At 41.9% G+C, this 133,775-nt stretch overlaps 5 protein-coding genes across 6 annotated transcripts in view; 2 read left to right on the top strand and 3 right to left on the bottom strand.

Annotated features, from left to right (window-relative positions):
- Positions 1 to 3,189, bottom strand: part of LOC119404668 (uncharacterized) — a 21,888-nt gene extending 18,699 nt beyond the window's left edge. The window contains exons 1-2 of the mRNA XM_037671268.2: positions 3,019 to 3,189; positions 1,309 to 1,493 (exon numbers count right to left, since the gene is read on the bottom strand). Coding sequence (XP_037527196.2) covers positions 1,309 to 1,493; positions 3,019 to 3,147 — 314 coding nt within the window. The 5' untranslated portion in view covers positions 3,148 to 3,189. The remainder of the gene's footprint in view (positions 1 to 1,308; positions 1,494 to 3,018) is intronic.
- Positions 3,190 to 12,411: 9,222 nt separating this feature from the next.
- Positions 12,412 to 21,468, bottom strand: LOC119404655 (uncharacterized). Of its 2 annotated transcripts, XM_037671249.2 has the most exons (4): positions 21,244 to 21,468; positions 20,867 to 21,114; positions 17,726 to 17,849; positions 12,412 to 12,902 (listed from the first exon to the last, which is right to left on the bottom strand). In XM_037671249.2, exons 1-4 carry the CDS (start codon positions 21,348 to 21,350, stop codon positions 12,677 to 12,679), a joined length of 705 nt encoding a protein of 234 aa, XP_037527177.1. In that variant the 5' UTR covers positions 21,351 to 21,468; the 3' UTR covers positions 12,412 to 12,676. The 2 variants fall into 2 exon arrangements, with proteins under 2 accessions (XP_037527177.1, XP_037527185.1); XM_037671257.2 differs by lacking the exons at positions 20,867 to 21,114; positions 21,244 to 21,468 and adding an exon at positions 20,533 to 20,685.
- A 165-nt stretch (positions 21,469 to 21,633) lies between these two features.
- On the top strand, positions 21,634 to 41,642 carry LOC119404649 (gamma-soluble NSF attachment protein). Its single transcript, XM_037671235.2, has 10 exons — positions 21,634 to 21,883; positions 21,992 to 22,059; positions 22,151 to 22,235; positions 22,325 to 22,342; positions 23,161 to 23,301; positions 24,069 to 24,135; positions 36,376 to 36,446; positions 36,566 to 36,724; positions 36,781 to 36,901; positions 36,980 to 41,642. Exons 1-10 carry the CDS (start codon positions 21,807 to 21,809, stop codon positions 37,187 to 37,189), a joined length of 1,017 nt encoding a protein of 338 aa, XP_037527163.1. The 5' UTR covers positions 21,634 to 21,806; the 3' UTR covers positions 37,190 to 41,642.
- An 11,446-nt stretch (positions 41,643 to 53,088) lies between these two features.
- On the bottom strand, positions 53,089 to 109,088 carry LOC119404624 (anillin). The gene is made up of 18 exons (XM_049418469.1): positions 108,886 to 109,088; positions 108,654 to 108,762; positions 102,083 to 102,208; positions 97,719 to 97,961; positions 93,954 to 94,108; positions 93,306 to 93,567; positions 89,266 to 89,480; positions 83,389 to 84,197; positions 81,308 to 81,506; positions 76,207 to 76,342; positions 75,421 to 75,582; positions 72,834 to 73,006; positions 71,677 to 71,730; positions 68,126 to 68,201; positions 63,241 to 63,347; positions 61,720 to 61,806; positions 56,275 to 56,382; positions 53,089 to 53,872 (listed from the first exon to the last, which is right to left on the bottom strand). The coding sequence occupies exons 1-18, from the start codon at positions 108,910 to 108,912 to the stop codon at positions 53,654 to 53,656; spliced, it is 3,267 nt and encodes a 1,088-aa protein (XP_049274426.1). The 5' UTR covers positions 108,913 to 109,088; the 3' UTR covers positions 53,089 to 53,653.
- A 263-nt stretch (positions 109,089 to 109,351) lies between these two features.
- Positions 109,352 to 132,119, top strand: LOC119404643 (mitochondrial ribosome-associated GTPase 2). Its single transcript, XM_037671223.2, has 7 exons — positions 109,352 to 109,674; positions 110,106 to 110,253; positions 110,377 to 110,492; positions 115,044 to 115,265; positions 118,494 to 118,632; positions 124,425 to 124,597; positions 131,880 to 132,119. The coding sequence occupies exons 1-7, from the start codon at positions 109,561 to 109,563 to the stop codon at positions 132,078 to 132,080; spliced, it is 1,113 nt and encodes a 370-aa protein (XP_037527151.1). The 5' UTR covers positions 109,352 to 109,560; the 3' UTR covers positions 132,081 to 132,119.
- Positions 132,120 to 133,775: the final 1,656 nt, after the last annotated feature.

Below are 133,775 nucleotides of genomic sequence, written 5' to 3'. Positions count from 1 at the left end.
ATCAAAGCTATTCTACAAGCAGTTCCAGCTTCTTTTCTAAAGTTGCATTGTATCGTGATGCCATGACGCAGAATGTGATCACATGAGAGCAGCACACTGGCATTTTGATGCTTGCTCCGGCTCACCTGGTCATCTTTTATGTTGCAACATTGGTTTTCTCTATGAGGAAACATGATAAGATATGATCAAGCAGGGTGGTGCAAGCACCAAAACGGCACAATATGCTGCTACCACGTCGTCTACTTCTGGGTCATGATGTCACAATACAGTACAACTTTGTCAGTAGGGTCTTGGAAGAGGAGCACCACTCTGCTGAACAAACTCTGTTTTTTACCCCCCTACCTGCTCTGGGGAACTGGGACAGGAGCCCACCCGTTTTCTGCATATAATAAAGTTTTTCTACTACTACTACTTTGGAAAAGAAACTGAAACTGATGGTGCAAAATCTGTTATATTACATTATTCAGTGTGCTCCGAGGCTTGACAGTAATTTTTCTACAGTTCTCAGGTCCTAGATAATCATTTAAAGAAAGAAGAAAAAAAGTCCGAAATATCGTGTAGTACTCCTTTAAATCTGGCAGCTTTTATGGAATAGTTTGTATTGCTCTAATGAAGCAACACAAACAACATTAACACAATAGCATGGTTGTATTATTTGGCCAAATAAGCGTGGTTTGCAGTTACAAAGGTCATGCAGGTACAATTAACAAAATAAAATGTTATTTTTATCCTTTACATGTTACACTAAGATATTATTAGGTTGAAGGTGAGCATTAACCAATGCAGGGCTGCTTTGCAGAGCTCTTCAAAAAGATGATTAGTCTGAACTTGCTGGTATCCACATATTTGGATAGTGGCAAAGACTGTGCCAAAAATCCCTCCTTTTTTGCTTAAATGGCATGCTGCTGAACCACTATTGATCCATTAAAGCCACTGGCCAGCTATGTGCATCATCCTCTTACCCAGGCTAAGGGCATGTCTGTTTTGAAAACTGAACAGACCTTCTTATGTCAAACCTCTGAACATTTGACATTAGATTTATGTGAAACCTCCAAAGGCTAAACAAAGCAATTTCTGGCCAAACATAGCAATTTTGTGCTCTAAAACCATAAAGCAACATTCAGACTACATAACTTCTGAACTTCAAAGCATTCATATCCTAAATAAACCTTTCACTAAACACAACAAGGAAGCTTACTTGCTATTAATTAACGTGCACAACACTATTATTGGATTATTGGGCCCCCTGTGCTCCACACTTTCACATGAAAATGTTTCCAAACTACAGGAAAGCTTCAAATTATTAACCTGATGTGTAGATCAGGAACATGGCGGTATATGATGTCCCTGTGGTGAGAATGCTGCTGAGCATACAGAATGGCCTCTGAAGCTCTGTCAACTGCGAGAAGGCGGGCAAAATGGGCCTCGCACAAGGGCTGTAACACTTGCCGGCTTGTCAGGCCAGGACCACAACCAAGTTCCAGCACTTGCTCCTGAATGACAAAAAATCTTGACCCTTTCAAATGGTGGTGACAATTATGGACCAAAGCAGGCCTACCTTTGGATATAATAGCAAACAATAAATTGAGCACCCAAAAGAAACATTTTTAGGTAATGGTAGAATTATATTTCTTCTCATTTCATCTTTTCAGTATGTTGAGTTGGTATTCCAGGTATTACAAGTGTACAATGTATCAATTTTGTCTCCTTTAGATGTCTCGACAGATGCAGTTCACATAATTGGGATATTGTTCATCATTGCTCAGCTTCAGTTGTAAACTTGATGGTTTTTTTGCTTCTTTCATGTTTTAATTTTCAACAATTCTTAGTAAACAACTAGCGACCTCTAAAGTCTGCTTCCAACAGTTGATAAATTTTAACTGTTTCTTTAAGAAACCTCACTAAAGTTGAACTTTCAAATGCCATACAAAAATTTTCGATTCCCACTTATTCCAACAGTAGCACACTACGTTAAGATTCCTCCTATCAGATGGCAAGGGCAAGAAAACTTGACCTAGGTGTACCTCAAACCCAAATACAACTGCTCAGACATAGATGAGTGGATCCTACACTGACAAGTTCATATGAGCAAGGGATCTGCAAGGACTCCGCAACATTGCTGTTTGTTGTCACTGGTTAATTACCTGTTCTATAACGATGATTCAACCTGGCCAAATGGCATCCTACCAGCCTCTCGCTTAAACTGTGCAAGGTTATGTAAGCAGGCTTTACAACAGATACAACCTGCCCCAACCAAGGCAGCCACAATCTCAGTTGTAGCAATGCTAAAGTTGAGACAAATGCATTCTGAAACTTCTGACAGTGCAGGGAACTGAGGGAGGCATGAATATCATCAGCTTGCATGTATGACACCTTCAATATGATTCTAGCATAAGGATCGTTGTCTTAGTTCAGTCAAATGAGAAGTGTGAGAACATAAACCTTTCATGAGATTAGTTGTCTGCTTCAATGTAAACAGACGATTATTTACATGCTTCAGTATCAAGATACACCATGTGAGCAGGTTTCTTAAAGGGCTCCTCACCAGCATCTGAAAACGCAAAAAACGAGCGCGTAATTCTCTTCTGGCATTTCTTGTCTTTCTTACGCACTTCGTGACGCAATAACAGTGACTGACATGACGTCATTACAGTAGATACTCTCGATTGGTCCATATACACAAAATATCAGTTGTGAATTGTCTCCTACCCTGCTTTGACATGCAGTGGCCCACTTGCTATTCCTTGTCTCGCATGACTATCGAGTGCGATCAACTGATTTCACTTCATGTTGTGTGTTTTCGACTGCGCAAGCGGAGATAACAGCGTGTAGCCAAGGCGCTGATAGGCTCCACGCTTAGTGCTGGCATTGTGCACGTGCTTTTAAGAAATAAGTGTCGAGGAGGAGATATCACCTGTAGGTAGGGTAGCGAAGGTGAGAAAGAAACCACTCCCTTGTCTTCGAATGTGGGGGGGTTAAGGGCCCTTTAAGACTAACCTGAAAAACCTCAATACTAACCTGAGAAATCCATGCCATCCTAGAAGCATAATTGCTGTACTCTTCTTGGATGTACTTTAAAGGCAGTGGAAATGACGCTGCCTTATCCATTCTTGTACACATTGTAGCTTCTGAAACCAGTACAAACATATTCACTTTAAGCAATCAGTATAAGTTCCTATGACCCAAATACCCTGGGTCTTCAGCTTAATTAAAGAATTATAAATAATTTACTGCGGCCTTGGCTGCCTAGAAACTGCATGCTTATAAAGGCCAACACCAAAACAAATGCTACATGTTTTAACCTAGAAACTACTTCTAAACTACAGCACCTCCTGAAAGAAAGATCAAAGTAAATTTCTTCAGTTTAATACTAACCATATAGCTCTTTTAAATGTACATTGAAAATCTCAGGGTATGCACTTTCGCATTCCACCTGTATTGCCACCATTACCTTATCTTAAGGTATATCAAAACATGACATTTCACCACACTGCTGAAGGCTGTGAGGTTTCTTTTTCACTCACATCAAAAACATAAGGTGAACTACTAGACACGTTTACTCCAAAAAAATCAAATCATTACTTGTGACTTTCTCTTTAAACTGAATGAATTTATGAGTAACAGTAGAAGCATGACTATGCATACATTGTATAAACTAATGTGAATTACATGTACAAATTTGCAACCCTCTGCAAAAATTTAGCTTCAATGAAATAGGAATATTAGAAATGCAAGGTTTAACTAATCAGCAATAGCAATCATCATAACGATATAGCACATGCTACATAATGCACACATAGTTTTGAGGGACATTGATCTCATTTATGATGTCACTGTCTGCCATTTCCAGAATTTTGATAACAGTAAAAGTACCCAGTGGTATATTGCTGGAGATATGCAGATATGGAGTAAAAACATGCACACATTCACGAGGACAACAAATGTTTCAGTTTCTGGCATGAAAGTTCGACAGTGAAATAGCTGATGACCTTTATAAGCATTGACCATCTGCCTACATGCAAAGTGACTGCAAATCACACTGAGCCAGAACTGTTTAATATTTTAGCTGTAGACACTAGACTCCTTATATCACCTTGATGTTGCAACTCACAGCAGCACCTGAAAGAAGTAACATTTGTAGACAATGCCACGTCTTAGCTTTTACTACAATGTCTGTACAAATGGCATGGAGCACTCGCTTCATTTGACTTAACATGGATGACACAGACAGTGTACATTAACAACCATACTAGTAATTTTTCTGCAAAGCAATAGGTAGCAGGAGTTTAAGTGATGGCTATCTCTAATTGGCAATAGTAGGAAGTTTGAGACCAGAGGATTATTCTTCTTAGCCAAAAAATTTATAGCAGTAAAAGCAATAATTACCTTCAAGTTACTAAACAAAACTTTACCACTTAACCTTTAATGATGTTTATGTTCCAACTGTTTCGGTGAACCCCACCAACGTTATATTCACATTTTGCGGATCCTGAAACTAAACCAATTTTCCAGTGATCTCTTTCAAGAAATGCACTGGTGTTCCGTGTATCATGTCTCCACTAGGTGCCTTCCTTGCTCACTGTGGGACAAAACTCCAGTTTTCTAAAGTTTTTCTTATGTAACCTTTTTTTTTATATTCTGCATGCTTCACACCATTCTCTTTCCTAGACCTTACTGTAGCGAGTGCTTTATACAGATTCTTTTCATTTAGCATGCTTATTTATATCCCAGTTATTATTTGTAAATGTACCACTGCCATCACTTACCTTTTTATGGCTGTTAAGGGCAGTAAATAGTTTAAAATAAGAGTATACCAACCTTATAATCAGCAAGACAGTGTCCTAGTACAAAATCAAGTGCTACTGTGCACATATCCTTGCATGTGTTCTTGAAAACATGTGGCATATGCAACAAACAACCAGGCTAGCAGTCTCTTGTTTAGCAACACCGGAATGTATTAAACGCAGAACCATCATGATGGACGATCTGCACAATAAAACCCTGACACAATACTTACGCATCTCCAGATATTCTGTATACAAGCACTGGTTCTCGTGCTTTTTTTTGGCAAAGAAACACAAGCCAGCCACGATGAATTAAGTATACGTACCAATGGTCAGCTCAGTGGCATTAATAGAGACTGAATCACCAAGTTGTTATCAAAGGCCTTAATGGTATGCTGCACAGACGTGCTTTGATGCATGCTAGAGCTTCTGGTGAATATTGATTTCAGCTGTGAGTAGCTAAAGCTTCCAGCCTGCCAACTTCCTTGACACCTAAATGCGTCCATGTGTATTAGTTACATATATTTACGTCTGTCAGCATGTTGATATATCTATATTTATCCTGGCTACCAAGATCTGTGACAATTAATTTCCCAATTCCACCTAGCTCTGTGCTGTCCTGAACAGTGTGAAACAAACAAGGATGGTGAGAAGAACACAGGATGACGCTGTCTTGTATCCTCTTCAGCACTATTTTCAGTGGTGGAAGCGACATTTTGCTTTTTGGAGCAGATTCTGGAGCAGAAAAAATGGTGCTTTGGAGTGGCTTTAAGTGTCTTCGGAGCAGAAAAAATGCTAGTTTGTAGCCGCTATTGGTGTAGATGGCAAAATATTATTAACGACTCCTGTAGTCTAAAGCATCATTTAAGCATCTCATAAATATTGATATTAATAATTTAACATATTGCACATATAATAATCACTGCAAATTGAAAGAAACAAATAATTAAGCAGATGGATGGTCACTGAACACTAATTAAGATGAGCTACATATATTTAAAATACCAGTACTTGTAGCAGAAATGATATAAAAGAGACAAAGCTGAGCACCAAATTATAAAAGCAGCCACGATCACATGTAACTATCGCCAAAGCAGCAGTTTATAATCGGTACAAGATCAAAGCAATATGTTATTTTCATATTTCACCAAAATAGCCAGCATCAAAAATTTCAAGAACAAAAAAAAAACAGAAAAAAAGACCAGCTAAACGAGCTATGCACTTAAAATGCCAGTTTTTGTGGCATAAATGAGGTCTAAACTGATAAAATGGTAAATGTAATCAGTCACACATCAAAGTTGTCACAGCACAAGTTAGTAATCAGTATGATATCAAACTAATATCTCACACATTTCTCCAAAGTAGTCTGCTTGTCAGGTAAAAATATAGAGCTAAATCAGACATATATAGTGCCAGTACTTGTGGCATTGTCAGTATGCTAGTATGCAGCAGTAGGCAAGCTGCATACTAGCATACTAGGATGATAGTATATATAGCTTGTTTTTGGTTTCTTTAGGCTCGCAAGATGGTCACATGGTTTAAGTTCATTGTTTTTAGTTTCCCAATGCCATTTCAGAGCAGGTTTGGAGCAGTTACTACCAAATATTACACTTTGGAACAGCATGGAGTAGCATTTCTCTTTTGGAGCAGTTTGGAGCAATTGGAGCAGCACTTCCATCACTGTATTTTCTTTTTCTTTTTTAACCATTTGTAGGGATGTAAACTTACCAGGTTGTGCCTAACCTTGGGTAAACATGGTACACTATGAGCTCTAATGCATAAAAATAGTTGCTATAGCAGCTTGCACAGCTTATATACAAAAAAAAAAAGTCTATTGAGAGAAGTTACAGCATCCTAATAAAACAGCTGTAGGAAAATTACTTCAGAGGTTAATGCCATTTCTTCTTGCAGGAGGTAGCATTGCCAGTAACCACATCAAACATACTGCTATGCAATAGACCAGAATATATGTTCTAAGCAATTCAAGGCTTGACTGGTGTAAAAAAATTTTTGCAACTATTTAAGTTACTGGAAGCACCATAAAAAATATTTAAAAATTGCACGGTACTAAGCTGCTGAAGACCATGTTGTAATGTTAAACAGCATGGAAGAAAACACAAGCAAACATGTGCACACAGGACCAGTCCTGATCCTGCGTATGCATGCTTTCTTATGTCTTTTGTGCTGTTTAACTTTGCAAGATATCGTACCAACTTGCCCAAATCAAAGGACTCCTAAACAGGAGAACATGTTCTTGTCTCCGTTTGCCCGGGAGAAAAAATCAATAGCTGCCACATTATGCAGAGATGAGAAGTGTAGGACACATATCACGTACTACCTACTCTAGATTAGAAGAACCCTTCAATAACTTTTACAATGGCTTTTAAGCTTGTAAAAATGCTCTTGTATGTCAGTCCATAGCCCGCTTCTTGGTAGGGTGCCTTATTTTAAGGAATCTATTTTCCAAGTCTGAAAGAACTTTTACTACAACATTTGTGCTTAACTCGTGAAATGAAAGAAAATGGCATATTTTGTAGTTCACACAAAAACACGAGTCTTTTTCTAATTAAGCTTTTATTACATGCACAGCAGAGATTCAAGGCACACATTCTTAATATCTTTACAGAAACAATGAGACATATGCATATTTATAATGTTTAGAATGGCAAATGATTAGAGTTAATTTATACTACTTGTACTGCATGCCCTTTACATATATAAGGAACACTTGCATTCAAGCAGTGTTCCTTGTGTTTGTTAGGCACTACAGTGCAAGCAGCAGCTATGAAGTGAAATGTTGCCCTTGTTGTCAAAATTGAAGCTTACTGATTACAATATTTTTGTCGTAGCGTAGCCGTGCCCATGTTCAAGGTCGCATGCAGAAACGCTTCCACACGATTATTTGTATATGTTTTGTAACCGCATATTTACAGTGCTGTCAGCGGAATAAAAAAAAAAAGAGAAAGAAAAATGCACGAAGGAAGTTACTGGGCCCAGCGTTTGTGGAACCAGCTCGTTACTCATAGGCCGAGCATAAAAGACCAGGCTGTGTGTGCACGTCGCACATTGCATGCCGCCCCCACGTGCGTCTTAGGGAGCGAGCGCCTTAAGTGTATACGGTTAACCACCTCATTTTGCGACAAAGGGCCAATGCACGCCAAACAGCCAATTAAAGCTACGCTGCGAGCTCTAAAAGCGTGTAATGCCGACTTCAAAAATATCTGACAACACTTAGTGGCAGCCACGCACTGTTAGTTGTGAGAGTTGCAAGTTTGAAGGTCAAAGAACTGTTAGAACCGACCGACAGGCAGCTCTATTTCAAGCTTATTCAGAGAAGATCTTGCAAAGAATACAACGTACCTTCCGAGCTAAATCAAACCACCTGGCTTTTTTTTTTTTGTCCACTCTGAAAAACGTAGAAACAGCTGCGTCTCAGACAGCCACTTGTGCGTCTCAGTTTTGTGATTACTTCCTTAAGTCGATAGCACACACACGAGTATACGCGGTGATTACCTGACGCAAGCACCAGCAATCGCGCGTTCCGCGACTGTCGCGACACGCGCTTTACTTGCAGCGTCTTGATGACATCTTCTAGGTCGCGTATTGCGAAAGTATCTTCATGAAATCCATTATCGCAGACTACAATGCGAGCAGACGCGCTGTATGCAAACCTACTGCTAGCGCGTAGCAGTGGCATACTAACGTCTCGTTTCCAATCGCTCACCGGTAAAATGTTAAAAAAATATATTGGCTAAGTTCGCCCACTTGAGCCTATAGTGCTGTGAAAAGCGAGTGAAGGGGAATGGACGATAGCAAATTATCTGGTGATTGCGCAGCACACAACGTTCGTTCAAGGTTGATTCAGTGGGCGCGTCTATGTGCACGAGGACGTTGTCTGAAGTGCCATGGCAACCAAAATAATCTTAGATTTGGAAAAACACGCATACGTTAAAATATCAATGTCATGTCCGTTGTACCAATAAATAAAGCGTAAAATATATATTTTTAATACGACTTAAAAGTGGAGTGACAGTTACTCGCTGCGGGACTAGGTGTTTGGACATGGCATGGGCATAAACTCCGAGATCGGACGCGCATGAGTCGTCTCGGAGGCCATGTTCAGAGAACTCCTTTAGTGCGTTCCAGAAGGGTCCGTCCGTCACGCTCTTTTCCTTTTTTTTGTTTTTTTTTCTTGTGGGAAGGAATATACGCTTGCTGCACGATTTCATTTTATCATCTAACATGCGAAAATTACCGCTTATTCTTTGCGTTTTGTGTGTGGTGCTGAAGAAGTCGTTCGCTTGTCTGCGAGAAGTAGCGCCGCAATGGCTGCCGCCTAGTTTAAAGCAACGTTTATGCTAGTTTATGCTGTACAGTGAAAGAAAAAGGTGGAAATTGCGGTTTTCTTGGGTACAGCGCGAAAGAAACATGAGGGAACGACCTGCCGTTTTTCCTGGCCATATTCTGCTGCGACGCGCCTTTTTTTTTTTTTTTTTTCAAAAACTGTCACGTGATTTTTCGGTCTGACGTAACAGCGATGACGGATTTCCTGCGCGGCCGGTGCGCTTAGTTTCGGTTTCCCCTAGATCGAGGCCTTGAATGTCAGTTATTATTATCTCAAATTACGTGCGTTTTTCGCGATTTAAAAAAAAAAGGGCATGTCATGAATTGTCACGTACTACAACTCTCCCATATAAACAACGGCCCTAAAATTAATAGTTAGTTAATTAACGAATTTTTGTTAATTACTCATTTGAATGTAACTGCAGGTACAGTGGCTGTACTTTAGGTGCGGCAATGTTCTTCCGCCTCGGCGTAGAGTTTGTTTGTGAAGACGACGGGGACCCGACTGTCATAGCATCCTAATAAAAAAATCTGTATTGTCTAAAAAAAAACACCCTGTATAATTACAGAAACAACAGGCGTTTGTTTAGGGATTTTTTTTTATGTCCCTGAATCTGGAAAATGTTTTTCGCTGTTGCAAACCACGAGATAGTCGGAGCCATAAGTGGCAATAGCAGTGAGTGGTATTCTGCAACGCTTTGTGCCACTACAATAGGCCTGAGACAATTCTCGACGGCACTAGTTCTCTCGGAGAAGAAATTTCGAAAGATTGCACGTTAGTGAATATGTTGCTAACGAATACTTTACGCCCGCAGATAAGCAGAATATCAAAATTATTGCAGTTTTAAGCCCTCAATGTAAACTATGCGTCACGAAAAAATATCACTACCAGCGTTGTTGCTGCATTTCGGATGATCCGGTATTGCGAAAACGGTAATACTGCCACGTGCGTTTCTTATTATCACTTTTGCTGTATTCGGCTTTCGCCCACAAAGACTGTCAGCAACGCTCAGCGCACACCGCGCCTCATTGTTCGAGATGCTTCGCGATTATTGTAGATCGTTCGGTTACGATTGCGCACAAGACGCGAACACTCGAGTTTATTCTAGAACTTGCACGACAACCAGCGATAACGCTGGAATATTCGACGGCACATGTATAAATGCCGACGCGCTTCACCGCTAGTCAGTTGATCGACGGTCGATGCTCTGTTCGCCACTATCAGTGTATTGCTGTAGTTTGACTTTCAGTTTCCCGGCCACAAGTTCGGCCAAATAAAGAGTTTTATCTCTGATGTGCTGACTGCTGCCTTTGTCGACGTCACGACCACGTGACAATACGTTCATGGACAAGGTATAAGTGCACAACGGTATTTGCGCCATCGTGCGGAGGCTTCTTATTGACGTTCTTGTATTCAGATGGCAACCCGCTAGCTGGTCGGCAAGTAGAGAAGTGGCACCCATTAATTACAAAAGTGTCAAACAAGAACCATTGACAGCGCAGCGTATAAAGAGCTCTCACGTTAAGCTGAGTTGTTTCGGAATGAAACTAATATATCTTGAGCAAGTAAGACAGAAATCTGGGAACACAAAGAGATATTTCCTCAAAATTAAACGAAGTTGGTCACAGTTCAGAAAATTCCGATGAAAGATTTTTGTTCATAAGCGTTTCCTGCTTCATTATATCGATATATAAGAGCAATTTTGCAAATGTATCAAAGTAACTTAAGATACAATTGGGAAGTATCGTATCGGATACAAATATTCCGGAAGTATCTTGTATCTGTACCTCAAATGCTTCTTGCCTGAGTATCTTGTATCATATCGCGATACAATTTCAAAGTATCTTTGCCCAGCCCTGGTTCTTGTGTACAACCAATTATAATAAATACCACACGTGCCATATGAAACAGCATCTAGTAGCCCTTAACATGGCCATATCGAGGAATCGTTTTCAGGAGGGGATTTAACAGGACAACTGTGGCCATATTGAAGTAGTTATACATAGTCACTTATTTTCGTGGCTCCTGTCTTCTGGTATATAATAGCACAAACATATACATACATGTAATGACACATGTAAGTTGCGTTGAGGAGTATAATGCCATGGCAGTAATATTGGGGAATGCCACAACCTGCTAACATCCCCCTGGGTATGAGGCATAGTTACGTAGGTTGGGTGCCCTATGCCCTTACCTCTGCTTGACACAGCAAATATCTGAATTTTTTGAGGATATCATTAATGTGAGAGCTTTTTAATGCAGCAATAAATTTTCATTCGTTGAGTCAGTAACGGAGTCACCTAATGTGCCCTAAACATTGTGTAATACACTTAAGCCACTGTGTGTAATGGCTCCCCCCCGCCCTTTCATTTCTCTTCAGCAACACAAATGTCTTGAATAAGCATCAGTCACAATGCAGTGTGTACACACTGGTATGGCAACCATTTGCCAAATAACTTGATGGTAATATGCATTTTAACCTACCAGCAATAGCTACCAATCAGATGGGGGAAGAGAAATTGAAAAAAAAAAGTATCAAGGTTCACAAGAACAAATATCTAGTTTGCTGCTTTACATGTGTTGGGAGAACTAGAAAAATAAGGAAAGAGAGATAATTATATGTATAAATATTACTAGTTATGTAGCTGCAACTTATTAAGACTTAGGTAGAAGCAAGGATAAAAAATGAAATAGTCACACAAATGAATGATTCATTCATTCACTCATCCATTCACTTTTGGAAATTCCCGTCAACACCTCTGAGCCTTATTAAAGGTAAAACAACGAAAACAAAGCATAAAGCCCAAAGAAACAATGATACAAATGTGCAGAAAAAAAAAGGGAAAGTAATCAAGGACAGAAATCAGGCAAAGAGCAAATACAAGGGCTGAAAATGTTAAGATCGTAATGCAAGGTATTTTGTAGTGTTACAATGCATGTAGTAGCAGTAGTGATATGAATTGAATTCACATAGAAAATGCTGAAATTACACAAATAGGGAAATGCATGCGGCAAGCTATAGCCAACATGATGCAAGAAAGACTTATATAATGGTAAGGACCATGAAGATTTTGATGCTTTGGTTATTTTTCTTTGAGTCTAAAGGCACTGTAATTTTGTATATGATTGGCAGCATGTGAAATAAAATATTGGTTATAGCTCATAAAATAATATTGCTCAGTTTATCGACATAATTTCTAAAAAATAATATTTCAATCGTCTTAGAGTGACTACATATTGAACTTATGCTAGTATTACAACTAAAGAAAAATAGCCACGACATTATCGACCAAGCTTTATTGCAATTTCACAGATAACAGCAGAAGCCTAAATGATTAGGTTAGAGTAGGACAGGACAGAGATCACATAAACTGTACAAACTCGACCAGTGGACTTTTGGATCAAGTAGCTGTCTGAGGACAGTATGCATTATAAAAGCAGCACTAGAAAGCAGGGCATACAATCTAAACATTACAAGTATAAAATCTGCCTTCAAATCTTGCTACATACAAGTTCAATAAAAATAAACTATCAGATACTGCACATCTCATGTGTTTACAGCTGCAGGACAATGGTCATCATCAACGTCTCCAACAATTATGTCAACCACACGATCAAGTAGCTGGCCATCAAGGTTGCGCTGAAGCAAGTCAAGCAAATAAGTCTCATCCAGGACAAGATTCGAGGCCAGCCCTCGCTCTAAGTTGCGCACATTCACTCGGAGGCGCTTTATCTCATGCCACTGCTTCTTGGCAATGGCCAGGAGCCTTTCTCTGCAATGAAACAAATCAGCATGCCAGTGCTCTGTACAACACAGCCAAATAACATCAAAAAGTGCACTGCAAGCACCCCTTGGTTCAGCATTTCTCACGGGACAATATTCGGTTATTGTTTCCACTGATGCTTTTTACCTAAACCAGCCAAAGCAGACATTTCAAAGGAAAAGCTGCAGGCAGGAACACTTCACATGCAACAGTGTATATACATTACTATCCCCCAAAATAACAGTAGCATACCGGCTTGTCCAGAGGCATAGGTTTTCCTACGCCTTTAGGCAAATAGAAAACCTATGCCTCCGGGCTGTGAAAAAGGCGACTATTTAAAATTTTGGAAGAAATTAGCAGGATAATTTGGCTAGTGACACCGATATACAGAATATGCAGATCTCTGGTAAACTGCAAAACAATGCATAGTGATGCCAACTTTTTCTCTTTGTGCTAATGGACATTTCTGCCAGCGGTGATCCTTGTGATTTGAAAGAAAACATCAGGCTTTCGTTAATTTAGAGGTGTAAAGTCCAGGATAAAACAGAGAAAATCATAAACTACAAATATGTTTTCATGTTTTCTTTTGGCACCATAAAAGTGAGAAAAAACCTTAAAGGGGTCATGAACCATCCCTTGGGCTTGGTGAAAAAACACACCCTGCGGAAAGCAGACACTGCTATAACAGTTCAGCCGAATCTTGCAGTTGTGCGCGGCAAGGAGAGTTTAGAAGTGGAACGCAAAGTTGCCATTTCCTTAGGGGCCCTCTTTATTCAGAGGCCTGTGTTCACTTTGTTCGAAGCTGCCGGCGCCTACTGTTTGGCGTCGCACAACCGAGAGCAAGCTATTGGCCAATAGCTGACATAAATCAAGAGCAGCATTCGGATCAGATCCACTTCTAGCTACGGGGTGCTGCCACGTGCCAGCGCCGTGTTCCATAGTCTGTTAACATTACACAGTAGCCACACTAGCACACAAAGAAACAAGGGGAGAGAGTGATCGCCTTTTATGATTCGCACTCAAGGTCATGATGCACGCTGATTTAACCTCTTTCCCTCATGCCACCTCTGTGCAGCTTCCAGCACACTTGTCAGGATGAGAGAAGAAAGCAATTAAAGCGTGCAACAAATCCCTGTAACTCCGCTCGTTCTTGACATATTCAAGAAATTTTTTCGACAATTGATTCGTGAGACAATAAACCCCAATACTGAGGTCATTCTATGATTACTTAGAAAAGTGATTCAGGACCCCTAAAGAACTTGCATACATAGTACTATACATCGTTGTCACTGTCTTCTGTGGAGCAAACGGCAATGCGAGGGAGCATAGGCATAGTTAAGTTAGGGTATCTTTAGTGGACTAATGTGGCATACATAACTAGGAACTCTGTTCTGCTAATACGAATATGCTGCATGCCATGTCGGTGAGCTCGAGATGGTGTACACCAAGGCAGTATATATAAAAGGCCGTGTAACCCATATCTGCACTGTATTTCTTGCTGGCTTATAAATGGCAATGATGTAGGGTTGCCACCTTTTTCTGAAAAAAAAAAAAAAAAAAAAAAAAAAAAAAAAAAAAAAAAACCCGGCCCGGCCCTTCAAGGGGGGGGGGAAGGGTCCTAACACGAGATGAAGTTAATGTTGAACAATAGACGCTATGCCAAGTCTTCGGCATGCGGTGCCATTTAATGCAACATTGCTTTCCTTCAGCCAAATAAACCTCATGTACAAACAAAAACAGCACACTGAGATAACCAGTTAGTCTAATTGCTGGCATAAAAATACCCATGATTGGAATGGCACTTCGCTTATTGCTCTGAATGTGCTGCACTGAAAACGAACTGCAATACTTCGTCCACAAAACACTCTTCTTTGCGTCTGAATCCAACAGAACCGTGGCATTATAGACACAAACGAACATTACACTGTATACATTCATATACCACAAAAATGTTGGATATTCATGTATACATACACGCGCAATAATACACTATATTCCAATGATCTCAACACTTGAAGGGATCTTAAAATGTGGTTGACTAATAGTGTAACAGTTTTGGTGATTGATGATAAATATTTACTGTCTTAGTTGTTGAACTGACGTTTATAAAACGCCCCAGAATTGCAATATTAAGACGAAAAAAAAAAGGCCAATGGGGGCCAGTGCGGACCGGCAACCGGCCCGCTATCTAAAAAACCGGCCGGGCCGGTCTAAAATCGGACAAGTGGCAACCCTACAATACTGGTCTGCTTGCCTTAAAGGGACTGACAACTCCCCGGAACATGAAATGAGATGACTCCACTGATGGAAAGATTGTCCGTTGCATTGACTTAAACCAGCCCTGTTTTTTTCGTGAGAGGTGGCTTTATATTTTTGTTTAATTGAAAGTCGCGAAAAATTACTTGTGCGCCTCTGGCGGCAAAAACATGAACGATCCGAGGAACGCGGCCACGTGACCGTTGAATGCTGTACGCGGTCGACGATTTTTTTGTTAGTACTGAAATATTGTTCGTTTCTTTATATTAAAACATATTACTCTATAAAAATGTACACATAGGCCTGCATTAGTAGTATGCATTAAAGTGGCGCTGCCTTTGCATGACACTGCCTTCGCAATTCTCAGCGTTGCTGGAGGAAAGGTACGTCCGTGTTTAGACCCTTTCAGATAGAAAAATACTGCTTGTAAAATAACTACGTGCTTTTGGGATTAACTACTGCAGCTACAAACACTGCGAAGGGTGCGCTTTCTGTCACGCCGTAAAAAAAATGGGTTGAGAAAAATAAGTTGTCGGTCCCTTTAACAAGTTTACTCACAACCCTTGGCATAAGCTATGGTAGCCTTTCACAAGGCAAGTGGCTATGCCAAATGCTTCTTTATGTGAAGATACACTTGTCCTAAATGAGGGTAAGAAAGCAGCAGTGTGTGTGATATACTTTACTGAAGTTTCCAGACACATGTACAGCTCAGACATGCAAATATGCAGGTAAACTTATAAACTTTTTGTTTCATTTTGAAAGAAGGCTACAGTGCGCCTTGACGAAACTGCAGGCAAAAATTGTTTTTGTTTGTTATTTCAAATAGCATTTGTTGCTCATTTGTGCATGTGCACTGCTCATCGCAACAACTTGCAGGAAGTCACAAGATGATATGCCCGCTCTCCAATGCCTAGCACCACTTTTCTTCATGAGAAGTCAGGTGCACGTAAGAAGCGAGCATTGTGCAAGGAGTGCAATACAGTGTAGGCTTGAATAAAGGCTTTTTACCCCTGACCTGTTTTCATAGCTTCCCCCTCCTTCTAACCATTTTCAGTGTACTGGAAGTAGTAGTGGTAAAGAGGTGCCTGTAACGCTCTTCTCACATGGTATAGATCAGTGTGCTGAGATTTGGTACTAGTACAATGACCAGTATTCAACAACAGATGGTGCTAAAACAGCAGCTACAAAAGTTTTTTCATCGCCCGACTTTGATGCAGTTGTTGGCTTCCTTCGGCTGGTTTTGAATAAAGCATATAGTTACAGGCTGTTATACTGTGGTGGTACAGGCTGGAGCTAAAATAATTTTCCTTGTTAAATGTGGTAGTCAACGTGCCATGCTCCAAATTATTGAGCCAATGTAATGCTCAAACAATGAAGCAAAGAAAAAAATCTTGATAAAAGAACATGACTCCACAATACTTGCAGCAAAGAATGAAAGAAGCAGGATTGTTCAAGGAGCTTGTTGCTTTGTTAGACACAACCAGATAAATTCAACAGACAAGCCAAGGAAAGCATAGGGGAGGTTATTCGTTGTTTTAAACTGTAGTGTCGTAACCATGACATAAACTGAAATGAATCAATATGGACGATAAAACACCCTTTCCATTGGTGGGGCCCAAACCAACAACCTCCGAATTATATGCCCGATGCTCTAACAATTGAGCCTCAATGGAAGGTGTTCCCTTGCCAACTTTGTTGGGCATTTCTGTGTGTATAATCCCTGGGAGTGAAACATGCACAAAAGCCACCATCCAGACCATATAGTCAGTGAGGATAATTGAAACACACAAATTTATTAAACACAGGCTAGTTAAAACAAATGACCACTCCCCTAATAACTAATATAATAACTGTTAAGGTTTAATGTTCCAAAACCACAATATGACCCCTTGTAACTAAGAAATCAAACTGAAATAATTTTACTATGCATTTTTAGGTGAGTAATACTTATAATTTTCATTTAGTAAAGATGCAATGAGCAAACAATTACTCACGACCTAAGGAGAAACCTGGTCAATAGTAAAGGAGTTTTGTGCACCACCATACTTCAGGCAAACCTTAAGGGTACTTGCTGACTGTACAGATATATTATTTAGCAGTTTTTTTTTAATCAAATAAATAAAAAAGTGTTGGAATGCATATTTTGTAATCACTAAAGAACACCTAATTGAGTTGGCAATCCAGGCAAAGCATACTTAGAATGACAAGCTTTTTTTGGTCTTTCTCTGGTAAGTGGTTTATTGCACTTGGGCACGAACAGGAAGATGATGACATTGTAGTTTTCACGTTTCTGACGTGAACACTCAGCAAGAGTTATCAATGTACTACAGAACTGCAGACTACTTTGCTTATGTGGCAATATCAACAAGCAACACAAAATGTTTATTACCAGCATTTGAAATATCATAAATTTCTATCTTGTTGAGGTGTCACTACTGGCCTAGTAGTAAAAATCCTTTGGGGAGAATAGCAGCTTACTGTTTCGCATTGTCAATTTATTTATCACACAGCTTGTAAAGAGCATGCTGTTGCATTATGACTTAGCAAACTTTTGCATATAGGAGCCCAATGCTCACCTCCCAAATGTAGGCAGAGCAGCCATTTCGTAGTCTTCCACATTTACTCTTCCTCCAGGATTTACATTTAAGTTTTCCTCAACACCACTTCCAGCTTCTTGGGATGGCGGCTTGCTTTGTTTCTCTGAAAATAAAGTATTTCACCTGAGTAAAACAGGTAATGCAGATAACCATCATAATGCACCAGCCATAACACCACTGTACAGCTTTTGACTGCACAAGCGTTTATTCTACAACCATTCAATTACGTTATGCCACCTTGCTCTAGACTAACCACCTCAGCTCAAGTTTTATGCTTGTGACAAAGTCAAAAAGCAGTTGTGACACTTACCAACTACTATTTATTTTCAAGAACACTGAAATCCAGCAGTAATGTTCCTTAAGTCCTGAGGAATTTCCTTTCTTTCACGTAATACTTCCCAAGTTTTGGCACTTTCTTCATGCAAGCCACACACAATTGTCTGCATATAACTTGTTGATATCTTATTTGTTTTGCCACATGATGCTAGTATGCACTTATGCTCGCTTAGCAGTGCGACACCTTACCTGCTAAGCCACCTTGACAAGTTAAAAATAAGAAGGAAGCTTTTTTTAAATCAAATGATGTATGTAATATGAATTAGTCAGCCTTGCTTTGATATAAGTATGAGTAAATAAAACTAACACTGCACCCCCAATAATCAGGGTGGCATATTTAAGGAAAGAAAAAGGTAAATTTATTTTTTGTTATATACCGTATTTATTCGAATCTAAGCCGATGTTTTTTTTTTAGAAAAAACGATGTGTGAAAGTGGGGGGTCGGCTTAGATTAGAGTACAATGACTAAGGTTTTTTTTTTTCTGGCCTTGCGAATTTCGGGGGTCAGCTTAGAATCGGGGCCGGCCTAGATTCAAGAAAATATGGTGTGTATGTATGTGTGTGTGCGTGTGCATATATATATATATATATATATATGGTAATGGGTATAACACAACGGAGGTGTTGTCAACAGTGATATAAATATTTACTTCCCAACAGTTTCGGGAGAGGTCCTCCCTTCGTCAGGGGATGAGTTAAACTGACGTCGAAGTTCGAACTTGCTTCTTGCCGCGTCCCTCTCGCCTTCAAGGACATTTCAGAGAGAGTGGGAAAAAAAAAGAAAAAGAGAAGAAGACCGACGAAGCCAGAAAAAAGAAGAAAAAGAAAAAGAAAGCGAAGAAGACAACTGTGTATGGCTTAAAGTCGTTGAAAGTCCACATCTGGTTATGATCTCGTGTTTGCCGGTTTGCGTCGTGCGCCGGGCCACCCAAAATTGTCACCGCGGAGGGCGGGATGAGCCTGTGCCGCAGCACGTGAGGGAAGAGTGTCCCCTTAATGGGTCAGCTTTCCACCTTTCACGTCCGCCCGCTCCTTGTGAATAGCCTCCAAGTGATAGGGGAGCATAAGCACTTTACATTGTACATGTAGAGAAAAGAAAATAATAAAAAAAAGAAAGGAAAGCAAGAAAGAAAACGACACTGCACACGTACGAGCCAATCAAGAAACAAGCATAGTCCCAATAATGATTCTGTGTTGCCAAATTCATTTTCGCTTATCCCTCGGAGGCAGAAGAGTCTTCCAGGGTCCTCGTTAGTGCCGGCTGTTAATGTTCTAAGCCTGAAAATAAAATATGCCTCACGTTGTTCGTGCTCGCGCGTGTTTTGGAAACCGGACTGTAAAAGAGTTACGCTGATATTTTCAAAGCTGTGGTTTGGCAAGCGTAAGTGTCTGGATAAGGATAGCTTCGGCAGTGAAGTGGCGTGGTACCGGTGATTATTGAACCACTGCTGAAATGGCGTGTCCGTTTGCCCAATGTGTTCTTGCCCGCAGACGTTGCAATATAACATGTATATCACATTACAGGAGTCACAATTAAGGTTTTGGGTGATGTTGAATTTGAAATCTGAGAAGCTTGCATTTGATTCACGCGTTGTGACCATGTGTGGGCATACCTTGCAACAAACTTTTCCACAGGCACAGTACCCTGGCTCAATTATGGTGGGGTTTGTTTTAGCTCTGACAAGAATGTCCTTCAGGTTTTTATCCCTGCGGTACACCGTACGAGGTGGCTCCGCGAAGATGGAAGTCAGTTGTTTGCTTTGCCTGATTATGTTGAAATGGCGGGAAAGTATGTTGTTAACTCGTGGCACTGATGAGGAGCAAGTTAGTACCAGATTTGTTTGGGAAGTTGTTTGAGACACTCTTCTTGGCTCCTTAATTATGTAATTCCGGTTCACATTGAGAGCACGTAGTATGGCATCGTCAATAATGTCTTCGGGATAATTTTGTTGTGATAGGGAATTCCTTACGCGTTCTGCGTGTTTGTAAAATTCCTGTATACCGGTGCATATTCTTTGATACCGGTAGGCCTGACAATATGGAATATCTATCTTGCAATGTCTTGGATGGCTGCTGTTGAAATGTAGGTACATTTGCTGGTCTGTAGGCTTTTTGTAGAGGTTTGTTGACAGGCAATTGTTTCACGAATCGACAGCCACAAAAATTGTTAGAATCCGTCAAGTACGAGCTACAGTGCTTTGTCAGCTGTCAATCAGGTCAAGCTGTGAGTCTGAGTGAGGCAGGTTGAGTAGTATCTTGGCGAGTTTTGAGTCCAATTGAGAAAAATGTTACTGAGACTGAGTCCGAGTGAGTTCAGCTGCGCAAAATTTTGGGTCCAAGCGAGCCCTAAGCACAAAATATATTTCTTGAGTGAGTCCGAGTGAGTTCCGCTTTTTTGCCAACCTATGCTTACACCACCGTGGCTTACAACCACTCTGCACGCAACTCACGAGGAGCAGTTAGCGAAGAACATCTGCTCCTCGAGGACACTTCATCTTCTTCAATCACTTTGAGTGGGTCGGTGCCAATTTTCCTTGGAACATCATCTTGCCAAGTAGTATACATGGCTGACGATTACCATTCATGCAACTGACACGTGCTTGAACAAAAGTAAAATGTAAAAACTGAAACCTAAACACGAGCGCCCTAGCTGTTCAGATGGGTGTGTTAACATGGTACAACGGTACAAGCAGGAAGTGTTTTAGCCATCGCTGTAGCGTTGCACGTAAAGAAAGAAAATAAAAAATTGGGCAGTCGCTGAAGGCACTTCAGATTTCTACTTACGGAGAGCCGTACGCGACTCGGCGATCTCTGAAACGTTGTCCTCGGGCTTCAGGGGCAACGGGAAGAGTGTTGGAATGGCGTTCCAAAGAAGCTGCTTGGGCGTGTTCACCCCATTCCCATCTCTAGGAGCCATGAACTGGGATTGCCGAAAGTGTTTTTCGCATAGGACAGCTCCACGCCGAAGCAGAGCTCGACGATCACACCCAGACAGGTGACCGCGACCACTGTTTACGCACCACTGATTTGACCTGTGACAAGAGTAAGTGGAGCACGGATTCAATGGTTAACAGAAAGCAACACTAATTGGGAGTTTTGTGCAAACGTTTGCAGCCAGTAATTAAAATTGTGCGCGTTCTTCAAATGTCATAGACACTCACAGCGTTCGATCTGTTGGGAAGTTGAAAAACTGTAAACTTGGATTTTTATCCACAGAATTTTTACAGTTCACAGCCCAACAATGACGTGGTGACATGCTTATTTTCATGTAAGTAGAAGTCAAGTTGGTTAAACCGCTCACGTCGCTCACTTAAAATTTTGAGTTTCAAGGGACCCCAGTTTCAACAACGCATTTTTCTTACACCGTGTTTCAAACGCAAGTGCGCGCATGACAACGATACGATAGTAGTTGGCTGGTAGTTGGCTCCAAGTGGCTTTGACCACCTAGAATTTACCAACGCGTAAAAACTTTTTTTATAACGTTGATATACTTTAACATCATAAAAAGTAATGATAATACTAATAATTTAACTGGTACGACAATCAAAGTATAATTCTGGCTTAGTATTATAGTATGGCGCAACGGCGGCTTGTGTAAACGTAGTTACTTTGTGTCATGCGGCTGGCTCCTGTTGCTGCAGCCGACGGGTGGTTTCAATCTGTATTGATGTAGTCGCTGGCCGTGTTAATTGTGTCCGGCCCCTATTTCCAATTATTGATTGTAATGGGTACACCGGTAAATTCTTCGGCAAGCCGCAAGGTTGCTGAGGGTACGGAGGCACTGCGACAAGCTGAGAAATGGTAATACTCTATGTGATCGCTCTAAACGTGACTACAAAATTACTTTCGCTGTCCGCGGAAGTAACCAGTGTACGATGCCCACTTTAAACGTGCTATTCTTCTTCCCAGTTTAAAAACGGGCTTGCTGAAATGGAAGCCAGATTTTGATAACGCTGCAAACGAGTACAGCAAAGCAGGTATAGAATTAAGACCTGCCTAGCGCAGACACCTGACGTGTGCTTTACTCGCTGATGTGGAATTTGTCTTTCTTTGTCGCATTGCGACTAGCGACGTGCTTTAAAGCGGCGAAGGCCTTGGATCAGTGCAAAGACGCCCATCTCCGCTCAGCTGACTGCTACCTCAAGAATGGATCGTATCCTTTGAATTTTGTTGTTAGTTTCTGTATTGAATTTGAGCGCATGCTGCGTAAGCCCTGTAGCATCCTTAATTTGGTTCTTTCAGATTCTTCGCCAGCGGCAAGTGAGTGGCTTGTTTTGTGCATTCTGCCCTGTTGTGCAAAATTTAGATATCACGTGGTTTATACACGTACTGACTGCCGGTTATATAGAATTAAGCGTAATGAGTACTCGTACGATACCAAATGCTGTATATCACCGTGCCTGTCACTATCGCGCATTGCTTGAAGGCTCGCTGACGTATTGACGTATCTGCACATGTAGCGAAATATTTAAAACGATTGTGTTATCGGACCTTCACAAGCATGGGTGAAAGTACGCTGCCACTAACGGTGCCGTCGTCAGTACCGAACTGGTGAGCTTTTGTATTTGTGCAGAATGTAGTCAGGAGTGCAGTGGAACAACCGCAGTCAACGAAAGTGCGGATAGTCGGACTTGTTGGCTGTATGTACATACGTCAAGGAACAGTGCAAAAAACGACAGGACATACGACAGGCAGCACTGTGTGCGTCTTCTTCTCTGTATCCTGTCGTTTTTTGCGCTGTTCCTTGAAGTATGCAGTTAACGAGATGGCTAATGTACAAGCTTCATACATTTGTGCTATCTGAAACCAAGCGATTTTAATCTCCACGATGCATTAGTTGGGATGTGTATGTAGATATATAAGCTGAATAATTAACAAAAATAAGATGAAAGCACTGTATTCTAAATTTGTGGATAACTAGATAGCTTGCACATGACGTCATGGATGCATGAAAGAACCTGTATGGGATGTTTTGATGACATTAATGTGACATCGTAAATGTCGTGTCCCCCCCATGCTGGTGCTCCAACACAGCGGTTTCAGTAGCATCAATGCCAGCCATCTATTTTCTATTGCAGGCAGTTGGAACAAGCAGCATTGGTCAGCAGGGATATGGGTAACCTGCAGGCTGCAGCTGAGCTCATTGACAGGGCATCTCGTTTGTATATCGACTCAAGAAGTCCCGACACAGCTGCATTAGTTTTGGAGCGAGGGGCAAAGTGAGTTATGCGACTGCATTCATTAAGAGAAGGTGTTGAACAAGGAATACTACTAGAGCCAATATTTTCGGCAATAGCGCTTTTTTTTTTCAACTACATGTTACATAGTTGGCTATTCTTTCAGATGTCTCGATTTATGATGTTGGCATTGCTTTTAAAGTTTTATGCTCATTTATTTAGAGGGGTGTTGAGAGGTTTGGTGATTCTCTTTGAATAGTTTGCAGCTTATGGAAGTTGCTTTACAGTTGCTGTCATGTATCTTGGTCAACACTTTTTTTGTTGTGGTGTGGCCAGATGGCTTGAAGCTTCTTTAAGATGTGCACATTCAGTCTGTATTCACTCAGAGCACACACATAATCATATATTGGTGTCACGTGGGCACTTTCCAAGCTTGAAAATATTTTTCTATCAGGATTGGGAAAAGGAAGCCAATAATTATCCGAAAAATGCTATCCTAGTTGTGTTTGAATCTGGTTGAAGCCATGTAACTGAGATAGTGTTGGCACAACAGAGTCTGTCAAAGGTATATTGCAATTGCAGTACATCGCATATTTCACATGTAATATGCTTGCTCTAACCTGCACTACTTATAACAAGACTTCTATATTGCAAAAGTTGGAAAAAAAGTTACTACTGAACGGGTGCTAAATTCGTATATCATGCTTGCACTACATTGCAGTTGGCTTTAGGTTGAAAGTGGTGACTTTTTTTTTTTTTTTTTTTTGAGTTGTGCAGGCATTTTTAATGTGTGTTCATCTTTATTTCAGAATTGTTGAAGGGAAGTTTCCTGAAATTGCTGTGGAGTTCTTCAACAGAGCAGCCGAAATAGTTTCAGTAAGGCAACACTTTACCATTTATTACTTGTTTGGTTTGTTATAACTTGAAACACGATAAAGCAGAACCTTTTAACTGATAGGTTAATATTAACCAGATTGTCAATTCATGTGTGTGGGATATAAATAAAAACCATCAACACATGTACATCAACTTTTAAAAACACACTATACTATTAGGATTGACAGTTGCCCTTACTATTATGTGGAAATTTAAGCACGTCAGATTTGTTCAGATACTCTTATGTCTATCTGTGAAGGTAAAGAATCCTGCAACATTCTCTGCTAGTAAACAGCTCCTGTGCTTTTTTTATTCACTTAACCCTTTGTAGGTTTGCCTATATTTTTGACACGGTGATATAAAAACCGGCTTTGGTATATTGATATAAACTACAAAGAAATTGTATGAAATAAATTTCATCAAAATCAAGCCAATAGTTTACTGAAAAAAAGTGGGACATATATGTCCCACTGACCAGGGGTGGAAGTGCTGCGCCAATTGCGCCAATCTGGCCTGCTGCGCACAAACAGCAATTTCTGCGGAAATTGACCATTGGAAGTGCAAAGCGCCAAATCTAGTCGTCTTATCGCGTCGACCGAGCAACGCTGAGTGTTGGCTACACAAAGGGCGCAGCCACATCCATATCCAGTGTCATTCGGTCACGTTGTATTTGGGATCAACGAGAAGTCGAGCCTCCAAACCCGACTGTTGTCCGTCAAAGCTCTACTTACAAATGCACAAGAGCTGATAAGCAAAGGTTTGGCCACTAGGGACATGGACACAGTAGAGAGTGGCAATGCTTTGCTGGGGGATGCGAACTCTAAACTGCCCTCTGTGCTTGAACGAATCAAAGCAGTTGACTCGGCTCTTAAGTTTATGAAGGCCATCTGAATTACATTAGAACGTTTAACTGGGCAAGTTGGTGAGATTCCAGCGCTGTGGTCTGTTGTTTCTTCTGTTCGTCCTCGTTCTTTTGCGCGGTTTATTCATTCGAGATGCCATCTGAATCCTTGTTATGGCGGTGTTTGTGTGCAAACCTCATTTCGTGACTTTTTTTCATGTTTAGCGGCAAGCTAGTTGCTTCAAGTATTACATCGCTATATTCGGCAACAACTTATTTTCACATTGGAGCGAAGGCTATGGAGGCACGCCATTCGCTCATTCGTGTTGCTCCGCAAGTAGTACGGCAGCTTGCGACTGATTTCAGTTTTGCTCGCTCGCATCGTTAACGATTTTAGAAAATTATATATACGAAAATGTGGATGGGAGAAACATTTCGATGGTTCAGTGTACATTTTAGTGCCATATTACGAGTATATTTTTCTTGGAGAACTAAACGGCGTGTTTGCGGCCGCACACTGACCCACTTTGTCATGCATGCCATGTTTGGAAGACGGGTGTGCTTAAGCGTGGTGCTGTCAAGAAATGGAAAGAAAAAGAAGGCATTCTTGCAAAGTGAACGATAACTGTATTTTACCTACAACTTCCCGCAACTCGTAATACATAAAGCAGCATTTATTTCAGCAAGGCAAAGGACAAAATTATCAGTAAACTTAAGTACTTTTTTTGGGTGCGGTAGAAGGCCTGCGCTTCGGTTCTGAAAGCTTCCACACTGCTGTCAAGAAAAGTTGTCACCGAGTATACAAGCCTATTACCGCCTGCGATTCTTCTTGGAGTGGTGTTCTGTCTTATACACTGCCATAGCATTCTATGTCAACATTAAAAAAATTCTCTGATATGTAGTCAGGTTTAGCTACACAGTGCAGTGCTTATCTCTATTTTCCTCTCAGTTCTCGTGTTCTCTCAGTTCTCAGCAATGGGAGTATAAGCTTTTTAAATTCATTTTATAGAGTGTCAGTAGGTTTAGAATGAAGGTAACATATATTATCTTATCTCTATTCTTTAGTTGTTCATCTCAGCTACGTTGTTTTATGGACATAAACATTCTTCATTTGTCTGAGGTCTAGTCAACTGTAGTGATCCAAAGCATCGCTTATATCTTCTTTTTCTTCAAGTTATTGCTCTGTCAGCTGTGATGTTTTAGTGATGGGATCATATGTACATGTATATTCTTAATTTGTGGTAAGTCTGGTCAGCTCATCAGTATTGGATGTTTAGTAAAGACCACTGGAATTTTTTGTGTTAACCAGAAATAAAAGATTTCAATTAATGATCATGTTTGACTCTAGAAGTCTGCTCCAAAACTAACTTGCATCACTCCGAAACACACTTTCTGACGCTCTGAAGCTGCTCCGAAGCTGCTCCAAAACTCCCATTTTACCGCTCCAAAGCTGCTCCAAAACAGCATTATTCCTGCTCCCTGAGCTGCTCCGAAAGGCTGAAGCCCACTTCCACCCCTGCACTGACTCGTGAGTGTTTTTAAAAAGTGGGAAAACGTGCTACTGTCTCGTGAAGGCACCATCTCGCTATTGCATCAACGGGTATTTGGGACGAAACGGCCGAAGCAAGTGCAGTGATGGAAGTGCTGCTCCAATTGCTTCAAACTGCTCCCAAAGAGAAATGCTGCTCCATGCTGCTCCGAACTGTAATTTTTGTTAGTAACAGCTCCTGGACCTGCTCCGAAATGGCACTACTAAACTGAAAACAATGAACTTTAAGCACATGATCATCCAGCGAGCCTAAACGTAACAAAAAAAAAATTACACTATCTCCCGCTAAAGGGAACCATGCGTGGACGCGAAGCAGCAGGGAGATGGTTCGCTTGAGCGGTAGATCGTGTACTTTATTGAGAGCTTGTGGTGGCGCTAACGCTAACACTGGCGGCGGCGTTGACGCTGGCGCTCATCACGGCATTTCGCAGGAGCGCGCGTCCTCCATTATTTTCATACCGCGAAATTACCGTGGTGCCCCCAGCGGAGTATGCAGCTGTCACACCACCTGTCGTGCGCACCGCTTCGTAGAGTAGAGGATTCCTAGAGGAGAGGAAGGGGGGAGCGTAGGAGAGGAGAGAGAGGGGAAGGGGATGCGCATGCGCTGTGGGGGTGTCGACGCCATGTGTGGGGAGAGAGGGTGGAGCGTAGGAGAGGGGGGAGAGCGGGAGGGGACGCGCATGCGTAGTGGGGGTGGACGCCGGACGTGGGAGGGATGGACATAGCCCCCGCCATAAGCTGCTTTGCATCTGAAAACAAGCTGTCTACTATCATTCTGTATTTTGCGGACATTTTTCTTGGCAATGAAGAGAAGGCTGCAGAGCTAAACTATTTGTGTGCTACCGCTGAAGAAAAATGGCCCACAATTGCGTCCTTGTTGTCTGCGTGAGAATTAAGCAAAACAACATTGCTCTATTTTCTATGGAACACTGTTTGAAAGAGGCACAGCATGCACGAAGGAGATATAAAATTTATATTTGTTTTACTATATGCAGTGTCATTTCATGTTTTTGCACGTGTGAAAACATCGCAACTTTTACATGCTCCTCACAGTCAAAATGGTGCCTTCTGTTTTCAGGTGAGCGCTCGTTGCCCTCCAGCTTTTCTGATGAGTCGCCGAAGGAACTTGTGACGAATTTCACTAACAAATGGCTGTCTAAGCAGACGAAGCAAATAGTATGCAATGTTATTATTCGACCATGGCCACTCGAATAATCCAACGGCTGTCAGAAGAGATACGGAAGGTTCACAAACTGAAACTAAATTCGAAACGCGCACCAAACCGGACTACTTCGCGGAGCAGTTATGTGCAGTAGCTCCGCCCCCGTAGCCTTTTCTTCATTGCCAAGAGAAGTTGTCTGCGAGTATTGTATGTACTATAGTATGCTAGTATGGAGTTTCTATACTAGCTCCATAGTAGCATATCGACGATGCCACAAGTAGTGGCATCGTTGATATGTCTCTGATTGAGCTGTATGTAGCTGTACATGACAGGCAGACTATTTTGGTAAAATGTGTGTGATATTAGTTCGATATCTTACTGATTACTAACTGCTGGTGGGAGGACTGTGATGTGTGACTGATCACATTTATCACTTTGTCATTTCCGACCTCATTTTTGCCACAAGAAATGGCAAGGCTGTTTTTTCAACCTATCCGAACTTGGTTTCTTGTCTTGAAATTTCAAATGCAGGCTATTTTGGTGAAATATGAAAATAACAGATTTCTTTGCTCTGTTACCGATTATAAACTGCTCTATGTGATTCTAGTTTCTTTTATAATTTGGGGCTCAGTTTCATCAGTTTTATATCATTTTTGTCACAACTACCCAATATTTTAAATATATAGTTCATCTTAGTGTTCAGTGACCACCCATCTGCTTAATTATTTGTTTGTTGCAATCTGCAGTGATAATTGTATGTGCAATATCTTTAATAATAAGTAATAATACTTATGAGATGCTTAAATAATGCTTTAAACTCCAGGAGTCGTTTGGAATATTTTGCCATCTGCTCCGAAAATGTCAATAGCTGCTCCAAACTAGCATTTTTTCTGCTCCAGAGTGTGCTTCAAAAAGCAAAATGTCGCTTCTGTCACTGCAAGTGGCACATAGTATCACTTCTCAAGTTGTGCTTAAGAAAGTTGTGCAGACCTCATTTCCAGCAATAGAACACCACCTGCACCTCTTGTGAGACTTCATAGCGCTGTGGTCTGTTCCTGTAAAGCTTACTTCACTGCATGCACAAACCATTTTTTTCTCCATTTTCCTGTCCTGGCTTTGGCTGTCAAAATTCTCAAGTATGGCTGTTGTCCCTGCATATGTGCTTACTTTTCAGGGGTTATGTGATATCAAGAAAAATATTTCCACGCAATGATATCTACAATTACGCTGAGGGATGAACGTGGTAATTTTGCAGGGGATTGCGTTTTTGATACATTTATCGGCCAAGTTATTTCGCAAATTTACAAAAACACGTGATGACTGGAAGCTAAAATGGCCTCTTTGAAAAACCAGAAAAAGAGGAAATTATCTGGCATTTTGATTGGTAGGTTCTTTCTATCTGAAGAAGAGGAAAATTCAGAAGCTATCTAAAAAAATTGGTCGCCATTGTAACACTCATTCCGCTCTTTGAAAGCGTGGTAAAAGAATTTCCCACGAGATTACGAAGACTTGGGTAAGATACGAGTGACTTAGCATTGCGCTAATTGCAATGGGTGACATGGGAGAAAAAATTTTCTGCAGATGGAAAAGTGGGACGTATGTATCCTGCTTTCACACAAAGGGTTAAGCTACGCTGAATGAGGGGCTTACATGTTGATATCACTGGAATGATCATCTCTATCTTCGCAACTTGCATTATGTGATGTAGATAGCAGACCCGTGCTCATCCCACTGCTAAGGATCCAATTCATCAGTGTCTTTTATCATTGAATGGTAAAACAGCTGACTTCATGTTGTGCCATCATTGTTTTCGACTGATTATTAGTGCTTCCATTGTTCCTTCAATGCATATTGGATCTACTTGGACAGTGATTTATTGGATAGCCTTCAAAACTGTTCCTACAGATTCTTCCAGTTGTCTTTGTTGAAGTATGCTCGACTCTTTTTTTTTTTTTTACCTTGGATCAAGAAAAGCAGCCAACTTTCAGTCTTAGCGCTAGCTGTTGGGCCAGTTGGTGCATTATGAACTTGAAAACGGGGTACCAGCGAAAACACAGAAACATGTACATGAGATGAAGGCATTACACGCGGATACATGCTGGACTTTCAACTGTGCTTTATTGGAAATTGCATTGCCGCACAAGACTTCTCACGCATGCGCATTGCCGTCACTTCCGTGTGTTCGTCCGTTTGTAATGCCTTCTGCGTTTTCGCTGGTACCCCGTTTTCAACTTTCAGTCATTGTAATATTATCACAGGCACTATTACAAGAAGTTTCATAGAAGAAGTTTCATGTCTCAGGAATCAACCAGCATCATGTTGAAGTAGCAGATTGATGCCAGACTACAGTTGTTCCTTGTCACAGACTTGTTGAGCTCCTTAAACTTCCTTGTCCTTGACATTTGTAGCACTGGATTCAGGATAGACTGAGTCATACACTTTTCTTCCCAACGAGCTCTGACACATTGAGCAGAGACTTAAGCTGTCCCACAGCTTGAAGTCCCACTCAACACCATTGAAGCCTGGGGGCTTGCTGCCATTCTGGTCTTCCATGGTGCAGCACAGACTTCTTAGGTGCAAGCATACTGTCTATCATTATATACATGCTGTTCCATCATGTGGCTTCTTTCTAGGTGCATTTGCTGTATGCTTTGAAAGGACTGACTGGTGATTCAAAGTGCGCATGAAATGACATGTACTGCACCGACATATAGCTAGCAGTCCGTCCATGCAGGTTATGTTAAGTGCATTGTGAATGCAGAGCTGCAGCACATGCACTCACTGCACCCTTTGGGCTCTAGCAGTTGTCATATTCAACCCCAAGGCATGTTGTATATGTTCCTTGTGTAGATGGCCACCACCTTTTCATCACTGTACCATTGTACAGCAGTCAGGAAAAATGTCATGTGCTTAGTGATAAGCTGAGAGACATTCAATCACATTTCTGACCTCTAGTGTCACTCAGAGCACCTAGTTCTTGATTGGATGCACAGACATTTAGGTAAGGATAAATGGCAGTTTAAGACTAAAAGTCAGCTGTTACGCTGTTGGAATTGGGAATGGAAAGTTTCTCTTTAGGCAGTGCTATTTTACATCATGCTCTAGCATTCACTGCTCACATGATAATGGATGGTATGAAGTGTGTCCAAGGATATCTGGAGAGCTTTTGCTAGTCAGGTGGCTTTTAACAATAGCCATAGGCTAGCAGTAGATAAGCTTGTGGTAGCCTTTCTGCTTACTGCCCCTAAAGTGTGCCCCTGGTTTTGTTCACAGCTGCCTTCTTTTTATTGTGCAACTTGCTGCATTAGTAACCTATGTGCTTCATTTATTTGTGAGAGCTCAGTGTGCCAATTCCTCCACTATATGAAAATATCTTTTTGCCCTTGGTACCATATTGCCTAGGATTTCATACTTACTGCCAGGAGTTTGCCCTAGCTACGAGTTTTCCTGCAAAATTGCCCTTCATGCACCTGCACTCCACCATACTTGCACCTTTGCCAGACACTGGGTGCAGTGTCTGGCAAAGTGGTGCAGGAAGACATGTATCGAAGTTGAAAGGCAAGTTTAGGCAGTGCTATAGTATGGTGTCGTATCTTGTGTTGTATCGGGTTCGAACAGAGAACGAGACGGAGACACAGAGTAACAGGACTCCCGGTGCGTTGTGTCACGCCCATGCGAGCGCCCCACAACGTCTCTTTATTGAGGCTCTCAAACCGTTTAATCCCACATCTCTTTTTCCCCCAAGCGGAAGAATTGGTCAGTTCCGGTACCTGACGGGTTTCACAATGCGTCGACCATATCTTGAGAACACGCCCTTTTCTTCACTCAAGTCGGGGTCAACGCTGTCCTCTTCATCCCTTGATGTAGCCACCGTTCCTGGTGTTTCTTGGTTTGCTTCCACTTGGTCATCTTCGATGTCTGCGTGATCTTCCCTAGTTGCCGGGGCTGGAATCAAATGGTGTGTGTTCCGAACGAGTTGTCTTCGTGGAGTATCGACGACCCATGATCTTGGAGTGTCGTTCTTCTTCACGAGCCGGCCTGTAGTGCCAGGTATTGTCACCCATACTAGACTTCCTGCGGTCATTTTGCTTCGATCGCTGGCTTTGTGCCTAATGTTGTAGCTTTGGGTTTGCATCCGCTCCTCTTCTTTATCTTTCCGGCGGAATTCCTCATGGTTGGGCAACTTAGGGGTCAGCTGGGATGGCAGTGTAGGTAAAGTCGTCCTGAGCTGTCTTCCCATTAGGAGCTGAGCTGGAGTATATCCACTGCGTCCAGGAGTCGTCCTGTACATGAGGAGTCCTATATTTGGGTCTTCAGCTTTTTTGAGGATATCTTTAGCAACTTTCACCATCCTTTCTGCTTCACCGTTGCTCTTGGGATAGTGCGGACTGCTCGTGACATGCTTTATTTGGTATTCCTTTGTGAAGTTCGCAAACTTCCCTGAGGTGAACTGGGGTCCATTGTCTGACCTAAACGTCTCTGGTATTCCGTGACTGGCAAACAACGACTTCAACAGAGCTATCACCGTATCCGTAGTCGTGTTCCGCAGATAACATACTTCTATATAACGGGAATAGTAGTCCACGACGACCAAATAGTGCCTGCCTTTCAGTTCAAACAGGTCAGCAGCAACTTTCTGCCATGGATAATCTGGTAGCTCTGACTCAATCATGGGCTCCACTCTTGGAGTCCGTTCTTGGATGCAGGTCGTGCAGTTTGCGACAATCTCTTGAATTTGAGTACTTTGTCCTGGCCACCACACTGACTGTTTCGCCCTTTCTCTACACTTGGACACACCTTGATGTCCCGCGTGCAGTTGGCCAAGCACTTTCCTCCATAGAGACTTTGGAATGACCAACCTGTTGTCTTTCACAAGTAAATTCTGTTGCACCGTGAGGCTGTCTCGGTATTGGAAGTAGGAGACAATCTCAGGCGGAATTTTGCCCTTGCCTGGCCAGCCTCTAGTGCAATACTCTTTCACTTGTCGGCACACTGGGTCATCAGTCTGTGCAAACTCTATTTCTTTTAGGTAGTCACTCGATGCTGGCAGCAAACTTGTCACTATCTGAACATATGCTTCGACCTCTTCTTCCATGCTCTCTGCAGTTTCTACTGGGGCTCTCGAGAGTGCATCTGCAATCCACATCTCTTTACCCGGAACATGCTTGATGGAGTAGTCAAAACGCATGAGTCTCAGCTTGAATCTCTGAATCCTTGCTGGAATTCTGTCTAGTTCTCGATCTCCTAGCAATGAGATCAAAGGTCTGTGGTCAGTCTGGACATGAAACTTCGTCCCTACAAGGAACTTTTCAAAGCGTTCGCATGCCCATGTAATAGCGTATGCCTCTTTCTCAATCTGAGCGCATCTTCTCTCCGTTTCACTCAGTCCTTTAGACGCAAATGCAACTGGCCTTTACGACTGTCCTTGTCTCTCTGCAACAACACAGCACCAAGACCGAAAGAAGATGCATCTGCAGAGACTATCAGCTGTTGTTTGGGGTCATACACAGTGAGTGTCGCTGCTTCTTGGATGTCTTTCTTCACCTGGTCAAATGCCTGCTGCTGTTGAGCATCCCACCTCCACTCCCCGTCCTTTCGGAGGAGTTCCCTGAGGTGTCTCATCTTGTCGGACAGGTTCGGTATGAACCTTCCCACTTAGTTTGCCATGCCAATGAACTGACGTACTTCTGTTACTGTGTGTGGTACCGGAAAATCTACCATTGTTCTCACTCTTTCTGGATCAGGTTGAATGCCCTTCTCACTGAGGATGTGACCCAAGAATTTCACCGATGTTTTTGCAAACTCGCATTTTTCATTCAAAGTCACCCCTGCAGCTCTCAGCTTTGACAGAACTTCCTCCAGCCGCCTGTCATGTTCCGGAAGCGTTGCTCCGAAGACCAAAATGTCATCCATATGACACAGAACTCCTGTCATGCCTTCAAGGACCTGGGTCATCCTCCTCTGGAAATGTTCAGGCGCTGAGGTTATTCCAAAGGGCAACCTTTGAAAGTAAAATCTTCCAAATGGCGTTATGAAAGTTGTGAGCAATTGCGAATGTTTGGAGAGCTTCACCTGCCAAAATCCGGCCTTTGCGTCCAGTTTCGTAAAGAACTTGGCTCCTGACAGTCTTCCTAGCGTTTCTTCCACTGAAGGAAGTACCAGCTTCTCCCTTTCAATGGCTTTGTTGAGGTTAGTCAGATCTACACAAATTCTGACTTCACCATTCGACTTGGGTACAACTACCATTGCTGAACACCATGGAGTTGGCTCTTCCACTTTTCTGATGATGCCATTTCTCTCCATCTCCTTTAATTGGGCCTCCACCTTTTCAAGCAGCGGCAAGGGAACTCTGCGGGAAGTACTGACGGATACTGGTCTGGCCTCTGGCTTAAGCTTGATATGGTACTCTCCTTGCATTTCTCCTATCCCGGCGAACAATTCAAGGAACTTCGCCTGGTACTTTTCTCGGGAATCTTCTGTGACTTGCTGCAGAAGTTGCACAAGTTTCAAGCCTAAACTTGCTCGACGTCCAAGGAGAGCCTCTTCTAAGTCCTCTACCACGTAGAGCTCTTCACGGAAAGTGTTTCCACCACACTTAAGTACCGCGTGAAGCTTGCCTACTACTTTGAGTGGCTGTCCCCCGGTGCCATATAGTTTTGTCGTGGTCGGAGTAACAGTTTTAACAGCAGTCACACTTCCTGCCGGCACTGCACTTACATCTGCTCCAGTGTCTATCTTGAAGCTGATCTGTTCTCCACCGACATCAATGATTTTTCTCCACGCCTCTGCTGTTTTGTTAATACGCAGGGCTCCCAAAGTCCACACCTGCTCTGGCGCAGCACCTTCTTTTACTTCTCTGAGCGTTTTTGATCGGCACATCTTTTCCCAGTGCCCCTTTTTCCCACAAGAATGGCATTTTGTCTTAGAAGCCGGACAGTTGATGCGGTCATGTTTCTCATGTCCACCACATCTGCTACAACCATGGTGCCCTTTTCTTTGTGTTGAAGGACGTTTTTGCTTGAGCAGCTCTGGAGGAGCTCCTTTACCGGCCTTTTGCAAGGCATCAACAGACGCTTCTCCGGATAAGAGTTCCTGTCTTACCACGGCTTGCTGCTTTCGAACCGCTTCTGTCTGGCGAGCTTTTTGTACAGCAGTCTCCAACGTGAGATCTGGATAGCTCTGTAGCGTTTCCGACAGCTTTGCATCCTGTAAGCCCACAATTAGCCTGTTGCGCACCATTTCATCTTTCAGTGCTCCGTATCCGCAGTGAGCTACCAATCTGTGCAAAGCAGTCACAAAAGCTTCCACTGTCTCTCCAGGCTCCTGCCGCCTCTGATTGAACCTTGCCCTTTCGTATATTATGTTTCTTTTACCGATGAAATGATTTTCCAGCATGTCAATCACTTTCTCAAAGTTCTCCTGCTCTTCTTTGGTTAGCGTCGACGCCACTAGAATATCTTCCGCATCTCCCCCGAGACAATAAATCAAAGCGTCTACTTGAGCTGCTCCGTCTTGCTCTGCCAAACGCGACACTCGCCTGTAACGCATGAAGCGTTGCCGCCACGCTGTCCACTCTTCTGGCCTCTGGAAGTCCAACAGCGCCGGTGGTGCGAACCCGACACCCAGCGGCATCTGCTGGGGCCCACCTGTTGCCATCGTGATCTGTCCTTGACCGTTGTCGTTGTGGTCACTTGCGGTGCGCTCGTTGCTCATGCTCACAGGCAAATTCTTGTCCGTTTGTTGCGGGTGCACTCTAGACGCGTGGTTTTGTCCTGTCGATTCCGGCTACACTGATGGCGCGAGACCGACGCACTTTTGGCTCGGCTGCTGCTTGGCCGCCATGTTGCTTCTTCTTTCGCGTCCACCGGTGCCTTTTGCTTTCGCCGTGAATCCACTCAATGAAACCTACTGCAGCGTGGTCTCTACTTCGACTGCTGTCGTTCCCGATCTCACCACTTGCATCCCACTTCTGACACCATGTCGTATCTTGTGTTGTATCGGGTTCGAACAGAGAACGAGACGGAGACACAGAGTAACAGGACTCTCGGTGCGTTGTGTCACGCCCATGCGAGCGCCCCACAACGTCTCTTTATTGAGGCTCTCAAACCGTTTAATCCCACAGGTGGGTCATTCTAGTTTTCAAAATATTTTACCAGACGAGCTTACTGCACAGTATGCTCAGCATACTGTGCAGTAAGCTTACTGTAGCATACTGTAGCTGAAACTGCAGTATTCACTTGTTCATTTTGCAGTAGACACTTGGCCACCTGCAGTCCAGAAAAGCATTTTGAAAAGTGCAGTGCATTCAATTATTGTTGCATCATAGGGCATGCAAGCCTCCTGAGGATGTTGCTGTCCCTTTGTTCAGTGGCTGTGCACTAGCAGCAGAGTGGATTTTATCTCTGGTGGCTCAGAAGTGCAGCATACATAAGTGGCTGTTGTCTTCCAAGATCCACAAGTGCTGTTAGTCGTCCACAGTGTAGCTCAAGCTGTCATTCTCTTCCTTGCTGTTGAGCAAATGAAGTGGGATGTCGGTGTCAGTGTTGCCCGATTTGCTTAATCACATTCACACTAATCAGAATAAAAGAAAATGAAGAGCAGTTAAAGCATTACTCAATCGCTAGGGAGACTAATATATTAATTGACTGCCCCCAATTCTTTTAACTTATGCTAGCACTTTTTTTTTAGGTTGAAGATCGCCCAAGGCAATCAGCAGAATTCTGTGGCCATGCAGTTCGTCTCCTGCTGAAGCTCGCTAGGTCAGGCATCGTCATATGCCTCTGTGTTTTTATGCCCGTATAATATTGCACTATTGGGCTTATGCCTGCTGCATTGCTGTATGAGAACATTCTGTGCTTCACATGTCTCTTTTGGCTAGGTGGGACGAGGCAGCGGAAGCTGTGTCTCGACAGAAGCAGTTGTTGACAGAAGCACAGGATGACCGGGCTGTTGGGCGGCTGGTGGTGGCACTAGTGCTTGTGCACTTGGCAAGAGATGACTTTGTAGCAGCCAGTAAGGCTGTTGACCATGATGAAGGGTGAGCAAGAGCCACCGTCCTAGTGCTCACTTTTCACTGAAAAATTGTTTGTGCAGGTTTCTTGAAGCACAAGAACAGGACACTCTGTCATGCTTACTGAAGGGATATGACGAAGGAGACCCAGATATGGTTACCCGTGCTCTAAATGCACCATTCCTTCGGCACATGGATACAGAGGTCAGTGGAAGGTTGATCAAGATATGTACTTGAGAAAGCTCATAGCATGTTGTGCACCATGCTACGTAATTATTTCAGTATGCCAAGTTGGCCAGAATGCTTGGGCAGCAAGTAGCCGAGTCTGCCAAAAAGACAGCCTCGGAGTCTAAGCCAAGTGCCGAGGCCATAGGTGATGCAAAGGATGTGGACGATGGAACAGTTGACAAACCGGAACAGGACCACCTTGAAGTTCCTGATTCAACAACTGCTGGAGACTCTGATGATGAATATGCTAGTGGTCTTCTGTGAGAGTGACCATTGTTCTTCTTGTAATTAACTTTAATGCAATCATTCCTATTGTTATTGTGGCCTTCACTCAATATTGGTTGCTGCATACCCTGTCAGGAACCAACACATCTGAACTGTTGAATGTCATGTAGCTGTGCACGAGATTTTCCACCCTGCATGGGTGTTCAGCATGCTGCTTTTGTTAATACTACCTTAATGGCTTAAAATTGAGTTATTAGATTGCCATTGGCTGAAAAGCCTATATATTGCCATCATTTGTGCCACTTATAAGTACCACCTTGTGACATGCTTGATGTAGTCATCTTGGCTTGGGATGAGTGTTGCTACATGCGACGTGTATCACTGTGGCGATCCAGGTCTGCTCTTAAATGCGGTAGATGCATGTTCATTATTGGATTCTGAAGCGCTTCATGTGTTTTTTAATATATTTTCTTTGGTTATTGAGGCACACCATCTCATTAGTTAGAACCATTGTTTTTTCTAATGATACATTGTGAAATTTTTAGATCTTATCACGGTGCTAAGGATCAGTACTTTATTTGATGTTTGTGTAGTTTATTCAAATCTCATTATATAAACGTGTTGCTAAGCGTGATAGCATCATTACCTGGCTTCTGGACTGTTATTCTGCTGACTATCCATACTTTATAGGATGTACTTTAATTCTTGTAGAAATTTGTTGCTTTATGCATTGTGTAACATGTTTGTCAAATGTGTAGTTAGTTATCGAGGAGCTTGTGGACACGACTGTGTTTGTGATTGGCTGGAATAAATAAAGTATACATATGTCATGGAATTCATTATCATCACACAGCAACACCAGTAGGCACAGAAATGCAATGAAAATTTTAGATTGACAATTGCATAGATTTATGTGTTGAGGCTTTTGAACTCTTAATTACATTGCTGAGAACAACCACTGTACTCTTAACCATTTGATTAGCAAGTAGAATCTGAAGCATTCCTCTTGTGTGCACTGTTTTAATGTTCATTTATTGATTCTCCAGCTATTGTACGAGATTGAGTAAAGTAGAATGAAAGGCAACATACGGTCATCTGTTAGAGGTGAACAGAAAATTTGCTTGTCACCATGCTAGGGCTGTACTCTTGAGTGATAACTTTTGAGGATACAATTGCTTTCATGAGGTTTCGCTTGTCTCAGCACTGGAGGCATCAGTATCTACTGATGGCAGTATTCCTCATGCACTGCCGGGAACCTTGTTGCTCGTAGATGCCAAGTCCAGTGCCAAAGCATGCAAAAGTCATTTTATCCCCGATAGTGATCAACCACTGTTTGTATAAGTTATCAATTGACCCATAACCTCTGCCAGCTGTGTTATGCTAAAAAAAAAGTTCTCAGTCAGGGCTTATCAACAAACACTCCAGTTTCCCAAAGTGTCGATAAGTGTTAAAAGGGGTACTGACAAAAAAAATTTTGGTTTGGAGTTTTTTTGCAGCAGTATGTTGCTGGGGGCCTATCAGTCATAACTAGGGCTTAATGTTTTTGGATAAATCCCAAAAAATCCGATAAACACCCACTGGTAAAATTTTTGACAACTAAGATTTATCCGATAAGCTCCAATTTTAAAAGGGCATTTTCAACATGCAAAGGGCATTTTCAAAGCTGACAATCATCAGTCGAAAGAAGCGCACCTCCATCAGTGGCAGCAACCTCGTAAAGTATGCTTGCGTCTATTACAACAAACTTTAAGGTTTTAATACGAACAAACGTAGGTGTTTTGTATTCAAGTATTTGTGCTTGTATGTATATGTGTTTGTGTGTTCAAACCTTCCAGACATCTAAAATACACTTAGTGTGTTCACATGTTTTATCATTTCATCTAAGATTTCGAAGCATTGAGAATAATAATAGTAGGTCCGTTATTTTTCATTAAGAAGATATGCGAGGCTGGGATTAAAAGCTGAGAAGCAGCTTGACTAGCTCCTGCTCCTCCCAAAAGTACACTTTGGCGAGTTGACAGCAGTGCACATCAACAGCCTTATTAACAGGGTAAATGAACAGGAAGTTAGAAAAAATGAAAAGATGGAAAAACAGGATTATCAGCAACAATGCAATACATTTTCATTGGAAATAAAATTAATAAGACATAGCAACAACTTATAATGCAAAATTAAACACCAAGGAATAAATTCCGATAAATGCTGAATTTCCTCCAAAAAAGTAAACTCCGAAGAACACCCTCCGAACTTCAAGAAAAATAAACTCCGAAAACACAGAGCCCTAGTCATAACATGGCACATCGCTGGCTTGGTTTGGGAGGGACACAAGCTGCCGGGTGCAACTAACGACATCTAGCGTGCGAAACGGTACACAGAACTGTGACGCACTTTCATACTGCCAGCATAGTCTGCTGGCATTCTTTTGCCTGCCCCATGTGCTGTGCCGTCATCATCGTCATTATCATTGACGTCTGGTGGTAACAATTTTCTTGAGGCTTCCGCACTCTTTGCACGTTTACCGCGGGCATGGACTTGTGAGCACTTTCCGAATAGTAGCCTGCTGGCGCAAGCGCAATGGTGACTGCGACGTCGTCATACTAGATGCGCCAGCTCCGAGCTCGGCCTCAGTGGTGACATCTCGGGAGCTGGGGGGGTCACCTTCAGTTCACCTTAGTTGATGTCAATGTCACGAGCTGAGGCATGTAGTGCTGGATCGCCCACATGAACTTCAAATTCATATAAATTACCTCCCAAGCTGTATTCGGTGTTGAGATTTGGTAGATGATGTACACATGTTCACGGGAATCGATCCTCAACCGCAAAGCTTTGTGTCATTACCTTGTTAATTGGAACGTCAATGCATTTTTTCAACGTACCAAATATTGCATATCAGTGCTGTGGGAATTGGCCGAGCAAACATGATGGAAAGGCATTGCTCCCATAGCGGACTAGGGCGAATTTTTCTTAAGCTGCTAAACATTCACCCACCTGTGTAGATTTCTTTTGTAGCATTGTGCTACTATCATGAGAGTGGTGGCTTTCTGCAGAAATTACCTGCCATATTCATTGTCTTGGTGCTTTAAGTTGCAGATTATTTAATCTTTGCTTTCCAATCTTCTTGCGTGCTGGTTAGCTCTCATGGTAATCAGCACTGACCTGAAAACTGAAAAGGAAGTGGTCCAATGTTGAAATCAGGCCAGGTCGAATTTCTCTTCAGCTGGGAAGCTTGCCTTTGCTTTCTGAGAAACGTGTGTGGGTTTCCTCTGCAGCTTTGCGCTACTCTCAGGTGGATGACAATTGTTCCTGTTCAAGGAAAAGTGGTTCTAGGCACAGCATTTTTGCTTAGTGGATATAACTTTGTTACTGCTGAGCTCCTATTCTGTAGCCTGGACATGTGCCCTAAAATAAATGTTCGCTTTAAAGGGGCCCTGCAACACTTTTTCAGCATGGTCAGAAAACGCTGCCGATCGGTAGTCTAGGCTCTCGAGAACACGCGAGCCAAACATTATAGCGCCGCACGCTGACTGAGATTTACAATAAATTCTCAAAGTCAGCTAAAAATCACTTCCTCTTCTCTCGACAAATGATGCTATTGACTCAAAATCGCTGCATCACTGACTCAACTTCCACGCCATTGGCCGATTTGAACATGGCGCGCTTGGTAGTTACTGCGGCTGCCGCGGGAGGCCATCACTTGCCTGCACGCGCGATCGCACTGAAAGTACACCGTGCGTTCGAAGAAAAAAAAGAAAAAGTGTTCAAGGTCACGAGGCATTCATGACATACCTTCCCCCATGCCATCCCTCCGAGAGAAGAGACGAAGCAATTGCAGCGTGCGACAAATCTTTAACTCCAGTCGTACTGGACAGATGCTAAATATTTTTGCGGTGGTCAATTCGTGAGAAAATAAGCTCCTTTAGTGAAGCCATTCCGTGGCTACTTGGAAAAGTGTTGCAGGGCCCCTTTAAATTAACGAAGGTTTGTTGAGCGATAATCACATTGCAATTTGTTGTGCATTCCACCTCCTGAAGCAGTCCAATTGGCGTGGCAGAATTCCCTTGTACCACGGAACACAACTATGGCATGTACACTCCTTGTCTGTTCAGCATGGTGAAGTATATGCACAGGAAACAAACATACAAGATTATTTTATCCCGAGACTGGTCTGTGCACTTTGTAACACAATATTTAAATAGACCTGTGTGGTTGCTAGTTGATGCTATCATAAACATCTGAGTGAAATATCCACTTCCTAACCTTACGCGAGTATTCCAAGCTTGCTTTCAGAAAGGACGCATGGAGGAAGCAAATTTATTCTGAACGCTTCCTTCATGTCCTCGTGAAAGGAAACCTTTCGTTACACAAGACAAGTATTCCACACATTGTGAACTCAAAGGTGTTCATCATAAGTGTTTTGCAAGGATGTTTATTCTGCAGCAATAAAGTTTATCTTTTATGTTAAACACTTACATAAAAATGCATATGTCTTTTTTCTGATTTACCTTCAATGCTAATGTACATATGGACATGTTGCAGAGGGTAATGTGGAGCACCCATCAAATACAGCCCCAGGTTGTGATTTTTTATAAGCGACGGATTTTCTTTTTCTAGAGAGTAACGAGAAAGTTGAACACTTCACCAATATTCATGCACTGAATTTTCACAGCGTAAGCTGTTATGAGCTCACAACAGCCAATTTTATTGGCTAAGTTGTGTGCTGCCACTGGTGTCCATCACAGCTGTCATGCACTATATGAAAAAAAAAATTCAGAGCTCTTCGCTACTGTGAAGATTGAAGCCAGCGAAGCTGTGACTACGGTAGGTATTTCATCATTACTTACTATATTGAGCGAATGTAGACACACATACTCAAAGATCTCTGTGTTTCTCTTGTGCATGACGCATATCATCTCGCCAACGGCTGTCTCAAAATGAAATCCCATAGTACATAAGAAACCTTGTTGTTTTTAAAGTACAAAAATAGCATGACGTTCGTTTGTTATGCAAGTAGTCTTGTCTTTGAGGCAGAATTGTTCACATCATTCTACCATGTCGGTGACATAATACACCTTTATGTTTCCTTTTACGCCGTGTCCATTTTTCCGACGCAAAAACACTGGATTAGTCGAGTTAATCGATTTGCCAAAAATGACTTTCTTTGGTGCAGTACGGGTGGGTGGTCATCAGAAAATTTCAGGGCAGTGAGAGTGATGCAATTGATCGAAGCCATTTTGGCACAGCTTCTGGAGCAAATAAAACCCTGCCTTGGAGCAGGAAATGAGCTTTTTGGAGCAGTTGTACCATGTTCAATGGAATGGATATATGCACACATGAATGTATATTTATTGATTTGATCAAGTTCCATAAGATGAAATTTACTTAATGTTAATCGTTTTTTTGTGCCCGACACTCAGTGTCTTCAGTATCATGATCGTCAGTGGCTTCACATTTTCCCTGCAATACAGTTAAGGGGGTCATGACACGGTCACCCAACCATTTGCAGCGAAAAACAGTAATAGAGGGTCTACTGTGCCTATACATATACGAAAAATGGACTGTAAAAAAATACTTCAGTGCAGTACACGCCCTAGAAGTCTCCAGCTATAAACCACGCCCACTGCCGGTGACTGTTATTTTGCCGTGGTGTGTGTGACGTCATGTGCTGCATTGAACGGAGCCATTGTCTTTTACCAAAGTTTCAGCCGCAATTTAAATTACAATGTAAAGAAAGCTTAAGCAGCTTGATTGCACGTGCAGCTGACCACGGAACAAAATGGTTCACTGGAATGCAGACGCTTGCACAGCAAGCAAGCTTGTTACGTCACGGCTCGTGAGTGTGCCAGTGTTGCCTGATTCTCAGGCCGTTTGCTTGTTTAAAAAACTATTCAATTATAAATTAAGCGCTCTGCCAAATGCGCTAAAATTTCGCCAGCTTGTTCGTGAACGCACAAGGATCAACCCATAGAACACAGATTATGATAGAAAATAAGGTGTCATGGCCCCTTTACTATTTGTAATTAAATGAGGCTTTCTCCTATAGATTAGTGACTGTATGGAAATGCAAGCTGCGTGAATATTATAGGCACTTTTTTTCCAATTTTATTTTTACTACCGAAAAAAACTATTCCGACGACGTTCGTGCTTTCAGTAAAACCACGGTCTGTGTTGTATGGTAAAGTAAATGCTGTCGTGCTTCATGGAGAGAATCATTGAGCTGCTGTTTTGTGGGCAGTTAACAAAGTACAGAATTTAATAATTAACTGGTCCTTTATGCCTGAAGTATTCGCAGTGTTTAACGAAATTCACGGTAATCTGCCATTTTCACGATGCCACGGCGCATGCGTCCTTCCCCTAGCAGAAAAGTCACGAAACGTCTCTTCATCCTGGAGGCTTGCCTTCTGGCAATACCGGCTGTCTTGACCCCTACCAAAAGGGCAGAGGACAGCACAGGAGAATGGAAAAGGCGGATAAGAGGCTTCATATATAATTTGACAAGTTCTTTAACATGAACTTTTGCCGTAGTTGAGCATCAGAACTGTGCCACCAGGGTGTGGACCAAGATTTTAAAAAAGTCACAGTTTCGGCGCAAAGGCAAAGCAGTGAATGAGATAGCAAGAAAGTGGAATGTCACACGAGAAACGACAAGCAGCTTGACATCTGCAGCACGCCGCTGAAGCACAAAGAAGGACGCTTGAAAAGAACGCACTGGTATACAAAGGACAAGCGTTAACTAACAACTGTCACAGTTGTAACGTCTTTGTGCTTGAGCAAAGCGCTGCAAGTGTCGACAAAGGAGAATCGGATGCTCTTGGTGGTGGTGGTAGCAACTTTATTTAGAACTCCGGCAAATTCGTGGCCTGTGCCTAGGCTGCCCCTGAGGAGGACCGGAGACTCTTTAGATATTTCTTTTTCTTTTAAACTGTGGCGCTTGGAGTGACCCCTCTGCGTCTCCTGCCACACGAAGGCATCTGATGCAAGGTGGGCCCGGAATTTTTTTTGTTTTTTTCGTTCCACGTCACAAGCGAGTACAGAAAGGGGCCACTTTGTCATGCGTGTCTCAAGGGCAGTTTTCAAATTGAAAGAAGATGTAGGAGCATTGTGTGATAGAAAACATGCCCAAGCTCCTCCGAGATCTGCGTACCACCAGCAGTAAATGGTGCATATAAATAGCTTGCCGTTATTTCGCCGGCACATGCATTGTGTGTGGTTGAGTTGTCTAACGCAGCGCGCTGGGGAGCGAGGAGTCGCTGGTTCGAATCCTCGGTCGGGTGCTCAGGAATTTTTTTCTTCTGCTTTACTTTTCCTTGTGCCTTTTTAATATATATACATACATATACATATCCGGGACATGACGGCGACGGCAAAAATCCGCTGAGAGTGTCAATCTAATTGCTATCACAATAACAAAAGCATGCGCTCGAGGAAAGTTCTACCTGTTGTTTATTAGTGGTACTCGTGTGTACATACAACATGTATTTTTTCATGACTAAGCGCTAATCAATTAACTTTAATTAGTCAACTTTTTTATTCTTGCTCAAATCGTTAAAATATTAACTTTAGGTTGTACCTCACCTCAAATAACCCCCGAATCAAACATTTATTTTTTGCTGAAATCTGCCTGGCTGTTTTTCCGAGAAAAAAACAAAAGCGTGCGAAACACACCAAATATGAAAAATAGGTGCACGCCGCTACTCCAGCACTTCCAAGCGTTCTTTAGTTGATACGTGGCTGCGTTTGTTCATCACCGTGTTGTACAGGGCTTCACGCTCGATGACGGATGCATCAGCAGCAGGTTTTGATGCGCGTCCATCAAATAACGTGAAGCCCTGTACAACGAACGAACGCTACCGTGTATCAATTAAAGAACGCTTAGAAGCACCTGACTAGCGGCGCGCATCTATTTCATACTTGGCGTGTTTTATGTGCTTTTGTTTTTTCTCAGAAAAAACAACCAGACAGACTTCAGCAAAAAATAAATGGTTGATTCTGGGCTTATTTGAGGCGAGGTACAACATAAGCATAATATTTTATTGATTCGAGCAGGAATAAAAAAGTTGGCTAATTAAAGTTAATTAGTGCTTAGTCATGAAAAAATACAGGTTGTATGTACACTCGACTACCACTAATACACAACAGGTAGAACTTACCTAGAGTGCATGGTTTTTTAAAAATCTTGGTCCAAGTTAGCTGGGACAGCTGGTACATATATATGCTCCGACTTCGTGTCTTCTCAGCAAAATTTCACCAATTTTTATGGAAAAAAAACCAGTGGTCTGTTCAAGCACATACACGTCCTGCTCACTGTAATTAATGCAATCAAACAAGTAAAACGTTGCCATCCTACAATAACAATCTCTAAATGCACCAAGTGTAGCTTTTCTCTTAACTTCACAACATTTGGAAACTATATTTACTCGACTTAATAATGTTATGCTGCAGAATGACATAGTAGTAGTCATGGAAAACTTTATTTACACAGTATGGGGTAGTTGGCATCGCTTGACAGAGGTGCACCCAGCCCTCCCCCTGGAAACCTTAACACCTAGAATTACCACTGAATTAGAGTGCACTAGAACAGGGGAGTGCTCGGAACGGCCGCAGCACCAATGTACAGAAAGTGAAGCCCAAACAGGGTCAATCTGCCTGTAGCGCCGCGATCAGTAGTCTGCAATGTGTCGTCGTTTAAGAGTTGCGTGCGGCTCCGCCACAATGGTTTAGGGGTAGGATGCCCGCTTCCCACTCAAAAGGCCCGGGTTCGAATCATAGCTGTAGATGGTGGGTTTTTATTCTTAGTGTCACCTTTTATAGCTGTATTTGTTTTCCTTTGTTTCTTAAAACTAGCTTCTGTTCCTACATATTGCTACAAAAAGTATCGTAAACTATCAAATCTCGCTTCGAGTCTCGTATTCGCAAAAATCTCGGAGGCCATACTTTACGTTTTTGTTCAATTCCGGGTGGTGGCGCAGCAAATAAGTATGCTCACTCTCAAATTTCTTCTATTTTACTTCACATTTTGTGTTACTTTTTGAAGCAACACATAGCTTTACATTGATGTCATGAACTGGATGGACGGTGACCCCATCGGAGAGCGCGGCCAAGAACATGAGTGAGACTATTTCTTTAGTCGTGAAAGCAATCGGCTGCTGCGCTTTGGTCACCTGGGCTACGCCTCTCCTATCTTCTAAAGTTGTACCCGACTATGGAAACATAGTAGACTGCTGGAAAACACCTTGCGCATGTAAACTTAAAATATTGATCGATCAGTTAGTTATATAGAGTGCCATATTCTTTTTCTCCAAAAGGCCGCACAAAGTACGCCTTGGCGCACGCTTGGCGCAAGTTATGAGATTTTTGTCGAAATGTAACAGAATGTAGCAGGTTTCACCTCTTGGCGCAGTAGGCGCAGCTATAACATCACTGACATTCACTTCCTCGATTCTTGTCACCTGCACGCATTTCTTGACATCAGGGCAAACAAGTAGAACCCCCCTATCACTGGAACCATTCTCATTTCACCTATGTGCACAAAACGTTAGCGGAAACAGTGTTCAAGGAAATCTGGGAAGTCCTCCCTTCTGGCAGGTGTGCTAAAAAAGAAATTGCTCAAACTTGAGAGGGAAGTTTTCAATATCCATTTCCTTGCTGCAACACCTGCCTTGTAAGTATTATGCATAACATGCAATCTACAGCTGCCTAACTCTTGAACATCTAACTTAAGAGTTCTGTTGGTGCTCCTGCAGGTCTCTGAACGCCTTGAGGTTCACATTGGGTCTATCCATTCATAAATGCACTATTTCATGCAATGGAAGCAGCTCCCGTGCACTACGTAGTCTTTCTTGAAATCGTTTACTACTAGAATGGCTCGTAAGTACAGATGTGAAGTAGCACATAATGAGTGACTGTCACCAAAAAGATTGAAGTTCAAGTGTTGTCAAGGATCTGTAAAAACTTGTGCACTTCCAAAGCAAGCCTTAATGCAGTGGACTGCAATGCAGATTTAACAATGCCATATACCTTTGACTGCTTCGCTGTAATGCCCAAATGTGGCGTTACAAAGGCTTGTGACCAGTGTTCTTGTGCAGCTATCATGACAGGGTGTAACTGTGCCAGATCACAAGAAATAGATCGTCAAAGCTTTATTAAGTGGTTCAATTTCTATACAAATGAATACAATGGTATAAAGGCGAGTAATCATGGAAGCATCAACACAATTATAAATGCAGTGATGTTGTTGTATTCTAAAGTTAAAATAGACATTATCTTTAAAATGTATTACAATTGGTCATACATTTTCAAGAATTTGACACAGCTACAAAGCAGCAATAAAGAAACTGAAGCAAAATCAATAGTTAGTACTATTTAGAAACAAATAAACATGCACTAGCATATCGTATCTATCCTTCCGTCTTGTCCACATTTCTTCCAAGTGTTGTAAAACAATTAAAATCAACAGTATGCAGTCAGTAGTAAAGAGAACAACACAACAGATTTTTCTCCCTCTTATACAAATAACTACAATAACTAAATAGCACAGGAGGGACACGATGCTACTTCCTGCTACCCTATCGTGGTTAAGTCACTTCAAGAGGAGAAATACGAAGTGGCTGTCAACCACACATACAAACTTTTTTTGACTATTGCTAAATGTGTAAAAAATTCTACTGAGCATTTTTTTTTAAAGGTTTCATCATTTCACAAGGAGAATAATGTTGCAAGACAGAGACAAGCACAAATGCTGTTTATGAATGCAGGTGCTAACAATGCAGAAGGTGCAAGCTGTGCAACACCTTAAAGCATGGTGATGGAAGTGTTAACAGCAACCACACAATAACTTCCTCAATATCTCTAGTCTGCTAGTCCTGGTATTCGTCTTTGTGATAAATTACTACGATTAAAGAGGTAAACAATCCTCAGACCACATAATTACATATTTGTGGCACACAAAAGTGAAAAACTTAAGAAGAACTTAAATAAATATCACATGAAAATTGTACAAATACTTTCAGTAAGTACCCTCAATAGATTTTTTTGTTAGAGGTCACCAATACAAAACTGCATGATGAAGAAAGCGTCCATTACTGATGAACACAACTTTGTGTCACTCTGTGACTAGCCTCTAAAGGTGTGGAGGGCGCTGCATTCCAAATTCTGTTGGGACAGGATAACCACTTTATGGTGCTCTCACGTCACCAGTAAGTAAAAAATTACTAACATAAAACAAGCAATGTCCATAAGAGGCCAGTATAGGTCACGGATCTTTTGCTGCACTAATATTTCCGCCAGTTCCAAACACAATGAACACACAAATGTAGCGACGTAGTAAATCTGCCTAACACTGCTGAAATGACGTTGTAGACATGATATTGCATAAGCATATGGTGATGCTTGTGAACTCAATGTGTGAAGTATGAATTGTTTTCATTTTTAATGCTATTAGATTAAAATCATAATTAGTATCTTCAGGCACTAACAAACTGCTCGTGAACAGCTGAGAGGTATCTAGTTATGTGAGCTGTGTTCTTTACAATGACTCAACCATTAATATTAGCAGAAATGATACAATGCAGCTAAGGCATCAAATAAAGACAAATTGTCATGCAGGTAATATCTGATATGCTCTGTCATTCTGACTACGCCATCAACAAACTAACGTTATACAAACTGAGGCAAAGTAACAAGACCATCTTTCAGGTGAGCAAAATAAAAAGCTTATATTTACACTAGGGGTGTGCGAATATTCGAAATTTCGAATATTTTTCAAATAGTGTTTGCTATTCGATTCGATTCGTTTCACACTGGAATTTTAATATTCGAACTTCCCAAAGACAAATACAGTCAACGTCCGATTGAAAATGACCCCTTCAAATGTTTATTATGCTTCACCTCATTACACTCTCGCATTGCGGCAAAGCCGCTTTTCAAGCTTCGTTACCGTCGAACTTGGCCAAGAGACAGTCAACGGTCGATTGGAGGTGGTCCCTAGATTTTCAGTATGCTTCACCTCATCACACCCCGTATTGCAGCAAAGCTGCCTTTCAAGCTCGGTTACGGTCGAACTTAGCCAAGAGACAAAGTCCAATTGAAAGTGGTTCCTAGGTTTTCAATATGCTTCACCTCATCACACCTCGTATTGCGGCAAAGCTGCTTTTCAAGCTCCGCTACGGTCGCAAATGTATTAACTCAAGTAAACGCTGGTTCCAACATGGAGATGAATGATGTGGCAGAGTTGGGGGCTCAATTAATGCTGTTTTGGACCTGAAATTTGGGCAGGAAATGCGAAAAATCGGACGCTGAAGCTTTTTAGCATCCAAAATTTCAGATGTTCTTATATATTGACATCTACGAGGCAGATTTGGAACTCTGGACTTGAAGGGAGCACACCCTTTTCCACCAAATCAGTTAGGCTTCCACAGAAGTTGAAAGAGGAGGAGAGGCTGAGGAAATGGCATCTTTGCCTATCACGTGTAAAGTGTTGTCAGCAACACTTTGGTTGCACCAAATCATGTACATAAATATAATTCGGCCTCTACATTGCCTCATTCTTGATAAGAGAACTATGAAACACCACCCCACCAGCGCTTCATCAACCTAGCGAAAAGAATCACTGTCATGTTGCTCTCTCGTAAGAATATGCTTAGGAATCCTCTCTAACTTTTTTTTCTGCAATTTCACTTCGAAGTATTCGAAAAATATTCTAGAAATACTGAAAAAATATTCGATTGGAGTTGCACTCACACTTTAATATTCGAATTCGCTTCACACTCAGAATTTTGCTATTTGCACAGCTCTAAATTTACACCTCTGAATATGCAACACATACATACAATTATGTTACATGCAAGTTGAAGGGGCCTTGCAACACATTTTGAACATGGTCAGAAAACGCTGCCAATCAGTAGTCAAGGCTCCTGTGAACAGGTGAGCCAAGCATTATAGCTCAGCACAAGGCAGGGAGCTACAAATCACTAACTCTTCTCTCCACAAATGAAGCCGTAGATTAAATTTCAAATGTGTCATAAGCTCACAGACACGGCCATGGACTGATGTGAGCATAGTCAGCACACTTGTGATCACGTTGAAAGTTAGCCGTGGCATTCAGAGAAAAAAGAAAGTGCTCAAGGTCATAATGCACGCTGGTGTACAAACTTAGCTTCTTGGCCCCTTGTCATTCCCCCCTATGTAGCTTTCAGTGTGCTCGCTGGAATGAGAAAGTGCTTTTCAAGCATGTGACAAATCCCTCTAACTCCGCTCATACTTGACAGATTCTAAACATTTTTGTGGCAGTCAATTCGTGAGGCAATAAACTCCAATAGTGAGGTCATTCAATAATTACTTGGAAAAGTGTTGCAGAGCCCATTTACTCAGCAGAAACATACTAGCTGTGGGGGTTTCCCCCAATTTTATTGCCTCAGTCTGGCATTTCCTATAAAACTACAGTAAAATGGCAACTTTCTTAAAACAGCACTAAGAAGTCTTTAGAGGCTTACCAAGAGCCAACTTTGCATATAACACAAGCATTTTGCAACGTACAGTGCAGTCAACTGTGAAATAGTGTTGTTCACAGATTAGGGACACATCAGCAAAGGGTGCTGGAAGCAGCACCGTGAATCATTAGTATACAAGGAGGTGCCAGAGTTACAAAACTGCCAGGGGGACCTCCTATTAGTAATTTGGCAATATCAGTGGATGCAATCTGCGAGCTTATGAGAAACAAACAACACCATTTGCTACAAGCCCTCTGACACAAAGTGAAGCACCTTCAGACAAGCAACCAAGAGAAATGTGCTGATCAAGAGGCACTTGTTTGTCCACTTTAAAAGTGAAAGCACTCTTCATGAAATAATTTCCTCTTTGAGCAACATTAATAACATTCTTAACCCTTTACATAATGCAGTTTTCACTGAAAAAGTGCTTGACAAAAGATTGAACTTATGCAACTTGTAGACGTTGCATAAAAAAATTAATTACAATCATGAAGTCAAGGGTCTGACGAAATCTCATCTGGTCGGGATAAAACATTACTAGTGATAACTTTGAGAGGCTCTGACCACGGTGAAAAAATATTTACTTTGATGTTTCAGCTCCCACACGGGAGTCTTGTTCACAATCTGGCTGGCCGTGCACCTTGCAAAGCCTGATGAATACTGTAAACAAGGCTCGTGTGTGGGAGCCGAAGTGCCAAAGTAAATATTTTTTCACCTTGGTCAGCGCCTTTCAAAGTTATCACCAATGATTATGATTACTTCAGTCATGAATGTAAATGATTACAGTTGCCTCACAAAAATAACTGATGAATTACTAGAAAGCAATTGATTACTTTTTCGTTACTTCCAACTCTATGTGCCAAGCATTTCTTTGCCTCCTTACAGCAGATAAGTTGTTTATTTCCTGGTCTCACCATGAATGGAATGGCTCACACAGGAAAATTGCGCAATTTGTCAGTGTCACATATCATACCAGGAAACTTGTACCCAAAAGCAGAATCTCTTAACTATTACAGTATTTGCACAAGTCTTTGAGGTATGAATAAACATTGACCACATGTGTGAGGCACTGGTAGACAAAAAGAGACAAAAGTGCAGTTGCAGTTACATAGTGCTTCACAGCAGTTTCTCATAAAACCAGCAGGTGCTTTTGTAGCATCTGGGTTTGCATGTATGAAGTCTTCGAGAAATCCTTGTATGATGCAATGAACTTTCACTAATGTCGCGAATTCCAGGGCACAGACAGTCAATTTGTAGAAATGTAGAAAAGTGGAATTCGTAGAAATGTCGCGAGCTATCGAACGCAAATAGAAAAGTGAAGCCATAGGGAGGTGTCAAATGCGGTGCCGTCTAAACTGACTGCATGACCTGCCCTTAAGATGAGAGAACAAATAGAGAGTGCACCACTTTGCGCGTAGAAACGTGCACGTCCATCAGGCTGCTGCATTATATAGGTGTTTGTGCCAAATACAAAATGGCGTAACAGTGGATGCTAAAGGCAGCATACCCTGTTATAAGCTTGACTTGTGAATAAAGGGACAGTTACATGTAATTGATTACACAAAAAGTAATTAAATTACAATTACCGTTACAGAGTAGAAAAGGTAAGTGATCAATTACAAAAATGCCAGAAATGTAATTGCTTACAGGTAATAGACTATAGGGTTTCCTTCAATCTGGCAATTAATCTTCAGAAAAATGAACAGGAGTAGCAGCATTAATTAGTATTGTTAATTTAGCTCAGCGTAGCTAACTAGGCCATCATGTGTAATAATTTCCTGTTCTTTATGCAAACTAACATTCCACCATGCCCACAAATACACAACGGTGATAGGTGTTTGGGTCATGCTTAAATATTTGAGCTCTTGACACTACGAAAGGGAGACACGCCCCAGAGATCCTTTTCATCAAAAACAATGCTAATTGGATAGAATTTATGCATAATATAGGGTTTCATCCTATGATCTTAGTTTTCCGATGTCTTATGTGCTAACTTTTGGTAATCTTTGTGTGTCCCTGAAAGTGGGAAAAGTAGAGTCTCTTGTGCAGGATTTTGGCCTCATACCAAAGCCTAAGAGAGCGTTACAAAATAGCGTATACTGCTCCTTATAAACAAATGATTCATCATAAGCATAAAAACTTACTTTAGCTTTATCATTTATTGAAAAAATGATTAAGATTGCTGTAAATTACAAAGTGTAGATGCTTACATTCTACACATCCTCGTGCATGTGCATGCAAAATTTCTAGTATTTAATTTTGCAAAATGCAAACTTCTAGTACCTTATTTAGCATGTGCTTGCAAAATCAATTACTAGAATCTTATGCACAATTATTAAAAACAGTGCAAGATTGAAAAAAAAAACTGAACAAAGTGAAACAACACTGTTACTGTTTCCTAGTAACAAATCCCATGTTGAGATAGTAAACTGTACTGAGGGACTTGCAGAAATTTTCATGCATGATTGGATTTTCATAGGACAGTACATGCGGCTAATACATAAAAGCTAAATGCAGGATAAATTCGTATCTTATCTAAGATGAACACAACATGAACATAAAATAAGGAATAAGAAGAGCACAACTAACCTTACTGCAAACTACACTGGCCTGTAGCCAGTATCAGCCCAGTCAGCCACATACAATCAAATATATATACATAAAACCCTGTCACATTCAGCTTAATACAAACTGAAACATATCTTGACAATGTTCAGTTAAGATTAAGTTTTTTTTTTCCACGTCCACCACAGGACCCCAGACAAAAATGAAATTGCAAAGGGTATCTGCAAACCACCAATGCAGCTGAACATGACATATAGGATGCAATGAGCAAGACTACTCCTGACTACTAGTGCTAAAATTAAATGGTGACATTACAACAGTGGCATTACCATGCTTGCACCTGCACGATGACCACCCACTTCAAGCTTGCACTGTGGTAGTTTGTAAAAGAGCTAATCAAGAACCATAAAAGGACTTCACTTAGCCAGACTGCACGGAGGTGACAGCATTACCATCAGTTGTTCCCCATGCCTGCCCAGGTACGCAAGCTCTTCAAAACACTCGTCAAATACGAGCACCAGCTCTGCCTTTCCTCCCTCGTGTCAGCAGAAAGCAGGTGGTCCTTGCCGCTTATGTGCAAAACTATTGTGTGAGGTCGTGCACATAAATCACGTGATGCTAGACGTGCCTCTGGACTGGTGCACTGGCTCAGCTCCAGTTGACCTACTGGTTCCTGCGTCATGACGTGGAAGAGCAAATAAGGAAAACTGCTACCACAATTGCATGAGACAATACATCACATGTAAATAAGAAGAACATGCAAATTCATGTTCTTCGTAATGTGGAAATAATATGCAACTGGCACAATGTGCACACATACTATTGCATTTAAAAAAAGTCATACAAAGAAAACAGAGAGTGGAAATAAGCTTGTGAAAAATACCTTTTTGAATGCATTGAAAATTTCGATGACGCCTAAGCAGCATGAAAATAAACAATTACAAGTACGTGGGTTAATACCAAATACAGCCCCAGGTTGCGATTTTTTATGAGTGACAAATTTCCTTTTTGTAGGGGGCAACGAGAACGAAGTTGAATACTTACTTCACCAATATTCATGCACTCAATTTTTTTTTTGTCTTTTTGTGAAACACTAAAAACATTAGTTACAGCTACGATCATAGGTGCCAAATATGAGAAAACTGGGACCTTCCTTAGCAAGACGTCTGTTTGGGCCAGTTGGTTCATACTTGATGCGAAACAAACGAGCACTAAAAAAAGGAGACATAAACAGGAGGCACACAGGTTTGAGTGCCTGCTGTTTATGTCCCCGTTTCCTAGCGCTCGTTTGTTTCGCATCAAATGGGACCTTCCCCATTCCTTCATCAATGTAGGTGCCCTCCTCTCCCTTTCCACTTTCAGTATTTTGTCACTGCCAGGCTTTTGTCACCCAGAGTATTCCTCTGAGTTTGCTAAAATTGGTTAAAAAATTGCTAATTGTCTAAAACTTCTTGTTTTTAATTGGTTAAAAGCTTATGATATTATTGTTGGTGCAGGTATACTCTCCTTTTCATCAATTATCGTTTTAATTTAATTAATCTAAATAATGAAAACAGACATTGAAGAGGTGGATTACCTAAGCTGCACAACCACTGCATAAAAAACAGAAGCACATAATACACTGTGTTTACCATGAATTATTCCACTTAACTCGAAATTGGGCAACACTCAAACTATCCAACCCCTGCTTTTGACAACAGCTGGACATCATGTAAGATGGTCCAATTCATAAATAATGCAGAAATTATGTTATTGTAAACAAAAACAATTGCATCGAGAAAAATTGGCCCAAGAAGTTGAAATAGCAGGCACCCTCCAAGTAAAGAAGTGCTCGTGGTCGCACCTCAGGTCAGTACGTTCAACTTTGCAGATTTTCAGAAACTATTTCACATGACTTTTCTGGGTGCAAATAAAAGCAAATAAAGATAGCTTTGTAAGGTCACGCTGCTTTAGTAATCCTAACGCCTGCAAAACAACTGACCATGGTAACTCTTAGAAATAAGAGTTGCACACACATGGTTTTAAAGGTTCAAGATGACAGAAATGCCGTGGCTCCTGCACTGACATCACAAGCACGAAACACAGGGTGGTCAGCAGTTCTAAGGAATGGATTGCAAATAGGCAGGTCAGCCTTTGAAATCAAGTTATGGAGAACCACACAACTGTCAGCTATCCATTTTAGTGCATGCCGCCAAATTTCTAACGACAATGCATGATGATACAAACCTTGTTAATGTGTGTTAATAAGAGCATCGGACGCGTAATTTGAAGGTTGTGGTTTCAGATCCCACTGATGGAAAGGGTGATTTTTCGTCCACTTTAATTAATTTCAATTCATGTAATAATTACTACACTACAGTTAAGACAACAATTATTGTCTCCTATGCTATCCATGACCTAATCGTCTGTTGGTTTAATATGTTTGTGTCTAACACAGAACGAGCCCCTCGAAAAAGTTCCCCTTCTTTTGTCCATATGTGCACACCTAAAGTTGCCGTTTATATGGCTAGCACATTCTTTGGATCAGTGTTTGAATTTTTGCCATTTGCAAGATACTGTCTGCTAATACAAGCATGCCTCTCTAAAGTTTTAAGCACCTCTTAATTTAATAATAATAATAATAATAATAATAATAATAATAATAATAATAATAATAATAATAATAATAATAATAATAATAATAATAATAATAATAACTGTTGGGGTTTTAAGTGCCAAAACTACGATATGATTATGAGAGATGCCGTAGAGGAGGGCTCCAGAAATTCTTTAACGTGCACCTAAACCTAAGCACACAGGCCTCTAGCATTTTGCTTCATCAAAATGTGGCCGCCATGGCCAGGATTCGATCCCACGACCTTCGGGTCAGCAGTCGAGCCCCATAACCACTAGACCACAATGGGGGTCACCTATTAAGAGCATTTTTTTTTTTTTTTGCGGGCACAGGGACAAGACAGGATGGAAGGGGTAGTGCCTTAACTTCAAGGTAATATGCATGTTAATACAAGCAGGCTTCAGCAGTTTCATGTAAGGTGCATGTAAATGCAGGAGGAGAACAGTTTATGCCACACTTGCCTTGCTGCCTTCATCTTCAGGGTAGCGCCAGTAGGACAGTCTGTTCTCTGCTAGCACACACCAACGCCTGTGCCAGGCACCAAATCCTCCCACTTCTTCAAACATGGACTAAAAAAGGTTGACATATGTTAAATTATAACAGTACTGAAGCTACAGTAGATTCCACTTAAAACACAGCTTGAAAGAAAAGGAAAAAGCTATTTTGTGTCCGTGGTTTAAAGAAGAGCTACAAATGAATTATAGCTTTATTAAAAAAGGTTGAGCGGTTTAATTTTGCTGCAGTGAAAATACAACTCAAATATCGCACCTCCCATTGCATGAACATATGTATTTGTGCATGAAAGGTTTCCCAAGAATTCTGCACAGAATTCACGTCCACTGTTGTGTGGCAGACTTCCATCTACGTGTTTTGCAATTTGGTATGAAATAGCACTGGAAACTGGAACAATAATATCTGTGTCATTCTCATTAGAAATGGTGTCTTTTTCAACAACTTCTGCATTAACCCTTTCAGGAGTGAATTATTATGGACTGTCTATGAATGAATCTAATTTACACAACCTTAACCCAAGGTGGTGCTCAATAGTTTTCTGCAAGAAATGCAATTTGGTAGTGTGTTGATAATTAGAGCACAATTAAGCATATATTTTATCTGAAGTCAATTATGGTGAGTATTTGCATAAACAGAATCAAATATCAGGCCCTAAGTATATTTGCAATTTAACACTGGTTGTATTTATTTCAAGCAAATAAAAATTATACTTTTGACATAGCTGTCGAAATGTGGCAACGCAAAGGTTTTCTCGAAAATCGTAGTGCCTTCAGAAGAAGGATCATATGCAGCAATATGCAGCACATTTAAGTTAAGTGAAGATACAGTATACAGGACATTGAATTAATCTAAAGATCAATGTCTCTGCTTCTTTTTCTGGGCCACCGGTCGACAGAACTGGCAAAAACAAGTTGCGCCCACAAATGTGAACACCTTGCCTCAAGCAGCTAATGCCTTCAATGATTTCTTCAGATCACTTAAAGGGGCCCTCCAACACTATTCAACCCCCCCATTTTTTACTCGCGGGTTGCATAAACTGAAGTATGGACAGATTAGTGCAGCAAGAACGGCAGTGATAGGGGCATGCAGTCCGAAGTTATTCGGTCTAGAAAATTCAAAATAGAAGGAAAAAAATGCCTACCCGCAACTCAATTTTCGCGGGGTAACATGACCACACTTCACTCGCCAGTGACGGTCAAAGGCGCTGCCAATGGAATAAGCTGAAAGTTCCTACGTAGGAGAAGCTTGCACACCATTGCTGTTTGTCCTGTCCAACGTATTGTTGATGCCGTTGCCAGAGTACAAACGACGTGGTGCCTGACCACGCCGTTTTGTTTACACAGGTAAGGCTGTTAGAAATGAGCTATCCTGACTTGTTTGAATTTGAGCAGGCGCTACTGCTTCAAAGCGAGGCTTTGTCCTTCCGCCATTCTTTACAAAGACATTCCGTGTCACTCCCTCCTCTCATTCTGAGAAGGAAATTTGTGAAACAACAAGGGTGGTGAAGCACGGTTGCTCCTAGCATCCCGGGACTGTGCAAAGTTGTTTCGCGGGTTGTTCGGTAAGCTGCCCAAAGAACTGCAAGGGTGCAGCGACATCAACTCAATGAAGGGGATTATTCGCACCACTTCAACAACAATCAAGAGCGTCCCGTATGTGTGCAACAAGGCAGCTCGCATGTACAGAAGCAAGAGGAGGGAAGAGAGAGAAGCCTTTCGTATGAACACCCGATGTGCACAAGAAAAAAAAAAGCCACAGGTGAAATGGCAGCCAGCGCCTGTTGTGCTTTGTAGCTGTAGTGATATTTTTTTTCGACGTTGTGTTCAATAAAAAAGCACAAAAAAGAAAAATGAAACCCAATAGTAATCTCAATCTTGATGCTACACCACGATCAGTTCGAATGTTACTTTTATCCAATCAAAGGCCTGTGCTCTTCTCTGTCATTTCCGCCCACAATAGTTCTGGCGAGCACCACTACGCGTTGATGCAGTCGGCAGCGATGCAGTGATTTTATTGCGTGATTAAAATACTAAATCATTCAATATCGGTGCTTAGACCTATGCTAAAATTATCCCCAGCCATCAGTCTAGGCAAACCACAAATAAAAATAGGTGCTTCAAAAGTGTTGGAGGGCCCCTTTAAGTACGGCAATTGACAAAATTTCATATTTCTGTGGTGTGAATAAAGTGAATCTAATGTCCTTTCAATTTAGCACTACTGCTATCGTTCTCCTCGCGGATCACTCCTTGCCTAGTGATGCCCAATGGTGAAAATACCATAGAACCTTTGGTATCTGAGTCTTCCTTAACTTGCCTACAACTGCTCGATGGAGTGGATTTTATAGACTACCTAGAATCACAAATTTACGTGGTGGTTGGGCTGTTCCCATTTCATGTGCTACAATTGCCAATGAGGTAGATGATAGTTTCGGTATAAGTTCTGTACTGGTTTATGGAGTTCACAAAAAAAGAAAATTTATTTCACATGTAACATGTAAATTACCCTTACGCAATGTCAAAAACATCATTTTTGCCATGAGAAAACTCTTAATAGGCCAGTATACGCACCAAAAAAGAGTTACATACTGGTAACGGAGCCACATGTGACATCATAGATTTTGACAATGCCAGCTCGAGCATGGATAATTATCAGTAGAAATAAGCTATTTGTACTTAAGAAGCCACAGACTTTAAGAATAAAAGTGTTGGTAACTTTTGTTGAGCCGATGCGGACAAAATGCAAATCAATACTTTGAAATCTGTGATGTCACAGTCATGCACCAGTGTTGGAGTTAGCATGAAAAAAAAAAAAAAAAAAAACCCTAAAGGTGCTCTGCAACACTTTCTCAGCATGGTCGCTGTCGATCAGCGGTCAAGGCTCCTAACATGTGAGCCAAACATTATAGCGCAGCACACAGCCTGGAATTTACGATTATCAAAATCAGCAAGAAATCGCTCACTCTTCTCTCGACAAATGATGCCATAAACCCAAATGACTGCGCCATAAACACAAAGTCCATGGACATTGGCTGGACCCCTGACACCAAAATTGAAACCGAGATGTTTCTGTTGTTTGACTTTCCTGTATATGGGGACACTTCTGACCGATTATTAGTGGCAAACGTTGCCTTTAAGATATTTTATTTGGTTTTAAAGTAAGCGTGAGCGCTCATCTGAGTTGGCTGCACCTCGCGACATCACACTGGTATGACGTAAATCGAGGCCCCGCGTGACGTTCCACGAGTAAAGCAAGTATTGTGGACGTCACAGAAGGTTTGCGGGGCGCACAGAATGTTCCTCATCCCTCTCGCTCTGTTGTTGGGCTGCTCTCGAGGTAGTTTTCGTGAGGGGACACGCATTTAACAGGTTTAACCCATACCGAGGCACTCACATCGTTTCAATCTCTACTGTGCGTGGGGCCTGGGGGGGGGGGGGGTCCCGCCTGGCTACGGGTCTGATGTGAAACGTTTTCTTATGCGAAAAGCACATCGTCTTTCGTAACCTGACTGGTGAGTTCCGTCGACTTGTATTCGGTCACCGCCAACGCTTGGCAGGCGTCGAGCATGCGTTCAAGGCGCATGCAACGTTCGAAAATGCCTGATAGAGGTATGCGTGAACAGGTACAAACATCGCGCTAATTTGTTGACAAGCCATCACTTAATAGCGGCTCTCGGGGAGGCAGCCGACATCTCTCCAGCCGGCGCTGCAATCATAGCGGCAGCATGTGGACAGAATTCCAACCGTATGGATAGCAAGCATTTGTTTGATAATTACACAGCCCGCTAAAAAAACTTGTAAAACCGCATAACCTTTCAATAGGAAATGCTAGTGGCGCCATCACTCGGAGACAACATGAGGTGCCTCAGGCGGCGCATGTGTCTGAGCCCACTACCCCTATTCTAGTACACTGTACCGGGACAACCAGCATTGCCAGCAGCAAAGCCTCCGAGATGAAGAGACGTTTCGCGACTTTTTCGCTAAGGGAGAGTGCATGCGAGGTGGCGCCGTGAAAAATGCAGATTATATGGTCACTCTCGATGGGTTTTTGTCGTCATGTTCCGTATAAAGTCCAAATTGATAACATCCCCCCGCGCATCGCATGTCCCACCGCTGGTAAAAGCGCGCGAGCTCAACCTTTTCAGGAGGCCTGCCGTCGAAGAAGAGAGAAAACGTCCTGCCCGTCTTGAACGAGCATGAAAAGACGCGGGGGGGGGGAGGAGGAGGTTCGCTCGAGCAGCAACTTCGAACTTTGATTGTAAGGGCACGATCGCGATCGCTGGCACGGTGCTGCACTCTCAACGCGAAGAGACTGTGCGGAAAGAGCATCTCTCCCTGGAGCGGCCGTGTTCTGTTACACCAGCGTTTTGTAGAGTTATGCGAGATCGGATCCAAAAGAGTTAGCTGCCAGCCTCACTTCGTATAACTATACAATTTGTTGCTATCGCATTCATTGCTTCGCCATTGCGGTGAAACTGTGACTTTTTTTTTCTTTTCTTCCGCGGTGGGGTTAGGGTTAGAGTATGGCTTGAACTGGGTGATGATGCCCAAAGTGCAGGTGGCCAACGTGGCTTCCATTTCTCGCTAAAATTAGTGCAAGTGAGAAAATTTTGTGGTTGGTCGGGCATTTTGGCACAGCGTGGTGCAATTTCAACAAATTTCACGGTTTTGGTTCAGCTTGGCGCAGAAATACGGAATTGTATCAAACTGGCGCAATTGGCGCAGCTGTTGCACCCCTGATAGCTGTCAACTTTGCCACAAATTGCGATTTCCATACTTCTACTATGCTGTGTGAGGGTACCCATGAAACACAAAACCTCTATGAAACGTCTTAAAATGTTTAAAACCTCTATAAACCTCTATAAAACGTTTTATAGACGTTTCGTGTATCGTGGGTAGTTGCATTCCTGAATATATTCTGTACAACATGACTTCTTTTCTCATGGCTCACTACGTTGGTGCCATTATGATACTATTACGTACATTAATGATCGTACTCCACAACATTCTGGCTTAGTGCTGCAATGTCAGCTCAAGGAAGCTGATAGCAAAGGATTAAAGTCATCTTTACGGCTTTTTCCCTTGACCCTCTTTACTTCTGTGAAATAATGACGAAGAATTTTCTCATGCACCGACAATTTCCTAATGCACATTTCCGAATTCCTAATGCACATGCATTACTGCATGTACACTGGCTTCACAAGTGCGACTTTGGCAAGCTGATAAATGTCTGACTAAAGAGTATCTCTCAAAATGAACATAAAAACTAAAGATACACAACACAAAAATTGTGTGTTTTGTGTATAGTCATTTTCTGACTTGGTTCACTCCAGTGTCTTTAATGAGACCGACTTGCCTACTGCTTCTAGAAGGACATTGAAAGCTTACGTGACTTACCAGGAATCCTCGAAGCTCATGGTGATGTTCAGGTCTTAGCATCAATTGCACAAGGAGTGTCCCTTCAAGGGGGGAGTTTGGAGGAACCTAGCCCAAATAGGCAGAAAATTTTTTTAGTCAATAAATTTCACCTACATAAGTAGCAAAAAGTAGTGATATGTTATAAATGTTTGTACTAACTTGTGCAAGTGCTAAAATAATGACGGCATGGTGTGCCAACATCAGCAACACACTCATTTGTAGAGCAACAATATTTTTCTCGATGACCCTCATTTATTTGTGTAAATACTGTTGTTCTTTTACGACTTCCTCAGAGTTGTATTATGACCAAGTTGTTCAATTTTTTTTTTTAATCGTAACCCTCTTCCTTATGACCAAAGGAAGAGTCTGAAGAGCGCATTTCAAGCTTGTTTCATTCTGTTATTTTGTGTGTATATTGCTCACCCTGCTTGGACTTCTTGTCCGCAGTATTTTATAAATAATTTTTTTAAAATTTACTCGTTAACTGTTATAGTAAAAACTACTTTACCATCTTTTTACATACTGACTTTAACACAAAATCTTCTATAGAAGAGATGAACTGCATACAAAGAAACATAAAAATTATTTTTTAAATGGTATCTGCTGTGGATTTAGTTTTCCAGAGCTCTAGAGAAAGCATGTGAAATACAAATAAGAACCATGAGTGTACATGCTTCCATGTAGCAGTGCAAATGCCTTCAAGCATGCTTTGAAGAAAGTATTTCTGCTGCACACAGATAGGCTGTTTGAGCAGGCTCTAAGTAATGGGAATTGAACAGATGCAACTGTTGTGGTATTCTATTTCGGTGTGACAAATTTCCCACTCGAGTGATGGGCTCTGCCAGCAGTTTTGCTAGTGCAATATGTAAACATCAAAAAGCTGCAAACTGCAGTGATAAATGACATTGTATCTAAAATGACAGCCATGGTCATTGCCACAGGACGCCTTTTCTGCTTATAGCCTGCTTACATGTACGTTCAGTCTTCTTGCAACGCACATTTTCTTCTTAAACTAGTGGGCAGAGAAAGACTACTGAGCACAAGCATATAATTATGTTGTACTTTCTTGGATCTTAAATTCTTCGCACTCCTGAGAACCAAAACCAACAGCAACTGTCACAGAAGCAAATAGTTTTAATATTTCTCGACACACTTCAAAACTTCTTTAGAGACGATTTTGCATTTAAATATATACTCAAAATATAATCGGTCAGTTAATGAATTAGGCTGCTCGCTAAAAAACCGAATTGCTCATGAGGACAGTGAAAATTACTGAGTTCATTTTATTAGTTTAGCAAGTGCTTACTTTGTTAAAGTTTTGGAAAAATAAGCCCTAACACCTTATAGTATATGTGTACATAATCAAATGTGTGCTAGTAAAATGTACATTTATTAGCCGTGACCACATGATATTCTGAACCATCACATATTTTAAAAAAAAGATTTTGATAAACTGCAAGCTATATTCTCTATTTTTCAATATAAGACAGGGCACAGTACCTTTTCAAGGTTGAAAGTTGAGCGTCGACAGTTTCCAACTGTTAACCGTACAGAGCCAACAAGCCCAAAACTAGGTGTCCGTACATGTGACCCTGATGGTGGACATACTGCAAAAAGGCATAGTAAGAAAATTTACTACTACATGGTGTGGCGAACTGAAACCTATTTGCTGACCATAACTGTAATGTGGCTAATGAAAAGAATGTGCAGCTGCAGTGCTATATGCAGCAGAACATGTCCTTGTTCATGGAACAGTATAAATCATGTGAAGAAACTATTTGTCTTCGCAGGAATAACCATTTAAAGGTTTACTCAACCCGTTCAAACAAGATCGACATGCTGTCATACAGATTTCCAGTGCTGAAGGATGTCAACAAGCTGAAAAGCTCAAGTGTTTTGTTGAATGAAGGAAGTGTATGGCAGCACACGCATCTAGAAACGAGCCCCTTGACAACAAAGACGAGCCCCTTGCACAATTCCCACTCTTCTGTACTTCCACAGCTTAATGCTCTAGGCAGACGTAAAGCAGACTTAATGCCCTAGGTTAGCATGCAAGGGTTTATAGGTCAGCTGCCACCTCGTGCAAAGATCACGTGGCAAAAAGAGTGTTCTACACTTGCCGTCTTGGCTACGAATGGCACTGGCTAACACTCCCACAGGTTAAACACACAAAAATAGACAACAAAGTGGACGAGGGAGCACCTGCTGTTGTAGCTCAATTGGTAAGGTCTCGAATGCATAATTCGACTGCGGGTGTGGGTCCCGATCCAACAGACGGAAATGGTGGTTTTTTTTGTCCGCTTTAATTCCTTTCAATTTTGGTCATAACCATTACACTATAGTTAAAAACAACAAATGATGTCCCCTATGCATTCCATGGCATTAAAGGGGCCCAGCAATATTTTTTCAGCACGGTCAGAAAGCGCTGCTGATCGGTAGTCGAGGCTCCTGAGAACAAGCGAGCAGCATTACAGCGCGGCACGTGGCCTGAAATTTATAATTAATTTTCAAAGTCAGCTAGAAATCGTTCCCTCTTCTCTCGACAAATGATGCCATAAACCCAAAGCCCACAGCCATTAGCTGATTTGAGCATCGTGAGCTGCATAGTTACCACGGCCGCTGCAAGATGCTGCCACGTGCCCGCGCACACGCTCTCGATCACTCTGAAAGCACGCCGCGCATTCGAAAAAAAAAAAAAAGAAAAGAAAGAAAGAAAAAATGCTCAACGTCATGACAAGTGCTGAAAAACAGCATCTTCTTGTCCCCTTGTCATCACCCTCCCCCTTCCATCTGCGTAGCTTTCAGCGCGCTCGCTGGAACACAAGGAGAAAGGAAGTGCTTGACGCATGCGACAAATCCCTGTAACTCCACTCATACTTGACGTATTCTAAAAATTTTTGCGGCAGTCGATTCGTGAGGCTATAAGCTCTTTTAATGAAGCCATTCAATGATTACTTGGAAAGGTGTTGCAGGGCCCCTTTAATTGTCCTTTGGTTTCATTGGTTGTGTCTAATCTAAATAAAGTTGAACGTGGTAACGTACAATGCGCAGTACACTCAAACCTCATTATAACAAAGTGAAATGTGCCACGAAAATACCTTTGTTATATCCGAAAATTCGTTATAAACGTTTATTTGTAGCACTGTAGCTATGACAAGACTATTCTTCATTTACTTCGTTATAACCGATAATTCGTTATATCCGTGTTCGTTATATCGAGGTTTGAGTGTACCTCTATACGACCATATGCAGTAAAATCTCATTACCAGAGACATAGTCACAAGTGACACTCAGTTATAGGAGACATTTGAAAATGGTTTGGTTGGTTTTCCTATGTTCACCATGTTAACAAAATTGAAATACGACAGACATGGTTACTAGAGACTAGAGACTAAGGACAACTTTTTTGGGCCTCTGGAGTAAATTCTTCACTATTTAGAAGAAACACAACCCAGGCACGCTCCCACAACACGGTCGATGACATACTAGCACCTGGTAGGTATGTGCAGCAATTTTTGTTCCCTTGGCTTTATTCTGTTCCGTTCTGCAGCCTGATATGATTCCTCGCATGGTTGCAACTACAAACTGCACCGAAATTTGTGTCGTCATGCTTTTATAATCCCTGTCATGCTCCCACACAGACACTGTGACAGAGTAACACTTGAGTTCGATTTCTTCCATGGCATCCTCAGTGCTTTAAAAATTTTTGGTTTGAAGAGACCTTGGTTACAGCAGACATGTTTCCCAGGTCCCTTGAGTGTCTCTTATAATGAGGTTTTACTGTACTGGATTCACCTCTGCCGGAAAGGCCCAGTATTGCAAGTGTGGCAGTAAACTGAACTCAACAGCCAGGATTGTTTGACTGCCAACTGAATGAAGCCCATGAAGCTCACTAAGATTCAATGAAAAATCAATGTGTTTTATTAAGGCCTACTCATAAAACAGTTCGCTCATTAAATGGTGGTGTTCAGTACACATGTTGGTCGTCTTGACCAAGATTTTGGAGCAGTTATCAATAGTTCTGAAATGTGGTAGTCCTGCCACCATACCATAAATGCAATTTTAACTTACAAATGCAAATTACTATATTTTCAGCACATGGCTCAAAAATTTAGCACACCCCCATGTACGCACAGAGAGAGAAATAATAATAATTGTTGGGGTTTTACGTCCCAAAACCACAATATGATTATGAGGGACGCCGTAGTGGAGGGCTCCGGTAGTTTCAAACACCTGGGGTTCTTTAACATGCACCTAAATCTAATTACACGGGCCTCAAGCATTTCACCTACATCGAAATGCGGCCGCCACTGCCAGAGAGAGAGAAAGCATGAAAATAGAGGGAGTTTCACATCACAACAATCCCTGGAAAAAAAAAGAAAGTCGGGATCTATATTTTGATACACAGATCTTGCTCATTTTTGCTCCATTGCTTGTCCCGCCCTTTGATTCAATATCCTGTGACAGCATCTGCCGAAATACTGGTGTTTCGCAGGCAATCAGTACATTCAATGATGCGAAACGTTAGTGCGGGCTAGTTAGAAAAAGAGAACTTCCAAAGGCATCGCATGCCTCTCGTTCAATATACCAGATGTGGAGGCAAACAGAAGTTCAATGTATGTGTAGTGAAGTGCTATCTTCATGGAATTTTCAAGGGGATCTTACAACTGCAGTGATGGAAGTGACTTCTTACTTTTTGAAGCAGATTTTGGAGCAGAAGTACCAATTTGGAGCAGCCATAAGTGTTTTAGGAGCAGATGGCAAAATATGCAATGCAACTCCTGGACTTCAAAACATTGCCGAAGCATCTTATGAATATTAATATTTACTATGAAAGGTATTTCACAGATGACAATCAACGTAAATTGCAAGAAACAGACAATTAAAAAGATGGTTATTGAATGCGCCGTGAAATGAGCTATTTGTTTAAAATACCAGTAATTGTGGCAGAAATTAGACCAAACTGGTAATGCTGAGTACCACATTACACAAGTAACCACAGTCACATATAACTGTTGCCAAAGCAGCACTTCATAACAGGTATGAGATCAAAGCAATCGCAGCCATTTTCACATTTCACCAAAACAGTCTGCATGTCAAGTTGGAAAAAAAAAAAACAGCTAAATGAGCTATATACTTGATATGCAGTTCTGGTTGATAAACGAGACCACAGCTGATAAAGCTGTATACTAGTACGATGATAGTATACAGATCGTTTTCGGTTTCTTTGGGGCTTGCGAGCTGGTCACACGGTTAAAGTTCCCCGTCTACACTTTTCAGTGCTCTTTAGGAGCAGGTACGGAGCAGTTACAGACAAAAATCACAATTTGAAGCAGCATGTAGCAGCATTTCTATTTTGGAGCAGTTTGAAGCAACTGGAGCAGCACTTTCATCACTGCAACTGCTCAATATAGTAAATAGCTCAAGATATTTTTATTAAACTTTACATGATTTCAAGGGACCACTGACACTAAAATTTAACACTTGAGATGTTTGTGTTGCTCCACTTTCCTGCATACATGGGTAACTTGGACTGAATATTAGTGGCAAACATAGCCTTTAACATATTTTAATGTGGTTTTAAAGTGTGACTGCTCCTCTGAGCACCTTGCAACAATGTCATCAATATGTGTTTAGTGGCTGCTCTAGCTCTCTGTGATGTTTCAGCCGTTTCACAAGTATTGCCAACTCCACAGAGAAACAAGTTTCCAGGGTGCATGCAACACTACCTAGGCCAGTACACGAGAGAGGCCTTCATCCCTGTCTTCCCTTGCTCTGTTGTCATGCTGCACTTTAGCTGGTTTTGGATGCTTATGCCAGTGAAAGTTTAGGCTGCAAAGTGAGGAATTTTTTTTGGAAGGGGCACACTCCTGACCCTGTAGTGGGGGCTGAGCGGGTGCATGTGTTGGGTGTTGTTTCATGCTAGGTGTCCTATGGAAGAAAAATTCTGGGAGAGGCACGCACCTGCATTTGCCAAAGCCTGGCTGGTATTACAGCAGCCATAAATGTTTCATGCCTTACTGCACACAAGGCCCTGGTTCAGAAAGTGTGCTCTCAACATCACTGAGGTCTGAGTGCATGTGATCTTATGGTGCTCCACAACTTCAGGTTTGCCAGTTTCTAATAGTAATTTTGGGTGAGCATTTTGAAGTAATACGAAAATTGATCGTGATTGAAGATGCTATCAGTCATTATACCGCAAGTAGAATCTACGATTCAGTTTCATGATTATCATACAAGGACCTACTCATTAAAGTGTAAAAGGTGTGGACAAAAATTTGGCTGTCAGTGCTCTTTAAAGGATTCCGTAAAGAAGAACAAATTCCTTTCTTACAAACAAAAACACTGTATAATTTAAAATATCCAAATTGAGTCAAGACCTTACCAGTTGCAGGAGACAGGGTAGACTTGCTAACGCTTCCTTTGCTGCTGCTTTTAGGTGTTGATTTGTGCTTGCCATCCTGTATTGGGGTGACAGAAAGTTTATTTCAGAGCGAAGCTGTTAAGCTTTTTGTTAGGCCAGTTTGTGTCACCGGAAAACTCAAGAAGCTCTAACATAGCATAAAAAAATCTTGGTTTGTAGCGAGAATTGAACTTAGGCCGTCTGCATGGCAGGCAGGTGTTCTACCACAGAGCTACGCCAGTACTTGACACTAGTTCAGAAATAAACCCCCGTACATGCATCATGTAGTGCGAGGTGGGAAAAAAGTGAGGAGGAGTGATGTGAGGGGAAGAAGGAAAGAAAGGAGGAGGTGAGAGAGACGGGAGATATGCACCACAGAAAGTGGGTATGCGCCAAGCAGCTCATATCATAGCATAATCATGCATAGTATAGTATAGCAAGGGGGTGGGAAAGGGAAGTGAGGATGAGTGATGTAAGTGTGAGGAGAAATAAAAGATGAGGGGGCCACAAAATGAAAGATAGATGAACGAAAAAGAAGATGAAGATGAAGAAAAAAGTCAATCTGCGTTCACCAGGTGGTGGCGCTTGCTTGCTAATCCAAGTTAAGCCTACATTTTCTAAACAGGCCACCCACCTCTGCTGTTCCTTCAGGCTTGGCACCGCTAGTGCGAAGCTGCTCTAAATTTTTAATACAAATTAGTGAAAACTAGGATGCGGGTTCAATGCAAGAAGGAGTTCAACAAAGTGAGGACTTACATCAGTAGAGAGCAGACTATCAGGCATAACACTTACAGTGCCATGCACCGTTAAAACCTTTTGCAGGAACATGTGAGCTTTACAAATATGAACTAAATGCTTTGAGTAAACTGCTATTATTAGAAAATTGTTCACCTGAAATTTGCAAATAACCAATGATTGCCAAAGGCTCCTTGCAATGATTTGGATTGCAGCACAGTGGCGAAGGCATGAAGTAACAAAGATATTTTAAATATTGCTTACTCACATGGATGCTCATCTTCTTCACTGCTTCTTTATTAGTATGTACAGTTAAAACTCAGTCTAATGAAAGGGACAGGGACAAAGGAAGACGAGAGGTCGCCTTGTCATCTTCCTTTATCCCTGCCTTTTCAGCGCTATGGCCTCACTGAATGTACTGAACCAACTAGCCCAAAAGTCTGTACTCTTGTCATTCACTAGTGCTAAGGTATAATTAGTACATCTCAAATTAGTACATCTCAAATAAGCTGGCAAACATTTTTCCAAGGACCCAGTTTTTTTATGGTCCATTAAAATTGTCATCTTCAGAACGTTTCACACCAGCAATTCCAAAAAAAAGCATGAAAATTTTACAAGCATAATTTTACAGTCTGAGCAGTCTAAAAGTGCACGAATAGTACCAATGCCAGAAACACTGAGAAATGACAGTGATGCTGATAGACCGCCTAAAAAACTAGGAAAGCAGAGCAATGGGTGGTGTTACAGGGAATTGGCGCTACTTTTGTTAACCATCCACATTTTAACCTTAAGAGCCACTTTTGAAAATAAAAAGCTGCTACAATAAGTGAGTGTTGCTATAAAGATCTTTTCCTTACGCACACAGCTTGCCCCCGGCCTCCTCGTTATGCCTTTAGACAAACCAAGCCAACTCATCTAAAAAGAAACCTTGCTTTTGCACTAATGGTGAGGTAGCACCACACATTATTTTTGTATGTTCACATTCAGAAACAAGTTGTTGCTCAAAAACCTCAGCGATTTGGAATTGTAAATTCTAGCTCATTGAGAGCTGAACCTAAATCCACACAAATAAGCACCTAACCACAATGTTTCCATGGAGGTCGGCAGTGCTGTTTGCAAGGAAGAAAATGACCGTTAATTGGGATGGCTTCATTAAGTCTTGTGATGGCAGCAGCACTTTTCTACTCACACAAAGTAGATTTGGCTGTGCATTGTAAATAAAATTAAAAAAAAAAAAACGGAAGTCTCAATATATTAAATGTATTCAATATTAAAAAAAAAAGGCTCAGGAGCCACATTTACTATTGAAAAATCATATGATAGGATATACTATTTGTTTTCATATTTGTGTCATTTGCTAAATGCAGCTCCCCTACTATGAAATCTCGTTTGTAGAGTTCACACTGCTCAGTTTACCAAACCGTCGATGACGTCAGTGTTTGAGGTAAGCGTGTAGGGTTTCCCCGGCACGAGTAGAACCTTGTTAGGGAGATTCGCAAACTCAGTGTGCGACATGCACGCAACTTTTTGCTGTGCTTATCATTATTATTATCATTATCATATTTATCATTTTTGCTGTGCTTTATCATCTGCTGTGATTTATTGTAACGTCCTGCCTGTTATGGCAGTTGAGATACGTGCTGTCTGCAGAGTTCCATCAGGTTGTTTCCCCTTTCAGGTGTAGCTACGAAGGTGCCGGAGATGCACCGGTGGGATGAGCAATTGTGTGCTTGGCGAGGCAGTGGTGCCTTCTCTCGCGCGGCACGGGTGTCAGCCGCATGTTTCTGAAGAGTTTTTAGCGATTCTAAGTTAATTATTGCAATTACTTCTTGGTTATTTCTGTTAATTATATTATTTTAGACCTTGTTAGCTTATTTTAACCCAGTTTCCCAGTTTTAAGCATTGCTAGCCTTGTTTTAGGCCTGTATTGACCACTTGATCTTGAGCGTGACCATGCGACACGAGACACTGGATGAGAAAGCCAGGCCCCTAAAGTGTTACGCACTTAGAAGTTATCTTAGCACGAAGAAGATATTCTCTAAATATTACAGTGAAACAAATCTGCAACACTTGCATTGAAAAACTGAAAATTCGATGTTAAAAGAAAATTGAAGATTAAAGTAGCGGCCGTCCTGTCTCTCTTGTTCTGGTGAATTGTCTTGTTTTTTGCGCATAAAATTTGCCATCAGTAAAAGAAAATTGCATATTAAAAAAGCAACGAAAAAAATAGATTGGTAAGTTAGTAGCAGAGTTGCTGCGACTCAGTAGTGGTGAACTCAGCAGAAGATTCAAGCGACAAAGATGCTACTTCTCACTGGACATACCGTAAAATCCCAAGCGAGTGCCCCCCCTACGGTGAAAGATAATCCAACAAAATTTGGAGGGGGGGCCCTTGCTCGGTCATGAATCGAAATTCAAGATGGCGGCAAAAGAGTCGGTCAGAATAAAGAAGGCACACCCGTGCTTCTAATTAAATGCTTTGTTGAACATGCATGCATTCACTGTTTTAATTCACCTCATCGGGTAAATAAAGAGAGTGAATGAAACAGTGAAAATGGCGGTAGGGGAAGGGGGTGGGGGGCACATGCTTGGTCAATGGTGCATACTATTTGAAATCTCCCGAAAAAAGGTAGGGGGGCGCTAGCTTGGGTGGGGGCGCTTGCTCGGGATTTTACGGTAGATACCATCAGAGATGCCAGTTATGGAAAAGCAGGCCATAATAAACATGGCTCTTGTAACTCCACCAAAGCAAAAAATATTAAGGTACAAATTTTTATGAAATAACCACTGAAACGTACCTTTCCACCAATGCGGTACTTGCGATGGTGTGGCAAAGTTTCTTTTTTAGTTTGCTGGAAGAAAGGTGAAACATTCACAAATTACTTTTGTGGACAAAAAGGAGCCAACAGCTGCTAAAATTTGCACCAATGGAGTAAAATAACATTTTTTCTGTCCTTAGGCATGTGGTCACAAAGGAATAAAATGGCCATGCTGTCCAAGGTACACCCTTGCAATTTTTTAACAGTATCACGGGAGCACCGAGTGCGGGGAATATAGTAGCATCTAATATTTTTTTAAAGGTAACAAGATCTGCCAAAGATGCGCAAGGGCACAAAGCACACTGAACTGCGAGTGCCGTCTGCTACGCTGTTGCCCAAAAATTGCGACATCAGTGGGCGTGTCTCGGCCTCCTCAACGCTCACGCTTTCCAGGTGGATGTGAATGGCATTCGTAAAAAAAAAAAAAAGAAAACAAAGGGACTGATAACGCAGCAGAAAGCACCGGTATCGAATGCGCCTAGCAGAACAGCACAACCGAGGACACTTGCACTTGGCTGCACATAGCACGCATGCGCATACTGTTGACCATTTCTCCAATGGGCTGCGTTGCACGACACTCACCGTTCAGTGTGCTTTGTGTGCTTGCGCATCGTCGGCAGATCTCGCTACCTTTTGAGAATATTAGACGCTGCCGTATCCCGCGCTCAGTGTGCCCGTGATACTGGTAAAAAATTGCAAGGGTGTACATCTTCCATACAGTGGTGCATACACTGAAAGCATCTTCACATGGCTCACCTTCCTCACTCTCAAGATGTAACATGCGCAGGCGTAACTCCCTCAACCTGCCCACAGTTATGCTCACAAGACGCAAACTCCTTTGCAAGGTGGGTATATTCCAATCACAATTGAAAAAAAAAAGGTCACCGGTCTGCTCATCCAGCTTACAGTGGCGAGCCAGAAATAAGAGATGGATTTTAAAGAGTATATGTCTGAATGCCTGAACACTACATCTGAATGAACATTAATTCTAATAATTCTAACTGTTTACTGCAACAATAGTTGTCATCTTTCATGTTAGCTAGCAATAGTATCATCTATGGTAACACAACTGCTATCACTGAATAACTTTTATTTGTCCAAGTGAAAAAAGTAAAAACAAAACAATATTCACCTACCAAGGCATAGATCTGCACTTTGACTGAAAAGTCTGCCCTAAGATCCCGCAACGTCATGTGGTTGCTGAAGGAGAGAGCATTGGTGCCAGCATTGTCGGTGGTCGACAGCATCTGGCTGGCCAGCACCTGGGCTCCATGCTTCACCAAGCATAGGAAGTAATGCACATCTTCCCCTGGATATTATCCACATATAAAAAACAAAACAAGTCAAAACATGAAACAATGACGCTGTGAGTAATGTATACAAATTCCCAAATATCAAGTTGAAAAGGGCCTTATCTTCGTAATGGTGAATTGTCCACTTATTAAACCATACATGAACACTCAAGTGAATACTGCACATCTACACGCCAAATACAGAGTCCAGTCATGCTCAAAACAAGGTTTGTTACTTGAATTTCCTGCCACCCTTCAAGTGGCACACTGCCATGATTGCCATAAAACAGCTTGCACTATATGAACTACTAGCATATTCCAAAACACAGAGTAGAATACACAGCATAGGACACAAAACATTTTACATTGTTTATAAGAGCAGGTATGAACCTAGAGAACACAAGCTAATGAAAAAGGGTTAACTGCAAAGAGCTCTTTGATAAAGGGCAATTGCAAATGAACATAAATGAACATAAGAACTGATCATCAGCCTACCCGTTTAATTCTATGACACAAATAAGAAATCAAATTCCCGATTCCTGGCCTCGCATTTAAAACCCAAGGAATTTCTCTGAGGATAAATCGTATGTGGGTTTGGTTTAAATGCCTCAATTTTCTTTATACGTTTTGTCACATTTACAGATGAACATGTGCACATAAATTCATTTGCTTTATTAATTTGCTAATTCATTAGTTGAAAGGCACACTGCTTCTGCAGCATAATCTGTAAACCCATACGTTAATATAACCAACGTTTCATATCACAAATTATCAAATTATCAGAAGTTACAGTCAAAATATGAATATGAGACTGTTCTAAAACATTTAGGCAATATGCAGAAAGGATAAGGGGCTCAAGCTTTTTGTTACAACCATGTGTGGGTAAGAGACGAAGTGAAGACAAAGAATATTTCTTTTTGGGCAAGTTGGTTCATCATGAAATAAGGAAGCACCAGCGCGAACAGACACCCACAAGAGAGATGACAAGTATACACACAAGCACTATGTGTACGTGTACATTGAAGGGTAGAAATAAGAATACTAATACAGTAAAAGCTTGTTAATTCGACACCCGTTAATTTGGAAAATTGGATAATTCGGACGTGTTATCTGGTCCCGGCCAGCATACACATTGTTTAATGGCATCAAACTCTCGTTAATTCGGTCATATTTGCCCGCAATCCGGTTAATTCGGACAATCCTCGGAGCACGCCAAACCCGAACGCCGCAACTGTGCTAGGCAAACGAGCGAAAGCGGCATTTGCGGACAACCAAAACGAGGTGGCGCGATCTGAATCACTATTGCCATCAGTGCAAACCATACGGTAACAACGTTTCTGGTTAATTTCGGGTTAGCATGTTTTGGGTTGATTAAGATAGGAAGGTCTTGAGCCACGGTCACATTGTGAACAAAGTCGTGAGTGGCAAAAATTGTGGCTTTTAAGCTGCTCTTTGCAAAGTAAGTGCAAGATTTACGTAAAGATTTACGTATTCATCAAGAAAATGAAAGTGTATTAATGTAACAGACATTTGTTTATTGTTTCCTTGATACTTTCAATAACTCGAAATTCGGTTAATTCGGACATTTTTTCCGGTCCCGTGAGATCCGAATTAACGAGCTTTTACTGCATAAATGAAAGTCTATGAAAGGACAACATGTTACAAGCAGAAGCCGAACACGTATCTGCATTATGCAGGAATGCTGCAGCACTGAGCTACTGTGGCAGCCACCTTACTGTGCAAATTCTTGTATATTAATAATAATAATTGCTGGGGTTTTATGTGCCAAAACCTCAATATGATTATGAGGCATGCCATAGCTTGGGGACGCTGGATTAATTTTGATTTTGCTTAAATTTAGGTGCATGTTAAAGAACATGCACCTAAATCTAAGCACATGGGTATTTTTTGCATTTCACTCCCATTGAAATGTAGCCGCTGTGGCTGGCAACCAAACCTGCACCCTCAAGCTTAGAGCACGACACCTTACATGCTAAATTGGCTAGTAGCACAGTGCAGAAACCGACGAGGACAAACGCTAACTTCAAGTTAGCATTTGTGTCCGTTTGTTGCTTCATCTTTTGTCCTCGCCTGTTTCTGCATTAGTATGCTGCAAGCCAGTTTATGATGAGCCAACAAGTCCAAATTGGCACCCTTGTGTGCTAAGCTACCACGGCAGGTAAATTCATGGATATTAGTACATGTGCACTATACCAGATCTTGTGTTAACCAGCACCAGTCACGGCCATGGCAGCAGATGCTTTAAACTGCAGGCATCATGCAGTACATGGACATAGGAGCTGGTCAACAAACCCTAATATGCAAAATGCAAACTCATCACACCAAGGCTTTCAGATAAATCTTAGCACAAGCCAGACATATAAATAGTGCTGAAACAAATTGAATTAACATCAAACAAAAATGTGCCTACCAAGTATTCCTTCGAGTTGAGCAGCCAGAAACTCTCTCTTGAGGGGCAGCTGCAGTTGGCTCAGAGTCAGACAGGCTCTTTCTGGAACCACTTCATCATCTCCACAGCCACCACGCGTCTTGAGTCGTTCAACTTCTGCCAGGCAAGCTTGCCTGCGTTCCGCTAATGGTTCAACAAACCATCACAGAAAGTTACTCTCAGAGGGCAATAATGAGCCCGACTTTCACCACACACAGGGGGCCAAGACAACAGCGTTCACACAAGCACGCACTTTAAAGGGACACTAAAGAGCAAAACGATTTTTATCATATTAGTAAAGTACTCTTTCATGATACCAAAAACACCACGCTTGCTGCGAGAAGATGCTTAGTAAGCGAGAAAACACGCAAAAACAGAATCTGGGTGGCGACACCACCTTGAAGTTTCCGCACCATTCGCCGTGACGTCACATGTTTTGACGGCGCCTACTAGGGAATACGTAGTTCCTAATCAGTAAAAATGAAGTACATTGTCCTCCGAGGGGGCCATAGACTCAACATACCAAGTTTTGGGTAATTTTGTTGAGCCAATGGCGCCAAAATACGATAATTACACTTTAAAATCCGTGACGTCACGCGGGGAGGTTTCGGCATGAAATTTAAAAATGAAACTTTGAACTTGATTTTCTCCTCTATTAATAAACCTATGATGGCGAAATTAATGACATTAGAGTTCTCAGAGCACAATTTATTGATCTAAACCGATTCATTGTTTCTCTTTAGTGTCCCTTTAACATAATAAACTCACTTGCAAGCAAAAGCAGGCGTTCTCCTTCTACTTGTTCAGCAGAGCCAAGAAACTCCATTGTGGAGCGACACACATCCAATGCCCGGCTTGCTTGAGCCATCACTACTGACTGAGCTTCTGCTTCCCGGCACAAAGCCTGTAAGATAACAGCAGACCAGGATTGAGACAAGGACTAGAGCACTGATGCTGTCTAGAATCAAGGTCAAAGTATTACAGTCAAGCTATGAAGTACTCAGACAAGCATGAAGAGCCAGGCACTTCGATGCTGCATGTGCAAAACAGGCCAAAAAAAACTTTATGCAGCAAATTTTTTAAGGTTTGAATTTTAGGAAGATTATGGCTCTGCATGGCCAGTACTAAGGACAGTTAAATGTACATCAAAGTGGCATGATCTTGCCTACATCATCCTTGCCCAGGAGTACTTCGATAAAGCATGCAAACAGGGACCACATCACAACACAATGACTAAAAATACTGCACAATGGACCAAGCAGAGACCGAGCTAGTTATGACCGAGCTAGTTGTTATTCCACGATGCATCTTCCCTATGGTTTTCATGCTACGAAGCTAAATCGGAAATCTTTCATATAAACAAACTGACCGATAAAACTGTGACACAGGATTCACTATCCCAATTTGAATCGCACCTTCAATAGGAAGCGTTTTTGCTCTGGCTGAGAACGCTCGTGTGCTTTTCTTTCTCTTTTCTTCGTCCTAACTGATTGTCTGCTGATTTGGATATCGTTGGAATAACATTTCTTGCATTTTTGTTCTGTCATTCAAAGTGCGTACGTGAAGAAATTCATCGACTGTTTTTCCCCTCGTTATTTTTTATATTTTATGCACCTACATACGTACTACGCTTCCAAGATCTTGTATAAGATCACAGAATCGATAAATAAGTAAATAAATAACAGTAAGAAGCAGAGTTGCCAGTTCCACTTATAATAAGTGGACTTGGGCTTCTTTTTATGCCACGTCGTTTGTAGAATTTCCCAGTCACTTGTTGCATTTTTTGGGCTTATTCGCATTTTTCCTGCAAGTACTATAGGTACTATTTTAGTGCTCGTCATATTCACTGATAGCACTTTTATCGATGACTTTGTGTATAGTTGAGCGCTGAAATAAAACATTCGTTGATGGAGATGAGTAGCAATGTTTATTCATGCACTGGCAAAAGTGCAATGAACTGATTTTCACTGTACGAAATAGTGAAAGTTAGTTTTTGCCTTCCGTTCCCACATGAGCGACTTTATTATAGTTAAAGATATTTTCAAGAATGAGAAGATTTATTAAACTTCTGCCTCTTTTGGGCTCCTTAACAAAATTCGCACTTTTGAGGCTTCTTATGGGATGACTATTTGCTTGTTAGGTCAGCGGCATCTCGCAACTCTGGTCAGAAGGCCAAAATGAGCAAGCCATAAGCACTCCAGAAAGAAATGTCATTGTTTCAATTGAACAAAGCTGTCTCTAAAAAAAGACTAAAAGAGGTGCAGTGAATTTTTCTATTAAAAAAAAAAGTAATCAGACTCTCACAGCAGACGCTACTATCTTCTCAATAATTTCATTGTCATTGCAATACACACAACATTGTCTTCCTCAACTACAGTACTACTTTCTGTGCCCTTCAAATATAAAGGCCAAATCACTCAGAGTATATTACATGTATATAGCACAGCCAGCTTTCAAGAGCACAGTGCTGCAGCGCATGAGCTCAAATTGCAGTGGCAGTATTGTATAGTTATTTTCCTTCAACATATGGCAAGGTGACGAGAAGGCGTACTCAACGACTACAGTTGAAACTAGATTTAACGATGTGATGACCGCGCTAGAATTGTTTCGTTAAATCGGGAAGTTCGTAAAATCGAGAAAGGGACTTTTCGGTCCTTCGAAATGTTAAATTGTAAAACAGGCCACCCAAACTATACCATGGCATTGTTTTTGCCACCAACCCGTGCGTGCGCATGTGAAAAACCCATGAGGGCAGCCAGAGGGTGGCCCGCAGACACGGAGCCTCCTAAGTTGCCCGGACATTGGGGGCTCCATGTCCGGGCGATGCAAGCCAGCTAGACAGTCACGTGAAGCTATGACAGGCTACCAATATGCAAAGATGCAGCGAACGAATTTAGTGATTGTGTGAGCAGGCCCAGTGAGAAAGTTGCGAGGAGACGACCTGTGATATGTCACATAAACCATGAAATAACGAAAGCAACAACCCTTGTGCCATTTGGTACGTAAGAGCGCTGCTACACAGACTGCCGAGTCCGTTGTTTCGTGCATGGGTGCGGCGTGCAGCCTTGTCAAAACAAAGCTAGGCCGTATCTAGGGCTCCTAGATGTTTTAACGGGATGGCGTTACAACAGAAGCTCAATGAAAAACCAATCTGTGCCAAAGTTAGCAGGAAATCGTCACGTTTTGCCTTAGTTATTTCAGGAAATACTTTGTTATATTGGGTTTCATGGCCAAGTTAGTTCGTTAATTTGAATTGATGACAACATTCAAACCAATGAGTTTGAATGTTGTTTTTTCGTTAGATCGGGAGCTTCGTAAAATTGGGTTTCGTTAGACCAAGCATAGGCGTGCGCACAGGGGGGGCAGGGGGGGCGGCCGCCCCCCCCTAATCACCTAAGAGGGGGGCGCAAAATCTGTCCCGTACGTTGGCTCTTCTAGTCACCCAAGAAGGTGGGGGGGGGGGGGGGCGCAAAATCTACCCTATGCATTGACTTAGTAGGCTGGGGGGGCGCTGCGATGAACCTTTGCCCCCCCTGATGGGGAACCCTGCGCACGCCTATGAGACCAAGTTTTAGCTGTACTTCACTATGGCAACAAGGCATGAAAGCCATGTAATGGAATGAACAGATGGACAGAGAGATGCAGCAAACCCAATTAGGAGCTTTTAATTGCTGTTGTAGTGAAATTCCCAGAATGCTCAACCCAAATTACCACTAGGCATTACTTGCTTTACTGAACACAATGTTAATAAATACTGAATAAATGCTTCAAATAAATACTTAATAAATTCAAAACTATTCACTTTAGAGCACAGACTTCACATGCAGGAATGAAGCTGGATTATGTCATAGTCACATCCACATAGCAGAAATGCAGAGACAAGCACTAGCCTAGCGGTACTATCTACATAACGCTAAGGCCAAAGTGGGGCATTACCTTTGCTGAAGGGCCTTACAGATCCAAACACCCAGCACTGGCTTAACTTCCAGGATAACCCTTTTTCCCAGACATCCCTAAGCTTTGCAAGTCTGTGTGTGGGAGGATCCAAACCCCATGTGCTCTGTTCCGTGATGTCATAACACACAAAACACCTGCAACATGCACGTGCTCCAGCAAAGACTTCATGGTGAGCTAGTGTGGAAACTTGGGCTAGACTTATTCCCTTTTTCTAATTTTCGTAATGTTCTTGCATTACAAACACTTCTCTCATAGTAAAAGTGGTGGTTTTACCATGGAGAAGTATAATTAAATATAATAAAGCCTAATATAACATTAGTATTTATTGTTCTGGTGTTTGAACTGATGTTCATAGTCGGGGCATTTGCATTCACATTTGTGCCGACACACATGCCCCCTCATTTACCAGCATTCATCACCAATCACTTGTGTTTATGCTCGTGTCAATTTGCACTAACCAATGCTCAAGTTGACGCTATTCACACCAACTCGCAGTCATGTTCATACTCAAATCCACTTATGCTGACCAATACTTGCAGAGGTACATAATCACACCTTCTCATGCCCACTAGGGTTTCATTCAGATTCATAACCAAATCAATTCACATTCACCTGTACTCACTCAAGCTCACACAAGTCTTCACTCGCACATGTTAACTCGTGTTCATATTCATCTCCACTTGTACAGCACCCATCACTCATGCTCATACTCACGTCCTTTGTCACTCGTTCATATTTATGACTGAAATGTGTGTAAGCATGATGGTACATTTGACTGCTTACTTGCAAGCACTCTGTCAGTGTACATTTCTACATGCTACTGGTTTATTTCAGTTGCCCTCTTCGGTCTCCAAGGGCTTTGCAGCATTGACATTTTTGCAGGAACTACTTCAAAATTTGGGTCAAATTATGGTCACATGACGACCCCTAGCTTCCATTTCTGCACACGCCACTACAGTTGCATCAGCTTGAGTGGCTTGCGTTGCTTCTTCCCGTGGCTGCTCATAGGTGGTTCTGGTGTGCTTGCTCTAGTATCCTCAGCGAATTCAACAGATAATTGGCTTGTGCAGAAGTACTCTAGCTCAGATTTCAAGCAATGATAGCCAGAGAATACGGCCAATCAAATATAACACGAGTGAGTATGCCAATATATGTAAAAATATGTCCGAAACGATATGGTATATCAAAAGATGCTTAAGGCCAACTCCGGCGATTTTTCGAGGTCGATGGATCTCAATGAAATTCGCTGGGTACGTTCCTTTGCACGTTTCTGTCATTTATGCCAAATTACAGGCTTGAGACATGCGCAGATTGTTTGCAAATGAATTTTAAAGATTGTCTGCAAACGCCCTCCTGGCTTCCCACAATTATTGGCAACATTGAGTCTGTGACGTCAGTATTGGGAAGGCGGCGGAAGGGACGCAGCCGAGGGCACCGCTAACTTCGGCACTTCGGCCGCTACAACGAGTGTCTGCTGTGCACAAGGCGACAGACAGCGTTGGTTTGGCCGGCGCTTCGCTGGTCGTCCCGGCTGTCACAGTTTTCATACTCCGCGCCGGCGTGACCGGCATGCCTTGCACGACTTCCGGTTCGTTTGTAACAATGTCTACGTCATACGTAGACAGTACACTCGGTTGGGTTTCGGTTTTGGTGTTGCGCTTTTTTGCTTATTTAAAATTATTCTCCAATTTGCCGAGTATTTCTGCTATCGGGCCCGTAACAGAAGCGTCTCAGGAACATAAAAGCACCATTACTTTGACATGGCCAAAAAATCGCCGGAGTTGACCTTTCAGAGCTATGCAATATCAGAATGCATCACATGCGACTGGTGTAATCATACGAAGTAGTGACAACAAATAATTAACATACACTCTGCTAGCAGTGCCTGCAAGTAAGGCTACACCACACTTACTCTTATTTGTTCTTGTATGTCCAGCTGGTTGGTCAATTGCACTAGAGATGGAAGCTGCATCTGACAAGGCTTTGAAGGCTGCTCTGCTTGTCGTATCGGAGTGCATACTTTACGCCTGTAAACGCTCTGCGTGTGCACTAGTGGCTGGTCATCCTCTGGGGGTGGAGGAGCCCTGCTGGGCTTAGGTGGAGGGGTAACTCTGGAACAAATACAATGCTAGCTAAAATACAGTCGGCTCAACTCCGTACTGAACCTTTCAGTGTTATTTTTACACAGCACAGTCATCCCATGCCAACTGTCACTCTGCTCGGCCATCTCCAATTTCTTCTTTTTTTTTAGAAAAAGAGACTGATCATTTCAGTCTCAAGAGAAGCCTTTCCTTCGATTATTTTTAACAAGAAATATTTTTTGACATTTGAGGGCCCTACAAATTTTCCCAATTGGGGCAGACAGTGTACAAGAAAACAATTCACTGAAAATATACTAATTTATTTACTGTCAGAATACGTGCATTATTATAGTTGGTAGACACGATTTAATTACTAGAAAATAATTCAAACACTGTTTCATTATTTTTCTTGCATAATTTACTCCTAAAAATGACAAAATGAGAGCATTTTTTAGGCACTATTTTCAATACTTGGCAGGATATCAAAACTCATTAAAGGTGCATAGAACTGCTCACAATACCCATTGCCCTAAAATTTGATTTATTTCCTATTGCTACCTACAAGTCCCAGTAAACAATGCAGAAATAGTAAAATATACGATATTGATCCATGTTTAGGAAGTAATAGAGCACTGTAGCGGTCCTTTGAATAATCCAGCAAACAGCAGTCATCGTAGTGAATGACATCAGCTATTTGTGTAAAAAAGTAATTTATGTTTCATGGCAGAAAAAACTGAAGTGAGGACAGAGCATTGGCAAAATATGATTGGCGCTGAACTTCACTGCACAATTTTATGGCAGGAAATACTCACCTGATTGCACACAGCACTAAAGTGTGGGAGATAGATTCACTGCACTCAAATTAAGGGTCGGACATGGCTATGCAACAAATGTGGCTCAGCTTATGCTTCCCGTTTCCGGCAATTTTTTTTTACTTAACCTTTTTTTTTTATGTATGCAATGAGTATACAACAAACTCCTTTTACTCACAAGTGCCCATGGTATTACACCAAACTGCCACAGATTTTAGATAGGGATGGGCGAATAGTGAATTTGAGGTTTGAAGTGAATCCGAAGCGAATAGTGATTTGGTCGAATATAATTTCAAATAGAATAGCTTGAATAGTATTTACCGCATATTAAGAAAAATGAGCATTTTTGTTATGACCCTTGCACAATATTTTTAAGGATTGGAACTAGGCATGAGTGAATGTCACTTTTTTGGTTTGAAATGAAGCAGCCTTGAATAGTATCAAGATTTGAATAGAAGTAGGGTGCAAGTTATAAGTCGACGTTACAATTTAAAAATTACTATACTCAGCGCATATAAGCCATAATAACACGTTTTTAAACTTTAAAAAATATCTACATTTAACCTTGAAGTGTGGCTTCGCGGCAGTGCAGATTTCCCCTGAATGGGTTGTTTCACGGCACAGCAACTAGACGCTGCAGTGAAACCACCTCTACAGGGGTTATGTGCGGTCAAATGTATACATATATTCGTTTATTTCGAATACTTCGAAATTTCGAATAATCTAAATTCATATCGAAGCGAATTCGAATACTGTAATATTCGTTCAAATATTCGAAACGCCCGAATATTCGCCCATCCATAATTTTAGCAATAAACATTGGAGCGGTTTACTTCAAATTATTGAAATTATTCCTTGGACAGATATATGGACATAACTTTCCAGATGGAGATATTGTGTCATAATTCTCATTCTTTGAGCTCAAGTAAAAATTTGCATGACAGCGTGAATAACAGAGACAATTATACACAAATGCCTCAGAATATTTCTCCGAGGTTATGCTTGGTAAATGCCAGAAGAAAAGTTTCTTTCTGGCATTTCTAGCTGCAATCTAAGCTCAAAACAACACTGTAAAGAGAGTGCATAGACAAAGTACTTACGTAGGGACATCATTCCAGTCCATGGGGGGAAGTTCAGGGTACAGACGATTTTTCGATACTTCTTTCTTCATGGAACCCACTACACACTCTTTTTCGGGAGAGGTGCCCTCTTTGTTGACTTCAAAATTGTGGTTTCTAAACTCTTCTCGGGTCTCTGTCGTGCTTTCCGTCATCAGAGCCTTTTGCTTTGCTATTTCTTCCTCCAATGCCTTTACCTGAGCATAATGCTTGTCATATGCAGCCACATCACAGGGATTCCTGACCATTTTTCGAGCTGCACCTTCAACATCTTCTAGTGTTTGCTCCCAGCTATCCCCTAAGCCAGACTCATCCATAACTTCATCTTCATATGTTGAGCTTAGGACTGCTGGTTGCACTGTTCTGGGACTCTCACTCGAAGTTGACAAGTCAGAGCTATTCTCTGAAACAATGCCAACATGAGGTTTGTATTCACACTCCTCGAATGAGTCAGACACTGACATCTCCACACGTTTTGGTGTAGGCTGTACCATAGTAGAAAAATGTGCATGTGTGATGCTTCCTACACTGCCAGTACTACTCACAGGACTTTCTCCAGGACAAGCATTGTTAGAAACAGATGATAGCAGTGTAACAGTTTTGAAGCTTTGAAACTCTGGTGTCAATTCCCGTTCCTTCTGCTGTGTCATAGCCTCCAGCCTGGCACGTGCCTCAGCAACACTGCAGTGTCGCTCTGGCTCCTCCACTGTGACCTCACAGTGACTTGGTGCAACAGAGGTTTTGGCTTGGTTACTCGCAAGCTTTTCTAGAGGCTTGTTTTGCTTCACTGTCTGAAAGAAAAAAAAGAAAGAGAAATTACATGTAGAATATACAACACAGGCAAACTGTTTTAACATTGAGAACAGCTACAGTGTAGGTACATTAGATAAAAAACTAACAATAAGCAAAAATACAGCAATAAAAACGGCAAGGAGTACAACGTGACATACCAACATCATGGTAAGGTGGCCCAATAATGAACAAAAAACATATTATCAGAAGCTCAGCATAAGAGTAGGGCACTCTATGGAAACAGGCGTCAAGCTGTACCCCTTGCTAGTGAATATACACATCACAACGACGTTCATGCTCAATGTTCCTTCAACATAAATTGAAACATGAACAAAAGATTTATCAGAACACCTGTTCCATATGTTAATTCTAGATGCTGAAATGGCACCAGCCACAGATTTCAGATGGATCCGACTTTTCAGGACCCATTCGGTCCCTTCCTCAGGGATTGATTGTATCAGTTGTAGAAGTAGCATAATTTCGTCTTTCACCACGTATTTGCGCCACTTTCCATGTAACAGTATTTTTACATGAAAATTGCTGCAAGAATGTGCAAATAATACAGTAACATGCAAAAAAACTAATGATAATGCAAAAAAAATCAATTTTGTTGAACCTGAGATCCAGTGACCATGATTTGATGCCGCGCCAGCAAAGTCCTCTTCAAGCGGCGAAAGGTGGGCTAGTTGGCACATATAACTCAAAAATGGAAAAACAGCGCGAACACAGGACGAAGGAAGATGACACAAGGATGGGCACTGACTGCTCGAAAGCTTTTCTATCTGTCTACCAAAGGGACGCGCAATGCGCAAGCGTTCCGTAGCTTGATCTGCTAGACAAGGAAATTTGCTATCTGACGTCACACACGTGATTAAAATTGTAACATAATCTGTTTTCATGCTTTCCTGTTTCTATATATATGTGGTTTCTTCAATAAAAATTTTCAGGTGGCAGTCAGCGCCCGTGCTCGTGTCATCTCCTTCGTCCTGTGTTCACGCTGTTTTTCCATGTTTGAAGTCCTCTTCACAATGACCATATGCCACGCGTAACGCGGACAAAAATGCAGCTAGTGCACTCTGGTAATGTGTACGAGATAAGAGAAGCTGTCACACCATTTCTGCTGCCACAGCTTGTCATCGAAACTTCATGTGTTGCTTAGAGTGATGTGATGCCGATGCTATCATGCTCACCTAGCCGAATCAAATTGCACTCCACTCCTCCAATGAATGCGCAACATTAAAAACTGTTGCATGCCACAAACAAAAATCTGCAGTCTGAAATCACATGAAAGCAAAATGGCAACGTGAATTGCGGCGACCTCATTTATGGTGGCCACGTTTTATGTGTTCTGACATGTATTGCTCGTCGAATTTTCAGAATCATGCAAAATCCATTACGGCATAACGAATTACAGTCTCCGCTATGCATTTGCTGAACAAAAAGCTTTTAAGTCAGCTTTATCAGAAAGCACCTGCATAATTTTACAGAGCTGATAACAGTGCGGCTTGTAACCGCATGCAGCTCCAAAAAAGATTGATTGGCTGCTTAACTTGTTGCAGCAGTGCGCTTACCAAGAAAAAAAAAACTTTCATTTTTGGTAAATGAGCCCGTGAGTTCCAATTGCTTTTGCTGAGAATCTATTCTATTCTTCAAAGAGCGCAGCCTAGCAAAGAATAGCTACTTTCGGATTCGGGATCATGGAGAGTGAGCTCTGTGATATCACCGAACAAGTGGCGACATTTTTTCTGACCGATTGAGACTGCTTGCAAGATACCAGTCTTGTTGGCGACATCCATTTCCTGAATGATCGTGATCGCTTGCAAGATAACAGAGCTCGCTGCGTTTGCTCCTACCACTTCTATGGCTACTCATGCTTGTTAACACACAGCAACAACACGGTTATTTTGAAATGCCACTGAATTCGAAAGATTTCTGCAATCCCATATTTTGCAAGATAAATTTTAGTGGATAATTTGAAGTGGCAGTCAGCACCAGCCCGGTTAATTCGAAAACTTTGGGTGCCATGTGCCAATTCCCGATCCCGATTTCGCCACAAATCTGCGGAAATGACGGCCTTTAGGAGCCACAAGGCAATGCGAGGTAGCGATAACAATGAGTGACAGGTGAAGCACCCCAGCCTCGCTGCTGCCAGTGCAAAAAAAAATAACGGTCTCGTGGTCAGCTGAAATGTGTGCCTGCGAAAAAAAAAGGCATGCTTCACTGCAACACAGCAGTGAGACGCGGGCAGCATGTTGTATGCTCCTCGCAACATCAGCGCATCGTGATGTACCCATTCTTTCTGGGAAAATGAAGAAATTAATAAAGGACGGTCTGACGGAATTCGCGATGTATGCGAACCTCTGATTGGCGGTTGCTCCGGCAATTCGCGCCCTTGCATCGCTAACAGAGTTCTTGCCTGTATTGCCTACTTTGAAAACTCAGTTCGAAAACTTCAATGATAATGTTTTCCAGCCAGAGCACATCGCCAATTCCATCACACTGGCCATTATTAAATTCTTAATTTTACTAGAAAGAATGGCCGAATGGTTGCATCATGACGCGCTGATGCTGCAAGGAGCAGGTGACATGCTGCCCACATGTCACCACTGATGTGCTTCAAAGATGTGCTTCACTGCAACATAGTGTCACCACTGTGTTGCAGTGAAGCACACCTTTTCCGCAGGTGCGCATTTCAGCTGACCACGAGACCGTTTTTTTTCTTTTCTTTTTTATTGAGCTGACAGCAACAAAGCCCGCTATTTCCTCGGGTTTGCAGCAAAATTGGGACCAGATATTGCTGGAAAACATAACCACTGGAGCCACAAACTAGCAGGCACAGCAAACGACCACCTCTGATTACTTTTAGTAATTCAAAGTTCCTTGCATCCCGCTTTTTGTATGTTTCGTTAATTCGAAAACCCGCTTAATTCGAAGATTTTTCACAGTCCCAGTGACTTTGAATTAACGAGGTATTACTGTATGTCCGCCTCACCTAAGTACTCTTCTACAATAGCACCACATTTCTTATGCTCAAACTTTTTCATTAAAAATTTGTATAGCCTTGCCAAAAGACACGTTCAATAAACAAACAACTATTTTTGTGTAACATTACTAACACAAAAGGTATAACAAAAATTTCTTTTAAAAGGTGATGTTGTCACCAAACCATCTACAGGATTAGCTACATTGAAGTCAGTTGTTCATGATGACAAGTCCTGTAAACCTTTCATAATAATAATCACTAAATTGTTTATTGAACATGCCCAGGAGCACCCCTGGGGCATCAGTGCTGGCACACTGATGCTCACATCAATGAAGTAAATCAGTGGTGGTTCAGCCAGTTTAGGATATGGAGAAATTTTTGGAGCAGGAAAAAAGCTGCTTTGGAGCAGATTTCGAACAGAAGGAACTGTTTCGAAGCAGATTTGGAGCTTGAAAAATAGAGTTTTGGATTGCTTGGAGCAGTACAGCAGTAAGTCTAATTTTTTAGTTCACATTCTTATTAGTGTGCCAACGAGAAATGCTGCTCTGATGTAAACAAGGGCTACTCTATGGAAACAGAGTAGCCATCAATTGGGCTGTCAGTGAAAAGAAAAAAAAAAAAAAGTTGCCCAGGAATATAGAAGGCTGGACGAATTTCGGGTGCCACCCCCCCCCCCCCCTAACTACGTGCCTGGAACAGGGTACATGGGTTCAGGAGAAGTCCTGGGAGTAGGCAAAAGTGCCTTTTGTAGCAGGCTTGGAGCAACCAGAAAGACCTTTTTGAGCACGTTTAGAGCAGTAAGAAAGAGTTCAGAGCAGATGTAGCACTGTTTCACAGCACTTTTGAAGCAGCATTTTTCCAATGCTGCATTTAGCAAAGGCTAAGCTAAATTGTGCGATAGCCTTATTTAGCTATGTACAAATGTTCGTGTTTTTTTTCGTTCTGTTTTACATAGTTCATCTCCCAATGGCTGCATTTGTGCTAGGTAGCACAATTCCTGGGGAAGTATGCTCGTATAGTGAGTTTTCTTCCAGTGAAATAAGGGAGGCATTTTATTGTATTTTTTTTCTATCAAACAGCGGTTTCAGTGTGTGTGCAAAGTTATACATAGCTTTGTGTTCACCAGTCACGGGGTTGCGAGAGTCGACGAATGCACTCTGTTACGCACTACTTACATAGACGACGTAACTAGTGCGCATTGAAAGGCATAACTAGTTAAGCCATCCTCCATATAAGCAAAGATAAAACCAAAGTTCACAAGCAAACATGCGTAATTACCTCACTACAAAAGCGAACCGAATCAACAAGTGCGGAATTAGCAAATTTCGAAAACACCCTACGAGTAGGGTAATTACCCTACGGTTGGCAACACTGTTTAAAATGGTGACAAGGTGAGCATGGCACGTATGGTTTCTGCGAGCGACAGGCATCAAAATGTCATTCCCTCCTGGTTTTCGAGACAGAGTGGAGAAGTGACTGTCCTTACAGACCCCCCCCACCCCACCCCACCACCCACCACTTGCATCTGCCGCTGTTAGGGGTTCTCAAACTGGGTTCCACATAGGGAGCAGGGTTCTGCAGGTACTGAGAGATAGTTTGACTAGACACCGTTTATTTCCCATTAATTCAAACAGTTTATTATTTAGAGAAATTATTGTTCATTGCTCTTTGGATTTAATGAAGTCACTGCACATCGATACGCACTTCCGTAGTCTGTGAGCAGCAGGAAACTCACGCGGCAGCAGTGCTCCAGACTCATCATTGTGTGATTTGCGGACACAATGTGGGCATGCTAAGCATGCTCAGAAGTGTAGTTTGAAAGTTTTGCAGGCTCCTCCTTCAGTTCGCATCCGTGGTAATGTTACACACCAAATGCCTGCTGAAGCAGACACTTCTGCAAGGCGAGTTGATGGGTTCAAGTTACGAGTGTGATTGTGTATAAAACAGATCCCCTTTTACTTAACATTATGTCACAACAACGAAAAATTACATGCGCTAGTACTTCCATGATATAGATGGAAATATTTTCAAAGAACTGGGCAGCCTTACATGTGCCAGAAGTCTAGTGCCTAACTTCCACCCACCGGATATGAGCGCTCTGCTGCTGCCTTGGAGAGTTTCATCTGCTGTTCAAACAGTGCCTTACGCTGGGCCACAGACAAATTCTCAGGTGCCTCACAGGGCTGCTGTGCCTGCTCAGCAACCACTGCAGCTTCAAAGAGAGCCTTCCGTTGCTGCAGTGACAGCTCACTAGGATCTCGTACCATTTGCTGAGCTTCAGACCTTTGTGGCAAACCACCTGCATTGTGGTCCCATAATTAAATCACTCCTCATCAGAGCTTACATGCATTGCACTCAGTATGTCGCTACATTTTTGCAGGGCACAGCACTTAAACAAAGATGCCAAGCCAAGCACAAATAGAACACAGCACAACACAACATATGTCGCCATGCAATATGCGATGAGCCAACTAGCAAACACTCAAGCCACATGTGGCAGCCACAACAGTGTTTTACAATCTACAAACTATCTTAGTTGCTCAATATACTGTTCAATGAGAGCAGCATTTTGGGCTAGTTGGTGATCCAGGACATCAAAGAAATTGCGCGACGAAAACACCGCTGTGGTGGCTGCATGGTTGAGCATCCGCTTCCAATGCGGGAGGTACCGGGTTCGATTCCCAGTGCCGACCGGAAACCCACTGGTTTTTCCTAATGGGTAGAGGAGTACACCGACCTGGCGTTCGGTTGTTTCTGGGTAGTCATCTCGAAAGGTGGCCCCATAAGGTTCTGCAAAGACCCCTGGGCGCACCTTAACCCACCACAGCCTTGGTGAAATAGTCGAGCATCCGCCACTGCTGTGGGAGGCAGAGAATTGCTTCCGCCAGGTACCTACCGGTAAAATAGGGACAAGCGCACTTCCGGCCTGGTGCTCGGCAGAACGAAGTTCATAGTCGCTTGGGAGAGCACCTACCCTGTCGGAAATTGGCGGCATGGGACCGCCAGACCTAAAAATAAGGTCATCCTCTCTCTTTTTTTTTTTTCGTCGCGCAATTTCTTTGATATCATGGATCACCAACTAGCCCAAAATGCTGCTCTCATTAAGTTCATTTCTAGTTCAATGGGCCCTTTTCTAAATGTTCTTCGTGACCCCTGTGCCACTGTGTCCCTTATTGCTGCAACTGTCTGCAAAGCACGGATGCTCTCCTTTTGTTTACGCAAGAAGATCATCCCGCCGGACTTGGTTGCCCTTTTCGGAGGCTTTCTCCTTCGGCAGGACACTCAGCCAGAGTTTGTAGGATCCTACGTTCCGAGTGGAACCACCAGGCAAGGCTCTCCAGGCAGTATCTTTCGGTACAGGTTCACAGCAGCGCTGGTCCTCCCACAGCACGCCATGTGCTTCAGGAGTACCTTCGTCTAGCGGATCCCACAACAGAGCACCCGTGGCAGTTGCAGTTTGCGCTGTGTTTGTACTTGTCTTCTGTCCGTGTTTTCGTCGCGAAATTTCTTTGATGACATTGTTCAAAATGTGGACTGCTTAACGACGTGCCCTTCAAAACTACAGTAGAACCCCGCTGATACGTTTTTGAAGGGACCGTAGAAAATAAACGTAAGAGACGGGAAACGCAAGAGCCGAAAAACAGGAAAAACGACAAAATATTTAGTGGTACAGAATTTTATTTCAGTGCTTATGAGCAGCACAAAAATTGGTGCGCTGAGCCACGATCTAGTCGACAGATAGAAACGCGGAGCTGGGGATGGCCTCATCCGCAGAAATGTAATCAACGTATGTCATTTTTTTACCAACAGCTGTAGGTATGAAAGAACTAAGCACACGCAATGACGACCAGCGCGGCGAGTTCGACCGTGAACCGCGTGCACGACCATGCGAGCTCCAACCAGCTCGAACTCCTCCCGTCCTCCGACAAATAACGATGATGATGAGTCTACGCCAACGCGATGGCAGAAGTGAATGCTAATCTCGAAGGCCTTGCTTTCGCAAGCAATTACGTCATAAACGCCATGTTTGTGAAATACAAATCGCAAAGGCTATGCTTTTGTCAATAGTAAATGCCAATCTCAAAGGCCTTGCTTTCGCGAGCAATTACGTCATACACACCATCTTTGCAGTACGAATCTCGAAGGCGATGCATTTGTTTGCATCAATCGAAAGATCCTGTTGCTTGCACCTCTCATGCGCCTAACGTTACGGTCAAACCAGGCCAAGCTGCGTGAAAATGCACCAATGACCGCTCTCTTCGGTAGTCACTCGGTCGGCTCCGAGAGCACTTCGCGACGTATCATACGGGAACGGTCTGACAGTTACGATGTAACACCGGGGTTCCCAATACATTGTATCCTATTTGAGCTATGCCGGGACTGACGGAAAATGACGTAACAGCCGGGAAAACGCAGCAGTGAGGAATGTAACAGTGGGGTTCTACTGTATGTTCACCAGGAAGGCCAGATAATGTATTGGGTGAATAACTTGCACTGGCCCATCTATCTGAAGTTGTATCTTTTACTGAGAACCAGTTCCAATCAAAAACAAGAAAACGGGATTGACATCGAACAAAAGCTCATACTTGCGACTGCCTTCAGCCAAACATGTTATCACCATATGCCTTTTTTATGCATGTGTGCTTGCTTTTCGTTCTTTGAATACCTAAGAGGTTCAGTTAAATACATAGTGTTTTTTTTTAGGCAGCACGATTTTTTATTAGAATGCTATGACAGTAAGGCACCTGGTGTCTTTGTACACGAACTCTATTTCATGTTGAGGCCGAAAAGTTGTAGGGTGTCACAATTTATAGCATACTCATATTTTAGATTAAAAACAAAATAGCACATAATTTGAGATAATCATCACTGAGTTTCAAGGCCCCATTGCAGGCAATATCGAAACTGAGGGTGCCAGGCACGCAGGAAAGGCAGATCGGTGTTGTAGCACCATTTACCCCTTTTTGTTCCTTACTTTACTACAACACCAACCCCATTTGTCAGGCCAACCTCTGTATTCTCAATAGCCTACTCCTCCCTCCTTCCTTTCATCTCCCTTCTTTGCTTCCCAGCTTGCTCTTCTCCTCCATCTTTGAGGTTGGGGGAGAGTGAGCAAGGCATACATGAACACGCCACTGAGGAAGGCAGTTTCTGCCCTGACAAAGAAAAGTTCACTCGTTGAAACGTTGGCTTTAGCGAGATTCCCTGTTCAATGATTTCTCATCACTAGAAGCCTTTACCTTCCACGAACTTCTTTCTCGTATAAAGGTTAGCAAGGTAGTCTTATTAGCCATACAATATCTGTGTACTATATACATTTGCGACTGAATAACAAGAAAAGGCTTCATAACTCTATTAGTTGAGCCAGATGGTGCCACTACTCTATGAAGTGTGATGCAATAAAATATGAGGTACACTGTAGCAGGTGACTTCAAATAAATTTTGACCACCTGGGGTTCTTTAATATGCACCTAAATTAAGTTACATGAGTGTTTTTGCATTTCACCCCCATCAAAATGTGGCCACCGTGGACAGGAATAAAACCCATGTCCTCAAGTACCCACTGCCAATTAGTGCGTTTGAACAAATACATTTCATTGTGAGCAATTGCGTTAAGCTGGCAAGGTGTGCCTGCCTGAGTGCACACCTTACCGGTGCACTCAGGCTTGACAAGTGCGCTGCCCACGTTGATGTGCTGTGTGAATTGGGTGATGTTTATTGCATTAGTGTTTCAGTTTTATATTTAACAATGCATAGTCGACAATGTACATATTTGATAAATGTCTGAAAAATATTTTTACTTTAACAGCTATAGTACTTCAATTTCAGGACTAAATTGGGGAGCACAATACTATTCAATTTGCTATTTGAAACTTTCGAATATTTACACAAACTTATACAAACTTACACAAAAGGCCTCAGCGAGGTGACGGAACTCTTGAATACTGAGAGTTCACTTATATGTAAAAAAATTACAATCTGTCAAGTGGGCCTGCTGTTGTCTCCCTAAACGGTATTTTTCCATTCTTGACTGTCAAAGATCAAATAGTGTTCTTCACTACATGTTGACCAAAAGTTATTTATGAAACCTTGCGTGACCTATACAAAAAGAAAGGCAGCTCACCTTGACGAGAATTATTTAGTGGTTGCTGGTGCATGGTTGTTACACTGGGCATGTTCACTTTTGCTACTGTTTTCTTAGTGTTGACAACAGTTTTCGCTGAGGGCAATGGTGGTGGCAGCGGAGGAGAGACAGTGCTGGACACTTCATATGTTTCCACTCCAGAAAGGCAATCAGAGTTGTCAGGTGCTTCATGGCAGGCATTTGGCTTAAATGAGTAGCTTAACTTTGAAGCCGATGGGGATTTCATGAAGCCCTGGGCTTCCTGAAACGAAAAGCAAACAATACTTTACACAATCAAAACATGCAGGTAATTTCCAGCCCTATCAGAGGAAAACTATGCAGTGATTGTGGGTACTTACACTATGTGCAGGACACATTAAACACAAAGAACAGAGTGAATATTTGCGTATAGGAGAGAGAGAGAAACAAATTTATTAAAGCAACTACTGCTTGGTTACTGTATAGGAGAAGTAACATGCTTGCCAGCCTATCTTCAAATCTTAAGCTTACATTATTATTTATATAATGCGCAATACAACATCCATGCATGCACAGAGGTGAAAGAGGTGGGAATCATGACATAGTGCTTCAAAAAAAGCAGCTGCAAGCAACATACAATGGTGCTTGTTGCAGCGAACAGCACCATACCAAGCTGGCAATAACCTTGGGGTCCCAGTTGTTATTCTTCTGTGAACTTGCATGGAGTCTGTTCACCTCCACCTCATTACTGCTAGCAGGCTGCTTAGGCTTGTCTATCTTCGCAAGGGTTGATTTTGACCCACTGGTGCTAGATGGAACTATATCTGTAATGCAGACAATGGTTTCTTAGTGCGAAATTATACACAGCTAAATAAGACAAATTCATCAGGAAAATGTGGCATATACACACACACGGAATCAAACTTAAGTATATCGAACAGTTTCGCACACATCTCCTTGGAAATTGCACACAAAAGTGTAGCACAATCCTACATGTATATCGAGAATGTTCACCAGCACTCTTGATACCGATTATCTAAAGCTGCAATGTTCACTGCAACCCTGCAAGTGTGCTTACTCTACTAGTACTACTAATGCAATCACTCCTCACACCACAAATATTTACACCAATGAAACGGCACTGTATTGGCAGATACTGTTAAATACAATATAGAATCTGAAGAGAATTACATGCCATAGAAAAAAGAGAAGCAAGGTACATGTCTTAAAATATAAATTGATCCTGCATGCAGCAAGGTTCTTACTTGTGTGCCATTTTGACAGGTTTGCCTTAAGTGAGCTTCACTGCCATGTAGCCGTGTACTAATGCGATACCATTTAATACAATATTCAAGAATAGGGGGTGTCGCTGGAGCCAGCGTTATGACAAGTGGTCTTGTCACCAGAAACCTGTGTTTCTGTCTGTTCGTGTAGCGCTTTCAAATGAGTGCCTACCATGAGGAGAACAGAGACAGAATGTGCTAACCTTTTCATACATGACCTATAAAAAACTACCAGTCGAACCCACTTATAACAATGCCGGTTTTAACAATATATCGCTTATAACAATGAGAGGCTGCTGCACCGTCAACTTTTGTACGTTCTCTATGGTGAAATAACCCACTTACAACAATGCCCCCATGCCGTATTATTGGTTAAACAATAAATTCTAGCTGCTGGGTGTCCGTGCTGAAATGCAATGGAACGCGAAAACCTTGAAAAGAAAGAAGAAAACGAGAAATTCAAGCTGCTGACAACCCCGCCCACAACCCCGTCTTTTGCGCGCTCATACAATACGACCTGCTTTGTAGCGCTCTCAGTATTGTCAGGCATGCGTGCGCCTGCGTAGTCCCGGTATGCTTCACCGCATAGCGTTCTGACATTACGGCAAAGCTGACTTTTAATTTCACAGCAGAGCTGGAGCGGCGGTGGCTTCTGTTAATGCAGTTTCGGACATGCAATTTGAGTAAGAAGTTGAGACTTTGAAGAATTTCAGCGTCTGAAACTTCAGACTTTCTCATACATTGACTCTTTGGGGCTTGTGGCGGTACTGTGAAAGCATCCGAATTTTCAAGCATGTCCAAGAAATTGGAAGCTTTGTCGTCCTTATCACCGATGTCTGTTGACATATCCCATCCAATATTTTAGTTTTCTCACAACAGACTGCTGTCCCCCTTTTTGCTTTTTTTCATGCAAGCGTTCTTCAGCAATTATCGGTTATAACAATGGAATTTTTGTGGCACTTGAATATTGTTATAAGTGGGTTCGATTGTATCTGTAGATGTGCCAAATTTACACAATGTTATGTCAAGGCAATTGACATTCTATAGCAACAAAAGTAATGTCATATTATGTTGATTTAAGGGTTTTATAGTAATTAATCTTAAATTGTAATCATATCCATTTATGTTGAAGTCATTCGTGTTCTGTTTTTGCATGAATAGAATCAAATCTCAGGCTAGAAATATAGTGCAGGTTTGTTTTCGGTTACATTCATTTCAAGCAGAGAAAAATTCTACTTTTGATGTGGCTCACGGAGAATGGTTATGTCAAACAACTCGTTGAACAAGGAAGTGCCTTCAGCAAAGTATTTATATTCAACGGTACGCTGCAAAATGAAGCTAAATGACAACACATTTATTACACAGGACATTCAATTCATTCAAGCCTCAGTGTATCTTGCTCTTTCTTAGCCACTAGTCGACACGACTAGCAAAAAAAAAGTGGTGTACAAAAATGTATACAAATTGTCTAAAAGGGTTAACCTGTGTTTTGTTAACCTGTGCTCCTGTCTGCCCGTGCAGTTTTCAAATGAGTGCATACCACAAGAAGAAGAGAGACCAAACCTGTGTCCTGTTAATCTTTGCTTCTGTCTGTGCAGTGCTTTCAAATGAGTTCATAACACGAGGGGAACAGAGACAGAACCTGTGGCCTGTTAATCTGTATTGTTAACCTGTGTCCTGTTAAACTGCGTTTCTGTATGTCCGTGCAGTGCTTTCAAATGAGTGCATATCCCGAGGACTACAGAGACAGAACTTGTGTCCTGTTAAACTGTGTTTCTTTCTGTCCGTGCAGTGCTTTGCAATGAGTGCATACCAAAAATCGAAGTGAAACACTGACATCATAAACAAAAAGTCATTTCCAGCACTTTACATTTTGAATAAAAACATTAAAATTTGGTACAGGTTATCCCTTTTTTTTAAATCTATGATCTCTCTTCCTTAACATACCAGTTCCACCATGGTCACCAATATCCCATGCACCAAAAAATAGTAATCACGCAAAAAATAACGGGGAAAAAGGCAATAAGTCATTGTAGAACTTACAGGAACCAGAGAACATAGCCAGCACAGCAGAGAACATAACCAGAGACCATAACCATGCAGAGAACATAACCAGCACAGCTGAAAGACTGCCCCCGTATATAAACTTGAAGCTCTTCTTTAAATCCACTGCACTGAGCACAGCACTGTCACTCAACTGAACAAGATGCTACACTCCTGAAGAATTGCCATGGAGTGTCAGTGAAGTGCAGTGACAACTTCTGTCGAGGAACAGTGCTACCATAGACTTTCTCCAGTCAAGGTGAAGTGCTGAGTGAAGAAACATCCTAGAATACAAGGGGGCCGATGGGAAAAAGGGTAGCATAATTTTTTAATGTGGCATTAAAGGGGCACGCCCTGCAATGTTCTTTCAACTGCCTTATGTAGTGTGTGCAGTATAGAATGAACGCAAAAAAATAATGATAAAAATTGTTGAATAGGAACTGAAGTTATTAGCCAAAACCTGAGTGGACAACGAGCGAAAACATTCCCTTTCACATTCACTCTTCCAGTGATGTCACTGGTTGCTCCAATTGCTCTGTGGTTCTTATGGACATATGCCAGAAGTCTCACTTCATGGTGCGCCTTTTCAAATTGTTGCACAGCACATCTAGTGCAGTGTTGCAATTGTTTAGAAAATATGATATTTGAAAACAGAATTCCTTTTTGTGTCTGATGAAGCATAAAGAATGTTTCCGTATTTTTTAGTGCACAATCGTGTCGCCTAGCTGGGACCATACGAATGTTACGTGTGACCTGGCTTGTCAAGCAAATCAGAACACAGTAAAGTTGAAAGTTGGGCGAGTTGGTGATAGTGCGCTGCTTCCCACGTAAACACGAAATCAGAACATAGCCACAGGCGTCACTGTCACTGAACAAACATCACTTCCAATGCCAAAAATTGCTGCGGTGTGTTGCTGCAGTAGGAGAAGAAGGTGGTTTCTTTATTGAAATAAAATTATAACCATGTACTTGTTTTTGGCATTCCTACTTGTACTACGATATCCCTGCAATTCACAGTACAGTCAGTACCAGAAGAAGCAATAAAAATGACACGATTAATTTGCGCCACAGGGCCCCTTTAAGAACAAAGCCTTCTAAAGTTTGTTACCTGCTTCAAGTAACACCTCTTGCCTTCTCCGAAGAGCTGCCAGGCCCCTGGGTGCTCTCTTGCGTTCGTCATCAAGGGCCACTGCCTGACTGAGGGCCTGGCAACTTTCCTTAGAGCCAAAATTTGGTGACACATCACGTTTCCGTCTGAGAGCTGCCAGTCCCCTAGGTGCCTCGTTGTCATCCCCAGCGAGTGCATATCTTGGTAATGCCACCCATTCAGCATCTTCTGCACTCTTGGATGCTGAAGCAACAGAAAATTAGAGTTAATGACTACACAACGTAAAAGATACTTATACTATTACTCATATGCTAAATTGTGATGTGGCATTTTGTGGCCAAGGGGTTAGATATGGCCAAAGAGCATCATGGAAGTTGTGATGAGTTGCCAATGAAAAATGAATTGAAAATGGCTGCTGTAAAGAGGCCGAGCAGTCACTGTAAAGTCTGTAAAATATATATTCATTAAAAGTACAAAAATGTAGAAATGTGCTTTGAACAACATACTACAACATGAGGATAGGTCTAAACAGCCTCAGTGATGCTCATCTGTGAGTAGCCCCAAAACACATTCATTATTAGGTGCAACTAGTACAGCAGTAGCCTCTGAGGCTATGCTATGCAGCCTACAATCATCATAGAATTTTATAAAATCACTAAAATTTAAAACAGACTAAGTATCAAAGAATGAGCCTGTACCAAGAAGCAATGTATGATTAAGGATAATACACTGCCAATTAGCTGGACAAAAGTGCTTTTTATTTTTTTTGCTTCAACTTCCCAATACTCCAAGACATGGAATACAGTCAGCTCTCACTACATTTGACACAGATTGGAGGTCCCTGCCCAGTCAACAAGTACGATGGTAAAAAATACTGGCAGATCCCACGCATTGTGGGAATTGATTTCACCTGAAGCAGTCAGTGAGTAGCTGCTTATGGCACACTTTTTGGCTTTGAGCCAAGTCTTATGAGGTGGATTGACATCTTTGACTGTAATTTGAGTAGATAAGATATCGTGGGGTCATCAGGCACGTCAACTACACTGGCGTGTAAAGGGTAGCTCACTGCCTGACGTAACACCGGCACTCACGTTACAGCACAAACATCACTTTCACTGAAATGAAGTGTTAGCAATGATAGTTGTATTCCTGCTGGGACGAGCAACACTAGACCATAGCTTGTTTTGTCGAAGGAGTATATATGTAAGGTTTATTACATTGCCATAAGGTGGACAGCCAATATTGCAACCACAGTTGATGTTGCACAAGCACCACCACTACCACAACTGATACAACTGATAGGCAACCATTAATGTAATATATTTATTCACGATCTATACCCCGTAGTTGCTGGCCAAGGGTTGTTGCAGCATATTTTTTAGCGCTTGTCTGCTACATTAAAATCGCCAACTATAACAAACAGTATGTCTTTCTCTTTAACCTACACAAGGTGTCTTATAGATTTTCCAATGTCTACTTTCTCTGTTACTAGATTGATATAGACAGCCATGTGTGGCACATACCCGCATATCATGGGCCGTGGTATGCATGTATGCACCACACGTGACTGGAGTAAAGGGTTTCATGACATACGAGACAGGCACGTCACATTATTCGTGTCATGATCTGTTAATCTTAGGTTAGGTTAGGTATTGTGTTCATCATACACTCATATCTTCCTATGTCACTTGTTGTATATACCAAGTTAAGGAGACAGGCACCGGAGCGCCTATACACAGGCGGCTAGATAGACAGATAGAAACTGTCAAAGTGGCTTTGGTTCACAAAGAAATGCTTTGCATTTAAAGGGACACTAAAGGCAAATATTAAGTCGACGTTGATTGTTGAAATAGCATTCCAGAAACCTGGTAGTGCTTGTTTCGTGTCAAGGAAATGCTTATTTTAAAAGAAAATCGCGTTTCAGTAGTCCACACGGCATCAGCGCACTTCAAATCACCCGCCTGAATGGGCCTTCTGACATAGCAGTTGCCATGCCCAATGTTGGCCGCCTTTACTGCCCGGCCGCCGCCGAGGTTCTTTTTTTTGCATGAATTGAACAGAAATGAAGCAGCAGCATTTTATTACGTCTTGTGATGCACGGAAAGTTCTTTTTTTCTCGCCACTAGTTTGGCTACTAGTGGTTAATTGTACTCGGGACTCTTGAAGTCATCGGGATCATTTTCAAAATGACCCACTCGTGGCGCACATCGTGTCCCACATTTACCTTAATTTCTCTATTAGTAAAGCACTGCTGTTGATAATATTGACATTTTAGATGTTCTCACTGTTGTATTGCCACCGGAGGCACCGTCCGGTGGAAGAAAGGAGGGCGGCTTCGCGCCGGAGCGCATGCAGAACATGTCAAGCCAGGCCGGGAACGGGGAGAGGACTCATCTTTATTCACAGGGAGTGTATAACATTGGTTATAGGAGTTGGTACATAAAATGCCCGTGGTGTGGGGCCTCTGCACCACACCTTATGAAATCGAAACTGGTAATGCGCGACACCACATCATCTCCCCCTAATAAGGAAAGGAGTTGTGCTCTGTATGTAACATTATACAGTGGCAAGGCACTGGAAAGTTCGTATGACGTAACATGTGTAAGAAAATTCGCAAAAATAAGTAACATCATTATACAATAGTTATCATTTTATGTTCCCCAAAAACAGGATTATGCAGTAAGTAGTGTACCGGTAGGGGGCCGGCACCCAGGTGGTCTGGCAACACAGGCTCGGGATTGGTCTCCAACGGGTTGGCCCAATAAACCACCAGTTCGACTACAGTTGCAACGCTATGTGCTTGCTTGTCATTCTTTACTAAACCACCAGTTCGACTACAGTTGCAACGCTATGTGCTTGCTTGTCATTCTTTACAAGTAGTATATGAAAGTAGTATGTAAGCAGTATAGTAGTATATGAGAAAGTAGAGTATTATGAAGAAAAAAATGTGTATGTAATCTAGGAACGTAGTCCTTGTACCGTGCCGGTTTTCTCCGGTGCAGTTTGGGACGAAGGGGACGGTTAGGTGATGGATTTCAGCCTTGGGGCTCGCCTACACGCTCGTCGGAGAGCGAACACGGCAGAGTTTCGCGATTTTCCGTAGTCGACATATCCCAACATCGTCGCCACTTTGTTGTATCGCCACCGGAGGCACCGTCCGGTGGAAGAAAGGAGGGCGGCTTCGCACTGGAGCGCACGCAGAACACGTCAAGCCAGGCCGGGAACGGGGAGAGGACTCATCTTTATTCACAGGGAGTGTATAACATTAGTTATAGGAGTTGGTACATGAAATGCCCGTGGTGTGGTGCCTCTGCACCACACCTTATGAAATCGAAACTGGTAATGCGCGACACCACACTCATACCTTGACCTTTCACTCTGACATAAATTGTTATTTGCCTTTAGTGTCCCTTTAAAGCTTTGCTGGAGCCTGTAGGGCCTTTAGCCTTCCTATGTCCCACACTCCATTGTCGAACTCCAGTACAGCAAGGGCTACTACCGTCTCAACCATTCTCAAAGATGCAAGCTTAAGTCATTGGGCACCTCATCCACACTAAAGCCCTGGTAAATTTATTCACATTTTGCATCTGTGAACACTGCATAAGTAGCTCTCTTGTCACTACCTTAAACAAACTAACGAGTGAATTGATTCTACATCAGGCTCCTCTTCCACTCCACAATCACATCTTGAGCACAATATTCATAGGCACTTTTGATGAGAAACACATCCACTGCTGGGTAAAAAAAAGCTAATTTTCCTTTTTTTTTACTGCACAGAGAATAACTGCAGTCAGTAAGAAGCTTCTTCCCATGTTTAGAAATCGACAACAAAAAGCAAAAAAAAAGGCTCTTTTTTTTTGTTGCAAAAATTGCGATTTTAGTCCCACATGCTTACAGCACCCAAACTAAAATAGCGCAACCTTCTTGATTCTCTCTGTTGAATGACTGCGGTCACCAGTATCTTTGCACTAAGTATATTAGGATAATGCATACAGAACACAGTTCTTGGTCAAAGGACAAATACATAGGACAGTTTCCATTCAATAAGCTTAGGAGCAATCATACCTATGAATACCACGAATCAGCAGAACTGGATTGACGTTGAATTGGCATAGCGCTTATTGTAGTTGTCAATTAGGCCTCGCCCTGTGATCTGTTAGCACCTTGGTTAGGTCAGATGAAAAGCAACTGCCCCGAAAAGGTGCTGGTCTCATATTCAACCACTGGGCAGGACGATTTTTTTCTTCAACTACAAAATCTCAGAGGGTTTCCAGTGTAGCTTCGAGACAACCACAGGTGAGCAAGAATTTGTGAAACTTTCTCAGTGTTGCTGACTACCACAGAACACATTTGGAATTGCTTACCCAGTTTTGATGGAGACTCCTTCAAGCTTCGCAATGTTCCAACTCTTTTTGACTGTGCATCTGCATTCTCCTTGTCATCCCCAAGACATTGTCGCTTTGGAGGTGAAACCTTCTTTTCAGTGTCAGCTGGAAAATCATTTATGTGCTGCAATACTTATGTAGTACCAGAGTGTGCACTACATTGCTATTTCTGTTTAATTATTCAAGCTCACTAAAGCAGCAAGGAGAAATGTACTCACTGTATGTGTAATGACCAAATTGCACTTGTTTATAAAGAGCATTTTGTAAAGCCAACATTTCAGTTTACAGTATCGGCAACCTCTCCTAAACACCAAGATACAGTACTTTACGAAAAAGCAAAATTTTAGAAAAAGGAATAATTAAGGTAGCGATCGTCGAGGGGTATTACTTGCTTTCATAGTAAATATTTTAATCAGTTTTTTATATAGTTCATCAACTAGAAGACTACACATTATACAGCAGACTGTCAATAAGACAAACCCAGTTAAGCTGTAGTTTGATTAGTTTCTCTCAGACTCTGTGCAAAAAAAGGGGGGAGGGGTGGCACTTGCCACAAACAGCTAATCAAGTTCAGCCAAACTTTTTACCAGCAAGAGGCTCAAATCAGCAGACTTTGAGGAGGTTACCTGTTGGGCCAACACTATAGAATACATATTCCAGGTGTTCAATGTGCCTCTTCAGGCTGGCCATTAAGCAAGGACATTTCTCGGGGGCCACAAGAACAAAGCTCAGACATGATGTAGTTGATATGGGCGTATATGTAGCCTTTTTAAAGCGAAGCTTTCTTTAAGAACCTCCCTAAACTTTCCTAGCTGTGTCTTGCTGCCATCTTTGTGAATAGCTCACACACTGAAGATCAGTAATGTAATGAATAGGCTTATATGGATCCCCTCCTGAACAACATCCACAGGTATGTTGGTTGCAAACTCTCCTCAATGCGAAATTATGCAGCAATGTAACAACCAAACTTGAGTATCCCCAAAGCAACATTTCTTATGCCCTCTTTCTGGATGTATGGTGCATCTAATCAGTCACCTCCTTGCCAAGCAAGGTGGATCAGTCCTGGAGTTTCCATAATATGGTACTCTGGTCTACTTTACTCAGCTGGAAAGTGTATGGGCGGTTATTGGGAACAGTGCATTGCAGTTGCTTGGATCACTTAGGGTTTCCAGTGTCTTGCTTATTCACTGGGCAGACACCTTATGCTACAAAACATTTTGCAGGAGATGAATACTTTTATAGCATTTAACTGCTGCACAGATGCCAAAATTTGCATTGAAATCCATCTAAAGAATTTTTGCTTCCACCAAGGAGACACTAAAGAATTTTTTTGGCGAACGGGGTAAATTGTCAGGTCATGTGACACAATACAAGCTTGCAACAGCTGGAAAGCAACTAGGGTGCATAAGCAGTGCTCTTTATCATGGCAATTCAATAAATGTTTCTATGCCTGCTCTTTTAGTTTTAATACTGTTCCATTTATCTTTCCTAACATCCATTTTTAAAGATACCAGGATTAGCAAATATTGAGTAATGTGGATCACTTGTGGTAAGAGGAACAGAATTTCATAGGTTCTTCAAGTATGGCTTAATGAGACCACTGTGTGTAAATCCTAAGAGAACTTCTTGTTGGGCAAGTTGGTATCTGCTCATATAACTGCTTTAGGCACTAAAAACACAGAGCACAAGAGAAAACAAAATGCATAGTGCCACTCACAACTCTGTATATATCAGCTAGAATAAACTATGAAGCAGATTGCTCAAGGTGGTGTGAAATTTCAGTGAGAAAATTTTAGACCATTTAAGAGTTATACAATTTCAATTTTAGTCAGATATGTGGCATGGAGACAAGGACTGAACATTTCTTTGGTTTCTTCTTTATCTTAAAAACAAACAGGTGTCTCTATGAGAGACGCACGTCTTTATGAGTCTATGTTAGAAGTAGAGATGGGTGAATGGTGAATTTGAGGCCCGAAGCGAATCTGAAGCGAATAGTGATTTGGTCGAATTATTTCGAATCGAATAGTTCGAATAGTATTTACCACATATTATTAAGAAAAATGTGCATTTTTGCCATGGCCCTTGCACAATATTTTTAAGGATTGGAACTAGGTATGAGTAAATGCCACTTTTTTGGTTTGAAATGAAGTGGCAGCAGCCTTGATTAGTATCAAGATTTGAATAGCAGTAGGGTGCAAGTTATAAGGGGTGCAATACGTTACAATTTAAATATTACTATACTTGGTGCATATAAGCCCACATAGCACGCTTTTAAACTTAAAAAAATATGTACATTTAACCTTTAAGTGTGGCTTCGCGGCAGTGCAGATTTCCCCTGGATGGGTTGTTTGACGGCACAGCAACCAGACGCGGCAGTGAAACAACCTTTACAGGGGGTTATGCGCGGTCAAATGTATGCATACATACCTGCCGAACCTCACAGCATAAAAATTCGGGAGACCGCAGCGGGGGGGGGGGGGGGGGGGGGGGGGGGGGGGGGGGGGGTTCTTTTTGCATAGCGGAAATTACTGAGACTGGAGACTGACATCAGAAAGGGGTAAGGATGTTTGTTTGGAGCTGCTTGAATCAAACTTCTTACTTGTGAGGGCCCCTGGCAGTTCACAGGCGCATGTGGTACAGAATCCGCACTTCTCACCTTTCCGCGAAGTCACAAAGCACGGAAACTCAGCTGTGTATGGGTCCAGAAACACTTGCAAGTATTTCTTTGACTTTGACGCCGCCATCGACCTTCTAACTGAACTCTGGAAACACGCAACCCCTACAACCACGGCAGACGGCGTAGGCGTAGCGTACAAGATGCGGGGGCCAAGACGGAGACACAAAAGTTCTGGCTAGGCTCAACGGAAACGACTGCCGCGAATGAACAGAACGGTGGCCATAGCGGCAAGATTGGGAAATGCGGCGCTGTTTCTCCCAAGCACGCCGATATCGAGAGTGCAAAGCACAATGGGGGCCGCTTACTTACCGCCGTTGAGACTATAACTTTTCCCTCGCCTTCTTTCGGTACGGTGGCGAGCGCTTCTCGCGGCCAGCCTTCCCCCAGATGCGCAGTGCCTAGAATGTTCTCAGCGGTACTCTACGATATGGCTACAATGAAATAGAAGTTTGGCGGCAAGTGCTCTTCCGCAGCACCGCCACAGCAGGAAAGGCTGAAGTACGCGCATGATTTTTGAAAAAAAGAGAGGAAAAAAAAACCCGCCTCTGCTGTGGTGGCCATTTTTCGGGAGATTCGAGATGACATTTGTACAATCAGGAGATTTGGTCCAAATTCGGGAGTCTCCCGGACAATTCGGAAGAGTTGGCAGGTATGTACATATATTCGTTCTTTTCGAATACTTCGAAATTTCGAATAATCTAAATTTGTATCGAAGCAAATTCGAATACTGTAATATTCGTTCGAATATTCGAAACGCCCGAATATTCACCCATCCCTAGTTAGAAGAAAAGTGCATACGTTCAAAATGTTACAAGTGTTGCAGCAACCATTAGTATTTTGGTACGGTGCATTTACTCAATGACATTCTTCAGGCGTGTCTGTACATTACACACCCTGTTAATACATAAAATTTCCCCTTACTTCACAATCAGCAAGACCAATTCCATCACTATAATTATTGTTCATCAACATCTCATGATGCCATTCTGGGCAGGGGTCAGTCCCTTTAACTTTTTACATGCACAACACAAAGTACCAGAAAAAACCAAATCAAGAGATTCTCGCAAGTAAACAGAGCATGAATGCAAGAATTGTATACATAAGAAACAAAGTTTACAATTGGCAGTCGTTTAAAATACAGTTTTCTTTTCTTGACCCTGTGGTGGTTAAATTCAGCCATAGCATATTTGTACCTGGTATAATAAAAAAAAATGAAGTTATTCACCCAGATCTATATCACTGTATGTTCTTTTTGCTTTTCATATGAGTGTATGTGAATAATGATTCTTTAAGTTCCAAAGATTGTTGTCTAACATAGTGACGGTTGTGTTTTCAGTGTTTTTGCCAAGTGACCTAATATTAGCCACTTTTATTGGAAGCAAACTGAAACCTTTATTTCTGAAATAAGAGCTTACCAGAATTTTTTAGCGACTACACTTTTCATAGAGTGCATGGCAAGGGCAGTGCACTAACCAGAATATAAAGAATTGCTACAGGCTATCAGAAGAGATGCAAGATAAAAACCAACTCCTACTTCCTTGAACTTATCTCCATGCCAATCCACTTCACTACTCCAACATGTGCACTTACCAGAATTTTTTAGCGACTACACTTTTCATAGAGTGCACGGCAAGGGCAGTACACTAACCAGAATATAAAGAATTGCTACAGGCTATCAGAAGAGATGCAAGACAAAAACCAACTCCTACTTCCTTGAACTTATCTCCATGCCAATCCACTTCACTACTCCAACATGCGCAAGTACTCATGCTTTAGCTCATGCTTTTGCCTCCCAGTACTATGTTAAATCTGGTTATTCCATGAAAAGAAACTCCATTTGTACCATTCTGGAGAACAAGAACCCGTACGCTTCTTTTTGCCCCCTCAGTTACTGCTCCTTTCAGATAAAACAATAGACTCGTTTTCTAATTCGCAAGTGCGCTTCCCTGCGCTGCACATTAGCCCAACTAATGGTGGCACCTGTTGTGCTTCAAGTGAAGAGGAGGTCCTGGTTGCATGTGCTGGGGCTTGTCTATTATGCGCGTTTATATGAAGAGAGCTGCGTCTACACTTTCTGCTCCATAGCGCAAGCAAGCAGCACTTGAACAAGCTGTTTGTAGAAGTGACTAGCCAACATTAGTTGGGCTAACTGCATCGCAGGAAAGCTAGCTTTACAATTGCGAAAAGGGTTTACAATTGTGAAAACAATTTTGCCTCAAATTCTTTAGAAGGCTGTCAATTGAGAAATTATGGTATGAAGCCTCCATTTATCATGTACAAAACAAGTATCAAGTGCAATGTGGATTGCACACATGTAGGGTTCATGATGAAGTTCAAGCAGCGCTCACGAGTAGGACCAAGGGCAAGAAAAACAAACAAAAACAGGGGCTCGTCCTGGGTACTGCAAATGAGCGCTACACAAACTCCATCATGAACATGAATCAACTAGCTCGGCTTACCATCTTATCACATAGGAGGTGCACATTAGTAACAGGTGGTCATTATCAAGTGACTTAGCAAGCCATTGATGCATGCTACAGTCAGTCTCTCAATGGAGTGGACACAGCCTGCGTCATGATCATGCTGATAAAAGCAAAGCCCACCGAGCTCTCTTCTCTGCAGCCCAACTCTCAATCACAATGCATTTTGCTAGATCTTTTTGCATATATTTTTTACAGAAGCTGCCAAAGTAAACATTGCATGGATGCACTCAATGAACTTTACTACAGAAGAGCCAAATCAGAGATGATAAACAAGTGCATGGTAGGCATCAAATGAACCATAAACAAAATAAAATGGCCAGACACAATGTCATGGTAGCACTGATGCCTGAGTAGTGCACACTTCTTAGTTATTAATGCAAGGTGGTGCCACAATGCAGTGATGTTGTCAAGCTGCTTGCTTTTGAAAGCAGTTGTAGGTATGAACATAAACAAAAACATTCCATCTTGAAATTGTGAGCATGAATACACTGGCTGAACTGGAGGAATGCAGCATAGACAAAGTCCGAGATAACAAGCATAAAGAACATGGTAGGCATTCAGTGAACCACAGCTGGATGGTCAGAAACATCTTGATTTCACCGATGGCAAACTGATGTCCACTCCTTATTTATTGCTGACAACTAGGCAAAAACTTTTTTCCACTTGAAGATACAAGTGTCAGAAAAAAAACAAAACACCCTTAACTTCATCTCAACAAGCACTAAACCAGTAACGTATGCCATTTTTTACAGCATAAGCACACAACAGTGAGCGTTTTTTCTTGACCACAAGGGCAATTTTGTTGGTGCTACAGTGACAAAAACAAATATGCAGGCATTAACTGTAACAGAAAACATAGCTAACCTGTCAGTTTACCCGCTCTTGTGCTAAATTACACAACATAACCGAGTTGTTACATATAATATGCAACATACTGCGAGCATCATCAAATTTCAGCAAATTGAAGATCTTTAAGCTGAAAAAACTATTCACTAATTATTTTTCCTTTTTTTGTAGGCAATCACTACCTTTATGAAACTAAAATTTACGCACCTTGCAAGGTCATGACACACCCCGTGGCCACCGCGTACACGAGGAGACACATTCACTAACGGTTTTATGCCAAATATTCAGAAGACTAACAACTGTTGCTGTCTCTAACCTCACTAATACATGTTCTCCGTACTACAGTGCAAGCGCACAAGTGCAACATTTAAACCCCGCAAAACGCCTCGATTGAGCATTAGGACCGTTAGGCATTCTTCAGCTCCTACCGTTAGTATGAAACGCAACTACAGCATTAAATTTCTTGGCAAAAAATATACAAGAATGTACGATACGCAAGAAAATATTCGCGGCACAGCATAGACGCCGAATTGTCCAACCTTACCACAATGATAATTTAAATCATCAGCAGTTAGACTGCGCTTTGGGGGAGTTGGTTCCGCCGTTTTGTGATGCAAGTTTTTGCCCCTGGCCTTGGTGCGTTCCGCGAGCTTCTGCAAGAAGAAAAGAAAAACAAAAAACCCTGGGCACTAGTTTACACACGGCAAGGTAGATGTCTTGCGAACAACGCACTGTAGAATACCAGCGGGTGTGGTCAGAAAGAGTTGGTCACATACCCTGGCATATTCTTCAATATCATCCATTTCGACAACGCTCGCGCAAGACAGTTAAACTAGCACGCCTGCGAAGTCTGGTGAACCAATATCTACTGCAAGGAGCAATATTTTCTTAAATATATACGTATAACACTGGAACTATACTGGAACGGAGACAAAAGTTACAACACAGAAACAGACGTCCCAACCGCTACAACCGCTACAACCGCCGCCAAAGTTCAAATGAGAGCACTCCATTGTTGCTGCTGGCCCAGCAGTTTCTAACCGCATTTTGGTGGCATGCGGTGGTGTTAATATATGCCTCTAAAATTATCACTTATGAGAGCACTAAACTTATAACATTTAAGAGTTCGAAACGTGCCATTGTTTTTTAGGGAGCTGAAGAAACAGTGGAAGGAAGCCGCGGCCGGCCGCGGCTAGGGATTCTGGCTCATAAATCAAGTCTAAAAAAGATGCAGCCAAAGTCGGTGGCTTTTATTAATGGCGCTGGTCATGTGCGATTTTTCTAGCGGTTTCTCGTACAAAATGAGCGTTCATTTGCTTTCGCTCTTTTTAATTGTGGTCCAAAGTTATTAGTGTCGCGGAAGTACTCTTCTCTGTGAAATAAAGTCAGTAATCCTGCATCTGTTCGCAGGAATTGGTAATAAGCGATCACTATTTCGACTAAACAAGGCGATGATACTGAGGCCGATATTGTTGACCTGTTCATCGCGAGAACACGTTTTGATCAGATTGTGCAGCACGGCACTTCCAATGCGAGATGTCAAACCGAAATCTCGTCATGCACGAGTAAGTAAACGATGTGGTATACGCGGGACCGCCGCTTTGCGACGATTCTGGTTTAAATGTGCGCAAGCTGAGAACAAGCTCAAAGGGTGCTCTCAGCTCGTGCTGACGTTAAGTTACTACAGAACTAACGTGGCCAGTATAAAATTCTGGGTGCTTGGAGTCCAGCAGCTTAATATAAATTGGCTGCATATTTATTCTTTGATCAAAAAGTAAGGCAGGTCTTCTATCGAGTTGTTTTACGATTGATCATTGCTTGCCATAACCTAAAGCTACCATGCGACGAAAAGTAGGAAGAAGCCTTGACGGTAATGTTATTTTAATAGGTGAAAGCCGTTACTAGAGGTATTATGTAGGCATAACCTTGTTATCGAAGCCTACTAAATGTGGCCTGTTGTGTCACTAACTGATGTCATTGCCCTATGTTTTGCCAGCCATCGCACTTCGTAGACTGGAAACGAGTCAGAGTCATCGGAGGACCAGGTGGGGATGGTTGCATCTCATTTATGAAGCTCTTATGTAACCCAAATGCTGGCCCTGATGGAGGAGATGGTGGAAATGGTGGTCATGTCATTTTTGAAGGCAAGATGCATTTACTTTTTTGAGTGAGGAAGTACAGTTTTTCATCTAACATAATTTGTTTATGCTTGCGTGTGTGTGTGTCTGTGTGTGTGCGTGCGTTTTTTTTTTTTTAATCCCCTGCAGCAACTAGCAATGTCAAGTCCCTGGAGCATGTAGGCTCAACAATATTTGGCAATGCTGGCCTGCGAGGATTTGGCAAGGACATGCATGGGCGATCTGGGGAACACACCATTATTCCTGCAAGTATTCCTTCTTTTTTTTTTCTCTATGCACAAAATGGGAGATTTGGGCCCTGTCTGGTTTATTGTTTAATAGTCTGCTTTAGTGAGTTACACAAGTCATACATGTGTGGCCCGCTCCAATTTTATAAGCTTTCTTCACTAAACATTGCACCTCAACTCTAGAAAGTGGATAGCAGTGCTGCCTTCTAATATAAGCAGTGCTAAAAGTGGTCCAATTATGCCAAGAAAGAAATGTTGCTACATAATGTGCTGCTTTTTGTGTTCATTGTGCCAGGTCTGTGCCGTGGTTGATGTGAGGCGTAACCTCCATGTTTGGCAGCGACACCAAATCGCATGAGTTCACTTAATGGTCTGGGCTTCGGCCTACCTGGCTTTAAATCACAGTGGATCTTTCAAAGAATAAAGGGAAGTCCTTAATATGTGTCATCCTGTAATGGGCACTTATAGTTTCATTTACTTGGAATTGTATAAAATTTCTGGAAATTTAAACAAACAATGTGCGAACCATGGCGAGTATCTCACACTCTTTCTCTCTCTTTTGTCTAATGTTTGCCAATATTGTGCCGTTTACCTTTCATTTTTTTGCTTTGATGAAACTTTGTGATGTATGTCATATACTGATGCACCTTAGTGAGTGCACAATTGCACGCCATGCTGTTTTTACCATTGACAGCAATAATTTTGAATGTCACTTCACATAAGATCAGTAGCTCTTAAAAGCATGTACTTTGTGTGATGACAAATTCTTTAAACATGATTATGGGTTACATGCAATGGGTTACCACTCCGAACCATGCTCCAGGAGCATAAATTTCTGCACCAAAGTGTTATTCCTCCTGTTCTAAGAGTTGTTCCAAGAGATGTTCCAAGAGCTGTTCCCAAGTGCCAAAAACTACTTCCTTTACTGTTTAGTGGTCACAGTGTTTCAATGACGACCCACAGTGGTGTAAGGGAATTCTTGTAATCAGGTTCTCCCTGTAATTCCTCGCATTCACTGCAGTAAAGGTGTTTTTTTTGTGCAGCTCCTCATTGTACAAATGACCACAAAGCATGAGACGCAAAGGTCAGGAGTCAAAAGCAGGCTTTGAGTTGAGTCAAGGCCTGCTTGAGGATAAGGGGGTGATGCGCTGTAGTGTGCCTGCTGTGATTTTCTTCATAAAGCTTTAACTGTTTCTCGTCGTTTTGATAGAGCCAGGATGTCATTTCAACATTTAAAGATAGTGCATATCTAATGTTCTCAATGTTGTGAGCCTTGTATGCTTTATCATGGTAGGCATCTGGAGCCGTATGAAGTCATTTGAATTGCACTTCTCAAGCTACTATTATCAGCCTGACTGTGCCCACTCCTGTGCCCACTCTTGTGCCCACTCCTGTGTGGTCCTGTGCTTTCTGCTGCCACGTTATACCCACAAACCTCTTAATCTCATCTGCCCACCTAACTTTCTGTCTCGCCCTCACGCATTTGCCTTCCCTTGGAATCCAGTCAGTTACTCTTAATGACCAGCGGTTATCTCTCAAGCTACATATCCCAACAACAGAGAAGTTTAAAGGGTTATGGAGGATGATGAAGTGATGAGAAGTCATCAATCAAGGGATTTTGCTGGAGCCAATGTTTTGAAAGGGTCTTGTTTTTGTCAGGATTTCTCAGGCAAGCGCTGCCACTCGTAAAGCACGTAGGGCAGCATAAGTAGTCACACCTAATCATAACAGGGCGTACAAGTGTTTTCCTCATTCTTTTTAATTTTTGCACTGCTAATGACATGTACACGTTGCAATTGAAAATATCTGCCTCAAGGCGAGGTATGCATGAATGCATGCCGCACCAGGAAGACAAAAAAAAACTTATAGAGGCAGAAATAATCTGAAATTATTTTTCATCCAAGTATGTAAATAGCTTAAATATGTCATGTATTAGGCAAGGACAGTGGCCAGGCTCCTCATTGTGTTTTTTGTGACACAGTTTGTACACGGTATCACATACCCAATCACCCAAATTGGCATTAAACAGGTTCATTCAGGAGCGCCACATGCCCAGTGGCACGTGCCCAAGTTGACATCGAACAAGTTCATTGAAGAGTGGCATGTGCCCATGTTCCAGCCCATATTTTTGGTTAGATGCAAGAAAACTGGTCTGACAATGCCAAGAATGCTATTTGCATTGAAAAAGTAACAGATCAGTAGCATATCAGTAGGGCTGAAAGCTAACTGGTGATGTAGTTGATGTATAGGTGAAAGCTAGTTGGCATATAGGTGAAGTAGCACACTTTGACTAGGACAAAGTGCAGTGGAAGAGTGACAAGGAGATGTGTCGTGTCTTTCTTGACCCGTTTTTCCTCCTCAAAGTGTACTACTTCACCTACACGGTAAGATGATAAGTAGCATGAAGTACCATCTAAGAGCAGCTTTCCACCTGTCAAGTACTCTGGGGTGGGAATTCGCATTCATTCCTTGATATGGGTAAAATGGAAATGCTTACGTAGCTCGCTTTGTAAGCATTTTGTTCCTTTTCCCTTTTACATTTGTACATTTTCTGTGCTCAAGTGGGTGGTACCAACAATTGTAATGGTGCATGCCAAGATCCACACTGATAACCCCTTTGACCTTGCATTTTTTGGCAGCATATATTTTTATTATTAGTGGAGCAAAGTGTCCCTTTTCAGATATTGCGCCTGAGCTTTAGCTTAATATCAAAGATCCTAATGTGGTCATCACATGGCATGTCCATGCTTGCAAGAAGCAGATGCAGGCATTTAGTGAAATGTGATGCCACTTGTGTGTTTTTTAAAATGTATTTGTAACAGTTGCACCAAATCATCATTAATGTACTTGCATATTTTTGAAATGGTTCATCACACTGTGCGTCATAAAAAGAGCTCAGTATTGGCATGATACCATGACTGAATGCACACACCACCATGTTAAAGAGACCCTAAAGAGAAAAATGATTTCACCGGTAATAGTAAGTTACCCTTCCACAATGTCAAAAATGCTGCTCCATCCCTGAAATAATGCTTTCCAAGGCAGAAAAGGCACAAAAAGGAAACACGTGTGGTGACACCAATTTGAAGTTCTTGCACCAGCTTGCCATGACATGATAGATTATGAGGACATAGTTCTTTATCTGTAGAAATGAATTATATTGTACTTTGAGGGAACCAAGGACTTCACATGTCAATTTTTGGGAAGTTTAACTGAGCCATTGTGTCCAAAATGCAGAAAAATACTTTGAAGACCATGATGTCGCTCTGATGTACCAGCGTTCAGGTTTTGGCGTAAAATTAAAAAAAAATTAACTTTGACTTTAATTTTCTCTTGCAATAATTAACTTACGATTGCAAAATTAACAATAGAGTTCATAAAGAATGATTTATCAGTCTGACATAATTTAGTGTTTCACTTTAGCCCTTTGAGACACTTTGTACACAATTGTGTACACCACTTGTTCTGGCCTGTTGTGTCGACTAGTGGCTAAGAAAGCACAAGATACATTGATCTTTTGATGAATTGAACCTGCTGTATAATAAATGTGTCTGCATTTAACTTCATTTTGCGTTCTACTGTTGAATGTAGTCACATTGCTGAAGGAACTACCATTTTCAACGAGTAGTTTGACGTGCTGCTTACCGCAAGCCACGACAAAAGTATCGTTTTTCTTTGCTCAAAATGAACATAACCAAAAACGAACTTGCTCGGTATTTCTAGCCTGAGATTTTATTTATTTATGCAAAAACAGAGCATGAATGACATCAGGATAAATAGATATTTAATTACAATTTAATTCGGATTAATTGTTATAACCCACATAAATCAACATATTATGGCATTGTTTTTGTTAAAATAGAATATCGAGTGCCTTGAAATAATGTTGTGTCAATTTGACGCATTTACAGACAGTTCATCATAGATGGAATCTGAAAGGGCTAGTATCCCTTCAATGCAAGAGGCATGATGGAAAGTTGACCTGAGACAGATGTGTATATGTTTTCTGAGGATTCACCTGCTGTTGGGGCAGGTTGATGTTAAAAGCAATGAAATTGTCTTTGCTTATACATTTTTCCATGCAAACAAGCAAATTGGCCCAGATAAGTAATACCATGTCTTTAACTTCGATCTACCAAACAGGGTAACATTTTTAGGGGCGAAGCTCCTAAAGCTGTGGGTCTGTACATGCATGTCTTTCGTGGTACGTGACCGCCTAGTTCTATGAAGTGCACTTGCTAGGAACCCACTACGCTATAAATCATCATAATTTTAAGTGCACTTGCGAGGAACCCACTACGCTCTACTTCCTAAAGCCGTGGGTCTGTACATGCATGTCTTTCGTGGTACGTGACCGCCTAGTTCTATGAAGTGCACTTGCGAGTCTTATGAGTTGCGAGTTCTATGAAGTGAACTTGCGAGTCTTACGTCTTTCTTAATGATGTAATGGGCGAACTTACACGGGAGAGTTACGGTTTTACCGATGATCTCCCCTCTCGAGCTTCGCCCCACTCATCATCATTCATTCCGTGAATATGGCGTGATTTTTTCTCTTGTGTACTCATGCAGGTGCCATTAGGTACTGTGGTGTGTAATGAGGAAGAGAGCCCTATAGCTGATCTGAGCACAGAAGGAAGCCGGTTCCTAGCAGCTCGTGGTGGTGCAGGTGGCCGAGGAAACCATCATTTTTTGACAAATGCAAATCGTCACCCACGTGTCTGTCAGCTAGGCGCCCAGGGAGAGGCGCTTGTCTATCATCTTGAAATGAAGGCCATGGCTCAGGCTGGCCTGGTGAGTAGTGAGCAGTGTTCTGAAGCATGAAACACCTTTTTAAAACAAAATAATAGCTCTATAACAACATCCCGTGTAAATTCCTGTGATCACAGCAGTGAAATGTGCTGTAATCAGTCATCTAGAGTTTATGCTAGTGAATGGAAAAAGAAAGAAACATGGGTGAAACGATGGTAATGGACAAAAGGATGCTCATTTGAAATGATAGTTTAATGAAGCAATAATACCTTTTTAAGAAGGAGTGGTCACATGATGCTCGAGCATGTAAACAGGCAACCTAACAACATAACACTGCCAACAGAAGAAAGCATTGGTTGTTGCAGAGCAAACTAATCTAAAGGTTTCAATAGAAAATGAAATTCACTTGTGTAAAGTGTATTGGGTGCACAAGATGTTTGAAAATGCAGCTTCAAATTTCAGCAGAAGTTAACATTTCTGATGAATACGGTTAGTCTAGGCACTTAACTTCATCTTCAACAACTCTGTCACCTATCTAGCAGCGATTTTTTTTTCCTTTCAAGGTAGGAGCTTTGATTCCGGACATGGTATATGGAAACATATGTAGTACCACACAGAGGCGTAGCCAAGGGGGGGGTTGGGGGGGTTCAAACCCCCCCTGAAATTTTTCAATTTTGCTTGCGTATATAGGCGCGCACACATACAAACGCACAAACATACATAAAGTATGGTTGAGCCCCCCCCCCCCCCCCCCCCCCCCCCCCCGAAAAAAATTTCTGGCTACGCCCCTGGTTCCACATGCCATAGCTACCAGTCACATAGACTTGAGAGATTGGCACATTGGTGAATGTGACAGGATCCTTCATTTGCAAGTTCAGAAAAGAACCCATGGCTTTTTAAAGTGGTGAGCCACCTGTGACAAAGGGAAAGAAAGCACTGCTGGCAGGTGGTTGACCTTTTCCAGCAGATGCAGGGTCATCATTAGGTATAGCCCTGAAAGGTCAATGAAGGTCATTGCCAAGCAGCTATGGGTGGAATAGTCACCACCACTAATCAAATATCTTGTGCACAAGGATATTAAATACTAAACTTGTGTGACAGCTTTGTATCATTCCATAAGGCCTGCCAGGAAGCTTAGTATCTTCCCACAAGGCCTGTCAGGGCCATAGCGACGATTTTATTTTGGAGGGGAAGGTTTGTGAGTGGGTTTTATGTGTAATATGGACATACAAACTAAAAATTTCAGGGGGAGGATTGAACTCTCCCCCTTCTCCCCTTTTTTTTCTCTGGCTGCACCTATAGCGTGCATGACCCAAGAATGGCTATATGCATAACCTTAATGACCATGTCATGCACTTATCATAGCCTCCTAGTTCAGAATATACCTAAATTCCCTGCACTACTTTTACTGGGGTACCACTGAAAGGGACACTAACAACAGGTGCACATTACCAGAAACTCTCCCAGGCTGCTGTTCTGAAAGAAATTGTCCACATCCACAAGCACACCTGATAACAGCATGCATCCATTTTCAGATCTGCATTGAGTCAGTTATTGAAAATGAAGGTGGTTTCACTGAATAGCTTTTAATACCTAAGTGAAGACTCATTATGAACAAAAAGTGTGTGCAAGTTGTCTGGAGCTGTCCATCCTTGTTAGTAAAGTATAAGGTATAAGACGTGCAGTAGCAGTTTAATGTATATTATTATTACACGATAATAGATAATACGTAGTAGCATATAAGTACTAATTAGTAGCAGTGATAGGTTAATTAATGAAGGCAGGTCATTTTACCGAAAATGTGTAAAATGAAAAGTATATTGCAATTATAGTTAGTAAATAATAGTAGCAATAGTCATAATTATTAAGTGGAGTAATTAATCAAGAAAAAAATGGAGGATAAGGTATTCTGGAATGTATTAAATAAAAGCATAGAGGGGAGGGGGGGAAGATTGAATGCAGTGAGAGTCTTAAATTGCTAATACAAAACCGTTACCCCTTGATGTAAAATGTAAAGCATAGTAAACAAACAAATTTAAGAAGTAAGGAAGTACACAGATGGAAAATAACATTAACAAATAATTTTTTTTTTAATTTCCGCAGGTTTCAAACACTGAGCCTCTAGCACAAAATTCCAATGCTGTAACCATTACACTATGAGAGCATGCACCTACAGGGTGAATAGAACACCATTAAGAATTTCCCACATGCAAGCTAGTGCATTGAGACATTTCACGCATTTTTGTTTAGCCATGGACAACAGGGCTTCAGCCACTGCAACACTGCATCTACGTCTTATGATGCAACTATTCACGCAATGCTTCACTGGTAGATGATAGGCTGTAAAGATTCAGCATTATGCTTATGCACAAGTTACTTCACGAATGCAGAACTCCTAAATTTTTATATGGCCATGAAACAGACACTAAAAAATTTTGTGCAGATATATATAATTTTTTTAGAAAATCCTTGCTTTTCCTGAAGTTATCATTGCATTCTTTAATACTTTGCACACCCTGTATATATTATTCTGTGGTCCATATTGCTGTGCAGAATGCAATTTGATTTTTTATTGAAACCTTTTGGATAGGTTATCCATATTTGATGCATATGTGTGGATGCAAAAAGGTGAATTATCTTGGAAGGAAAACCGAAATAAGGGCATTGTATTTTCCTGCTTTATCTTTGTTTTTTATGAGATAAAATGTAGGCACAATGGGTATGTTTGTTTGGGATCCTGTTATTCTTGCGGTCTGATAATATGGTTGGACATGTCAGGTTCAGGGAACTTGGAAAAATTATCTAAACAAGGTTCAGGTAACTGGCTTAAACTGTACATCCAAGTTGGTCATTATTTAACATATCACTGATATTTTAAACATTATTTCCTTGAATGTTGAAGGTTTTCACGGTATTGAAGGTAGGCAGAAGTGATTAGTAAAGCCTGTGCTGTGAATTGTGGTGTTTTTTGCCTGCAGGAGACCAATCTTTTTTCTTTCTCTGACATACTTTCTTTTCAAGAAAGGCTTAATCTTGATTGGTATTTTTATCTCTCAATGACTCATTTTACTGGAGTAGGGATTACTATTTTATTTAATCGGGCCATCTTTAGTGACTGCCATGTCTTTTACAAGCGTGTTGGATTTTTTTTTTTAAACAGGAAATTGGGACTTTCAATGGCTCTTCTCAGAGTGAAAGCATCAACTGTATCACTCTTTTGCTAAATATTGTTCAAGCTTCTGTGTAGCTGTTTTGCATTATTTCCTTCAGGTCGGCTTTCCCAATGTGGGTAAATCTACTTTGCTGTGTGCCATTACAAGAGCCCGGCCTAAAGTGGCTGCCTACCCTTTTACAACACTGAGGCCACATGTGGGTGTTGTGACCTATGACGATTACCTACAGTTGGCTGGTAAGTCTAGTTGCTGCTGGTATGCATACTTTCTCAGCGTTGTGACATGGTATGATCAAATTAGAACATTTTGTACTGACAGCAACACTAAATATTGTGGGCTCTCTTGCTCATGGAACAACGGAGACAGTACACACTGCAGTGCAAACAAACAAATGTGCATTTATTTGCACCTTTTACACGAAAAGCCTGCCCGCCAGCTGAATCATATAAATCATAACATGCTAATATATTCACATAGTGAGCCCACTAGCCGAATTATACAAAAACACAATGCCAATATAACACACACAATGCAACATGAATGCGGCGCCTCACCACGGGAGGGAGTTTGTGGGAATGATCTGCGGAATTGCCCCATGAACCCCTCATCATATGTGACTCTTTGGAACTAACTCCAAGGGCCAAAAGAGAGAGCGCCGCTCCTCATGACCCCACATATACTCGCCGCCAGGTGGCACCACCATGGGAACAGAGAAAAACCAACAACACAAAGAATAAAAACTTACACCTGCTTCAAATAAACATATAGTTCAGGGAAAAAAATATTAGAGGGTTGGAGAACAAACATGCATTTAAAATTATAGTTTGCATACGTGCAGCTTTGCAGCATACTATTGCTAAGTAAATTTTTTTTTACGTTCAGCAAATTACGCTGATCGATCGATGCTACTTACTTGCCATGTCTCTTTCTTTATCGTACAATCTCATCACCACCCTCTATTTATGAGCGCTAAAGGAACAGCTCCAACTTTCTCAGAGGAAGCTTTTTAACGACTTTCGGCAAATGAATTTTGTAAAATCTACGGGTCGCGCCAGGGTTGAGCGAGAAAACAGACATCTTGCAAAGGTATTTTTAAATTTTCGCAGAACAATTATTTTCACTGTAAATGTAGTGTGCGAGAAAGCGTTGCCGATAATGTCACGCCGCTTTTTTTTTTTTTTTTTTTTTTTTTGTCTAACTTAGGCATCAGTATCAAGCCTTAGCTCCATCTAAAAGAGTTCGAACGGCAAATATACGTGAAAGTGTTTAATAGTGGTCGATTTACCTCACAAAGTCTCCTGTCGTGGCAATCGAAATTCTTTCTCTCGATAAAATGGAACCATATCGCTCGCCGTTTGAGGTTTTCCTTTCCACGAGGAACAAAAAAAAAAAAAGCTCGACACCCTTGGCAATGCTGTTCGAGCAGCCAACAGCGCAACAAGTTGGCATCTGGCTGCAGCCGATGGCATCTTGCAAACCATAAAAAGCTATAAGAAGCCCGCGCTCACGCAAAGCGTGCACGTGCGGCGGTGTTTCTACGCCCACTAATGGCGTCATTTTCCGGCGCCATGGGAGCAGGAGGCGGAGGGGTCATCGGGGATAACTGGTTACGTGTCGAGCCTGGTCCAATAGGGGAGCACAAAAGGGCGAAGAAGAGAGGAGAGACGTTGAGAGCGGGGAGGAAATTCTCCCTTTCCTTTTCGGACAATGGTTTGCGCTACCTTTGAAAAATACAGGGACCTTAAACAGAGCACCATCTCTCGTATGGTAGTGACTACACCAACATTAGTGTCCCGCAGTGAAGCCGGCCCACAGGACGCACGGGTGCCTTGTGGTGAAAACAACTTCTCAGGGTATGCAAGCATCCCCACAATATGCATTGGGAGTGTGACATATCACATGACCATTGAAATGACGTTGAAAGCACTGAAAAAGGAGTGATGTTGCACAATGCATGGTCCAGCTTGTGCAAGCCTTTAAATAGAACTTTTTTTTTGCACTGTGTCTGCTATGTTTATTTCATAGCCATAATCCGGAGGACACGGTCAGGCAGCGTGAGTTCGAATAAAAGTATGCAGTGCCTATTAGCATTGATAAATAACAATGCTATAATTAGCAGCAAATTTTGCAAGGTTACCTTGACAGAAATACAAGAAGGTGCACAGGCTACGTGAGCACAGACATTAAAGAATTGTTGCAGTGGCAAAGGATTGCTAACTTTTCAGCAAAGTTCTTTGAAAGGAATTTCGCTTGGCAATATAGTAATAACGTTCAAAATCCTTGTAATGAAATCCATGGTTATCGCTTATTTTTGGCATTATATTGCGTCTTTTGTGCCATCCTTACATAACAGTAATGATAGACTTGTGCAGTCAACTTCCATTACGTATTTCAACTCCGGGTATTTCAATTTTTCAATCCCAGCTGAAAGTTTCAGCCAGCAACCATGAACCAAAACTTTCTTTTTTTAATCTTGAAATTGTCCTTTGCTGTATAATTCATCTGAGTGATCAGCATGCATGTGGTTGGTACCACTGGTGACAGCAACAGCTGCAGCACTGAAGAAATGTATTTCGCGCTTAGGGCTCACTCCGACTCAGACTCACCAATATTTTCCTCAAAATGACTCACTCGGACTCACACTCACCAATGTTTTCCTCAACTGGACTCATTCGGATTCAAGCTCAACAATGTATTTCTCACCCGGACTCACTCAGACTCAGGCTCACGGTTCGATCTGAGTCTGAGTGAGTGAGTCTGAGTGATTCGACTCATGAGTGAGTTTGCTGACCTATGGTGCCCGGTGTTCTTTTTTGTTTTTTTTTTTTTTTTTGTTCGTTCCACATTACTAGTTGGTGCAGAAAGGGGCCACTTTGTTGCGCGCGTCTCAAGGGCAGTTTTCAAATTGAAAGAAAAGGTAGGAGCATTGCGTGATAGGAAACACGCCCAAGCTCCTCCGAGATCTACATACCACCAGCGCTAAATGGTAAACATAAATAGCTCACTGTTCTTTCGCCGGCGCGCACATGGTGTGTGGTTGAGTTGTCTAACGCAGCGTGCTGGGGAGCAAGGGGTTGCTGGTTTGATTCCCCGGTCAGGTACTTCAGAAATTTTTCTTCTGCTTTATTTTTCTTTGTGTCTTTTTTATAGATATACAAACATTACATATCCGGGACATGACGGCGACGGCAAAAATCCGCCGAGAGTGTCCATATAATTGCTATTGCAATAAAACTAAAATGGCATTAATATCGTCAGCAACAGCCGACTGCCAGAGCCAGTATCATTGCCATTGTCACATAAGATGGGGGCTCAACAAGCGTTTGCACATGATGGCTCCAATTACACTGTGCTTTCAGGTTTTAATAAATAAAAAAAACTTATTCAAAAGATATTATTTTAAATGCTAAACTTGTAGCAAGTAAGTTTCATCTTGTTTTCAACAGTTTGGAGATTTGGATCTTCCGCAAGATGAAGTAGCAAGTTGGTTAGTCTAGGTGTGGGTCACCACCCCATTTGCAGTTGTAGCTAATTGGTTAAAAAAATACAGAATATTGGGAAGGAAGGCAATGTGTTGTGGTCTATAAGCAGCAATAAAAAGCTATCTAGGAATCACACTGAACATGAGGTGTACATAAATTTCCTTTCTTTGAAGGTAGACTCTACAGGTTTTGCCTGATTCCGATTGCCAGACTCAGAGACATGCAACATCTGTGTGCGTGTGTGTACGTGCATGTACAGCCGCCCAAATCTTTAACTAGCGTGCGCGGCAGTGACTTCTGTTTCAGCGCCATAGGTTGGATCAAAGTTATAAAAAATTGTTTTGTGGGCATGTACTTTTTGGGCATGCACTTGCCCTCACCCTTTTTTCGAACTTAATTCAGTCATATGGCGAAAATACACAGAAAATATTGCTACTCGCGCATGCTAGTTAAAGATTTGGGCAACTGCACATGTGCGTGTTAGCTCTGAAGTGTGTATTGTTTTCTACTCTGAAACTGGTTGTACTGCAGTGAACTCGGTGCAGACTAGATGTGAGGGCTCGTCGGAATAAAGCAAATTGCCAAGTAAAGCAGTGGCTCGAGAGACAGTAGGTGATGTTAATGAGCAGAAAGGAGGAAAATCCAGCTGGAAGCACCTTAATGGAGCACAGAGGCTATGAGATACGCTATACTGGAGAAATTCCGACTAATTTTGATCACTTGGGTTCTTTAACATCTACCCAAAGTGTGGTACTTGAACATATTTACATTTCACTTCCATCAATGTGGCTGCTGCCCACTGTTGTGACTCAGTGGCTATGACGTTCTGTAAGTTCATTTCCCATAGATTTTAATGCCTAAGCATTAGAAGCCTCACTATGAGTGAAAAGTGCAAGAAAAGCTTGCGTGAGCTGTTGGCTTGTGATAGCAGGACTCGCTAACATAACAAAAAATCTAACAAAATAAAAATGTTAAGAAATTAATTAAATAAATTAAGAAAAAACTAATAAAATGTAGAAATAAAAAACTAAAATAAATTTAAAAAGTGAAGTTTCCACAGGATTCTCTAACACAGAGGTCCAATACTGCAACCACTACTCCATGAACGCATGTATCAGCATGGTGAATAGAACCCCCTGAAGAATTTCATGCGTGCCTGCTATTCAGACACCCAACACATTTTCATTTTGCCATAGACATGTGGGCCCCACCAGCTTATCACCACATCTCTGTCTTGTCGTGCCCCGACGATTTGCGCAACAATGCTTTTGCCAGGTGATAGAGTGACCGATATGGTGTACTGTCAGAATTCAGCATTATGCTTCGATATTACAAGTTACTTTGCCAATGAAGAACCCCTAATTTATTTATTTCCCCTTTTTCTTATGGATATAGCATAGAAGAAGAGACTTCTGTGCACCTCCTGTCATGTGAAAGGTACATGTTTGCATAAAAACAATTTTGATAAGCAAAATCAAGTTTAAAGCAGCCCATCATGGTGGCTTAGAAATACACTGCAAACAACCTACTGTGACCTCGCACACAAGCTCACGGGTTCAATTCCCTGCGGTGGCAGCCACAATTCACTGGGAACTAGTAAATGCAAAAATGTTCATTAATTATGTTTGGGTGCACATTCAAGAAACCCAGGTAGTCTAAATTAATCTGCAGTCCCCCACTACAGCGTGCTATATTGTGGTTTTGGCATGTAATTACCCCAGAATTTATTATTATTATTATTAACTTTTTTCATATTGTAAGTGGAACTGGATCAAGCTGCCAAAAAACGTGCTTCTCAGAAGTGCTTGTCCATGTCACTTCTTGTGTAAATCTCATTGGTGCTTTATTGCTTTCGTAACATGCACCAACTAGCAGCCCAGCAAAAAGTTCTGCTTCTCATAAAACCAGTAGTAATGTTATAGCATGCATGCACTGGGAAAAGATGCAGCTGTACTTATATCTTGATAAAATATCTTACATAAGCATGATCGCTTTATGAAGGTTTATGCTGCTGAAATCTTAATTGCAGCATTTAGGTTGGACAGTCACTGGTGAGGACTAGAGTTCTGCCAACTTGGCTTAATGGCAGCATTGCAAAATGCCACCACCAGCACTGCTGCTTCGTTGCAATATAACATTCTCATTGCAAAGTCAGCTAGCCAAATTCAGCCAACAGAAGTTTTTCACTGAATAGTAGGATCTGTAATGCATACGGCAATCTTTGTGATTATATTTTATGTTAGAACTATGCAATTTTAGTAAAATTTAGAGCTTCACAAATTTCTATGTTCACCCTTTAATAGTATTGTAACCTGGCATAATCTGTTGCTTTGCACGGCTACCTGTGTCCTTATTTTGGTTGTGTTAAATGAGTCAAATGACTGAAACAGGCAATGCTTAATCATTTTGTCTTGAGTTATATAAAATAATGATAAAATATTAGAAGGCCACATTATAAAACTGAAGGTAAAAAACTCATGTTTCTACTGTAATACAAGCAGTGAGACAAAGCATGCAGATGCATTTCTGGTAAATTGTATGTCCAGTTGCTGATCTTCCAGGCCTGGTGGAAGGTGCCCACAAAAACAGAGGCCTGGGCCATGCTTTCTTGCGGCACGCAGAGCGATGTGGCTGCCTTCTTTTTGTTGTAGACCTGCAGTGCCCTGACCCAGCAAGCCAGTACACTGTGCTGCTCTCCGAGCTGGAGCTCTACCGTCAGGCAAGGTTCTTTTGAGGCCTCTGGTTCACTCTAATCCATAGTGCATGTGTTGGGGAGCTAGCACATTCCAAGAGCACAGACAAACGTGATGGTAAATGGCAGAACAATGAGTTGTCACCGTTATTCACGTTGTTGTTTTAAGTTCTAGAAGCTTCTGCTGCGCACCATAGTGTGCAAGCTACAGAATAAAAGCCATTATGCAGTGTCAGCTGCATGATTTTTGTAATGCTTTGTCACGTTAAGAGATTTTCCAATAATAGAGTTACACTTTGCATTGTTAGGGATTCTTTTCTAAAAATGATCAGCAGATACATTCGGGTTGTAAAAAAAACAGCAGTAGCAGCAAGATTGTCGCTTGTAGTATGTGTATAGTTACTTGTTGCACGATGCTTTAAAAAAGGTTATTGTATTTCCAGAACATTCTTTTTATTTTTTGATGCCATTAATAAGAGAATGTACCTGGTTGTCTGTATCAATACATATCTATATCATCTATATATATTATCTATATTAATATTAATATTTGTCATGGCCTGTCGAATCACCTGGATTACTAAGAGATGGCGCTACTTGCAAGACGAGAGTAAGGCTAGCTACTAATTAACAAACTTTTATTAACAGCTTTGTAATCAATAACTGTCTCAGTTCTGGAATTGAAGTTGTTGGGTAACCAAGTTCAGGAGAATTTGAGTAAACAAAAATTGCAGTGATGCGATAGCTGTACCAATTGCGCCAAGACGTGAAACCTGCTACATCTCCGCTGTTCTGCGCCAAAACTGCACCAAACTATTAGCACAGTAGCGTAAAAACGTGCGCAGCGCGCCAGCAGCGACAAAACGCAACACTCCAAAGCTGCCGCGTGGCAAAGTTTTCGTGCCACGAGAGAAATGGGATCGTGCATCATTTTTCGCGACACGTCGCCCGGCGCTTTCTGGGGGACCTGACCGGACGCTGATTGATGGGAAGGCTCATTAAGAGCTGGATTGTCTTGCTCAGGCTTTTGGAGGCCGACATAATCCTCTTCAGACTGTTGTAAATTGGCATGACACCCCAAAAATGCACTTTGGAAGGAGCGGCTCGCTGCGAGCTGGTACGACCGCACCGCCTCAGCAACATAGAAGTAAAATTTCAGTTGTTAGTACAGCGGCGTCCTTGTCTGTCATCTTTTTACCCCTTTATTTAATACCCCTGTTACATGGCCACCACCGAACTCCGTTTATCTCCGCTCCGCATTGAACTCCTTAATGGAGCTTAAAGGGGCCCTCCAACACTATTCAACCCCCCATTTTTTACTTGCAGGTTGCGTAGACTGATGGCTGGGGATAATTTTAGCATAAGTCTAAGCACCGATATCAAATTATTTAGTATTTTAATCACGCGTTGAAGTCGCTACATCGCTGCTGACCGCATCAGCGCGTAGTGGCGCTTGCCAGAACTATTGCGGGCGGAAATGACGAAGATGAGCGCTGGCCTATGATTGGATAAATGTAACGTTAGAAGTAATAACGGCGTTGCATTAAAGTTGAGATTACTATTGTGTTTCGTTTTTCTTTTCTGTGCTTTTTCAATGAACTCCAAATAGCCGCCATCGCAACAAAAAAATATCACTACAACCACAAAGTACGACAGAGGCGCTGGTTGCCATTCCGCCTCTGGTTTTTCTTTTTTTTTGCCTGCGCCGGTCGGATGTCCATATGAAATGCTTGCCCCTCTTCCTTCTTTTTGCGTCTGTCATGGCGTCTGTACGTTTGCGAGCTGCCTCTTTCCGCATGTGCGGTAGGCTCATGATTGTTGTTGAAACGGTGTAAGAATCCTCTTCGTTGAATTGTTGTCGCTGCACACTTGTAATTCGTTGGGCTGCTCACCGAACAACCCGCGTAGGGGCGACCGTGTTTAACTGCCCATGGCCCATGCCGCTCCACAAACTCCCTTCTCGGAATAAGAGGAGGGAATGACAGGGAATTTCGTTGTAAGGGGTAAAAATCCAGCAAGGAACAGCAGACAAAGCCTCGCCAGTCTGCGTCTCCTCTGGACCCCAATAAAGTTTGCATCATCATCATCATCATCGCTTCGAAGCAGTACTTTAGTAGCGCCCGTTCAAGGTCTGACAAGTCAGGTTTCAGGAGCCACATTTGTTACTATGGCAACGACGTCAACAATACGTTGAAAACGAGAAGCAACAATGGTGTGTGAGCTTCCCCTACGTAAGAGCTTTCAGCCCATTTCATTGGAGCGCCATCCGACGTCACAGCAGAGAGTGAAATGTGGTCACGTGACCCCGCGAAAATCGAGTTGAGGGTAGGCATTTTTTTTCTTGTATTTTGAAATTTCTAAATTGAATAACTTCGTACTGCGTGCCGCCATCGCTGCCGTTCTTGCTGCACTAGTTCGTCCGTACTTCAGACTACGCAATCCACGAGTAAAACGTGGGGGGTTGAAGAGTGTTAGAGGGCCCCTTTAACCAGAATGAAGTTGTGGCCGTGCTACACGGCTCGGTGCAAGCTCTCAACGGTTGCCGCATGGGGCAGAAACAGCGCTGCTGCGCTCGTCGAAACGTCAAATTTTTTGCCTGTGTAGACACCTTTAAAGCAACAAAAACGTGTTTCTGTGTGTTGATGAAGTGCTCGGAATCACCATTGCTGTCACAGTACTTGTGCGTGCGCCTCACACGTGCAGAAACAAATATGGCGCGACGCTTCACAGCGGCGGCTTGGCGAGGCGTTGGTGTGGAGAGTACAAGCGCTGATGTCCGAAAAAATACAACTAAAACTTACACTATGGTGTGTGAAATGCTACGCAGAAAAGAGCATAGTTTTTAAAATTATAATTGAGCTCATTAAAAAGGCTTTTCTAGTGCGGTTTTCAGCGTAGCAGTAGCTGGCTGGGAACGAGAGTACTCCATCGAGCCGAAATGGTCATTACCGAACTCCCTCCACCAAAAGCTCCATTTAACTTCCTCAGCGAAATGGTGACCGTGTGACATGCACCCCATCTCCCTCGAGGAAAAGAAGAGGGAGTTAAACGGAGTTCACGGGTGCCCGTGTGACAGGGGTATAAGTTCCGCTGCTCAAACCAGTGTTATACCCCTGTCACATGGACAGCCTTAACCGTGGTCAAGTTGACTACGGTTGCGGCTAACCACGGTTAGGGGTAGCTACACGGCAGACATAACAGCAGTTAGTCTCCTAACCGCGGTTATCGCAAACCGAGAAGCTGGCAAGATGGCGGACAAGCTTTGCACCAGCTGTGAACTGGCGCGGTTAATTTGCAGTTCATGTTGTTTGAGGATTTTCACGGAACATGACTCTAGTCGGAGAGCAAAACTCGTGAAAAACTAGGTTCACCGTGGAATGGCTAGAACAAAGACTATTCCGTCCTCGGCGGGATTAGCAAAAAGCGTATCGCTACACGTTTCTTGAGGGGAATTCACATTGTTCGTGTCTCGCCATCTCAGAGCCTCAGGTCATTCCACCAAGTTCAATGTCGACATCCTGAACAATGTATGAAAATGGTGACACTATATCATCTTGGCATCGCTAAGGCAGCGGTGGCAGTAGATTTTGCATTGTCTGCAGTCAGACCATTAACTGCGAACAGCATGGTTTTGCAGCGATAAAGCGACATGCTACAAGCAAAAAAAAAAAAAAAACAGCAGGAAGTGGAAGATGAAGCTTGTGATGAAAAAATCCGTAAACAGGAGGTGGGTGCTCAAGCCGGCGTTTTGACAAGTGGACTTGTCTTCTTCAAGGCTGGAACTGTTCCAGTTCCAGCCTTGAAGAAGACAAGTCCACTTGTCAAAACGCCGGTTCGAGCACCCACCTCCTGTTTACGGATTTTTTCATGCTACAAGCAAGAGGCACATTGAGGCCACGAAGCAGCACCGGGATTAACAGGTGTGCTGAAAACTCCAAAGACCTGCATGTCAGACGTATTTGGACTTCTTGCAGTGTTCAGCTATGCCCTCAGGCGACCGCGTGGTTCATGCAGAGACTCTCTTCGTTCTGGGAATTACTCTCAAAGAAATTCCTTTCTCTTGGGCAGATACTGCCGCATCTCTTTCCGAGAATGTTCACGGACTCCGAAATCGCTAAACAGTTTTCCTGCAAACGAACGAAAGCCTCCTACATGCATACCTGCCAAGTCTCCCGGATTTCGACCATTTCTTACATTTGTGCAGTTGGCAGGAAAATCTCCCGGAAATCGAAATTTCTGTGCGTAATCTAGCCACATTGGAAAAACCCAACCCAATCCAATCCAGGCTTTTTGCGAACTGATAGTAAACCAATTTAGGAGGCGTTGATGTAAACTATAGTGAACTAGAATTACTATAATGTAAACGTAACCGGCTGATACGAATTTGGGAAATTCCCCAGCCGAATTGGCCGAAATTCGGATATTCCGAACACTTTTCTGCGTCGCGGCGGTTGATATGAACTTTGGTACCGAATACTTCGAGCGATGGCCGAGAGCAGAATGCTGGAAGCTTCGGAAGTATGTGCACGGCCAGCGCGCACACTGTCAGAACGGTGGTTATTGTTTGCCACAAACGCCGTGGATGAAACCGCGGTCGCTCTTGCCACGATCATGTATGGCGACGACGAAACTAACGGAACACCGAAAGTGCACGCGCGTTCAACGCTCACCCAGTCAAAGCGACGCTGCTTTCCGCAAATGCTGCGGACAAAATCGCGGCAGATGCGATCGTAGATAGCAACAAACGACGTAGTTTTGAAGGCACATGCGTGGCCAGCGCACGCGGATTGAAAACAGAACTACCATTTGCCACAACCGCCGCGCTCGATAGCAACTACGAGCTCCAAAAGTACGCGGATAACGCAGCGGTAGATTAAAGGCAATATAGTCGTAAAAAAAGGCACGAATCCTTTCGGCATTCGTGTCAGTCTTCGCTTGTCACTATGGTGGAGTGGACTTTGGCACTTAGTTTTCAGTTGGCCTCAAGCGAAGCTATGACGCGCGCTTTCGAGGCAGCCAGCCGCGCCGTCCCTTACTGGTCCGTTCACATGTGTCCCAGAAAGGCATGTGCAAGTTCTTTTGACAGAAATGAATGTTTTGTGTGTATATCATGGTTTGAAAACAGATTTTGCTAGTTTTTTGATGGTACGAAATTTCGGGCGATACAAATATCACCGAGATTCTACTGTAGTTGGGAAACCCTACTTGCATTGTTTGTTTGGCCACTCTAAGCCATTATAAGACCGCAATGCCAATAGTTAGGCTTACGGGGCTGTTCAGTGATCCAGTGGTGTTATGCAAACACCCATTATTGGACAGAACTTTTCATTTCAAAAGAGTTCCTCCGTATTTGACTGTTTTGCTTCACACGGTCCATTTTTCCACTTGGCAGAGAGCTTTTAGCTGCTCCAAAAGCCATTTTCCCTGCTCCAAAACACGTTTTTGGCTGCTCCAAAAGCCCTTTTTCCTGCTCCAAAACGCACTTTTTGCTGCTCCAAAAACCTGCTCCAAAACAGCTTTTCAGTCAGTCACATCACTGAAATTGCTTAAACTGAATTGCCCCTTGAACGGTGGTACATGGATTCGGCACTGCTACATGATGCAGTATGGTGGGAATTTATTGAAGAAACGTTAAATAATTCATTAGTAGCCATTAAGAATGTTATCTCACAGTTATAGGTCTTATAGAGACATTCCTGACACAATATATAATTCTTGCAGGCATGGCCAGAAGTGCCTGCATCATGCAAGGGCAGAGTGATGTCCTGCTTCTCGTGAGCATACTAATGAGTTTATCACTGACCATAACAAAATTTATGACTAAATGAATCAATATTAATTTTTTAGTTCATGAAAATTCATCTGCTGTAGTGTGATGAATGTTTTAGTTCCATAACAGCTTTGCATGTGCAGTTTCTGTACTGCTTCAGCACCAAGCCAGTAACTGAATGTTCCACTGGACTGAAGCACCACTTGCTAACATGAGAGCTATACACTGCAAGTTTAAAATTTTATACAGCACAATGTTTCTTTGTGGTGGTGGTCCAAAATTTTTTTACCAGGTCTGCTCAGGAATTATGGTCATACAATGAGAGTTGTAAAGCGCCGTCCAGGAAGTGTTTCTGTTATAGGAAGAATTTTACAGCAAAGCTGTTAAGGGGAACTCCACAACAGATTTTGTGTGGTAGTTGTAAAAACCAGTCATGGCATAATTGGTATCAAATCTTGGCAAGAGAACAGCTAGCAGTGCAAGCTGCATTGGAGTCCCAAATTTGCTTTGAAATTGCTATACCTCATTTGAATAGATAACTTTGAGCAATTACCTTAGCCGGTGATCAGTAATTTAGTCTTGTGTCCATTTCACTAGCTTCGCATCCAAGGTACCTTCACTGAGGAGTTGCCCATTGGCAAACATTTGCGAGTATCTCATCTGGGCATTTGGCTAAGGCCAATCTTAGCGTGTTCATGTACATTCATGCCATGCTGTACGATTTCTTTTTTGTAAAGTAATAACTAAAGAAAAAATTCAAGTCCCTGTACCAACTTTGCATTGTGTAAGGTACATGAATAGAATCGGATTATAGCAAAGGAACTGTACTGGATATTGTGAAGCATTTGCAATGTCTTGGGCAGATTTCAGACAGTGGCAAAACAGACTCGGACTTTCAAAAGATGCGAGGATTCTATTATACAGTTTTTGCTTGCCCGATGCAGGACCAAATAAATGTTGTGAGGCGATGGTCTGAAAAAGTAAGCAACAATACCTGTAGCAGATAATTACATGTGGTGTTCTATGGTGTAAGGGCGATTTTTGAAGCAGATGCTTTTCCCCATTGCCTGAATCAGTATCGTCAACATTCTTCCCACATGTTTTGTATCAGAACCAAGGGCCTGCATGACATAAAGAGCCACGCCTTCTTTTTCCTTTTACCCTTTTCTTGCTGAATGACACATTTCTTATCATGTTTGAGCTGCTGCTTGCTATTTGGGCACTACAGGTCAGATTTGTTACGTTATTGGCAAGAGCATTTCCTGGCAGTCAGGACATCTTCACTGCTTGCTGTCTCTAGCACTTTTCTTAATTTTTATTACATACAGCTATCTGATCACCAGTACTGGGAGTGTATATATACTAACTTACTGGATTAAACATTCGACATGAAATACTGGCCTGATGAATGTACGAAGTTGTTCAGTTTTCCCCTTTATGTGTAATGTGATAAAATCTGAGAAATCGCTGTGTTTTCAGAATCTTCATGAATCTGCGCAAGCAGTTGCTCAAGTGAAAGATGTTCCTAATATGTTTCAGGGTTTTACTGATGGTGCCCATGCTGTGATTGCCAACAAGATTGACCTGCCTGGTGCACTTGACCGCCTAGAAATCCTGCGAGAAGAAATTGGTGGACGTTATCCCCTGTTTCCAGTGTCTGCAAAATATGGCACGAACCTTTTAGATGTTTTGAAGTACATCAGGAGTGCATACGATGCTTCCACACAACAAAAGCCTTAACCATTTGTACATTACAGTGATAAACTATCTTTATATGATTATTTTGTTGATGTTGCCTCTACTGTGCCACAGTGTCATTTTGCAACACTTGTGGTGTTGAGTGAACTGTGTGCATGTTAATTCGGCGAGTTTACAACTTTTAAATGCTTTCTCAAAATGTTGAACAACTGTGTGCTGTTGTCTATATACTTCTGAAAAACTTACTGCTGAAAAATAGGGCTGTCATGCCTCAGAAGCTGACAAAAGAAAAAACTGCCATCCACCCAATTCTAGCATGATGCTACCAAAGAAACCAATAGGTCATTTCTGGGGAAGAAAACTGCAGTTAAAGTATTTGCAGTGGCCTGGGAGTTGCACCATTACACCACAGTTTTTTTTTTCTTCACAGCATTGGCTGACCAATACTAGCTAGGACATGAGGCCAAATTAATTTTGTATTAATCAAAAACAATCTGTATAACAGTAGACTGCATTAGCAGCCAGTATATAGCCCTTGCCAAAATAAAAGATGTCACGTCACAGCATACAGCAAAAAAAATGGACTGATGGGTCGTTCGTACAGCACAGCATGGTATGAGCAATTAGTATGGCGTAGTATGGTGAAAGGAACAGTCAAAGTCTCTTTGTTGAGGTATCGGTTAAGGTAAAGGCCTCCGCTTTAAGATATATATTTTTCTTTAACCCGAGCCTGCTATCCTGAGTAATCATTTCAGAGTGGCTGGTGGCAGAGTTTAGGGTCATGTTTCGTGCAGCTTATGTACCTGCTCTGCACAACTGCAGTTGCCTGCTGTACCACTGTCCATATGCCATTGTACAGATACAACTTGGGTCTGATGGAAGGCACTCTAAGCTCTTTGTAGGTACACTATGATGCATTTCCAATGATTCGGGGGAAACAGGAAAAACATTAGTTTTGATCTATAAAGGAGGACACTGCTCTTAAAATTTTTTTTTACAGCGAAGCTGTCTTTGCGTAACATGTGCCATAGTAGTAGCTGTTCGCTGAAACGCCAGTGGCTGAGGCAGCAGGTCACGTGGCTGAGGCAGCAGGTCACATTCTTTCATATGTAAAGCCTTACTTAAGTCTTATTAAGATCAGTATTTCATTCACAGTTTAGATATATGCGACAAGTACGAGCTGAATCTGAAATGTTTTTAGGTCACTTATTTAGCTTGTCAGAGTGGTATCTCATTATATCTAGAACAGGGAGAGCTGTAATTACTTTTTTAATATAAAGCCCAAACTGTGCAACACAAAGTGCTGAAAGCAGAGTTCTCATTTTTTGCGTATAGATCTTTAAACTTTGGTTTTGTTTTTCTCTATGGTAGTCATGGTACAAACACTGAATCTTGATCAACTGTAAAATGACTAGTTATGATTTGATTTGAAGACTGTTTGCAGCGTTGGAATTATTGCATATCATAGTATCTAGCTATCTGATAATGTTCACTTTCTTCTGCATAGTTTTTTTTCCCTACTGTCTCCAGAAACAACGGAGAAGCAGTTTTGTGTGTCTCATAAACTAGCCGACCTACAAGAAAAATTATTGCAGATTTGAAGTCAGCATGAAAAACTAAACAAGTCTGTTTAGTTTCATCAGGTTTGGACATAAAGTACAGCAAAATATCATGTTACCAAACTTGTCATGGCAGGCAATCTTGATGCATGTGAAGTGTGTAGTAGCAAACTTTTGT

This window comes from Rhipicephalus sanguineus, chromosome 1 (genome assembly GCF_013339695.2).
Source record: "Rhipicephalus sanguineus isolate Rsan-2018 chromosome 1, BIME_Rsan_1.4, whole genome shotgun sequence".
NCBI lineage: Eukaryota > Metazoa > Arthropoda > Arachnida > Ixodida > Ixodidae > Rhipicephalus > Rhipicephalus sanguineus.
The sequence above is the reverse complement of the archived record's forward strand: the minus strand, read 5'-3'. Positions and strand labels throughout refer to the sequence as shown.

Excerpts from the sequence above, each read along its gene's own strand:
- LOC119404624 (XM_049418469.1), bottom strand. The coding sequence starts at position 108,912 with ATGGATGATATTGAAGAATATGCCAGG. Across the intron at positions 97,962-102,082 it reads GGAGTCTCCATCAAAACTGG|CATCCAAGAGTGCAGAAGAT; the intron begins GTAAGCAATTCC and ends CTGTTGCTTCAG. Across the intron at positions 63,348-68,125 it reads TACCCTGTCTCCTGCAACTG|TATGTCCACCATCAGGGTCA; the intron begins GTAAGGTCTTGA and ends GCCTTTTTGCAG.
- LOC119404643 (XM_037671223.2), top strand. The coding sequence starts at position 109,561 with ATGATACTGAGGCCGATATTGTTGACCTGTTCATCGCGAGAACACGTT. Across the intron at positions 110,254-110,376 it reads TGGTCATGTCATTTTTGAAG|CAACTAGCAATGTCAAGTCC; the intron begins GCAAGATGCATT and ends AATCCCCTGCAG. Across the intron at positions 124,598-131,879 it reads AGCTGGAGCTCTACCGTCAG|GGTTTTACTGATGGTGCCCA; the intron begins GCAAGGTTCTTT and ends AATATGTTTCAG.
- LOC119404649 (XM_037671235.2), top strand. The coding sequence starts at position 21,807 with ATGGGTACACCGGTAAATTCTTCGGCAAGCCGCAAGGTTGCTGAGGGT. Across the intron at positions 22,060-22,150 it reads AAACGAGTACAGCAAAGCAG|CGACGTGCTTTAAAGCGGCG; the intron begins GTATAGAATTAA and ends CATTGCGACTAG. Across the intron at positions 36,725-36,780 it reads GCTGTTGACCATGATGAAGG|GTTTCTTGAAGCACAAGAAC; the intron begins GTGAGCAAGAGC and ends TTGTTTGTGCAG.
- LOC119404655 (XM_037671249.2), bottom strand. The coding sequence starts at position 21,350 with ATGAAAATAAGCATGTCACCACGTCATTGTTGGGCTGTGAACTGTAAA. Across the intron at positions 17,850-20,866 it reads CGAGTCGCGTACGGCTCTCC|AGAAACAAAGCAAGCCGCCA; the intron begins GTAAGTAGAAAT and ends CTTTATTTTCAG. Across the intron at positions 12,903-17,725 it reads GCTCTGCCTACATTTGGGAG|AGAAAGGCTCCTGGCCATTG; the intron begins GTGAGCATTGGG and ends GTTTCATTGCAG.